Source organism: Micrasema longulum, unplaced genomic scaffold, assembly GCF_059751315.1.
Source record: "Micrasema longulum isolate JH-2025_06_02 unplaced genomic scaffold, ASM5975131v1 h1tg001608l, whole genome shotgun sequence".
NCBI lineage: Eukaryota > Metazoa > Arthropoda > Insecta > Trichoptera > Brachycentridae > Micrasema > Micrasema longulum.
This window is the reverse complement of record NW_028278789.1, coordinates 265908-377668: the sequence shown is the minus strand read 5'-3', so window position 1 is coordinate 377668 and position 111761 is coordinate 265908. Positions and strand designations below refer to the sequence as shown.

General features: G+C 31.6%; 3 protein-coding genes and 1 long non-coding RNA gene across 15 annotated transcripts; 1 reads left to right on the top strand and 3 right to left on the bottom strand.

Annotated features, from left to right (window-relative positions):
• Positions 1 to 4895: 4895 nt before the first annotated feature.
• Positions 4896 to 28752, bottom strand: Kr-h2 (transmembrane protein 33-containing Krueppel homolog 2). The gene is made up of 6 exons (XM_088236807.1): positions 28572 to 28752; positions 28241 to 28396; positions 16924 to 17105; positions 13539 to 13606; positions 9061 to 9194; positions 4896 to 7872 (listed from the first exon to the last, which is right to left on the bottom strand). The coding sequence occupies exons 2-6, from the start codon at positions 28387 to 28389 to the stop codon at positions 7647 to 7649; spliced, it is 759 nt and encodes a 252-aa protein (XP_088092933.1). The 5' UTR covers positions 28390 to 28396; positions 28572 to 28752; the 3' UTR covers positions 4896 to 7646.
• A 2137-nt stretch (positions 28753 to 30889) lies between these two features.
• Positions 30890 to 59499, top strand: Bap111 (Brahma associated protein 111kD). 10 transcript variants are annotated; one of them, XM_088236798.1, is made up of 16 exons: positions 30902 to 31015; positions 31264 to 31347; positions 35496 to 35540; positions 38001 to 38152; positions 38941 to 39147; positions 42273 to 42360; positions 44475 to 44621; positions 45239 to 45372; positions 45768 to 45908; positions 47898 to 48068; positions 52020 to 52043; positions 53285 to 53780; positions 54291 to 54344; positions 54508 to 54645; positions 57864 to 57953; positions 59013 to 59499. In XM_088236798.1, exons 2-16 carry the CDS (start codon positions 31284 to 31286, stop codon positions 59063 to 59065), a joined length of 2004 nt encoding a protein of 667 aa, XP_088092924.1. In that variant the 5' UTR covers positions 30902 to 31015; positions 31264 to 31283; the 3' UTR covers positions 59066 to 59499. The 10 variants fall into 10 exon arrangements, with proteins under 10 accessions (XP_088092922.1, XP_088092924.1, XP_088092919.1 ...); XM_088236793.1 differs by having other exon boundaries at positions 37953 to 38152; XM_088236794.1 differs by lacking the exon at positions 42273 to 42360 and adding an exon at positions 40931 to 41006 and having other exon boundaries at positions 37953 to 38152.
• Positions 59500 to 60194: 695 nt separating this feature from the next.
• LOC148274669 (uncharacterized) lies at positions 60195 to 66172 on the bottom strand. 2 transcript variants are annotated; one of them, XM_088236805.1, is made up of 5 exons: positions 66040 to 66172; positions 65678 to 65943; positions 63993 to 64701; positions 61978 to 62113; positions 60195 to 60389 (listed from the first exon to the last, which is right to left on the bottom strand). In XM_088236805.1, exons 2-5 carry the CDS (start codon positions 65941 to 65943, stop codon positions 60301 to 60303), a joined length of 1200 nt encoding a protein of 399 aa, XP_088092931.1. In that variant the 5' UTR covers positions 66040 to 66172; the 3' UTR covers positions 60195 to 60300. The 2 variants fall into 2 exon arrangements, with proteins under 2 accessions (XP_088092931.1, XP_088092930.1); XM_088236804.1 differs by having other exon boundaries at positions 65678 to 66172.
• A 168-nt stretch (positions 66173 to 66340) lies between these two features.
• Positions 66341 to 71425, bottom strand: LOC148274668 (uncharacterized). Of its 2 annotated transcripts, XR_015824236.1 has the most exons (4): positions 70499 to 71425; positions 70158 to 70401; positions 69453 to 69749; positions 66341 to 69366 (listed from the first exon to the last, which is right to left on the bottom strand). It is a non-coding gene; the product is annotated as an uncharacterized LOC148274668 (long non-coding RNA). The 2 variants fall into 2 exon arrangements; XR_015824237.1 differs by lacking the exon at positions 69453 to 69749 and having other exon boundaries at positions 66344 to 69366; positions 70499 to 71422.
• Positions 71426 to 111761: the final 40336 nt, after the last annotated feature.

Below are 111761 nucleotides of genomic sequence, written 5' to 3'. Positions count from 1 at the left end.
TCTTGTATACTCACGAACAGGCCATGCCTTTGTGGGATTTTTTTGTTTACAATTAACATGTATTTCATTGCCATGTAATTATCCTTTAATTTTTTAATACTCTGTTTTACCTCTTATGTGTATGGTAAAAAAAAAAAAATTAAAAAAAACTAACTGGTATAAAAATATTCGAAGAAAGGAATACTATATTATTATTTTCCGTTTTTTTTTGTTTCGTATAATTTTAATTTTTCTCATGTACATTCGAAATTATATAACTTCAAATTACTAAATAAATATAACAGTGAAAGTCACTCTCCAAGCACCAGAGCTAGTCTCTTTTTTGGAAAGTAATATCTATAACATAAAAAAATTATAAAAGTAGATTGAATAGAAAAAAATCATGTATCAATCAATCATATGAATCAATCATATTAATCATATAATCAATATATCTAAATTTAAGTCAAAAATTACAGAAATTTTGAGAGAAGCAGATATTTAACTTTATTATTATTATTTTGTACATATTTTTCCATTTAGTTTCTTTTACATTTATTATATTGAACATAATTTAAATTATTGTATTAAGTGTAATATTAACTACTATGGTGATTAAACAATGGGTAGTGTAGTACCAAAACTGTACAATTTAATACCAGCTGAAAATCGTGAGGAAAAAAACCTAATTTCATTTTAAAAAATAGTCAAAAAATTATTAAACAGCAAGTGAAACTTAAGTGTGCATATAAATATATTTTATTCTTCATTTATTATTAAACTATGTACTTACTTAAATATATATGTTTTAATGTAATGTAACCCGCAGACAAGCTTCGGCTTTGCGGGAGCAAAAATACAATTATGTATGTTACTGATTTGTTAAAATAAATAAACCTTAAAAAAAATAAAAGTGTAAACAAATTTTTTGGTGTGTGCATGAGTTTCTCACACTAATATACAAAGAAATTGGCGATATATGTGTATATACTGTTTGTTTACCTAATAAAATATAAAATAAAATAAAAAAATATTAATCAATAAAAAAAAACTTTTTTTTTTAATATTCGAAAGAGGAATTCCTCAAGAATAATTGTCAAATCATTTGGTTTATGTCTCGGCATAAAAACACTTTCAAAGTATGCCGGGCTTAGAAGGAAAAAACAGTTAAAGATAAAAACAAAAACAAAAAAAAATTAGTAAAGATTTACAATTCGTTCTAGTTGGATTAAATCGTGTTTTTACACGCACGTTATCATTTGGAAAAAAGAATTGGTCAGCCTACAGGAAAAGAAAACCCATAAGTGTCCCGTTTAATTTCACTCAACAAAGCATGCTTTTAGTTATTACGAGCTGTACTCGGGTAGATATATTTTATTAATTTTTAATAATATTTTTTGTACAACTCTTAATTATTTGTTCTATACGAACACCTTCAATCCGTGTCGAGGCAGATACGTGTTGTAAAAACGTTCTGTACATTAATTATTTTGTTTACATAGTTTAGGCGGCCTCCGTGGTGTAGTGGGCAAGACGCTTGACTCACACACGGAAGGTTCAGGGTTCGATTCCCGGTGAGAACACAAAAAAAAAAGAGATTTTCATCAAGCCTGTTCTGTGGTGTAATTCACCACTGTAATTGGTCCTCCGGCCTGTTGCGGTGCAAAAAAAATAAAGTATATATATATATAAGCGGGATTATTGCCTAGTGACGAATTCGTGAAGAGAGGGGTGTTTCAGGAAAATGTTTATTTATTTAATTTAATTTTACAATACGCCCAAGGTGCATTTACAAAAAATATACCGGTAAGAACAAACATAGAAAGTATGAATTTAAAAAATAAACAACGCTTTTTTTGTTTACATTTAGAAACAATAAAAAGAATACTGCTATGCAAAATAAAAAGTGAAACTTTACTTAGTAAAAAAGAAAAAAATAAGTAAATAAGAAGAGTGGTTGAATTAAAAAGCAAAATTTAAATAACTTGTAAAGAATTTAAACAAAAAAAATATATCCATATATACGTATAAAAAAATGGTATTAACAAATTAATGTTAAAAACAAATAATAAAAATTAGTTTACAGTAAGTATATATAAGATAAAAATATAATATATGATACACAAAAATATTTGATACATAATTTTAAATAGAGGATAATAACAATACACATCAAAAACAGGAAAAAAAATGTATGAAAAATAAAGTTTTATTACGACATTAATAATTATTAATTAGAAGTTAATTATTAATAATTTTTAATTAGAAGTTTGATGTAGAAGAAGTATGTTTGATAGAGGATGGTACGAGGCATGTTCAGAATGTCCCGTCCTCACACAGCATTAGCCGCCAAGGCGCTGTTGGACCAATTTGGTTGTGATGTTTTGAACCACTTTGACTTGAAGCCTTCAGGTTATCATATTTTCACCTCCGTGAAGGCACCCATGGATGGAACTAAATTTTAAACCGACGAGCAGATGCAGAAAGAGGTTCCGGCGGAAGGGAAGAAGCTGGCGGAGAGAGAGAAAGAAGCTGATGCCACGGCTCACCACGTGCATTGAACGTGATGCATGATCAATTAGTGTATCAACAATATCAAGTTTATTTTTTCAAATATACTTTTTTTCAATATATAAAAATCTAGTATACACACTTTTTGAACATGGCTCATAGATGATTACACAGCAGTGGCGATTTTGCAAGTAAGGCAGGTGAGGCTCCGCCTCACAAAAAACCGTACTCCACTCGTTCACAACGCGGCACGTTGATTCAAAAACCTGTATATTAAAATGTGTCAACGTAAAACCAATCGTATTCCTTCTTGTTCAAAAGACATTTAACGCACAGGCAATGCACAGGACAACTTCTACAATTCTATTAATTTAGTCGCATTCCTACTGACAACACCTGCTGCAAGCAAAAATTTCTTTATTTCAGTTTACAAAAAGTTGAATTTAGAGTACATTCTTATCGGTTAGGCGGAAAGTAAACGAGCCTCAAAAGTTAAAAGAGAACATACTCGCCGGACGTCAAAGCGTGAGTGAGTTTTGACCTTGGGAGAATGTTTTGACCATAATTTATTCAAACGATGAGTCTGATTTTTATGGCACCTAGTAGATGAAGTAAGAGGAAGGGAGCAGCGAGCGGAATATCTACTCTTGTGTTAGGCTCCTTTAGTCGCTGTCGCTACCGCGCGTTTTGGCATTGAGTACCGCGCGTTTAACCTCCGTAAAACTCAGAAAGACTTACCCAGGCTTATTCTTATTACCGTATTTTTTTAATACAGTAACGTACTTCTTCTTCTTCTTCTGCAGCCTTATTCTCTCCACTGCTGGATAAAGGCCTCTTCCAAACGTCTCCATTCCTTCCTACCACCCGCTTTCATCATCCACGTTTTACCGGCAATAGAGACAATGTCGTCGACCCATCTTTTCTGTGGCCTTCCAACACTTCTTTTGTTAGCCCGTAGTCTCCACTTTATTATTCTAGGTGTCCACCTGTCATTATTTTGTTTCGCCGAGTGCCCTGCCCACTGCCATTTCAATTTCGCTGCACGATCCATGATATCCACGACTCCGGTTTGGCGCCTTATTTCTTCATTTCTTATTATGTCTCTTAGACATACACCGAGCATCTGTCTTTCCATGGATCGTTGCGTGCATTTTAATTTCTGGCTACTTTTTTGTGTTATAGACATGGTTTCTAGTCCATATGTTGTCACCGGCAATATGCACGATTCATATACTTGTCTTTACAAGCATGTAAAATGATATTGTAACTTCACTAAAAATTTTATACCAAAGGAGGACAATCTAAGTTTCGACAGTTCAGCTTTTGTTTATTGAACGCTGAAACCAAATTTACAAATACCACTTTCGAAAAAATGGTTACATATTAAATTAAAATATACATCAATGTTGTTATGCACAAAATTTCGGGACAATACATATTTTGTTTTTTTCGTTTTGAGAAATACAGGATTTATAGACATTTATTTTTTAAATAGAAATGACGGTATGTAATTTATTGAAACCCTAACGTGTAATTATATAATAATAAATAAAACAAGTCATATTTCCAAACTCCTTTAATACAAAAACATAACATTATTACTTATGCATTAGGTAATTTGCAAGAAATAACTAAGCCCATTAATTTAATGATATACTACATACAAAACACATGATTATAATTGGTCAACCTTTATATTTATATACTAAATACAATGATAATAATATTAAAAACAGACCATTTAGACAAAACTTGTCCAAATTAAAACCACTAGATATTAAAAGTTGAATGATGAATGTAAATATTTTTTTTTTTTTGTATTTAAATAAATGCTTTGTACTTCGTGGAAAATAAACTACATATTTAATTTCAAATGAATGTGCGTCAAATTTAACATAATTGTAACAAATTAATACAAAAAAATATTAAAACAAATTAATACAAAAAAGCATTTAAAAAAATGAATCCATAAATATCTAACACTGGGCCGAATTGTAGAAAAATCAATCTATTTTAAATAATGGTTAATTATAAATTCGCCATCTCAACACCAAATATTATACTTTAAATGTCATAAAATAACAGTATTTTGATGTAATACTTCATACCCCACTTAATCAAACTTGACACTATTGTTGAAAAACAGAAACAACTTCTTCAAATATATAAAAAACTTCATCACATTTAAAAAAAATGAATTTTACATAATATTTTGCTGAAGTAATACGATTATAAATATATCAGTAAACTTGTATTTTGGCCGATTTTATCATATTTTGGTAAAGGGTACCGATGGTTTTTTTTTTATATATGTGAATCAGTGATTTTGTCTATGAAATAAAAAATCATATAACCAAATTAGTGATATTTTATTAATATGGTTTGTATAGTGAAAACATGGAGGATAGGTTTAAAAATATATTTATTGATATGTTTTTTTTATAAACCCAATAAAACATTTAGGGAATGATTAAAAATTTAAATTATAAACGGTATATAATAAAAGATTATTCCATGTATTTTAAAACCGGTTTTACAACTATTTAGATGTAAATAAAAAATAAACTAATTACCCTGAAATATCCGAAGTTCCATTTAAAATAAAAACAAAACGAATATTACTGCAAAAAACAACTAAAAATTGCATAAAATTATGAGGAAAAGGTGTTTACACGTGTATGATTAGTGATATTATTTTTTCTGTGCGACACAGTAAAACATGTGTAAAAATAAGTGGCATATTACATAGAGTTTTAACAGTTCTATGTGCTTACAAACCCTCCTGGAAACTTGTGAAGTGAGTGCATACTAATTTCAAAACTTGAATCACATAGATAACGAGAAAACTCAAGTCTGTTGTCATTGTTTAGATTTGCATTGTATCAAAAATTAATTACTAAGGTATTTCAATATGATAAATATGAAGGAAACATTACATCGCTGTTCTTAGATATGGTTTGAAATAAATAAAGCTAAACAATAAATAATAACTGCTGTGAAAAAATAAATACTTTTAATACTGATTTTAAAATACTAAAAATAACAAGAATTGGTGACAAAAAATGCATACATATTTAAATGGAATTGAAATACATCGCGGGGTAATTACTAAATCTGGATAACTTCAAAATCAACATTTTTGGAAAGACAAAGAAATGTGTTCATAGTGGGTAACTCAAAAATGCTGATTTTTAAGTTACTTAGATGGTGTAGTAATTACGCCAGAATATAAATATTAAACAATAAATGCAGCCACAAAAATATTAAAACCCGTATCGTGTTAAAAACCGAGAAAACGAATTTCAGGAATATTTTCAAAATATTTTGATTTATTTAAAAGGATTTATTTCAATAATATATATGTAGATGATTTGTTGAAAAAAAAATGGCATAATTGACTGTTGTACTCCTTAAATTTGTGACGCAAACCATGTATTTTAAAAATAAATATAACAAAACTTAACATGTCTGCAAAACCGCAAAAAAACTATTAATAAATGTATTCTTATCTTAATATTGTATGCAGATACATGTTTTTAATAAATACATACAAATTAAAATATTGTTTATCACGCCAAACCTTTCTAAAAAATATATTTTGGGTACTGTTACTAAGTTTATTAAGTTTGATGAAAAAATATCAAATTATTTTTTCAATTAGTGTGTTATAACTGTTGGCCTCGTGGTGTAGTGGTCAGCGCATTCGCCTACCATGCAAGAGGTCTCGGGTTCGATTCCCGACATGGTTGACACGAGATATTTATTTATGAAGGTATTTTTTACACTAGAAATTTTCACACTCCCTGTGGCAGAAACGTAAGACTGATACTCTTACTTTCGTGTATCAAAAATGGTCAAGATACGCTGCGATTTGTATAACAATGTAGTGCCCTATGATGATGTTGATATGAACTAGTGATGAAACGGATAGCGATTCGCCAGATATGGTATACTGAATATTCGTTGCTTGATATTCGGTGCATTCGGGCGCTTTTAAGTCACAACTTGTAGCTCTTTAATGAAGTCACTCTTGCGTTGACAAAGTCGCAAAAGACTAAACCCAAACTAACCAGTAGTGTGCACAGTGAGTGGCTATTATCAGAAGTATTAGATTTGCAATACATTTTTTAATTAAAAATAAATATATCTGTGACTGAAATGACACTTGTTTACTTGATAAGGTATCCGGATACTTGTTACTATCCGGTCAGATACCGCTTACTAAAAATAGGGCTGGATACCAGAAAATAACTGGATATTCGTTTCATCCCTCGTTATCAACATTTTGCAGCATAACATATCAAAGGGTTTCTGGAAGAAGCTGGTAACTAACATTTTATTGATTGTGAAATATTACACTTTTAATGTTAAAGCTCATCCCAAATCAACAATTCACATAAAACCATAAGTTGAATATTGAAAAAATATTATTTTTGGTATTTATAAAATATGTCATATTTTTTTTAACTGGGATTATTTGATACCAGTTACGAAGAGATCTCATGTTTCGAAAATTTGTAGTTACCAACTTGTGCCATTATAAACTCGTGCAACTGCAAATTAATATATTCTTTAAATCTTGCTAGTACGTAAAATGGTATATATTTGTCGCGATCCCCGAATTAAAGCCACTCTGAAAAACACAATGGTAAAATTTTTACATTGCCTTTAATTAAAATATTATCATTGAAAAAAAAATTATAGCTGCTATAATTAATTTCCACCGATTGGACGCCAAAATAAAAATTTACATAATTAATTACATAGTTTAACATAAAATCAAGTTAAGATAGGATTGGAAAAAATCATTGATAATAAATCAATAATTCCTCATACCTTTTCACATTTAGTTTGCAATTGGATAAAGTTTTAAGATGGAATTATTACTCAGTTAACGTACATAAGAACATGTACATAAATAACTATTTTATAATCAGAAAGGATTACTATAGTACAATCCAGCACTTGAATGTTGAATATGTAACCTTTCACTAAAAGGTTTATATCGTTTAAGTAATTAATTAATTAGAAATTTTAGTACATTTGTTATCAAAAGGTATAACTGCATTTCGATACAGCAGTTAGTAAATTATGATAAAAAAACCTGTAACTCGCAAGTTTCCGCAGTTTGGTTTCAGAGTGGCGGAGAAGTCTGCCTATTGCTGAACTTCCATCACGGGCGGGGCGAGGCGGCAGGTCATGGAGACCAGAGCCAAAATGGCCCGCTTGCCAAGTTCGGGCATGAAGGACTGGCCAGCCTTGGACTCAGCCCAGACTCGGAGCTCGTGGAACATGTTGCGGGTGTAAGGGTTGCGGCGAGACGTGTATCGCATGCAGATGAATTTGTAGTAGATCAGAGGAGTGAACAGCCCGGCTCGGCCACTGGAATAATATAAGCATTATTTTTATTTTTTATTTTAACATATGTATGTATCTTTTAATATATATTTATGGTTTTTTAGTACAAAATTTTGACCAATCTCTCCTTTTGACCAGTCTGTTTTTAGGTTGGCTGGAAGATGTTGCTTTTAGCAATAAGTCCGCCAAAGTACATATTCTTTGTACTTGAAGTTTTAAATAAATAAATATTTTGACAATGAATTTTTGAATTTGCCGAAAGAATGCTATTTTATTTATTTTAATTTTATTTTCTTTTATTTAGGAAACATACAGTACAGTTACAAAGTTTTATATTTTACACCGTTAGACTTCTAATGGACCAGCAAAGTTTCCATATTATAAAGTAATTATATGTAAGGTTATTAATTAAAGTACAAAAAAAGAGAAGGAAAAAAAACATAAATAGAGGTTGTTTAAAAATAAAAATTAAAGTAAAAAAATGAAGAAAATTTGTAAAAGTAATTAAAAGTTAAGAATTAAAATAAAGAATGAAAAACATGCTCAGATGTAAAAACAAAATAAAATAATAAAAACATTTTTTAACAAGGAAAAACATAAATATACACATACATATTTTAAGGGATTCAAAGAAACGATGAGATGAATCTTTAAATAAGAAAATAAATTTAAGTCAATTTAAAAACATCTTCAAAATTAATGACACATAGTAAGAGCAGCAATATATTGATTTTATATACATTTACAATATAAGTAATTAAAATTAGTTTAAAAGTATAAAAACATATGAATGCAGCAGAGAAAAAAGAAAGAATAACAGGTATAGGTAATATTTAAAAAAGCAATATAAGGAAAAGATTTTAAACCAAAGGTAGTTAATAAAATTTCAGTAAAGTGATTTTCGCAGTGATACAAATTTCAGTAGAAAAATTTGATTAAAATTAACAATATCAATGTATGTAATGTGAAGTGATGTAAGAAAAAAATGGATCAACGGGAGTTTCATTCAAAATATTTCAATACACTATTTTTAAATAATTGTAATCCTGCAAGCTATGTGTTGCTTTTGCGATTAAAAAAATCAAACCTGAAGTCCACATATTATGTGTACCCAGGGACGCTACAGGTGAAGTCAGATATCACTGGGTACACTGTTTCTACGCTTGACAAACCTATAGTAAATTATGTATTTTAAAATGTTTATATACTCACAAGAAGATCATGAGGACACAGCACGGCATCAGCAATATTTCAGCGAGAGAAACTCCCCTGAGGATGTTACGGGATTGGAACTCTACGAGAGAGATTCCGAGGCGAGCTGCCCACCATGAGTTCTGCCCGAGTGTCTGAAATAATTAACAATATAATTTATATAAGAACTGCGGTCAAACTTAGTCATAACGCGGAAGAAATGAGGAAACATCCCTTGACATTTTATTTTATGGGTTTCTCCATAAATTTGTGCACTTTTATAATGAGTTAATTCTCATGCATACCAAACAAAAATATTCTCAACAATGAGGAATTCCAGCCCAACCCGGAATTAAATTTTAAAATGTTTTCGTGTACACGTGAATATTTAAAAATTTTGGAGTAGGATGAAATATCTCAAAAACGCACGCAAAAATAAATAAAAAATGTTAAAAATAGTATTCATTTTAAAATCGTAAATAATGACGTCACTCCTTATATCTACGTGTAGTATTTCCGGTTTCAGCTTTAAAGCCCCTGCACCTTGTAAGGAATGTTTTGACCATAGAAAAAATAAAGTATGATTTTCATTATACTCTTTTTTCAACCAGAGATTATGTCAACAATATAGGTTTTTCTAAATCGAAACGTTCGTAATAACAACCGTAACATAGAAATGAGCAAATTACGATCAACTAAATGAAGTAATCAAAGCAATATTCCATAGATTCTTGTCAGTTTTGTTATTGGCTGGAGAAATACAACTTACCGTGGTCAGTGAAAGTAAGAACGCCAACCGTTTCATGACGTCACTACTGAAAAGTGACACACTGATTACAGTCATTTGGCGCGGTATTTGATTAATGTAACTTTAAAAAATCATATCTTTGTAAATAACGCACAAAAATAAAAATTGCTTAGTTAAATAGTACGCTAATAGAAAAAAAAATTAGAAAACAGTGGAATTTCTCATTGTACAAAAACTCCTGAATTATTTAAAAAAAAAACTAAATTAGAACTGAAGTAATAAAATCCAAACGCTAAGTTAAAGGACTGATGCCGCCAGGTGTACGGATCGGATTACGTTTATGACGTGTAAGAGTCAATGTAGCTAATTGGTGTTTTCACTGACAACATCGAAAAGTACCACACATACATTATGAATGAAATCGCATGTCAAAAATCACTAAGTACCGAATTGACACTTCACTACAGTTTACTACTTTTGTAGTTTATTTCGGGGGTTTTTACAGTGTTTTTCAGATATTTTAAATGTTCTATGTAATTATATCTTTATTTAGTGACAATATGCAATGGCAATCGTATTTTTAAAAGATCCTTTTGATGGTATAAGAAGTAATGCTTATAATAAACAAATTCAGTCGGTCCCTTCTTCCTCATGATAATGAAGTTTGACTATATCTTCTAATAGTTACAATCGTCAGGATTAGTAAGAACCAAACACCTGTATCTCCTCCATTCAATTCGGTTCTCAGGGGTCCTTTTCAAGTGGCCGTGTGATATGAAGTTCATAATTTAATCGAGGTACTACAAGCGGGCCTGTATGGCTCATTCCCTCAACCGTTCTTTTCAAAATAGTACACAGGAGATTTTCATGGCACGAAATGTGGCCAATCCAACTATAAAAATGTTTAAAATATCTGCATCTCTTATGTTTCTAGGCGGATGAAGAACACAGTTCTGTCTGAAATAGAACCAGAACCCAAGACGCGTGTTTTCAACTCTACTGCTGCTCAGAAAAAACCTGACTAAAGAAATCGAGTGAAGATAAGTCCGCCTCGTTATCTAGTGGTTGACACGTTCACCTACCATTCTTGAGGTCCTGGGTTAGATTTCTGACAGGGTGGACGCGAAATATTGATTCAAAAGGTTTTTCAAACTGCAATATTTCGTTGTTTCTGGACCACCTGAAGGGTAAGACTGGTCACCTTACCTTCATGTAACAAATGAACAAACTGTGCTGCATTTGGTTTACAGATGCAGTGCCCTATGCACTACTGAGTGCGGAAAAGGGGAAGATGATGATGCACCTGTGAATGAATGAATTTTCTTTTGTGTATGTGTGTGTGTGTGTGCATTAATTTCTTTCTTACCCAATCCTTTTAATCACACAAAGGCTGATGATTACCTTATTGAAGATTTATATTTTATATTTTGAAGTGCGAGATTGATCTCCTTACATTCAGTAACAAAAATGATCAAGATTGTTGTTGGTGACGATGATGAAAATATTGACTTTTTTATCACAAATTTTAAGGTTACATTCAATGATGTTTTGTAAAAATGGTCATTTAAATTATTATCATATTTTCTCATCTGCATTCATTGTAATACACATGAAGGAAAGATGACTAATCTTACACTTCAGGTGCCAGTCCAGGGAATATGAAATATTGCGGTGAAAAACCACATATTGAATGCCGGGAATCGAACCCGGCACCTCAGACATGGTGGACAAACGCACTAACCAGTATAAATACTACATGCACTAATCTTTAGGACTTTTACTTGAGAGTCCATTGAGTCGAAAAAAATAATCCGGGGATTCTGATTCTAATTTCATACACAGAACTGTTTTATTGCAGTTTAAAACACTTATCAATTACAAAAATGGAGAAGAATATGATAAAATTTGTATTGTAAAAAAGGTGTGAAGATAGGCCACAAATACGTCATTGTGGTTTGTCATTGTAATTGAATCATGTTTTATTACGTTAGCTGTGCAGTTATAAGGTCAATGTGTGGGTCAACACATAATTTGTTATTAATAAAATACAAACGGATAGTTCACGGGCAAAAAATAGGGTACCGAATTTCACACTTGGATTAAGTGAAAATTTTATTTAAAAAATAAATCTTTTTACTATACATAACAGCAAAATCAAACTAATTTTAATTTGGGTAATATAATATAAATTAAATATAAACATAAATGTGTTGTGTTTAAAACTGCCTTAACATTTTGTAATATCTATCTGTATATTAAGTCTTTATTGTATATTTTCACATGTAAAAAAAACAGAAAAAGTATCTTGTTAATGTTCCTCAGCACTGGTAACCCCAGTGAGAACACATTATTTTTATTATTCATTGTTGAGTATGAAAAAAAAATATATATAAATAAAATAAATTGACAAATTAACTCTTGAACTCACAGAGTTTGGCATAGATGAATCTCTGGTTTAATGAGGAACTTCAGCCCTACGGGAAATGGGATACAAAAAATGTTTTCTTGAAAATGAAAAAAAATATTTTTTACTTAGTTAAATAGTCTATTAACAAATAAAAAAAAATTAAAAACTACTGAACTTCCTTATTCCAGGCATGGTTTACATGAAATATTTATTTAAAAGAGTGTTTTTACACTAGAATATTTCATAGTCCCTGGACTGGCAACTGGGCCCCGATTACAATGGGAAGTTAACAGAGTTATCTTCGGTCTATAAAGGAAACCCGATATTTGTGAATGAAAATTAGTATATTTGCATAAAAATTTAAAGTATTTTCGTCGGTAATCTATAATTGAACATATTTAGAAGAAAAAAAGTATAAGCATATTCTGCTTTCCGTACAGAAAACTCAATTTTACTTTGCAGATAAAATCGAAGATAAATTTTAACTTCCCATAGTAATCGGGACCCTGAAGCATAAGACTGATCATCTTACCTTCATGAAACAAAAAATAATCAAGATACGCTACGATTGGTGTACCAATGCAGTGCACTATGCACCATTAGGTGTGGAAAGAGGAATGATGATAAAAAGCATCAATGCGTTATTAATGCAACATAATTAAAACATGAAGTTTAAAAAAATACATTTAAGAAAAATCATGGTCAATTGATTAAATAAAAAAGTAATCAATCTGCGCTACTATTCCGAAGGCTCTTGCGGCCGTAAAAAAACACTTTAACAGCGCGTATTTGGACCGCAAATACGCACTATAAGAGCTTTTTCTACGACCACAAGAGCGTTTGGAATAGCAGCCCTGAATGGAATAATGTTTGTCCATTATATTTATTTGCATTGCTTTTTCTTTTATTGTTTTGTTTCATATTATGTTAAGTGAATATAATTGTCTTTTTCATTATAATATATGTTCAAAATAGACTGTCTGTAAATTTATTAAAATAAACTAATTAAAGGTGAACAAAGAAAACTAAATTGAAGACTGTACAGTCCTCAAAATAATACATATTTTTTTAACAGGTATGATGTTGTTGAGATTATGAAAGTCTAGGCATTAATAGAGCTGTTATCACTTTACACGCTATGCTGCATTCAGCATTCTGCCTATAGGTAGTTGATTTCCATATTCACAGTGGCATTCGTATGTGGCCGAAATGGTTAGTAATGATATTTTGGCTATTAACCATCAATATTAATTATAAATTGAGTAAGCAATTGAAGAAACAAAGCTTATCACTAAATTTTGTTTTAGGTTCATATAAATATATATCAAAATACATTTTACTTACATCCAATAGAAGGAGAGAATAACTCGCAGCATGAAGGAGAGCAAACAATCCGATTGGAATTATAACCACTGAATGAATCATGTTAAGAAAAATATTCATAATCTGAAAGCAATTATTAAATTATCATTTTATACAATTTTTATGGTAGGTACCTGGCATAAATTTGTCTATGGCGAAAAACAATTTAGTTCACGTTGGAGCGAAAATATTAGTGATGAACGGATAGTGGATTGGCCAGATATCAGATATTCGGAAAGCCCCTAAGCCAGATAGCCCGATATCCAGCCCCTTGTCTAAAAAAAACAATAAAAACACCCCGATACTTGAATTTCTCCCATAGTTAAAAACAAAAGTTTTAATGTCCATAAAATAAAAAGAAGTAAACATATTTTCATTATATTTTTTAATGATTAAGTATCGATCAATGAGTTGTGTTTATTTATATGGTTAATAAGATTATTAATTAAATAATTTAAATGGTTTTGGGTAGTTTTACCCCTTGCGCTTTATTTTATTCACACAAATATATTTTTTTATCCATATAATTATTTATTTAATTTTCAAAAAATTTTGATAAACATATTTTATTTGAGGTTGTTCTTTTTCTAGGTTGTACACTGAACACTGAAAAAACGTTTTTTTTTATTAAAAAAAAAAGGAATATTTTTCAAATAATAAGGGTTACTTCCTTTTCCCCAAACACGGTCGATATCAATAAATCAATTAAGTGGCGTTGATTCCATGAAATTTTTGCAGTTAAATAAATATAAGGTATCCGGCCGGAGCTACTATCTAGTATTTTACTAAATTATAAATATCTAGTATTTTTTATCTAGTTTAAATGGTCAATGTAGTGCGCAGGCAATTGGTAAAATAAACCAGAGTAGGGAACAAAATGCCGAACACTCCTCTAGTGGAACGGAAGGCCTGTTGACTGCTGCCAACAGGCCGGGTTCTCCTGAAGAGTTTTAAGTGGTTTTCTCTCCACATGAGCAAATGCTGAGAAGTTTCTGATTGGCCCACAAAAGTATATCCCTCCTGATCCCAACAGTTTAGATAAATTTAATTAAAGACAAATCTAATTTTTTAAATATAAACCTTGTATATTATAATAATAAACCAACTCCCATATAAAAAGTATCGGGCCAAATAGTAAAATCAGGCCGATTCATCTCTAGACAATATATAACCTAGTAAAATTTTAACTAAAAATGCCATGGGACATTTATTATGTTAATTTAATCCAAAAAAAAAACATTTTGAAAACTAATACAAATTTAAATACCCACTATCTCAGTATGCAACGATTTGAAATAAAAAAAAAACAAATAAACATTGAAAGTAGGTACAGTTAAAACTGAAAACAGAGTTTATTTATAACTCAAAAAGAAGTATTTTATGTTTGAGATATTAATCAAAATGTTAAATTTTATGAAATTATTTTATCATTTTATTGATAAAACAAATGCCTTTTTATTTTTATACTCTTCGATATAAAGAATTATGTAAAAATATGTAAATAGCATATGAACCTCAGAGGGTCCATACATTTTTATAATAATATACATTTTTTCCTCATTACAGACTACATATGAATATAACTAGTTTCTGAAGGCTATCGAGATGATAATTATATTTATTAGCAGACACATCTTTTGATATATATTCAAAAGAATTTTCTAAACAATTATTATGACATAAAGTTTATATTTGAAGCACTAACTTTGTGGTTATTCATTATAATAAAATGAATAAAACAACTTTCTTTTTAACCACTAATATTAGTGGTTAAAAACAAAGTTGTTTTATTTAATTATTATGACATCTTTTTAAATAAATATTTTTGCATTTCTGTTGATATTTTCTCCACTTGCGTAAATATATACATTTTTCAAATCTTTGTAATTATTTCACGGCACAAAATCAGCTTTATAGTATTTTAAGAACCCGTAGAATTAAGAATCAAGTTTTATTTTGGTTTCTATTGCCTTTTGGAGCGTAATAAATAACCATGGAATTTTACAACTTACTTTACAACCAACTATATAAACAGTTGATATTTTCACACAATAGAAATTCATTTTATTTATTTGTTTCTTAACCAAGAAAAATCAACAGTTCAATAGTTGCATGTTAGAAAATTGAGGAAAATTTGTGGTACTTGACATTATTCTTAAAGTTTTTTTCTTGAACATAATAACAATATGAATATTTAACAGTGTGAGGTTATATTTTGAAAAACTTGTTATTTTCTCTGTTGAATAATAAGTTATTTTAAGCCTTGATAAAGGAAGTCATGTTCTGAAACTAGTCGGAACATTTAATTTATTTTAGTTATTTCATAAGAAACTAGTGGATCCGACAGACGTTATCCTGCCCAAACGTTAGCTTGCCTGCTATTAGCTTGGAAAAAGAGTTTTCATTGATAAGTAGGTACCTAGGTACTTGTTTATGACTGAAATTCGTAACTAAAAATTATTAATATTCAAATATTGAATTTAAGTAGGTACCTAGGTACTTGTTTATGGTTGAATTCCAAAATATAAAATAATTCATTTTCAAATATAGAATTCTTTTTGCATATGTCAAACTCGGCTCTTCTCACCAACAGGGGTGCACTTTATTCAAGAATGCATTAAATGTCAGTTAATATTATTTTAATATTACCAAAAATCCAGTAAAATGAAATAAGTGTGAAGAAATTATAAGGAATGTAGGGAAAGAATCTGATTGGGATCCAAAAACAAACTTTTTTTTAACACAATAAAACAACACCTTAATTTTTTTTGTATTATGCATTCTCGTCGAATGCAATCCTGTTAGGTCGATGGAAAAAATATTTATGCTTCTAACTTTTTTTTAACATATTCGATTGAATATATTAATATCTACGAACACGCGCAGCACAAATATCTACATTTCGCTGGAAACCGCACGTAAATCGGCTAAGCCGTTCAGGGGAAGTTCAGTGACATCACACGTACAGAAGAATTATAAATATAAAGATAAATAAACAGTTAATTAATGTTCATCTCTATAAAGCAGAGAAAAAAATTGTCTATTGAACATATTTTAAATTGACATACTTACGTCGTCATATTTTTTTTTTTTAAAGAAATATTTTTTGTTTTTATATTTTAGCAAAATATCTTAATTTTCGATAATTTTCTAATTGAGTTAGAAAATGGGAAACAAGTTTAAAAAAGCAAAAACTGATTTCCTAGAATAATTAGGAAAAGTGAAATCACAAATAATAAAGTTTAGTTGAACATTAATTTAATCTTTATAATTTAAAATTATTTTTGCACTAAATGCTATAGTATGCATACAATTTAAAAACATGTTTATCATTTTATGTCCTAAATAAATTTAATAAAAAGGATACACATGACAGGTGCCACGTAGAGGAAAATAAGACAGAAGAAAAGGTAGTGACATGAGTCTTCTGTCATGAGTTGTGCCAGAAACTCTTTGGATAGAGTAATCCGTGGTAATCTCTGGTGTAATCGAAGAGCACTGGCCGCCGCATACGAAAGTAATGCTTTGTAGTACGCATTATTAGCTTTGCTGAAATAAAAAAATCACATTAAAATCATTTTAATTTGTTGGTTAAAGATGATTGTAATTATGGGTAAATTAATAATGATATTAAATCCACAAATTTAGACTAACCTGCGTTAAAGATGTTGCAAAAGCGATGAAAACGGTCAACGTTAATTCAAATGAGAGGATTTAAGTATCACTCACTGCATATTTCCATAATAAAATATTTTAATAATATTGAGTATTTTAATAACATTTGTGTTCCAAAATGAAGAGAACAAGAGGACACGACACAAATAAATTAGTCAATAATGTGTTCTTCTTTATTATTTTATAAAAAATAATTCATAGCATCTTCACTGTACACTGCGCAAATATCACAAGCAGCTTCGACAGGTTTATAATGCTCACTTTCGTCTATTTGACATTCCATTTTAAAGGCTTGTAATAAAATAAAATAATATATGTAAGAAAAAGCAAACACAATATCTTGTAGAGCAGAAATTTTTCTTTCGAATGACATTTCCACCTTTACCATTTTGTTTAACTTTTGATACTCTTTTTTAAATTTGGAAAAAAACGGACACAACATACGTTAACACCTAATATATTATTACCAACACTAAAATTATTTTAGTGAAAGAAACAAGTCACTTGAAGTGAGGACTGGCAGTGCACAATGGAGTATTAATCCTGGCATTTATGTATAGGGCCTTACTTATAAATCGGGTATAAAGTTAAGCTTGAGAAAAGTGGTAGAATAATGATGGTATAGCAAAAAGTATTACTTATAAACCTCGCAGAGTTAAACTCGGTTTAAATCTGGGATAGCGACCATAGAAACTTATACTTGCATATCCTGGCTATACTGGCAAAAAGCTTTAACTCTCCAATCCCTGTTTTGAGAAATTAAGCATTTAAGTTTTGTTCCAATTTTACTCTTTTATATCTTATTTCAATATAGTAAGATGTTTGGTGCTCATTTAAGAACATTTTTTTAACTTTTCTGTTTCTTGATTTTATTTTAAGGAAATATTAAGTTATTTAAAGCTTTTAGCCTGAATAAAATACCGGGTATACGACTTAACCTTAAATTTATTTTTAAAACTACAGATATATGAAATTTAATATGACTTAGTGTATTTTGCCAGTTTGTAGAGTTAAAAACTTTACAAAACTGCATCATTAAGTGAAATCTGCATATTTTCGAGTTGACGTTTTTTGCCAGTATACCCACGATATTATGTGGTATAACTCTGGAATAAGCACACGATCTGTCAAAAGTCATATTTTTGGGTAATCAAAATGGATAGTTTTATCAGATTTTTTGTCAAGTCCTGCAAACTTCTTATGCACAAAAAGTATTTAAAAAAGAGCCGACCCTTGTAAGGATTATTCGGAGAGAGAATTTAAAATGAAATATAATTTTTCTAAAGAAAATATGAGGCATGTTATTTCTTTGATAAGTTCTTTTTCTAATAGTTTTCTCCGTGTTCTCCACTACGCTGACAGTAGTCTCAATTTGACTTTGACATTTGTTTGTGTTGTTATAAAAGTTACTGTGCACGCACACATATCAGTGCTGACTGTTTAAAAAAATTAAGCATGAAATAACCTGTGAATTGCTATTCCAGGTAATAAATATTTTTATAAGTAAGCTTTTTTTATATCGGTTATAAATAGTTAAATTGGGTATAGTTATTTCTTAATGTAAACCTGGTATAAGGAAATCTAATTAGTGGGCCCCTAGAATATATTATCTATTAATAAATTAAAACAGCTGGTAATTTTTGTCATTTGTAATTCATTTATTTATTTACGTAGGATTCCTTCAATCTCTAATAAACGTCAATGACTTTGTATAATTGAAATGCAATCGCTTAGACAAATTTACAGGATATCATTGATATGGTTGTGAAAGGAGAGAAAAATGTCAATCTGGGATGAGCACAATGGATAATATAAAAATAGGAGGACATGGTAAGTAAATGGTTTTGCAAATATAATTAATATGTTTACATACATATTTATACAAATAATTACAATGATAGTACATTAGCTATTTCATTTAAGATTGCAACGAATGATAGAGCCTTGAATCTGATTTCATGAACAGCTAGTCGAGCGAAGCATTTAATAACATTATCATTACCAATATCCATGACCTTAAAAATCTTTAGATGTAAAAGATTTGACCTTACAAATATTCTGAATAAACAACGTCGTTAAAAAAATATTATTTTGGATATTTTTTTGTTTCCATCAGTTCATTTCGCCATGCGATAGCGCTTCGAACACCACATCTTTATTGATAAAATTACCAAATAAATTTAATCAACAATATTTTGAGTTTGACCAAATTTTTGTAGACAAGGACTGGATTCAACTCCCTTGGGGAGCTGTTTATATAAACATATTACAACAGAGATGAAGAACATTTTAGAGAAGGTAATATAGAAACCTTGGCATCTACAGGCCTTATGACCTGTCATTGGCTGGTTTAAGTGGCCACTTTACACACTGTGTAACATTCACCATTCTGCCTATATTCGAGCATTTATATTCCTTCAATTCTTTCATCTGTCAATGTTTGTGAAGTTAAAGAGCTGAAATCTTCTATATTACCTTCTCTAAAATGTTCTTCATCTCTGTTGTAATATGTTAATGTACGCAAATATAAATAATTCCTGTTTTTTTTTACCTCTCTAATTCTGACCTATTTGGCATAAAATGTGAAGAAAAAAAATCTTAACAAAAAAGAACTTTGTTATTTGCTTCAAATTATTATTTTCTTTCGCACATTCTATGCAAAATAAGCTGGGATTGAAGAGGTTAAAAAACCAAGATATTATGATTTTTCTCTCATATACCAATTAATTTTTAATAATATTTACAAAATAGCACTAAAGATTATTTGAAAATGTTATTAATGTCAAATAATATTATTTTAGTATTACCAAAAATCCAGTAAAATGAAAGAAATGGGTAGAAATTATAAGGAATGTAGGGAAAGAATCTGATTGGGATCCATAAAAAAACTATTGTTGTTTTTAAACATTCAAAATCTTTTTTTTTTTTCCAAAAAGAAAATCATCTTTCTAATTCTTTTGTATATTATGCATTCTCGGCAAATGCAGCCCTGGCAAACGATGAAAAAAAACATTTACGTTCCTAACTTTTTTTCTACTTAATAAATTGAATATTTAAGAGCTATAAATATGCTCGTGGCAAAGAACTACATTTCGCAGTAAACCGCACGTAAATCGATCCAGTAGTTATTCAACATTGCCTTTTATTTATAAATAAAAAAAACAAACAAAAAAATATATAACCTGCATACAACCTCGGTTTTGAGGGAACAAAAATACTATATGAATGCAAGTTTTGAGATTTTTTGAAAATGTAAAGTTTTTAAAATAAATTAAGTATTAGTGTTTCTTGAACACTAATTTATTTATGAATGGAAAATGTGTTTTTAGATTGGAAGCCATTTAATGGGTCAATGTTTTAATTAACATAAATTAAACAACAAAAAAATAACAGTAGAAGTATTCGTAAAAGTTTACATCCAAAGAAATTATGTTTGTATATAATATTATGCATGTCAATTAGTGATTGCATAAATATTTATGTCTCACCTCCAGAAAAAGATACAAAATTAGCTTATACTTGAAGAAAATAAAAGGTAAAAATGTGAAGACATTGTGGAAAATTAGTTATATTGTTTAAAGACATTGTGAAATTATTTTTCAGAACAATAGAAAAAGTACTGATCTGATCAGTTCGAGTGAAAATGTGAACATAGGTCACCGCTAAATATGGAAAACTAGTTTCCAATATAAAATATGGAGGCCTATAACAATTTTAAGGTTTACGTTACCAGTACCAAGATTTTTTAACAAAAAAGTTTATTTTTTAAAGTATATTTTCAGACAGTTGAAAAAATCATATTGACTTAACATGTTTGCGATTATGCCAACTATAACTGACAGCTTTAGCCGTCAGTTCAAAAGACATTGGTAGAAAAAAGACGGCTATAGCCTACGTGAAAATGACAGTTATATGGTAGGAGATATTGTGTCCCTAAAAAACTGCCAGCAACAAATATGTCCCAGCATGTAAGTCAAATAAGATTTACTATCAACTATCTAAGTCTAATCTATGCTATGATATGTCTATATGAGTGGATCCTATGAGATAAAAGTGTCTACGAATGTGTTAATAAATAATTTTTCTATAACCAAATTTAAAGTAATAATAATGTTTTATCAGTGTATTTAAACAAATATACCTAGTAATAAGAAGTTGCTAAATGTGTTTTTTTTTTGCAAATATAAGTTGTCTATTTCCATAAATCACGTAATTATTTCACCCTCTTCCTATATTAAAAAGGTTGACCAGTACTGACAAAACCTATAATATTAGACAATACTCGTCCTGATAAACTATCAGCTAATATAGTAATAGCAGTAATAATATAAACTAAGATATTACAGACTAATAATATGATAGTAAAAACATATACAGTAAAACTTGGTTATAACGATCACGGAAATGGCGAGATCTCGATGTAACGGAAAAACATTCATTGACATTTTAGTTTATGGTTTTCTTCATACATTTACTCACTTTTATAACAAGCTACTTCTCATACATACCAACCAAAAATATTGTTAACAGTTGAGCAAAAACTGTTTAATCGTTTAAAAACATAATTTTTAAAATAAGAACCTGAGTAATATTGTGGAAAAATAAGAATGTTTACTTATCTGCATTTTAAATATAGAAAGTAGTATGTTTGTAAGCATTTATTATAATTTTCCTTAATAGTTTTCATTTTTTAATTATCTGTATGAACTATACGTATATTTATTTGTTTACTTAGTGACAATATGCAATGGTGATTGGATTTAAAAAAAACCTTTCTCTGGTATAACGAGTAATGCTTATATGGAGCAAATTCAGCCGGTTCCATCATTCTCATAATAACCAAGTTCGACTGTATAAGATTATGGTGTTGATATGTTGAAAAAGAGTAGTAAAATATGTTTGAAAAGAAGAAAAAATGTATTACACAAATGAAAGATAAAAATATTAATATTTTGGATATTTGTAGCAATAACTTTGTGGATCATTGTTATATTTTAGAGATAAATAAATAAAATTACTCTGTTTAAGGAACCACTTTTTATTGACACAACCGACCAGTTTCGGCAACTAGACGCTGCCTTCTTAAGGATTGTATAAACCGTTTAGTTATTATATAACCCTGAAGAGGGCTACGTGTAGTTGCCGAAACTGGTCGGTTGTATCAATAAAAAGTGGTTCATAAAAACAAAGTAATTTTATTTAAATATCTCTAAAATAAAAATATTGAGTTTAAATCTTGAAAAGATAATAAAACAATGGAAGTTAAAACTTGGTAAACACTGATGGCTAATTACTTATTCACGTAAGTAAAATACAATATATAAATAAATCAGATTAATTACTCGTTTCCATTAATTTATTACTGAACAAAACCTTGATTTTGTATATTTTAATAATTAATTTAGCTGTAATATTTCTGTAAATGATAATAGTTATGTTTCTTTTCATAAATGCTACTATTTCAAATTTTGGAGAAAGTGACAACGACAAGAAAACAGTTTTAGTATGCTTAACATTAAGTTGTTTAAAACAATAATTATGAAAATTTCATCATCTTATTTTAACAGAAAGCAGAATGAAAATGATAAGTGTGTCATGCTTCGGTTATCAAGGCCACTTTTTACAATCTCTAAGAACCTCAATACTAAAAACCACATGCTAAAATGAATTGCAGACGTTTTTATAATGTATTAATGGATCGTAATAATGTGTATGGTTTAAAAATGAAGAATTACAAATAATTTTAGTAATGTAAATCAATTTTATGTTTTTTTTTAATGTAATGTTTAATTAACAATGTTTAAATAACTTGACTAAAGAATAAAACTTGACATATTGAAATAAGTTTCAATGGGTGATTTAAATCATAAAAAATCCAATCTGGTATAGTAACACCTTTGAATTTCATGTAAAATGCTCAAAATTGTTGAAATACAGTCGAACTCGGTTATAATGATCACGGAAATAGCGAGATCTCGGATGTAACGAGGAAACATTAGTTGACATTTTTTCATGGTTTTCTCCATACAATTATTCACTGTTATAACGAGCTACTTCTCGGACATATTGAGCAAAAATATTTTCAAAAATTACACAAAAATCTTCAATTGCTAAAAACATCATTCTCGAAATAAAAACCTAAGTGATAAAATCCAAACAGTCGGCTAATGTAAAGGATAAATACCGCCGGGCGTTGGGATCGGATTATGTTTATGATAGCTATGTAAGTGTCTAAGTACCTAATTGGATTTTTCGCAGGCAATATTGAAAAATGAACACACATGGTTTTAAAAAATCCAAGCTTTGTGAACTTAGTAAGTGCTGGTTCGGCACATTGCTACAATTTACAGCTGCTTTTGTAGTTTATGAATGACATGCTTGTTTTGGGGGTTTTTACGAGGTTTTTTAGATTGTTTAATGTTCCATGTTTATTTCAATACACAATAAACATTACAAGTGGGTGATGTCAAATGAGTTCTAGACCAGATCAGTCAAAACTTAACCCGTGAATTACAAACATGTCTACTAACAAGAGGAAGTGTCTCTCAATTCGTGAAAAAGTGGCAATTATTCGTGAAATCGAACGTGGCGCGAAAAATGTGGAATTGTGCACAAAGTTTTTTCTATGTTTATCGACAGTGTCAAAAAAAATTAGAAAGTGCGATCGTACTAATGTCGATGACGCATTGCTCCAATGGTTTTGTACCCGAAGAAACGCAGGATTTTCCATCAATGTACCATATTTACTTGTTTACTTAGTGACAATGTGCAATAGCGATTGTATAAAAAAAAATTCTCTGGTATAACGAGTAACGTTTATAACTAACAAATTCAATCGGTCCCATCTTCCTCGTAATAACCAAGTTCGACTGTATATCCAACAACTGAGTAAATAAGGTTAAAAACTTGGTATATCCAAATTGTTCACACAGTGGTCATTTAAGTTGTCAAAAACAAATTGTTTCATGATATCGTCATGATTTTAAAACAACAACATGAATATGTTGTATAATTTTTAGGTTAATTTTTTTTATATAAATCTTGTATAATTTTTGGTTTAATTTTTTTTTTTATAAATCTTGGGTATAAGGAAATTCATGTTTTTAAAAAATATATATATATATATATTAAGCCAAATATGTTAATATTATAAATATTTGTAAAAGGCAGATTTGCCGTTTATGTTAATAAAATAAAATAAATAAAAAAACAACGCATGTGATTTTCTTCAACCTTACATGAGAGGATATAAAAAAAATTTGACACTGCCACAACTTAATTAGTACAAAAGTATAATTATTTTATTTATTTATTTACAATTTCTTTGTTTACATTTTAGTACATCACTATATTAACTAAAACAAAAAATCCCACATAGGCATACGTCGGTACACTGAATCTAGAATGCATTATGAAATCTATTGTGTAGATGTATGTATATATAAATATTAAAAATAAAGACATAAAATAAAAATGAAAAGGTTTCTAAAATTATAATTTAATACTTGGGTTAGTTATACACATTTTTTTTCAAATCTGGAAAAAGCCTTTGTGCATTCTGTCAAATAAATACCAGGACGGAGTAAAAAAAATCAACAACAAATCAATTATTCTTCCAAATTTATTGAATCTCCCTCAAAATAGGGTAGGGAAGTGATACATTGTTTTCAATTAACAATCCAATCATCCATGCACACTGCGAGTTTTATGTCTTCAATCGAGTCAAAACGCGTTCCAAAGATTTAAGTTTAGGGAAGAGAAAAAAGTCACAGGGAGCCGAGTCAGGAGAATACGGGGGTTGTTCGATGACATTTGTTGAGTTTTTGTTCAAAAATTAATTCACAATGATGACTTGTGCATTATAGTTGTGCAAAATCCAAGAGTTGTTCTTCCACAAATCTGGCCTTTTTCTGCGGATGTTCTTTCTCAAATGTCTCATAACGCACAAATAATATGGTTTGTTCACTGTTTGGCCGTCAAAAAACCCCGAATGACAAACACCACGAATATCGAAGAAAACAATTAGCATGACCTTGATTTTCAAGCGACTTTCGTGCGCTCTAGGAATGTGGGGTCTATTCTGACTCGTTCCAGCATGTCCTCCATTGAGTTTTTTTATTATTTTTAATTGTACAAATTAATTTCAAAATAATAAAGTGATATTTGAGTAAGAAAATCATCATTTAAAAAAACGGATGACTTATTTTATACTTGTCTTGAAAGTACAGGTCTAAGAAAATATTAAAAATAATTTTAGGGCATAAATGTTTAATATTTAAAAGTTTACCAGGGAAAAACTAGAGAAGTTATTTGTGAACCGTGGTGTATTATTTATGTGAGAAAGCTTCACATAATGTATAAGTGAAACATCAGACCTAGTATAGGATATAAACTAGTTTCATGGAAAGTTAATGCGAATTCACGAAGGTGTATTACTGGCAAAACCAGCCATGAAAAATAATATATTATATAAAACATATTAGTAGGTATCTATTTAATACATCAAATTTGTATTACATACATACATGGATTACAGTAGATATTGGTGATAAGATAAACTCTATTAGCGCTGGGTATAACCTTTAATACAACTTTACATACATAAAAAATAATAATTATACTGAATGTTTTTATATTAATTTATATATTTTAATGACATCCGGTGTCTAATTTTAGACTAATAAATAATAAAATTGCTGACAAAATCTAAATGACTCAGAGAATATATTTAGAGATTCACTAAATTTAATTTTTTACATAGCTAAAATAATTACGTTGTATCCTAAATAACATGTCTTTTCGGCGCCATTTTTTTTAATATAACCCCTCAAGTGCAGTTTACAAAGTATTTCATGAATATTGATTTTCATTTGTGTAATGGATAACTCTGTGTCTTGGATCTAGAAGGGCCAATGTCAGATATCATATTTTTCTGGCCACCATTTTGTAGAGGGTCGATATCAATTTTAAAAACTTGTATATTTAACTATTTTATACACGTACATGTGTTGTAATATCTTTTTATTTAATATTTGTTATCAAAGACGTCAAACAGTTCATTATAATGCCACAAAATGGCTAAATAATTAATCTCCTGTAATATTAGTATTAATGTACTAATGTAGTGCCTTATTCACCACTAGATGTGGAAAGGGAATAATGATGATGATGGATGGATTACGACATTGGCCCTTATAATGGGTTGGCAAAAAAGTAATTTCGGTTTTCACACATACATGATGTTATAATTTTTAAATTGTGTTATGATTTCTTCCTTTTGAAATTTGATATCAGTCACATTAAGTTACTTTAATTGTAAGTTGTGTGTAATTTTGTTTTTTTTTCAACAATTTTGTCAATTTTAATATGGAGCGCAAAAATTATCATTGTCGGCATATTTTACTTTTTTAGTTCCGTAAAGAAAAGAAAGTTGCTGATGCTTACAAAGAGATACGTGAAGTTTATGGTATCGATTGCATAACAGAGCACGCGTGTCAGATTTGGTTTGAAAAATTCCATTCAGGAGATTTTTCACTCAAAGATGACCAACTGAAGTTGATGATGACCAAATCAAAGCCATTATCGAAGAGGATCGTAATATAACTGTTTGAAAAATTGCAGAGAAATTAAATGTATCATTTTATTGTTTCAGCATTCTAAAAAAAGTTCTATCAATTTATTGTTTCAGCATTTACTTTGTGGAATAACATTTTAAATACAGGTAACCCCCGTTAATTAACCCAAATATTTAATTTTGAGGGCCATTTTCAACGAGTTGTAAATAACTCACTATTAGAAAATGGAATCAAGTTGGGGTAAAGTGGGATTCGAACCACGGAACTTTGGTCCGTGAGTCACAGGACCACAACCCGATTTGTTAAAATAGTCAATATATCCATCTCAAACTACCACCCTTTTATGGAGAAAAAGAAGACTTGATTTATTAGCTCCACGTGTAGTATTTAGTAAACATGGATAAAATAAAATAGGAAATAATTCATTAGTTACTAAACCTTGACGAAAAAGCTTGTTTGCTGTAAAACCGGTTGACGGAAGAAAAGAAAAATTAGTGGTAAAAAACAAAGTAGTTATTTTATTATCATATGTTTTTTTAGGAACTTTTCTGGTTATAATATTAATCTTTACAATTAACTCTTCTTCACCATGCCGACTGATAAGCAGTTTTGCATGTTTGTCCATAAATTTCCCATTAAACACAGTGATTGCGAATTTTTTTCAAATTATCTACAGTAAATCTGAAATATCAGATGTACAAATTGAAGAAAAATTAGCTTCAATTTATTGGTCTCGTCATAAAGCCGATACTCGTCTACATTTCGTCCTTGATTCATCAGCTTCTACAGCATCATTGTAATTTTTTAAAGTTTTCAGATCAAATTTGGAGAATATTCTAAATACAGAATTGTCAAGAACGTGATATTGACGCCATGACGGTTCGGATCCGAAAACTCCGGCAACAAGTACGCCAATGTCAAATATGAAGGCAAATTAAGAGAGCAAATTAGATATACCGAGTGTTAGCCCAGTGGACGGCTTTCGCCAGCTCAAGCTCTAACCGCCCTGTCTGACCTGGAGATATACGATGCTAACCTGTAGCCCGGATATGCACCATTCGCACTTAGTGCTGGAGAGGGGACAGCACTAAGTGCGACCTGAATTTCGTTTCAACTCCACCAAAATAAGCACTGTGTTCTAAAGAAAATTCCCTGTCTCTAAATAGTTACGATTAAGACAATTAAGAGAAAAAATTGTATGCCACAACATGAATCAACGTGATGTGATAGTGGGCATTATATTGGTATCAAAGATCTAATTTCAATTGAAAAGGTTTTCGTTGCAAACACTTTTTGCCCTTGTATAACACGAAATCAACAGTGTTTGAACTTTACTCTTTAAACGTGTTTTTTATGCCTTTAAATTTGACATAAAAACGAAAACAGGTTTCAAATGATAAACATAATTAATTAAACAAAGAAAGTAAAACTTACTTGAAAATTGGGAATAAGTAACCCATACAAAATATAATAGTGAGTATTCTTGTCAGCCACAATGCAACATTAACTTTATTTTCAATAACGTGCGTTTTTAGAGCTCCAATTCCTCGCGGCTCCAAATTCTCTTCTGATGTAGCACTCATCTTAGTTCTGAAATAAATTATATTTATGTTAATATCAATTGAGCGTCAAGGGAAATTAGAAGTCGACCATACTAATAAAAAAAGATCTACGATTTGCGTAAATTGTGAACGCAGTTTTTATTACATTATTGACAAGGCGTTAAGTGGTATTGTAGTAATAATTAAACCAAAAATTGACTTACCGGGATAGGTTAATGAAATGTAAGTATTTTAACAATTAAATTATTAAAAATGACACTTTCTGTTTTAATGGACTATGGAATGTTGGATTCTCGGTGTACCTCAATATATTTCCCACCCAAAGACGATTTAGTTCCCACCTGTGCAAGTGCATACGTCATGCACTAAAAAGTTAAAAAGCATAGATATTTTCCCAAGATTATTTTTCTTCTTCGTTTTTTATGGCCTTTTCACCTCCCAACTCGGGTGTACTGGCCAGTGTCGACTTTTCGTTTTTCGTTTATTTGGATATTTACACATGGGTTAGTAATATAAATTTACAAGTTAGTGAGTTTAAATTTAATATTTTGACAACTTTACAAAATATAAAACATATTTTCATCTTAACACCATTTACAGCTATAAATTTGCATAGGATTTTAAATACATGTTTATTGAATGAGGACAGGAAAGTTAAAAATATAAATACTGAATGGAATGTTTACATCAGAAAGGTCGAATAGGAAATCAAGATAACAATCATTTATGGGGCATAGAAAAAAACATTGTTTGAATCTTTTTTCTGAAACTGAGATTCATAAATGGCAGAGTTCCAGGCATGGATTTTGAACAAGTGAAAACCATATTTTCTGAAGATTTTATGTGGTGAAATAACATTGTTCTTCTTTCCCCGATTTTTGTTCTTTTTAACATGTTCAATTATAGGTTACTGATGAAAATACTTAAAATGTTCATGCAAACTCTTACTTATTTTTGTACACAAATATAATTTTTTCTTTATAGACAGTCGAAGATACTTTTGTTAACTTCCCATTGTAATCGGGGCCCTGTAATCTAATCGGTGCGGTTAAGGGGTTGCGTCGATCACCCAAAGTGCTAGAATAAGAATAAAAATATCCGACTTTTCGGGAACATAAATAAAGAATATAGACAAAAATTCAAACAAAATTGTTTTTTTTTTTAACATATTGTCTTAATATCTAAATTGATACGTGAATACGTGACCACTAAAGTTCTAATTATAAATTGGCTTAGGATATTTAAAGGATATTAAAAAAAAATTACATCTTTCAGAACTTATTTACGATGGTGATTGTTTTTTTTTTAGGAAAAATCCAGCTTTAAAATATAAATTATTTGATTTTCTGCCTGGACCCGTATTAAAATTAATTTATTTATTTGATTGAAATAAATGTATTTATATCACATTTCATTGAGACACAAATCTTATCTCCATGGAACCAAAGTCCTGTGTTGAGTTGGGACAAATTTATTATGTATAACACTTTAACAATCAATATCAATATAATATTTGTACAGAACCGAAACATCATTAAAAAATATCTGGCATATCAAAATGAAAAGTAAACAAAGTTATCTTTTTTTTTTTTTTTTTTTAAAAAAGAAATATTTGCGTTCTTATGATTTACCCAAATATTTAATTTTGAGGGCCATTCTCAACGAGTTGTAAATAACTCACTATTAGAAAATGGAATCAAGTTGGGGTAGAGTGGGATTCGAACCACGGACCTTTGGTCTGTGAGTCCGAGACACTAGCCACGGGACCACAACCCGACTAAACTAACTTAACTTTCTGTTATTCAAAAACATGTTCAGTTTCAGGTGACCAACGAACAATTTTTTTTCCCCATATACACGTATTGTAGCAGCTTTCTCTTTTTAATTCGTGCCTCATGCGACTGCCGACGAACAGTCGGCAGAAAACGTCTAAGACGTCGATAATCGAATAGTTCCTTATTATTTCATTTGATTATTTTAATACAACTTGGTAGTCAGATAACAAAAGGGACCATCTTTTTTTTTCGGGCTTTTAGTTTTCAAAAGTTTGGGTAAATATTTCAGTAAAAGCACATAGATAAAAAAAAACATCGTTATTTACAATGGTAATTTATTATTGAAAAATAACACTAAAACATTTTAGTTTGTTGATTGACGTCTTGAAATTGAGTCGTATTTCAGCTTTCCTGAACATTTTTGAAAATTATAATACAGAGGTTCCTTTTGCCATCTGACTACCGAACTATGAATCGTAGTACTAGTATGGATGTAAAATTACGTAATTTTACCAAAAGTCGCGGTAAAATACCGTAATTTACAGTCATGTAAAGTGTCCTAAAACAAAGCTATTCGTATTTGTGATAACTTGAAAAATGAAAATTAGTACGTCAAATTCGTTTCTTACTGAAAAATACCGTATTTTACCAAAATCTGGTAAAATTCCCGTAAAATTCCCGTAAAATGCCGAGGTAATTTTACCGCCTTGCATTCTAGTCACTAGTCACTACACTAAAGTGTAACCATAGACGAGATTATTGTGTGTAAGCTGTATAATCTGTTATCTGTGGTAAATAACCCTAACAAGTAGCGTAATACAGTTTTTGTTATGCGGCTGTCATCGAAATACTAAGTCCCAAGTCCTACAAAAGTTTGTTTTGTGCATTTATATTTTTGTCTTATTATAATTTTTTTTATAGGTTACTTCATGTAACTATTTGTATAACGAGTTCAGTAATACTGTTCGTATTTCATTGATTTTGCACGCGAGAGAACTCGACGCTGTATGCCATCAATCCCACCTTTCGTAGTTTTTTCTGCACATAATTTAGCGCTCTTTTTAAATTTTTCATAAAACAATCGTACGATTATAGTTACCAATCGTGTTTAACTTTTTAGGTGGATAATTAATCTTCAACATGGCTCTGCCAAGCAATTACAAGCAAGTAGCCATGACGATGCCGAGTCCTCAAAACACCACACGTTCGTATAATATAAAACCGATGCCATATTTTATGTTTTTTCGACAATTAAAATTACGGTCAAATAATATTTTTTTAAATATTGCCAATGCCTACTAGTATAAATTGAATATTTCTAGAGCTTCTTTTAGAAAATAAAAGTAAAATGGAATACACACAAACTTAGTATTTATCAAATCGTCGCAAAAACTGTTTGCATATGTAAAAAAAAAACTAATTTGCATTGCAATGCTTGATTCCTTTGTCCGCCTTCTGGTGTGATGGGTCAAGTGTTTAGATAGGTACCTCACATGATATTAAGTATGGGTTTGATTCCCGACTAGGTTCCTTCAAATATTTATTAGACAACAATATTTCATAGTCTTTGGACTAGCGACCGAAGCTTAAGACTGAAAATTTTACCTTGTGATTAATTATCGAAATACTCTACATTGAGTGACATTTAGACAGTTTTAAAAAAAAATATATTAAAAGTCTTTTTATGTAATGTTAAGAACATAGAATTAAGAATAGTCCAGAAACCGCATACGCACATCAAACAGAAGGCGACTAAACTTCCCTAAAATGAGTAGGTTTACGTTTTGACCCATTAGTTTCTTTGTAGACATTGCTCAGTACGCAACTCCTGATTTGAATTCAACTATGTCGTGTTGTGTCCTTTTAATGTGTAGAAATACCGCTAGGATCTTAAAGAAACAGGATGCAATCACATTTCATGTGTAATTAGCAAATGAATGTGTATGTAACAAATGCATTACTTAAAAATTGAATTATTTTTCCATCTGTCAGATTGTCGAAGAAACAAAATAGAAATTTCGTTAGTGTTGCCTGGGTAGTATTTTTTTTAACCTTACTTTGCTCATCTAATGAGAGAACCAATGAAAATTGGATCTCGGATTAAACAACTCTATCGTGGACCTTTGACCAACATTATCTTTAAAACATCAAATATTATTTAACATGATATAAAAATATCCATTTTATGTAAAATAACATTTGATTTATATTTTAAGTTTAAAGTTCATTAATTCAATTAGTCTTATTAAATAACCCTTTACTTATCTATTCTGTTGTGTCAATCAATATTTCCGCGTGCACATTAAAATTTTAGATAAATTAACGGATTGCTTTTTTTTACATTACATTTGTATTATAATTATATTTTTTCCCATCGTGCAACATTACGCGGCGGCAATGCGCGCGGCGAAAGTGAGGCATAGTGGGGGAATTATTGGACACAGTCCGATGTATTCAAATATGATTCTATGCTCCTTTTAGACTATTCTTAATTCTATGGTTAAGAAGCTCGAGTGATAAGAATTACACTTCTTCTCACCCTTAAACGCACCTAACCGTACATACATCACTATATCGGTAAACCAATAGCAGTTTATCGCCATCGTTTGCTTCATGAAGATAAGTTAGTCACTCTTTAACTTCAGATCGGTGGAGGGAAAATGAAATAATATTTTTCAATTAATTTTTAATTGTTACACTTCGATGAACAATTGTTGCGTTTGTTTATTGGCGCCTTTCGTGGTATAGTGGCTAAATTGCTCGCCGGTCCGATCCCCAGAAAGATCTCAATTAGTAACTGTGATTTAGTTGTAATTCACTCAATTAATCAATCTTTGGGCATGTTTTGCAAAATAAATAAATGTGTTTTTTAATATTTATCTATTTAAAGAAAACAGCGACAAAAAAATACAATTAAACCAAAATTATACAATAATTACTGTTTTCTCCATATTATTCTTTATTGGAGATTAAGGATTTTAGATAGCAATTTATGCAGAATTACATTCAGTAATTTTCTTCCCATAAAATGTCTAGTTTTAAGTATTCCTCCTTATCTACATAATACATTTATATTACCATTCCTCACAGTCCTTCATATATCTTGTATATGAAGCATGTTTATGCATTAGCTTTCACTAATATATAACATGGCGCATCTATTTATTAGTATTTTTCTGTATTCTTCACTTTTGTTGGCAATTACGTATTTATCTTGAAAACATTTAAGTAGATAGCTGACAAATAACATGGTCTAATAGCGCTGCATCCACGCTGCATCCTTTTTTTAAATGTCAACCTTTTATCTGTGGAATGGAATAAATTTAAATTATGTTTGTCTTATTTTTCAGCATTCATTATTTGTCTAATTATTTTTTAAGCTTATTTTAATTTGAATATAAAATATTGAAAATATAATGTAGCAGAGCAACAAAATGTACCTATTATTATCAATTTCAATAACAGGCAAAATATTTTTGTGATCAAAATAACTTGTACATTATGTGGTGTGATGCACTCAGGTACAATTACATAGAGATGATGCTTGATATAACGTTAATTTGAAATCGTGTTCTAAAAATTACTGAACAACATTGCCGTGCAAAACGCGCAGTGGAGTAAAAAGAACTAACTGTTTATGCCGCTTCCTCTGAATTCAAAGCTGGACGTCGCGTCCTTTTGCACTGCTCCACATTTGCCTAGCGTATATAAGGAAAAACACTATTTCTCACCAAATGTAAGATAAGCTCCGGAACCTATGTTGAATGGAACGCAAGTCTGGTGCTTAATGGTGTGATGTAGGTTTCTCAAAAATATTTGTTTTGCCTTCTTTTAAATTTAATATTTTCATATTTGTTAACAATTATTTGATGAATTATATAAAATATGCTGAATCTGATTGATTATTACAAATTATAACATAGCTAACGGTGTCATGGTAACTCAACATTAAAATATACTGTACTGTTTTTTTTATGGATTGGTTTTGCCATTTTTATTTCTACACTCCCAGAAACATTATTTTTAATGAAAAAAAATCACCAAAATAATTATATCATCAAAATATGTAATATTTATTAATCAAAGCAATAGACAATGCTTTGAAATTATGGCTTTTTGTATATTGTAGAAATAAATGCTGTCACGTTTTTATATTGGTTACTATATGCCATAATCCATATAAAATCTTTTTTTTTTTTAGTAAAACAAATACAAAACAATTTGTAATTTTGACAATCTCTGAGCAAAATGGAAACAAAGTCTGGTGGGTGCGATAGGACTTTTCCTTTCAACATTTCCAAGTATGTCTTGACCGCTTTCTCAACATGGGGTCAAGCAACTGTTCTCACGCAAACAAATGCTGTTCAACATCTCTCGGTTTCAATGCGTATGGCACCCGATTTCTTTGCTTCTGAATTATTCCCATGGTTTTGAGGCGTTTCGAAACTGCTTGAGTCACCCCCAAAAATCTCGTCAATTCTTCTTGACTTTGACACGAGTCTTCGTCAAGTTGGCTCCAATAGATCCAATTCTTCATATTTAAAAATCTCCTCTCTTCCACCGCTATGGTGGTCTTCGATGTAAAAATCACCGTTCTCGAAGAGTTGAAACCACTCGTGGCATGTTCTTTTACTACTAGCGGCCTCACCATAAGTATTTGAGAGCATTTGATGAGCCTCAGCAACAGATTTCTTCATATTGAAGCAGAAAATTAAGACCTCTTGCAAATGACGAGAATTCGACTCGTCAACTGACATTCTCAATCGATAATAACTTTATGATACAGGCACAAATCGGGACTTATGTTTATATGAGGTTAGGCGCCCAAGTTTATTGCAAGATGTATATGATCTATTTATATCGACCACTACTTACCGCTTAAGCTATCTACAGGAAAAGGCTAAAGCAAAATTGTACACCTAATAATATCTTGCCAAGTAGTGAATTCTTTTTTGCGGCTTTTTTCTCACAAAGTAAATGATTTGATACTCAAAAACATCAATTTATGGTGTTTCTGTCATGTATGATTAATTTTCTTGCCACCTGGGTTGCTTCCTGAACGCTTTATACGTAAATACGCTCTATAAAAGCGTTCAGAATACCAACCCGGGTTTGCCACTGACAAAACGTTTGTAGAAAATATGAACAAAAGCCAATATTATTACGTGTAGTATTTGACGATGAGAAATAATGATTTGAAACCGGAATGGGACGCTTCTATTTTAAAATCTATACTATTCTTTCCTTCGACATCTAATATTGCATCTCGCTGCCTGCTGTTACCCTTTGGCAGTTAGCATTTTAGTATTTTAATTTCCAGTTTGTTTTCTGTTCCATGTTGTGTTTGTACAGACATGATGACTGCTGGCTCTCCTATGGCATACAATTTACTAAAAGGTAACGTAGAAACGTATGCTTGATTAATTTGTGCTTTGAAATGTACATTTCATTAAAACCAACATTATTTACCAACAGGTATCTTGGTGACTCATTTTACCCTGAAAAATAAACTCAATTTTTATTGATCTATTATCATTATTGTATGATTTATATTGTGCTATTTTAATTTTACTGCACTCATAATATTTGTAATTTGAATTTGCTAAGACCCAGAAAAATTCTAATTAAAAATCTAATTTTGAAAATAGTTTATTTTCTTTTGATTGGGCCTTTTGTGTCATATTTGTACTAGATAATGGTATATATTTCTAAATTTAACATAGGTAATCACCAGAAAAATATATTTATATGCGACCTCAAAATTTGAAGAGAAAATATATTACTAAATGTAAATAAATATGTGTATATAACCACTTACCGACTTTTCTATGTCTACCGTCTCTTTGTCAGGACACTAATTAAACTGGTAACTGGTAAGTGGTCATATACAAATATTTAATAACATTGAGTAAAATGTTTGACCACAAAGTGAATTCTTTAAATATTAATAATATAAAATATATTTTTTAATGTTAGTACTGGGCGTCTACTCGCAGTACTAACTTGTTTTAAAGTTAATTGTTCTAATTACAAATTTCAAACTGTAATATTCACAGTTGGTAATAATGTATCGTAGAATTATATTTCTTTGCTTCATAGGCAGTATGTAATCGCATCTTCAGATAGGGAAAAAGATTATAGAAAAATATATTTATCATCACGCATTATTCTTTTCTGCATATTATAAAATACAATAGAACTTAAACCAAAAATAATCGTTTTGGTCAATGCATCTAACAGTATTATCGCATGTTAGACTGCAATAACTTGTTACATACGAGCTATATCCAGAGAGTTATTTCCGTTTGTATATCTTGCCACCGCAGCACTGCAATAACAGTTTCTCACATGCGTGTTACTTACCCTGACCTATTGAGGAGTTGACGCTATTACGAGTTAGCTGAGCGTTGTGTATGTTTCGTTTTGCTTGTTTGAAATTCCGAATAAAATTACAATTCCGCTGCTTTTGAGATAAGGTACAATTTTTACGAAACAGTTTATCATCCAGATGGACGCCCGCTTCGTTTGTCGCCGTGCATGTTATCACGGCCTTTATTAAATTACCGCACCCGTTTCCTTACCATCGAATCACTTATTACATGTTCTCAATACACTTCGCAGATCTGTTGATGAACGTGGACGAATTTAATGTTATAATTTTTTTTATAAATGATTTAATGTTCTTTGCTATAAGGAAATGAATTACAGACCTTGTCTCACAAGCGGTTAGATTTTCAATTTTATTCGGCATTTCAAACAAGCACCACTAAGCATACATAACGCTCAGCTAACTCATAATGGCGTCAAATCCTTCCCAGTAGGTCAGGGTAAGTACCATGCGTGTGCGAAACTGCGATGGCAAGGAATACAAATTAATGGAACTTACTTTCTGGATATACCTCGTATTTATGTTTGCTTCCAATGCTCCTAGTTGCATTGCTTTATAGAACGTAATCAATTTGTATGGCTGTTTTTCTTCTTTTCTTTTTTCTGTTTTTTCCCTCCCTTTCCAATACACACCTTCCCCGGTCCTATCACTTCAACCACAAATCCTCAATCCGTACATTACACATCTTTAATCCTTTTCCCATATTCTTACTCTCCTATTATTTATATTTTTAAAATGTCAACATGAATACTATTCACAATAATTTACTTTGAAATCCTACTTGGTTCTTTCCATCCTACAATGGTCTACCGTGATATTTTTCAATCCCCCTTTAAAAATTTTTTTTTGATCTTACCATAATTTTGAGTTCCATTTTACCCTTGATTTGTTTGGCTTTTCATTTCACAACCTAAATTCTTTCATTTTTGCATACTGCTCCATCAACATAATTATAATATACAAATAAACTTCTTATTTATCTCATTACTGCCTTAAAATTTTCAATGGGTTAAAAAAACAATATATCACTACAATTCCCTTCACTTAGCAAACATTTGCTTGGCTTTCGATCGCTATTACTAACATTCCAATCAATTTTAAACTCTAAAATTGTTGAAATTTTGTACAATTTTCATTCCATTATCAATATGAATCTTGGTCTTCAATTGTATTATGAAACTCTCTTTGCATTTTTGATCATATTATCACGCATTTAAATAATACTCCTCATCTCATAATGGTGTTTGATTTTTAATTCGTACTCCTGGCAATTTTAAACACCCATCCAACCCCTTTTCAAATCAATCGGCTTCTAAATTCCTTCCATGTATTTATATCTAATCACGATTCACCACACACCTCACCATCGTCAATCCACACCTTCACCGTCCCATGTCCCCGGCGCTTCCTTGAATCATAAGGCAGCCAACCTAACAGTCATATGCTCGGGTGGCCCCATCGTCCTGCAGAGCGACTCAGGGCGGGGGGCTCCATGTCCCAGGAGGGCAGAGGCTCGGGGGGCGGAGGGAACACCAAGGATGACAAGACCAGCCCTTTCGTCACCACGCCGCACTCGCACCCGGGATTTGTACCGCAAAAAGTCGGAAAGGGCTCTGCTAATGTAAGCATACTATTTATTCACTATAAATTTTTTATATCGTAATTTTTATGGACAAGTCAAAGTTATATTCCAACATCGAAAATTTAAATTTAGATGCGGTGTATTAATCAGCACGTTTGCCTACGATGCAAGAGGTCTCAGGTTCGATTCCCGACATGGTTGACATGAAATATTTAATTAACAAGGTGTTTTTACACTAAAATATTTTATAGTCCCTTGACTGGCACTTGAAGCTTAACTTGAGCTCGACTTACCTTCATGTAAAGTAAAGCAATGCAGACTAGAATTGTCTAATAGATAAAATTAAAAATGTACAATTAAAAATATACAGGAGTATACTTGATACTCCCGTCAGATCTTTATTCCATTAATGCGAAATTACATATGTTACTCTCGTTATCGGGAGATTCTTTTGTTTTGTTTGTTAGAAAGAAAGTTGAAATGAAAGAAAGAAAATTACGCTTTACATAACATTTATTCATCTAAATCATAAGTACAAATGGCTAACCTATTAAGATTGGTTGATGGTAACTAAATTACGAAACATAGGACATAATCGTTGTACTAAGCCGTACAAAGGTTAGGTCGATTGTGGTCATTCCGGAGATACATCTAAACTGAGCGCACGCCATGCCCACACAAGCCCAAAACCCCCGCGCGCATGGCTGTGACGTCACTTCGCAACCTCTCCGCTCTCGGCAAATCATTTCCGGTAGTTGATGAAACGGGCTATTCAGTCTGTTTTGTTTTCCACACTCATTTCATTAGCCATGTATATTAATTTTCAGGCTGCAGCCAACACTCCCAAGCCCCCTAAGCCGCCAGAGAAGCCCCTCATGCCTTACATGAGGTACTCCCGCAAGGTATGGGACTCCGTGAAGGCCGCCAACCCGGAGCTTAAGCTGTGGGAGATTGGTCGCATCATCGGATCAATGTGGAGAGATCTGCCTGACCAAGAAAAGACACACTTTGTGGATGAATATGAGGCTGAAAAGGTATAAAAAAATGTATAGTTTATGTAATTTAACCCTTTACGGAGCCACGCTGGAGACATGTTTAACAAGTCCATTATGTAAAATTACTTCTAAATTTGAATTGGCATTATGTCACACAGTTTTACTGTGGCAATAAAATTGTTAACAATATAGATTTGTTGCAACAGAGAGGGAAAACATTTTTGAGGAGGGAAGATAGGAGTCTAGGCAAACATAGGTAGAATGGCGAATGTTAAACAGTGTGTAAAGTGGCCACTTAAACTAGCCAATGACAGGTCATAAGCCCTGTAAATGCCTAGACTCCCATATTCCCTTCTCAAAAATGTTTTCCCTCTCTGTTGCAACAAATTGAAATATGAACAACTCCCTAGGGAGAAATTCCAGCCAGTCTGCAAGCATTTGGACATACTCAAAACATTGTTGATATTAGTTAGGTTCACGATCTCTTATTTTACTGGAATGAAATTAAAAAAAAAAAAAACTATTATTTTGATGTTATGTATGGTCAGTTTAAGCTACAAACTCGTTTAATTATAGATCGGGTTGAGGTCCTGTGGCAAGTGTCTCGGACTCACGGACCAAAGGTTCGTGATTCGAATCCCACTCTACCCCAACTCGATTCCATTTTCTAATAGTGAGTTATTTACAACTCATTGAAAATGGTCCTCAAAATTAAATATTTGGGTAAATCATAAGAACGCAAATATTTTTTTTCCTTTAAAAAAAAAATAAATAAATTGAAATAAACTGAAAAAGTCATAATAGATATGTGTTATTGACTTACCTCATGGTGCAGTAGTTATAAGGCTTGACTATTCATAAATTCCTGGGTTAGATTCCCGTTAAGGTAGACATGAAATTGTGATATTTCATCCCATTATTTCATCCCATTATATCCCCGAACTGGCGTGTGAAGCAAAAGGCTGATAATCTAGCCTCCATGTGACAAATGATTGAAATTCTATGCAATAGGGTCTTTTCACGCTTTAAATTATTTTTATTTATAAATAAGCTAAAAATATCAGTGGTAACGGTGTTAATATTTTTTTCGTGCAATGTCTGATAAATTTTTCATATTTGTTTTCCACCTTATGGGACAAACGGCGCATATGACTATTCGTGTCATATTTGTACGCAGTGTTTATTAGGAACGCAGGCGGCGAGCCGTTTTGTATGTGCCCATTTTTAATCCCGAAAATTATAAATGAAAACGTGTTTAAGACATTGATAAATAATGTCATTAGAATCGTAAAAATCTCCTCTAAATATACAGGGGGTCCGGTAATGAGTGGATAATCCTGCAGGTGCTTGTTTGTTGTTAGTACGTGACTTACGTATTTATTTAAAAACTTACCCAAGTCACACTATTCAGGGATCATTTTTGTTTTGTTTTTTTTTCTGATTACCGGACATCTTTCATATTACATTTTTAACATTATTCCTGACTTGTGAAAATACGCCATCGGTATAGTAATGCATTGCCACATGCTCTATTAAGTGCAGATAAGGGAAGAAGTCATGGTGCTCTATTTTCTATTCCCTTTTTTTATTAAACTATCAGTGCGATTCTGAAAGCTCTAGTGGGGATAGAGAAAGATTTGTTAGTACGTAAATAGCACAGGCGTATTAAATGCACACGCATTCACGCTACTTGTGTACTGTTTGAAAATAATTAGGTGCTGATTTGTCAATTGAGGAGAGAGATTGTTTAAATAATAAGATTATTGTTTTATATTTGAAATAATATATAATGGTATGATTAAAAGTGAATTCTGTATCTTAGGCTCAATATAATGAGTTGATGAAGGCTTACCACGCGTCGCCGGCATATATACAGTGGATGGCGTTTAAAAACAGAGGTATACGTCATATTGTACGCAACCAATACAGCGGTGGTGATCACGCAGTTTTCTGTCAACATTATTTTCAAATTCGGCACGGTCGAAACACAAATGCACTAATCTGCATCTAAGTTGATCAATTATTTTTTTTACTAGCCTTTGAAAATGTTGTTCCAGTGATCTGTGAAAAATTCTAATACACAGCTTGTAATATGGGGTAGCCTGTTCCTTTATATTGCTAATATATAACCTGTCCTTGCTTAATACTCCCCTTGATAAACATAATATTAAACCAAAGCTTGATATTGGATTAGCCCATAAAGGTATGACAATACGGTAAACTTATTAGATTTATTTAGTGTAACATTAATGATAATGGCGCTAGGAGTAATATTCCGTGTTATGAATTCGATATATCATGTAAATTAATTACTAAAGCTCTAAAATTATTCATTTTGAATGCTGTGATTTTCCGAGGTAATGTCTTAAGTTTTTATCATTGCCAACGTTTTGTGATCACAATGCATTATTTGTTTCTGCACTCAAATTTCTATGTGGTAATAAAGTTATTGTATTCTTAATAATATTGTATATTTAATAAATTTATTTTCATGAAATGTTACTGTCAAATAAATGAAATAATATTACCAGTGGTATATTAATTCCTTGTAAATAAAATATACTTACAAATGTGTGATTTTTAAACTGTCCCTAATTCATTTTATATTGTCTTAAAATTAATACTTTAAATAAATAAACAATTTATTCATTGAATGTTTAGAAATCACAAAACTATAGGATTGCGATTGGTTGAATGCACTAATTAGAGCACCCATTTGTTATAATAACTCCCTTGTATCTCCAGTATCCATAGACAATAAAGTTCATGTTTAAATCATAGTGAACTATAAAAAAAACAAACTTATACTCTAACTTGTGATATAAGTGTCCATTTTCAAAAATCTTTTATTTTAAGGAGACAAATAAGATAATGTTTTAATTAGTAATTTAGAGGATTGACTGCAATATTTTAGGAAAATATTAGTATGTACATGTATTATTATTTAGTTCAAATTTAGAATGAAAAAATCTTTCCCCAATAAACGTATACATTTTGTAGGAAAGATTTAATTTTTGTATTTTGAAATGGAAAAAGGTTTTTTTTTTCATTCTGATTCTGTTATTGTCTATGGATTACTCCCACCAATCACAATCTGGCACGCCTACTCCAAGGACTAATACTCTCCCCCCCTAAATACGGTCACAATCCATTACGTTTTCCAGTTGGATTATGAGAAGAGCCTCAAGGCTTATCACAATTCTCCGGCATATCTCGCTTACATCGCGGCCAAGAACAAAGTAGCTGGTAAGCGTAAGTGTTGCCTGCGTCTCCCTATCCCGCTTTTTAATTATATTTCTGGCTTACCAAGAAAATACCCACCTGCCTTCATGATTCACATTTGCCTATTCTTTTTTACCACCTTTTTATTTATGATTAATGATATCCTTTTAATTTTGTCAATGGTTTAAAAACAAGTATTTAATTATAATATTATTTTATGAAAATGTTTGATATTTATTTTCTTTTTGGCAATGGTTTAGGAGAGTGATGGGTAACCTTTTTAGATCGGCGTGTCAAAAATTTATTTTAAAAATAAAAATAAATTTTAAAAAAAAACTTACATTAGTGACTCTTTTGATGCTGAATTGCATTTGCTAAATTGAAGGTTGGCATTTTGTAATTTTTAAATATAAACAAGCTTTACAAACTTCATCACTCAGTCGTTGTCTATTATTTGCTTTAATATTATTCAATGCCGAGAATAAGGTCTAACAAAAGTATGCAGATCGCCTGTAAACAATGCGCGTCACCCAAAATATCTTGGCATGTCATTTCTGACATGGGTATCATAGGTTACCCATCACTGGTTTAGAAGATTCTTTTCATTAAAAAAAACCTTTTTACAAAATGACAATCAATTTTGAAATGTTTGGTTAAAAATTTTATTTAACTATTTTCTTGGTAAACCAGGTATTCTATAATAATATAAGACAAAATTAAGGTATTGTATTTTTACATTGCATTTACTATTTTATCCACGCATGCTTTAGCCTACTATATTAATATACAAATAATTATTAACAATCACTACTAATAATAATAAATCATTAAAAATTTTATAAAAGATTTTAAGAAGTCATTATTTGTGCCTTGAGATGTATTGACAAAAATATACTGTTTCTACTTATTTTAAATGCCTAGTTCTTTCATGAGTAATAAAAGTGTTCTCATAGGTTACATGGCACAGTGTATAAGTGATGTTTTTAGCTATCTAAAATAAGTCATAATATGCAATATATGAAAGCAATCTTAAAATTAATTTTATTAAATTTAATTTAATATTACAATATAAATATCCCAGTCAAATTCACAAGAAAACCTTAGATGGTATTGAAATTTGTTCAGTCGTTGCGATACATGTTAATCGCATCATGTCATAAAGCAATTGAAGATATTTTTTAGGTTATTTTAATAAGTTTTGGCAAAACATACTTGATTATTTTTTCAATAAATTTCTCTCATTCCCAAGTACTTATTATTTCACAAGTCCCTTACACTGTCCATAGTATTTGCAATAACTTAATATGCAAGTTGGTAGCGCTGTGCGAAATTTCATGTTGAAATGGACACTAAATAATATTAAATCTTATCAAGATTTAATTATCAAATAGCAAAAATATGAATCAATTTTCTCAAGATGTTACTTGCAAATACTAACAAGTTTAGCTTTATTTAGGTATCTATTGCATTTCCCTGTTAATAATTTATTATTTATCGCTTGGAAAATTACTTTTAAAATGTTTAAACATTTTAATCGTGATCTCTATCGGTGAGTTTTATGCATTTTTATTTTTAATTCTGATGTACAAATTTGCCTTTGAACTAGCTAATTGCTTTAAACTTTAAAATAAGTTTTTAATTAAGTCAAACGTTTAAAAAAGAAAGATTTATAATCAAAATGTATTTCTTTAAAATTGTGGAATATTACATTTTGAAAGGCAAAAATAAAGTCATTTTTATTGATGTTACCTTTTAGGTTATTCTAATTACAGAATTTCATTACTTTAGTTTCAAAAGAGTATTTTTTTATATTTTATTTTTTTATTCTTCTACTATGTATGAGATATTAAACATATCCATAGCTCTCTAGGCGTAACACAACGCTTGCCTCATCCACAGTAGTTCTGGGTTCAATACCTAACGAGATCACAATAATAAAATGTGGTCTTTCTTAAGCCTGAGTTTCCTGCTTTTATTCACCACTGGTTAGAATTATTACTTTGTCGTGGTGGAAAATAAATAAATTACAATTATAACAAATTGTTTTTTTATATTTATTTCACAAAGTTAAGTGCAGGCGATTCGATAAATATTGTAGATATTTTTTCCGTGGACACAAAGTAATATTTTTTCTATGTTGCCAGTTGTGGGTGGTCTCGAGGAGCGGGAGGAGTCTAGTGGGGGTGGAGGCGGGCGATCCGGTAGTGGAAGTAGTAGCAAGGCCCAGCAAGCCCAGCAAAATGCACATCAGGATAGAAGGATTGATATACAACCAGCAGAGGACGAAGAAGGCAAGACAATCAATTTATTTATATGTTTGTTTTGATAATTGAACATAAATTTTTTAATTATTTGACGTACTTATGATTTATTTAAATATTAAAATTTTGCCACCTCATAACGATTTCAAATATAAGAAAATCACAATAAATCAAAAAGTGCCTACTTGAACATAGATTTTACATTTCTAGTGTGTTGATAAGTACACAGTGGCATATGTGAACTCTTGTTTGCTATCTATATTAATTAATAGTTTATTAATTTATTTGCAAATGTGAATTATTTGAATCACATTTACTATCAAATTCTGAAAGAAATTGTGTCTACTCACGGATTAATACGTTCACTGCCAGCCTAAAATTTTTAAATCTCAAAAAAAAAAACATGTTTATTATCATATTGGCTCGAAGATTAAATAATAAAAAATACAAAATAATGTGTATATATGTTTGTGGAAAAATGTAAAAATGATAACTCCGCCGATAGAGAGGTGGCACATGGATTAAAAACTGCTTCCTATCTCCAATTCGGCCATTTGGCGGAGTTGACAGTGAACCTGTTAAAAATGAGTATCTATTATTAGATTTTTATATGTAATACAAATTAAATGTGGTTTTAATTGTTGCAGACCAAGATGATGGATTATCTCAAAAGCATATAGCATATGCTAGATATTTACGAAACCACCGTCTCATTAATGAAATATTCTCCGACGCTGTTGTCCCGGATGTTAGGTCTGTTGTTACCACCGCAAGGATGCAGGTAAATAATATACATACCTATTTAAAAAATATTTTCATTCCATTTATTAAAAATGTGGTTGTATCTAAGTATTATCCCTTTCCTTATTCTTAGTCTAAAAAACAAATGAAGGTCAGTGTTATATAAGCTCACCGTGATCTGTATAGATCTGCTGTGACGGGTCCCCGCAAATTAATTCTCACCCTCCAACACCAGGTCATTTAAGAGCCTGGCTACTGAGTGGAGGGTGAGTGTTCCCATATTGCTAAATCTCCCCCACCAAGCTAAGTATCCGGCTATTAGGTAGAGGGCGAGCACTCTTACATCCTCCGGTTTCCTTATCCCTTTAATAATTTCATGGATTTAATTATAATTAATTCCCTTTCTTTGGTCTTGATTATGTTTTAAATTCTTAGGTACTAAAGCGTCAAGTCCAGTCTCTTACTATGCACCAGAGGAAGTTGGAAACAGAGCTGCAGCAAATTGAAGAGAAGTTCGAGGCCAAGAAGCGACGTTTTCAAGAGACCAGTGACTCATTCCAAGAGGAATTAAAAAAGGTAATAATACTGGAAGTGAACTGACTACATTATTAGAAAAATTACTCTTTTTTTTCTTATGTTTTTAAGATCCTGTACACAATGTGGAGAAGGTAACAATATGTATTTGTGCGTATTGCGTGTTCAAAAATTTCAAATCAATTTGTTAAAAAAATGTTCAGAACTCGAGTTTTCTCACTATGAGCTATAACTGCCACTGTCTGCGACCACTGTTTTTGGGAAGACCAACAAAACCGGCAGCATAAAGACTTCTGTCATTTGGCTACTGGTTTTGTTGGTCTTCCCAAAAATAGTGATCATGAACAGTGGCAGTTTTGCATCAATCTAATTTACAATTGTATAAATTTGAAATTTCGGTCCTAGTCAATTTCTCTCTAAATTATTTATTTGTTATATCTAGACAAAATATTTTATTTCTTAATTACCTACCTCACTATGCAACTGACCCTCTAACGCCCCCCTAACCTCATTATAAGCATATTGGTTTTTGTAATACAATAATAATGATGATCTATGGATTGTTCACTGGTTAGCCAAAATTCATGCGTTATTTATTTATTTATTCATATTTTTCTCTTACAAACTATAATTAATGATAAAAATAATGTGACCTCACTGGGGTTACCCGTGCCGAGGATACTTAACAATATACTTTAAAAAAATATATTTTTACATTTGAGAATAAACAAAGAAGACTGACTTAATAAACAGAGATAATTGACAAAATATTCAGTTTTAAACACTACGTACCTATTTATGTTTATAATTAATTTATGTACACCTATATTATTTATATTACAAAACGCACAATGAAAATAACAAAAACCTAACATATACACTTGTGGAGCCGTTGATTCAATATTGGTTTGGGCGAATGAGACAATCCATTTTACTTCTACCTAGCTCCACTATCCATTTTTTTATAACCTTTTTAAACATTTTCTCGTTAATTGTTTTAATAAATAGTGGAAGTAGGTTCTAGATTTTAATTGAATAATACTCAGAATCCCTTTGTCTGAAAGTGGTATTAGTTTGTATTTGTTTAAGTTGTCTTTGTGTTGAGGATCTAGTGATTATATTATTTGTATGTGATGTATTGTAGGGGTTATGTCTTTCATTTGAGTAAGAGTAGATTTTAATCTGTAAGTGAGTATTGTTTTAGCGTATCATTGTTTTGGTGTCATAAGTTGTGATTTGTGGAATATTTCTTCAGTATTTTTTGCAACAGATACACTATTTAAAACTGTGTTATGAATTTTCAATTAACATTGATAACCTAAGTTGTGATTTTTAGTAATTTCATTATGCACATCATTATTAGAGAACCTTTTAAAATAAATTGGTAACTATTTCGTAACCATAATTGAATGTGTAATATACGTGGAACATAATTGGTGTTATCGGGTGCAGTAAGGTCAATTCTATGTTCTGCTGAAAAGTCCAGGCCGCTTTCAGACAAAAAGCTGCAATAATTACCTTCTTAAAATAGTGTTGATCACAAATATGACATTCCTCAATCAGCAGAAAACACCTACAGCACTAGAAAAATCTTACTGTTTAGATGCTGATGGGAAGATTTATGCCTCCAGAAATCTAGTTCTCTTAAATAAATGAATGTAGATTTATCCATAAGTATTTCAATTTTATAAATTCAATAATAAAATAAACCTGCATGTTTAAATACAGTACGTCACCTCATACATTCAAAGTTTGAATGAGGTATCATTCAATGTTAGATCTGGCTGTTTTCTGCTACATTCATATCTTAGGTTGTGTTGTCAGCCGTCTGGCTGAAAATCAGAATTTCAGAAATCATTAAAACTGGTCAAATATGTAATTAAATTATTGTTTGTATTATTAAAAAAAGATTGCATGTTTAATTTATCATTTATCAAAGTAAAAAACATTCCAACTATTGTGTGATACACAATTTTGCTTTTCTATGGCTGGCTGCTTTCTGCACTACGTTAAATTGTTATTTTATTTCAGCACTGCAAACCAGCGGTAGATGAAGAAACGTTCTCCCGTTTGGTGGATAGACAGATGGAGATTTTGCGCAGGGGTGGAGCACCTCCGGCTCACTGTCCCGCTCCCCCACAAAACCAGCCCCCGGAGTTGGCCACCCCTGGAGATCAGGCTAGGAGCTCTGCACAGGAAGAGGTAGCCAATATTCCTCTCAAACTGAGACAGTTAGACCTAGTGTTGCGAAGGCATGAGAAACGGGTTGATCTAAACAATATGTTTTTTTCTTTATATATTTTTTTTGTTACAACAGTGGCGTGCGCTCCATATAGGCATTTAGAGTTAAATTTTTCTAATAACAGTGTCTGACAGTTTTAATTAGGATGTGCCGACATCCAAATTTAATTCACGGATTGTTTGTTGGATAGCCTAATTAATTTTTGTTTTATTGAAGAATACAATGAGAAACTTCAGTGCTATGAAAAATTGGATATAAATAATGTTTTCTTACGAGTGGTAAAAATTAGAGCATTAAACTGTAACGTGAAGTTTCTTAAAAATGTATGAAAAAAATAATAAAATTTAATACTAAAGAACGTCACTAGTTCTTCTAAATCAACCAATGATAAAGTGTTGAGATAGATTTCAGGTTTACGGGAAGCTAACTCACCAATCAGTAGAACTCACTGAAGAGAACTTGTGATGTCACACGCGGAGTAATTTTAAAATCATAAAACTTTAAAAATCATGGCCATAATAATATCCATAAAAAAATAAATTAAACCAATTTTTTTTAGTTTGACAAAAAAAACCACTGAACTTCCTAATTCTGTGTGTGAAATAGAACCAGAATCCTGGATGAGTGTCTGCTCAGGTAAAAATCCTAAAAATAAAAAATTCAATCGAGTGGAAATAAGCCTGCCTCGTAGTGTGGAGATTTTCGCGTTTGCCCACTATGCTTGAGGTCCTGGGTTGGATTCCTCGCAAGGTCGACATGAAGTATTGGTTATGAAGGTGTTTTTCCACTGCAATATTTCATTGTATCTTGACTCGCACCAAAAGTGTTAGACTGATCACCTTACCTTTATGCAACGGATAATCAAGTTATACTGCATTTAGTGTATCAATACAACATTTTTTTACAACATTTTAATTTTTTTTTTTTTTGCACCACAACAGGCCAGGAGGGCCTAATGACAGTAGTGAATCACATCACAGGGCACCCAGGCTTGAGAAAAATCACATTAGAATTTTTGTGTTCTCACCGGGAATCGAACCCGGAACCTTCCGTGCGTGAGTTAAGCGTCTTGACCACTACACCACGGAGGCCGCCTGCAATGCCTTATGCACCATCAGGTGCTGATAAGGGAATAATGATGTAGTGTAAGTAACTCATCAGTTTTTGAACTGAATTTATTTTGAAATATAGAAAAAAAGTTTTCTGTTTCACAACAAAAATATTCACTCAAGTAGAGATGGGACACAGAACAATTATCAATAAAATATTGTGAATACACTTGTAAAACTTCTGCACAGTGTAAATAGTGTGTTGGCGGGCATAAATACATTAAACACTGTTTTTTTATTAAAATGTGACTTATAATAGTTTTGCATCCAGCATCAATATGGTATGCAAGCCCCTGACTTAAGGTATTTAAAAAAAAAGTAGATAGTAATTGAGGGTGCTGATGTTCTTATGGCTCTGTTTCTATTGTAACGCCAAGGTTAACGTAACGTATCATAACTGGTCTCTGAACAAACCACTTAATTAATATAATTTCGTATCATCTGCGTAAAAATTTATCATAGTTCAGATTTTTACTTTTTTTTGCCAAACAGTATTTATTTTTATTTAATTCCTGGATTGTTTTCGACTAGTCGATAAATACCACGCTAGAAAATAGGAATTGAGTTGTGGTAGAGCGAGAATATCGATCTTGGACTCCTTGATTGACTTTATATCGGATCGGACCTATATTGAAGCTCAAATAAAGTTTTTTTTTTAATTTTCAGTGTTTTATGTGATATTCAGGTTTCACATTTAAAAAAAATATATTTTTAAGTCATTCTATGATCAAACAGGTTTGATCTGTTGGCAATGTATAGTTTACTAAATTTGAATCAGTGTAGTTCACGTTAATAAATTGAAAATATTAATTTTGTTTCCAAATATATATTTATTTTTTATTTAGTTTACATTTACAATTTCAGATGCTACAGTTTTTGTTTCTGGGAGAAATACAATTACTGCCTATCCAAATGTACTATACAGTAAAGCCTCGATTTTGCATTCCTTAATTTTGTGTTTTCCGCTTTTTACGCCGAAATGTTCCGGTCCCATTTTTTAATTTAAACATTCCCCCAATTAATGTTTTAGTATGTTATTTATCATCCTAGTTTTATTTTGAGAATTTTTCAATACTTATTCGATGTGTCAAAAAAACGCCTAGCCGCAAATAAAAAAACGGTAAATTATTATCTCCAACTAAATTTAAAGTAGGTGCAGTGTAATTGATCTTTTTGTTTTAGTGTCTAATTTTCTTAAAAGGTATTTTACATTGAATTTTGATACATTTTTGACATTCCGATGTCATTTTGGGTTAGTTTTTATAGTTTTTATTCTTACATGTATGTTTTTTGAACAAAAATGCCATTTTTACATTTCACTTAATTGTGACACGCAGTTTATACATGTTTAAAAAGAATAAAGTCTTTATATCAACAAATTAAGATACAGAAAGTTTCATAATGTGGCAATTAAAATATACTTCGAAGTTATAGGCATAATGTGAAAAGAAGATGGTTTAAACAGTTACACTTTTTTTGTTGCTCCCCTTGAAAAACGTAAAAAGGGGGTTTTACTGTATGTATGTAGTTTATATAATAAAAAATGCCGTCTATGTATTTCAAATACATACGTATGTCTAAATGTATTGGAAATATAAATATTTAGATCACAAAATTTCATGCGTTGAGTAGAAACACCGTGTTACTGGCAGATGTTGGGTACTATGTTCATTTTCTAAAATGTTACATTTCAAATTTATTTTGTACGTAATAGATATCAAAAGCTTATCAACTTTGATCTGGTAATGACTAGAACTCATTTAAGAAAAAAATTCAATCAACCTTTGCCTGTAACACAAAGAAATATGAAATGCCTAGTAATAAAGACGGCTGTTTTCCTTTCCGTTAAACTTATTTTATCTCTGATATCACACAGAATACGAGACTTCATAATATTATACATACGAGTATCTCTTATTTTTTTTAATGAGTTGTATTTTGCTAAATATAACAGGCCAAAATTATATCATTGTTTTTATAAATTATGAAACATAGATTATTAAACAGTATATAAATATAAGTGTTAAAATTTTGTTTTTCAAATCTGTATTTCAAAATATTTCTCTCGTCTTTACTTAATGTTGCAGCACAGTTTCTAGAGGGATTTTTTAGCACAGTCTTTTGAGAGTTAAAATATATATGTAAACAGGGTGTTCTTTAAACCCTGTCACATCCGAAACCACGATGATCAGTATGACCAAGAAGACATATTGGCAGATTAAAATAAATTTTTAGAACAAATAAAATTTACGAAAATAAAATATTAAAAAAAAACAAATGGTTGCTTACTTCTGCAAGGGTGAAGCGGTGAGAGGGGGGGGCGAGTCTGATGCACCGTCAACCACATGGCCACGCCCCTGAATAAGTAAGCAACCATTTGTTTTTTAATTTATTTTTTTTGTTTAATTTTTGCGTTCTAAATATTGTTTTAAATATGCTAATATATCTTCTAGCACATACTGATCATCATGGTTTCCGAAACCGACGTGACAGGGTTTAAAGAACACCCTGTATACATACTCAATTGACCGGTTTCCCCACATTTTTGTTACTGGGCACTTTATAATGTAGATTTTTATCTTGTGGAAGTTTCAATAAAACTTTTTACAAGTCAATTTGCTTAGTTTTATGTATATTTGTATATAAAATAATATAAATGTGGAGATTTCTCAAATTTGTACAATATGTTTGTGGCGGACGCTGACTTGTAAATTGTTGTAGTTTGGTGATGTATTTTCACATGTTTGTATTTGTGATTTGTATTGAGTTTTGTGTGTTTTATGCGTCTCGCACCCATATCAGATGCTAGTACTTCACTATATTCAGGTAACGGACATTCATTAAGATTATGTAGCCACCCAATATATTCTATTGCATTTTAACCAAGTAACTTTACTTCATTATCTTAATTCTTTTGAAAAAATTACTCATTGACAATGAATTTATTATGTGCTACTGTACATTTTTAAAATTAATGCTACCGATTTGAAAAACAAACCAAGTTTTATAAATTAATTTATATAAAATATCAAAGCTCGTTTTTAATTTTCAGATGTTATACGTACTGCAATTACTTTTACATATTTTTATTTTAAATTATTAATATTTTAAACATCCATTTACTTACTAAAAGCCAGTTGCGTCAAAAATATTAAGTTGAAATAAATTATTGAATCGGGTGTTGCTGTCTCATGGCTAGTGTCGTGGACTCACGGATCAGAGATCCGAGGTTTGAATCCCATTTGATTCCTATTTTTAATATTGAGTTGTTTACAGCTTGTTGAATGTAGCCCCAAAAATGGAAATATTTCAATATTAGAATACCAATATTTCTGTTTATTAAAAAAAAAAGCATATTTGCCATCATACGAAGAAAGGCCGTGACTACATAAGTAAATTCTGAGGAAATTTGTGTTTTGTTGAAAGTGAGGATTTGAGTTTGTCAAAGCTTAATGAACATTCTTTTGTAACACTTAGAAATATGTATATAATGTTTTATGTGAACATTTAAAAGAAATACTCTAGATTTTTTTTAAATGCAGGTTTTTCTTTTCATTTTTGTAAAAAAATTGTGGAACAAGTTTAACTGAAATCGAAAATTCAGTGAAATTGCGGCCTTTTAGTTCTTTTATAAAAAAAACTGATTTGGAGACTTGGATACATATACAAATATTTATCTTTATTTGCTACTTCCAGATTTAACTCATTTTTGACAAAATGGTAGATACAGCCTTACTCTGTATGACAGCAGAAATATTGTAATATTTTTGTAAATAAAAAAGCAAAATAAAGCGGCAAATACTCATTTTGATGAAAATGTAATTATTATTTTATTTTTCATTCCAACTAGCCCTAATAAAGTCATCTTATGATTAAAACTCTTGCTTACCTATTAAAAAATATTTATCCTTTTTTTTCCATTACCTCAGGAATCCAAGCAGGTAGCTAAACATTTTATTATTATTATATTTATGATTTGCATAATCTGCTTTATGGGTGTTGTTAATATTAATTTCAATTTATTATCTTAAGCTCTTGACTAAATTCCTCAATCGCTTTCTATATAGCCGATGGAACAGGATGGCCAGCCGGTTAAGAAAGATTTCGAAGAGAGTAACACGGCAGAAAAACCAACCAACGGCCAACTGCAAAGGGAGACAACAAGCGAGCCCGCTGAAAATGCAGAACCAGCTAAAGAGGGCGACTCTAAACCGACCGAAGATGAGAAACCGGCTGAGGAAATTGTCGAGAAAGTCGCAGAAGAAAAGGCAGAAAGTAAAGATGTCGATGTTGAAATGGCTGAAGAGAAAATCAAAGAGTCTCCCGCTGAAAATGAGGCAAAGGCTGAAGTGAATTCTGAAAAGTCGAGCGATTCGGAAAGCTCCAAACCACCGTTTGAGGCGAAACCCGAGGAGGAGAGTAGTCCAACTGCGACGACTCATATCCCCCCGGTGGTGGCTGCCAACGAGGGGGCTGCTGTGCCCCCCCCACACATGCCCCCCGCTATACCCACCCCTCATATGCCCATGCCACCACACCCGATGCATCCCATGCCACATCAAAGTAAGTTCAAATTACACTTTATACGCTTATTTAAAAATAAGATTTACACCACAACAAACCCAAAGACCCAATTACACTGGTGAATTACAGAACAGAACACCCAGGCTTGAGAAAAATCACATTTTATTTTTGTGTTCTCACCGGGAATTGGACCCGGGCCTTCCATGCATAAGCCGAGTGTCTTAGCCACTACACCACAGAAGATGCCTTTTTTAAATAATAACTATTTTAGGTACTTGTAATTTGGTTAAGCTTTGATAAGATTTAAAATAGTCATTTTTTTCCACATCTGCTCCTAAGTGGAGCATGTGGACATCTTACAAACGCCTCCAGGAGACCCTAGCGTCAGCCATCACTCGCCTCCCCGCATGTAAATCCCGTGTACCTTAGTTCCCATGAACAAAAAATATTATTATAATTGAGCGATTCTGAAAAAAAATGGAAACCCTGACATAAGGACCTACTTGTAAAAAGTATCAAAATGCATTTTTTTTAAAAAATTCGTTTTAGATATGATGCTTCCACCTGCTCCCGGCCAGCCACCAGTTGGACCACATTCCCAAGGTATTGCCTTAATATGCACTGTATGTTACAAATGATCAAATCATAATTTTTTCTTGTTGATAAGGAAATAGATAATGAGAATACACATAAATGCAATGCGAAAAACTACACTTTTATTATTGACTTCATTTATGCATTATTCAAGTAATATTTTATTTTCTAGGCATGCCTCCGGGAATGATGTACTACCCACCCCGCCACTCCTACTACCCCCACTATGCCCCTCCCCCCCATCACTACCCCGGCTACCACCACCCCGGCGGGTACCAGGCTTACCAGGAGTATCCGCACGATCCTGCTGGTAAGATATTCCATACATGTCGACTTAACCTACTTCGGCACAAAGCCGGCTAATCACCGGGTAATGTCATTTTACCCTTAAACCACGAAGCCAGTTACGATACACTGATACTTTTCAAATACCTCAATAATGTTAATTTTAATAATTAACTTCGCAAGGTTGGTAAAAAAAAAAAAACATTTTTCTTTATCTTTCTAGTCGATTAAATTTATGTAAGCTAACTTGTTTGTGTCTTATTCAAAGTTAATATCAATATCACTGGTACTTTTATATAAATATTGATATTACTGTATTGGCAAAAACGGGCAACAGCGCATTGCTATTTTTATACATATTTTTTTCAAAATGCATTATATTTATGAAAAAAATATAAATAATTATTTTTAATAAATATTTTCATTTTAAAACAAATGATCGTCGTACTAAAATATTATATTTTTTTGTATTATGTGAATAAATTATGTATAGGTGAAATGGGCTCCTGTAAAATTTATATTTTCAACATATATTTACATAGGTGATAATTTACGTAGCTGGAATTAATTAATTTTAAAAAATCATTTGCCTTTTTCATAAACATAATATGTATTTATTTAACACTTTATTAACATATAAGGGTTGGCATATTTCCTTAAGGCAATTTCTTCTTACCTACCCAAACCGTTCAGTTGGAGAAAATTACAAGTACATGGACATATTCTAAGGAATTATGCTGAATCTTATAAAAAATTAAAAACAAAAATTAACTACAAAGAAAAATTAACACTATACTATAAGAGAGAAGATGGAAAGGAAAGAAGGAAAAATGAACAATTCTTATTTAGTGACATTTCAATTGTTCCAATCTTGTAACAAACCATAATACTACATGAAATGTTAAAAATTTTGCTCAGAAAATTCTTACTTTTGCATTGTAATCAGGGGCTAGGATAGGATACTGTAGGGGTCTAAAAACATGCTAAAATAAATTACACCTTTATGCATTTTAGATGTTTATTATATATAATAACAAAATATCACTAGTTTAAAAATTGTCTTTAAGTTTTAAAATCTAAATATAGGTCTTCTCCGTTGAATCCATCAGTATTCTAATGATGTTTGAAGAAGAGTTTTCATAAAAAAATTACAAATATTCCATTCAGAGTGCGCTTATGCACTGTTTAGGTTTAAGTGTTACTATTCAGCCCATGTTTGACCATTCATATTTCTTAAATTCTTGCATCTTGAGGAATTATACAACGGATCCTTCTTTATAAAATTCAATTTTTAGCAACAAATTCTTCCCATTTTGACTTAAGCGAAACAAGGAAATTTTGTAAAAAAAATTGTTACTCGGAATATTGCAATGTAACATTGAATTTTCACCTTGCATATTATTTTAATGTCAAATTCCCTTTTTAAAAATGATTAATTAGTCATCTTTTCTGTTAATAAAATGTAGTACTCTCCATTGTTTATACATCTAATACATTTTTTCTGGAATGTCTTCGTAATATTACTATTTTTATAAAATAATGATTATGTGTTTTCAATGTTTCCTCATATCAATATCATCTGTGGGAAAGAAATCAGGATTTTTCAGAAAATGCTCAAATTATTTTTTTAACACAAAAATCTTCTACAGGCATACATCTACAGGCACTATCGTTCGGACAAATTAATTATCACAATTATTCTGAAAAATAAATACTTAATGATTTATTTTGAACATTTTTACTTACATAAAAATTACAAACTGTTAAAAAAACACTATAGTGATATTTTCATCATATAAATTATAATTGCTTTTTAAAAGGTATGGGGTCCATTCATAAGAATGTAAAAATCAATAAATATGCCGAATAAACTAGAATCTTCTGGAAAAATTAAAGTCATTGTACAAAATATTCAATCTGAAATAATTACATTTCAATTTTTTTCCAATTATTTTCCTCTTTCGCTTAGGCAGGCCCTATATCGAAAGACAAATTTACCTAAAAATAATTTATGTAATTTATTTCTTAACATTTAATTAAATAGAATGTGGATGCTTAAGCAAGTACCATTGAGGTATTATGGCACTGTATAAATTATTCATACTGATTCAGTCTCCCAGAAAATTAAATATATGTATTAAAACAAAAAGGAGTAATAGAAAAGTGGGAGAAATTTTAAAATGTGAAAAACTACTCTTACTTGAGATGATATCTATTTTGTTAGCAATTAAATTATCATTCACTATTTTGACATTCCTCCATCAAACTGCAAATGTATTTACCCCTGTTAAAAGATTAAAGAATTCAAATAATGCAGTGATTAGTAACAACATTATGAGTATGTTTAAACATCCATATTTCTTCTGCTAGTAAGGTGATCACTTAAACCCGCAACAATAGTTTGTAAGCTCTGTGAATTCCTAGACTTTCATATACCCCTTATCAAAGAGGTTTTTCATCTTAGTTGAAATATGAGATTTATCTAGGGTATGTCAACTTGTGTATTGTACGTTTGTCTTTTTTTTTTAGCAAGTACTGGATTTAATTCCAAGTTAAATTTTATGTCATATTTGTTTAAATGGAGATTGAAAATCTTTTTAAAGAGAATATCTAATTCTAGTCATTTACAGCGCTTAAATACGGTAGGATCTCACCCGCATTGATAAAGGAAACTGCAGTTTTTATCAGAAAAATCAACAGATGGAAGAAATATGTGTCTGGGCAGATAAAGAATACAGTTCTGAGTTTGAAAAAGAATTAAAACCCAAGACAAGTATTTTCGACTCGATGGCTGCTCTCAGGTAAACTCCTGAATAAGGAAATCGAGCGGATAAGTTCACCTCGTTGTGTAGTGGTTGGCGAATTTGCCTACCATTCTTGAGATCATAGGTTCGATTACTAGCAGGGTGAACGTGTAATATTGGTTTAAAAGGTGGTTCTACACTGGAATATTTCAAGTTTAAGAGTGATCACCTTACCTTCCATGTAACAAAAATGATCTAGAAACATTGCAATTCAAGTGCAAATGTAGTGCTTTATGCACCACAGGGTGGGGATAGAGAAATGATAAAGAAAGTGATCACTTAAACAAGCCAATGACAGATTATAAGTAATGAGCCGTGTAAATGCCCTAGACTTCAATATCTTTCTCAAAAGGTTCACACCTCTGTGAAATACCTATCAAGTTTTTCGTCAAATAATTTCCATTGTAGTTGTGTTATTAGAAGAAATTCTTCACTTTAGGTCCTCATATTGGCCCCCCCACTCCCCCTCGGCCGCAGCCTCCCCCGGCCCAGCAGCCTCTACACGCCGTACCTCCCGCATCGGAAATGGGTAACAACCATTTTTATTGTATAGAAAAATGATTGCATTAATTAACAGTCGAGTAAGCGAGATACAACAGTTCGGAGTTTAATCGGGCTGTAGTGCCGTGGCTAGTGTCGCGGACTCATGATCTGACTCTACTACAACTGGCAATGTGTTTGCCATTGTTGAACGGACTGAATAAGCCTGTAAATAAATGAATAACTTCTTTCCCATTTTCAAATAGGGAGTTATTTACAACTTGTTGAAAGTGGCCTCCAGATTTGAAATATCTGGGTAAATTATAAGAATGTAAATATTTTGTTCCAATATGAATGAATCACTGTGATACGTGGAATAACTGGTAAAAAGTCATATGGAGATGCCAAATCATATGTAAAAATATAATATGTATGTATGCACAGTGTATAACAATAAGTTTTTTTTAAATTAGTTCAAATATGCATACACAAGCAAAAATTGTATGTTTACTTGGTTCACTGACAGGTACTAACACATTAACTAGACTTATTAAACAGGTGTGATCGTAGAACAACGACGCATGTGACTTTCGTCAACTTTACATAAGTGGTTAAAAAAAAAATTTCTACATTTTATCACACAACTTGACAAGTACAGAATTATATCCTTTGATACTTGGGTTAGTTACATATATTTCATTTTTTCAAACCTGGAAAAAGCCTTTATAATACTTTTTTAAGATCAAATATAAAAGAAAGGCAATGTTGCATTTTACGGACATTCGTCGTTGTTCTACGATCATGATTTGAATGCACTATGTGTGTATGTATATAAATGTTTATGAATGCATTGTAAAAGTGTCAAGTGCCCCAACTCAACACGGATTTTCTAGTGAGTCAGGGCAAGTACAGGCATGGATCATTCCTAGTTGTGTCTCTACAAGTTGTGATTCTGCATTCAATAAATACGTCTATTATGTTGTTATGAAATAATTATAGAAAATCAAACAACAGTTGTTCAACTTTTGACCTTTTTGCCGTGCAACTGGCTCTTTGTCACATTAATTTATTCCCATCATATAACATTTGTTTTTGTTTTGATTTTTAGAAAACAAATCAGAGGCAGGTCCTACAAGTATGCCACCAGAGAAAAAGGAATGACAAAAGAGAAAACCCAAGGTTTCTAAATTGACATAATATTAGAATCACCTAGTGGGAAATCCAATTTGTAATCATTACAAAATGCAATGGACATTACTTCAGTGAATTTACTCAAAGAAAGTCGGTTTTTTGTAGTGAGTTTGGGTACTTATATTAACATGTGAGTAAACATCGCAGACACTTTGTATATTGACTATTTTTTATTCATATTGCAAAACAAATTGAACAGACATTGTAATAATTATGAGCATCATATTTAAGTAATTTTTTTAGTGTAAACCATCTTTATAGGTACAATATTATTAAGTGAAAAAGTTTATTGTTCAGAGATAATAAGAATACATCGTTTGAATACATTTTAAAGTAGTATTGTGTAATCGTGCTAAATATATTCATGTACAAGCTTTTTTCGAATAAATATTATTTTATCAATCGTTTAATCTTTTAGTTTGCTCCCCACGCCATAAGTGACAGCTTCTTCACTTAAGTTATGGTTTCGTAAGAAAGCGGTCATATGTTGTGATGCGGTGGGTGGAACAAGAGCCTCCTAGACAGTGACCGGAGATGACAAGTTAAAAAGAGCGGTCCCATTATCTAGCGGCCGTGATAACCTAATTTTATTAGCTTATTTTTATAAAACTGATACTTACTGCAGTGGAAAATGGACAATCCGGACCAACTTAGCATTATTTATCTGGAAGGGGTTGTAAGAAGCCGAAAACTATTATTTGGAAGAGTGTGAGATGTTTTAAAGATCATGCTACAGAGTACCTATTTCAAGGTTTAATGCAAATTTCAAATTTTTAATTATTTTCTAATAAAATCAATCAAAATTTTTTCATTTTTGATAGTCCAAATCACAATTACACTTATTTTTAGACACTCGCCACTACACGAGAAAAAACATACGACAGCGCTGCTGTTTGACATTGTGCTCACAATCGACGCTCTCTGGGAAACCTGCGTTATCTCGTTTGTACAGAACTAAATCCACCACTGCATGACGGCACCGCTCGCTTAAGAAATTATAGCTTTAAGACATACATCATTTTATACATACTGTTAGACAAATCACTAAACACGTTAAATTTGTGATTTTCTCTGTCGATTAAAATAACACAAAAAAAGAAAATTATGTTATAATTTTATTTAGTATGTTACATTAAAAAATATAAAAATAAATAAAGTTTTTCTTTAGTATGATTATATGAAATTGTTGAACTACATAGAAATTTCTATCCTTTCCCAAACATTATTATAATTGGTTTTCCTTTTAAAATTGTACCGTTTCTATCACTTAATGATTTGGAAGCCATTTCCGGTGCTGAAAGTGCCAAAAATACATAGTAAAAGTAAATACGCACTGTTGCAATAATAATTAGTTTATATGCAAAAATAGCATTTTGGAATATCGAGATTCAAAGTTAAAATTTGATATAAACTGTCAATAGCATAGTTAGTTACTATAAAAATCCTGAATTTATTACATTGGTTCATCACACCTGTTGATGGGAGATAATGATTCTCTCAAAACTTACTGTTTTTTCATTTAAAAAAATTAACTAGTTAACATTACTATTTACAAAGAGAATAATAAATTTAATTTTGTAAATCTATTTGAATTGTAAGAATCCGAGTTCATTTTATTTATTAACCCTTTACATATCTGCATACTTCATGGCTACTAGAGTACAAACCCTGTTTCAAAGCCAACGAAGAAAACATTACAATTGATATATCATTGGCTTACTTATAAAACCATTTAATTAGTTTTGAAATGAATTACATGCTAAGAAAAATGCTCTTTTTAGGCTAATATTAAAAGTTTTGGAGTGTTAATTGTCTCCTGAACATTTTTGTAATCTGGACTTAGGTTTTTAAGGGGACGATATCGACACATTCTACGTACAACTGTGTAACAGAAAAAAGTAAATTTTACAGGAGAGCGTTTTAAAGATTTTTAAAAAATCTACTCGCGATATTTCGCTGTTCTTACGTAGTAAAGCTGTGAAATTTGGCAAAACACTATTAATTGAGTTATTTAATGAGATAAAAAATAAATGTTCTTTCTGAGATCACTAGTTTTTGTGTTATAGCACATACACACTTATACTTAGCTACGTAACCTGTCATCAATACTGTAAGTGGCTGATACAGGCTTATTCAATGGGATTCGTTGAAATGTTTCACGAGTATCTGCCTAGTTACATAGTTTTACTCTGTACTTCATTTGATATCTTCCCCTAAAATGTTCACTTACACAGCTTTTACCAAAAAATCGTAAATAAATACGGTCTTATATTTGTTTATGTATCGCTGTCACAACATTAATATTAGATCATTTTCATTATTTTGATAAGTATATTTGTGTTTTTTAATTTTTTCAAATTTTTGACGGAGCCTGTATTCTCTCGCTGTCCGAGGTAGAACTGAGAGACGGGCAGATCTCCGTCGCCCGCGCCGCGCCGCATTACCCCCGCGTAATAGTCTGTAGCTGGCACGTACTTAATTATTCCTCGGATTTTGTTTTAGATATATGCCGTTAAACATTTATACGTTTAAAAAAAAACTTGTTCCAACGATTTTTTATATTTGATATTAAAGTTTCCAAGGTGTAGATTTCAAAAATGCAACAGTCGTATAACCAGAGATGAGGCAGTTACACAGTTGTACGTAGGATGTGTCGATATATTACAATTGAATAGTATACATAATCAAATATCTGGTCTCATTACACTATTTTGCATTGGGTGTTTTGGAAGCGCCTGTTTAAAACTATTTTTTTTGCATTTTTCTCAAAACTGGTTATACACAAGTAATGCAGATTTGCTATATTGAAAATATGATTTATTTGATCAAAAGAAAAATGTATATGATAATTAAATACAAAGTAATAAAAGGGTGATACATACATTGAAATGTTACAAAAGCTTGTCCTCTCATCTTCCCAACCATCAATGTCACTTTAGTGCTTTTATCGTAACAATGGAATAATGAATTAAGGTCCTCTTCTTTTATGTTATTTGATAAGTTCTTAATGTATAGCTTCTGAAAAATAATTACATAATATATACCTATTTATCAAACTTTTTTGTACAATGTGATTGTTTGAGATGATTTGAAATGAAATCTGATCAGGCAAAAAAAAAACTTCATAATGAGGAAGTTCAGTAGTTTTTTTAAATTTTTTTATTTGTTAATACATTGTTAAACTAAGTAAAAAAAAAATTTTTTAATTTTTTTATATCGTATTATCGGCGCTAAGATTTTTCAAAGTTTTGTATTTCTGAAATAACTCCGCGTGTAACGTCAGAGGTTCATTTCCGCTTATTCTCATTCAGTTCTTCCTATTGGTCCAGAAGCGACAAGCAGACCGGAAATCTTCCATAGCTCTCAGATCATAGGTTGATTCACATGAACCAGTGACGTCATTTAAAGTAGTGCGTTTTTATCAAAATATTTTTTCTGTACATTTTCAAGAAACGTTGTTCTACAATTTAATGCTCTAATTTTTACCCCGCGTAAGAAAACATTTTTTGTATCCAATTTCCCGTAGGGCTGAAGTTCCTCATTACTTACAAAAAATAAAATGTTACACTAATAATTAACATACAAATAGGCCAAAATATACTAATTTAATTAAAATAATATAAGCTTGTTAAGTATCGGTTAAGTCGGTAGAGAATGTTCTTTTTTATTAAAAAAAAAAAGAACCCATAAAGCTTCTATTTTAGAGGCTTGTCAGCAGATGGGAAAGAGAGAATTTGGAAGAAAATTATAAAAAATACATCACGATACCCAGACCAATTTAAGAAAATCTTTCTTGGATTTTTTCTTGCAGCTGGCAGGAATCGAACCCATAACGCCAGTTTCACAGTTGGCCACTACGCCATGGGGCCAGTAAATATAATTAAATATAGAGTTAAATGTAAATATAATTCAACATTGACCTCGTGGTGTAATGGTCAGCGTATTTGCTTACCATTCGAGAGGTCTCGGGTTCGATTCCCGACATGGTTGATATAAAAGATGTTGATATTTATACATTTTTTATATTTTTCTATTATTATTTTGTATATTGTTTTGATTATTTTGTATTTTGTTCAATATGTTTATAAATGTTTTTGATTTATGTATAGAAGAGTCCCGACTTAACACGGAATTTTCTAACAAGTCGGGACATAAAAAATTATAATTGTGCTCTATGATAAAATTGTGTATTTTGTGCATTAAATAAATAAATAAAATAAAAAGATTGATTAAAAAGGGTGTTTTCACACTAGAATATTTCAGAGTACCTAGACTGGTACCTGAAGCGTAAGACTCCTCATCTTTTACCTTTATGTAACAAAAATGAAGATACGCAGAGATTGGTGTACCAATGCAGTGCCCTATGCACCATTAGGTGCGGTAAGGTAATAGTGATAGAGTTAAAAAACACCAGCTTAATCAATAAATAATATATACAGGTGTTCTTTAAACTTTGTCACATCCGAAACCACGATGATCAGTATGAGCAAGAAGACATATTGGCACATTAAAATACATTTTTAGAATGAATAAAATTTACAAAAATAAAATATTTCAAAAAACAAATGGTTGCTTACTTCTGCAGGGGAGAAACGAGGGGGAGGGGGGAGTCTGATACACCGCCAACCGCGTATCCGCGCCCCTCTCACTTCTCCCCTGCAGAAGTAAGCAACCTTTTGTTTTTTCAAATATTTTATTTAAAAAAAAATTCTTCCGTCTAAATATTTTTTTTAGTATGCTAATATGTCTTCTTGCCCATACTGATCATCGTGGTTTCGGATGTGACAGGGTTTAAAGAACACCCTGTATAATTAAATAAATCAATGTGTTCATTTAGGAATATTGCATGTAAATTTATGTAAAGTAACGTAAAAATACCAAGTATAATACTATTTACCTTAGAACATTCACCAGCCTCGTATTTCTCAAATTTGGGAATTTTCTTAATATCCTCCAAACTCAATCTAGACCCTTCTAATAGCTGTTCTTCAGCTTTGTTTATTGGTAGCTTAATTTCGACAGCTTGGTAATGATCAATTTTTTTACTTTGACCATCTATAATTGTTTTTTTTTCTAATCTAACTATTTTCTTATCTTTGATGGTGTAAAGAGCTTCTGGTTTGCAGCCGATTGTTTGCGGTTTAGCTCGGTCCTTTGATTTTAGATCAGACTTTCGTGCTTCGATAATTTTTTCATATTTGGACATGTCTTTGATGTCCCATTTAGAATTGGGATGCCTATCTATAGTTGCATTACAATTTACAGTTTTTGAATGACTTGGATTGACTCTGACGAATTCATTATAGGAATGAGGTTCACTGATGGAAGCAATTGTACTTGTACCAGGAATATTACTAGAACAAGGTTCTGGGAGTAGTATTTCTTTTGCTAATTTCCTCTCCATTCGTCGAAGTATTTTTCTTCGTTTATTAGCTGACGGTAGATTATCTATGTCCATGTGGCCAAAAATATCGTCTTTTAATTCATCTAGGTAATTTATTGGATGTCCACGATGTACAGTGCTAGAAATTGGCTGATCATCATTGATTAAAATATTTGGATCAATTGAATAGTCTTTATTTTGAAATGGTGATTCTTCTACCGTACTAAAAAATAACATATTGTTATAAACAAAATACCTACTACAATAAATATATATTTATGTTATGGCAGTATGATAAAATAATATATGATGGTGACTTAGGATTTATTACACATTGACTCTCCCCTCCTGGTGATGTGTAGCTTAGTACACATTGCAATTAATAACTTTAATATTTCTATAAATATAGTTACGGTATTTCTCCGTTATGCATTTACGTATCAGTTAAAATATTTTTTTTATTAAATAGTTAATACTTATAAGGAACAGAAAAAGCATTTGATCAAAAATCGGAGATAAATTACCAACATAATAGAAAGTTTACCAATGTGTCACATGTTGCGGGGTATGAAATAAAAGAGTACCGAATATGAAATTGTCTCACACTTTACGTCTCACTCTCGATACTATACGCAATAGGTATATTTGGGAGCGAGAGACAATTTCACGCATCCACATGCGAACAGTAAAGTTGCCAGTACTTCTGCCAGACACCAATAAATAGCAATCTGAGTTTCGTTAGTGACGGTTCTTTCATCCGCGCTGTGAGCATGAGCCAATGGTTCTTTCGTGTTTTTAGCAATTAGATTAAACTGTTATCACCTTTGACTTCAACTATAAATAATTGAAGCAATTGCGTATGAATATTCTATTTTCTGATTTACAATATCTCATTTTTCATATGTGTAATGACAACACAGCACCGTAACGCGCAAATGTTTTTGGCAGAGTAAGGGAAGGGTTAACAAATATTCAAACGCACTGTACATGTCTGAACAAGGCAGTAATGTTTGCAACTTATAAAAATAATTTCTTAGCCATTTTATTAAGTATTCTCAAGGAAAAAAATTCTAGCCGTCAGTGAAATAGAACTATAAAATATTTAAACACTCCATTGAAAGTGATTAACATGGTTTGTCCTTTATTAACACATTTTAACATAAATTCAGAAAATATGTAATTTATTATTTTGGAGTTACCTGTGCGTTTCAGAATTCATTCTATTCTGTGCTATCTTTATTTTGTCAAGAATGCATTTTACAGATGTTTCTAAAGCCGTAATCTCCATATTTTTATGGGTGTTTTCTAAATAGTCCATTCCTCTTTCATAATCCTTGTACATTTGTATTTCCTCGGCAGTCAATCCATAATTTTTAAGAGCTGCGATATTCTTTTCTTCTTCCTCAAGTTGCGAAAATTGTTCCAATGAAACAACTCCAGTTGAAAGTGGGGATACAGTCTTCATCTTATTGGGATAGTTTTGTCTCAAATTAATCATTGGAGTTTATCAAAGTTTCATTACTCATTAAAACTAATAATTATAAAATGATTTAGTTTTTACCTGCTACAAACTCTTTCGGATAAAATTTATTAATTATTAATTAACCAATACCTTAACTACGTTATTCGTTATTTAAATATTTAGTACCAAATGTCAAACATTATACCACATTTGATATTTTTCTATGGTTTGTGATCCAGAGATAATGTAGAACTATTACTAGTTCAGATCTGCCACTTAGTACTACGGCGCCGTAACAACTTATTGACGTTTAGGTATAATAACACATTCCTATTGGTCAAATTTTGTATTTGCGCTATTTCACGTTGGCGCTTATATCCATCGAAAAAAAAATCCGCGGGAAATTCAAAACTTTCCCTAAAAGTTTTTACAGCTCATAGCTTGATCATGAGTAATAGTTAAAAATCAGAAGTATTCACTTTTTTTCCAAACTGTTACTTTTACCACGGATTTTTAATTATTACTACTGATCAAACTACAAGTTTATATTATGAAGGAATTAAAGCTTCTCTATCATGAATGATTCTGCATTTCGAAAATAATGAGTTTTGGGAATTGATTGCCAACCCATAAAATTTAATAAAAAATCTTAGTTTCCTTTTTTGTGATTTAAAAGTGAATTCACCACATTTAACAACAAACTTTTATAAAGCAAACTTGCCCTAACACTGATCATTAATGGTAAAGAGGCTTTGAAGACAGAGGAGATGAAAAAAAAGACACTTTATATGGAACATGATTTTTTTAATAATTTAGTTTACGTTGTTAACTTTGATTCAGTGTTAAGTTGAATAAAAAAACGCCAACATGGAACACATACTTAAACATGACAATTTTTATTTTAAGTTCTGGAAAGAAAAACATGCCAATTGAACGCTTCAATACATATATGGATATATTTAAGTTGATATAATACAGATTTATGCAACAAAAAAAGATAACATTGGAATACAATACTTTCTGAAGAGCTAAACTTATTTGAATTCTATATATATATATACTTATATAACATGTTTATAGTTTTAATGTATATATTTTAGTCTTTATTCAGAATAAAACATTACATTTAAATTAAATTTGATACAACTTTAAAACGCATAAAAGAAAAATAATGTGTCGTGGTTCAGATTAGGGCTTCCAACCCTGCAGCTGATTTTCAATCTAGGTTTTTGCAGAATGAAAAAAATTCAATCCAGTGAAATCCTCGTATTAGCGGGATCCTGCATGTTTTAATGCATAGCTTAAAGTTCCATTTACAGGAGTACAATATAAAAGATATGAAAATATTGTCTAATAAACAGCATCAACCACAAAAGACAATATTCTGGGACAATACAATAATTCCACTTGGATCCTGGGAAAGAACAGTGTTGTATTGTTCACTTGTAAACGGTTGTTATATTTTGTATTTAGTGTATTGTATTATCGAGACATAATCGCAAAAATATTGTAACCAACAAAAACAATATTTTTAAGGAGAACACTAGACTTATTCCTATCAATGAACAAGGAATACACTTTGAGAATCAATCTCTGGACTATTTATTTTATTGATACCATAATAATATCTTGTTAAAAGATATATGACTGTTGACAGATGTGGATAAAAATCTATATCAACCAATACCGTGGGATCTTGCTCCAAGTGGGATCAGAAAATCAATAGGGATCCTAGTATAACGGAATGTGCACATACTCCCAGTTCAGAATACATCAACTTTATATAATACAAAAAATTTCAAAATAATTAGCCCCTTTTCACATCAAAATTTCTTTCTGGAAGTTATGATTACAGAAAAATTTAAAAATGCTAGAATAGCTCTTATCTCAGAATATAATTGCAACAGCTTAATGCTACTTATTAAAATAATATCTACTTATTGCACATTAAAAGCAAAAATGTCATATTTTGTGTACTGAACAAATAAAGTGAAGTCCATATTTAAAAGAAATACTGTATGTTAGCTAAAAAAAGACATAACATATTTAATTTGCAATAATGATGTGAACAATAAAGGTCCATATTTAAAAGAAATACTGTATTTTAGCTATACAAATACATAACATATTCATTTTGCAACAATAAATAAATAAATAGGTCAATAAGAATTGTTTATTTAAAAATATGTGATAAAAACCATCTGTATTTATATGCAAGAGTAAATAAATAACAGTTACTTAAATACAAATTAATGATTTTAAAATACAAATTAATGATTAATATTTTTTGCTTTTTACAACAGCCAATTTTTGTAAAACATTTAGATTCGAATCAAGTAAAATTACTTCTAAAATTACTTACATTCTAAATAGAATCATATTTTCCTGACAATATTTTATTTATTTCCTGTGTCTAATTGAATAGTTGTAATTTAAAAATCAGCTTTACAAATTTTACTTTTATTACATTTATAACCACTCAAAATTTAAATTTTCCTCTATTATATACTGCAAGTTTTTATGGATATTTGATTGAATAAGATTATTTGGATTATTTAAATACCCATTAATAATTTCAATCCACCTTGTAAATAAATTCAGAAGGCTATTATATGCTAATTTTAAATAATAACCAGTTCTCTCTCTCAACAATACATATTTGTGATGAATTGAAGCTTCTGACTGAGTAAGGGATTGTTTGCAGGCCTCACAAATATTGTCACTTAACAATCTACGACAAATCCAACCAGCAGAATATCCATGGGCTCCAACTTTACTTCTCTCCTGTTGAGAGCGTAAAATAGATACATCATGCACAGTAATGCTATTGCATTCTGCTATTAACAAACTAGATAATGACATCCTAGATTCATTATTGAGCTCAGGTTCTGAAAGTAATGTGGGACCATCACGAGAGAAACTTAAAAACTCTTTCAGGTTTAGTATCATGCGCCCTCTATCGTCTTCACAGTTAAGTGTCGGAGAGTGTGACGACAAAAAATTACTAATAAGTGCAGACTTAAAAGTGTTGACAAAGTCTCTGCATGTTGGATTCACATTCTTTCCATTGTACATTCTTATTGTACCAAAAAAGTTTTCCAATGGATCTTGGTTGAGACGTCGCAGAACTAGTTTTTTATTACCAGCCTGATGCAAGTCTGCCCAGAGCCCTTGAACACCTTTGATGGTCAAAATATAGTTTTTTAGAGATGGTACAATCGTCTCTCTTCCTGAATTCAAATTTCATTTTCTTCAATTTGTTAATAGCATCAATCCAAAATGCATGGTGTGTAGACTGCGGTGTAGTAATGTATCTCATTTTACCCTTGGAAAAGTTGGTAGCACCATTTGTACTGTCGGAGAGTTTGTCGAAGAATAAGACGACATCACTGGTGGCTAACAAACTTAATTTTTTGGGTGATGACTCTGAAATAGAAAAAAACAAGTATTTATTAAAGACTAAATATTTTTAATTCATATTTTGATCTCATCCGGCACATTTAGATACATACTAAATTCTGCAGCAAAACGAAGAGCAGCAACCGTCCTTTCATTCAACACTCAGTTGCTTACTTTCATTTTTCGGATTTTATCAGGTATAATGTGTGCATCGTGTATTGATTTCAATAATCTCACATCTCCAATCCTTGCGTCCCGTTCATACACAAAAATTAAATCATTACAACTTGAAATTTTAGCCTCAGTTGATGTATTTTTATTGAGAAAATTATTTTTTAACCCCTTTATCAAATGGGGGAGGTCATAAATTATAAAAACCTTATGACTACATATTTCAAAAAATGTTTCATCTGCAAACAAATTTCAATAAAACATTAAACCTAATATAAAACTGAAGTAGTATTATTTAAAATATTTGTAAAGAAAATCCGAATGTAATTTTGCATTTATAAACTAAGGAAATAAAAATAATTCTATCTACCGTTTTAGAAATTAATTTGTAGAATTAATTTTAAATAAAAAACACTTTGTATTTATACACCACATACGAGTTTAATATTAGTTAGTACACAAGTCTTGGGTATTCAGAATTCATCACCCATCATTAGGTGTAAATACAAACCTTTGCAAGTTTATGTTAACATTTGATGATGGGTAATTTTGAATACCAGAACCTTGTTTTCTAACTAATATTAATTTCATGATTGACGTATAAATGCAAAGGTTTTTATTAATAAAATATTAAAAATAATTATTACCATAATCTTTCCCATTAATCAAATACATTCTTCGTGTTTCTTCTCTTAAATATTTAAGTGCTCCAACATTCGTTGCACCTTGGTCACATATACTGGCCTTAATAATAAAACCAGTGTCTGAAACAGCAGCGTACACTTCCCGAATACATTTAACTGAATGGCAGGAGTTGTCCCTTCACAGAAATAGTAAGCAATATCATAAAAAATCTCCCTTATCATAAAAACCAGGGCATGGTCCGCAAATCTGAAATAAGAAAAAAATATATATTCTCAAAATTATGACATTACAAATGGAACTAAATAATTTGTTTGCAATACTAATTTTTTTTTTTAAAACAAACCTGGCTTTTTCTCAATTCCAAAATCGAGAAGCCTTTGGAGTCCTTCATTTTTCACACCAAAAGATAGTTATGGTGACAGCGAAATTATTAATTAATATTTTATAAAAATGCTCTTGTGTTTGCATTTATTCCTGTTCGGAAACTCAATCCTCCAAATAGTCTATTTAAGGTTCGTCTTGAAGGCGATGCAAAAATTTTCTGCACGAGTATGTAACCCTTGGGAGAGTTTTTTAACAAAGCAAGGGACAAAATTAGCGCAGTTTTGTGGTATTTAAAATTTTTATTTTTGCTTCCTTGGCTATATGTTCTTCAGTAAATAAAGCCGGTGCTGCTTCAGGAAGTAGCCTACAGTTTCCCTCAATGAACTTTGCCTGAAAATGTCTTTGACATACGCGAAATGCATAGCGAATTCTACTATGTGATGTGTCTAATTTTGGCAAAGCGATATAGTTTGACGATGTCCCCGGATACATGGCAAGAAAGCATACAACACTTTTTTGACATTGTTATAATTATCACAGGCGAGAAAAATAGAAGAGAAAAGGTGAGAAGACACACGCACGCCGTAGATTTAAGGTTAACACACGTTTTAAATTTAAACCATTTTTCACACGCGCTTTTTGCTTTTAATAGAAGAGAAAAGGTGAGAAGACTGACACAAACCGAAAAAATAACGAAAACAGGACACGCACGCCGTAGATTTAAGATTAACACAGGTTTTAAATTTAAACCGTTTTTCACACATGCGCCATTTGCTTTTTCTAACTGTGTGACGTCATGATGCGACATCAGCGCTCGTACGTAGCAAGTGCGTAGCGCTTACTCGAAATAGCGATGCGATACTACCAATTCCATTACTACCAACACAAGGGGGGTAAAACTCCATGACTACCAACACAAGGGGGGTAAAACACTTCGCAATAGGGACTGTCACCCCAGTGTTGTGATCTTTGTGGATTTAGAATTTAGACCATAAGCAATAATATTTTTATATCAAAGATATTAAAATACGCATGGAACAGTGTCGCAGTTTTTCGAATTAGAAATAAATTATTGGACTTACATATTTTTGACGGAAAACTGTAATCTGTCTAGTTGCATGAAAATAAATTGGCTAAAGCAAATCATTTAGATTGTTAAAAAAATATCTACCTAATTCATTTTGTTTGGCATAAAATATAAATTATTTCTGTGCTAGTTCAAAATATTTACATTTATATAGTATAATTATAAATTGATAAAAAAATTATAAAGATTTAATTGTTATAATATTTAAAAAAGCTGAATTTACATTTAATTCAATTGCGTTAAATTAAAATCAGAACTAATTTAAAATAAAAATTGAGCAAATCTATTTAATCTACTATAGTAGGGCCAATTTAATAGGTCACATTTGACATTTGTCGGTTTTAGCTTCATATTGAGGTAACATGCTTAAAAACATCGATTAAAGTGTATGAATCGATTCGGACTTCAAACATAATATATGTGAATTGAATTCAGTTGCTATAAAAGGGTCCTTTTAGGTACTGTAATTTTATTTTAAAAATCATAAGTCGAATCCCTGTCTCATTATTATTTTCTATCGTGAATTTAAGGAACAAAACAAGATAATTACATAATTTAACAAAACTATCAACATTCGATTTTTCTGGGTAACATCCCTAGTGTTTAAAAAGAAAAAGGGTTCACTGATGAAACATTGTAACGACGTTTAGAACAGAAAAAGTTTATTATGTTTAAAATGGTTTATTAGTGAAAGTAAATCATAAAATTACCTTCTTTTGTCATTATTACAATAAATATGTAATTGTAATTAAAAATAGTTAAGCAATTGTGCAGTTCTAAATTCGAAAAAATAAATAATATTTTACTACCGCTCTTACAAGGTTATGTTGTTGAATTTTGATGAAGTGTCAAATGTGACCTAATAAATTATTATTACTTTAATACATATTTTTTAAAAACCTAACCTAGCATCTAACGATAAAACATAGTGCATAACATTAGATTTAAATAGTTTGTGTCTGGGCGGACGAAGAATACAGTTATGTGTGAAATAAAACCAGAATTTCGGATGACGGTTTTTGACTCAATGGCTACTCAGATAATGAAAAATAAATCAAATGGAGATAAATCTGCATCGTAGTGTTGTGGTTGGCACGATTGCGTATAGTACATGAAGTCCCGAGTTTGATTCCTAGGAAGAAAAAAAAAATATTTATGCGAGAGGGGGATACAGCAATATTTTTTCACATTTCTTTTGGCGGTATTTTTGATCTTCATTACCTCCCTAGAGAGTGATGAAATTGAAGATTTAAATTTTTTTAATGCGACGAAATTTTGTTTTATATAATGGCCACACTGATGATTAAACGTCAAATGGTGCATAAAACTGCTTCAAAAACGGAAATAAAACTAATACGGTTTAGTCAATTCAACCAAAATAAGTGTTTTGGGTCCCAATAATATTCTTAATGAAAATAATCATGTTTGATTTCACGTGTTCATATTTTTTTCAGTGTGGCTTCGACGACCTCGACAAAACCAGAGGACTCGAACCAAACCGAATGTTTGACAAAGGACCCGAAGGACTTTTCGAACGAATACCCGACATCAGCGAAATGCCTACAACATGAGGAAGAAATGCAATTGCAACAAGAAGATGGGACGGGTGGGGGAACAATCGTGGTATACGGAAACGGGAAACGACGTGAATTTTCTCGAGGAGGTAGCGTCCAAAGATTGGGAGCAGGTAGTAATTGCAAAGTTTCTGCAGCACCTAAAATCGGAGTTTACGGAGGCGACAACCAAACGGGCGCGGCGTTACGAGGATTTATAACGGTCCTTGGAAGCTCGTCGCTGCACATTCAGGAACGAAAAGATGACACTGGCACTTCATATATATATATATATATATATGAAGTGCTGTGAAGTGAAGATATATATATATATATATATATCTATATCTAGCTCTAACCAGTGGGGGCATTCAGGCTCGGAAGGACTCTTCGAGGAAAACCTTGCATTCGTCGCTTGCCTTCGGCAGCACCTTTATAGCGGCAATGGTCGTCAAATGAAAGATATTGTCGAAGAAGGGGATTATGAAAATAGCATCTGCGGCGCTCATAATTTTGAAATGGACGGCGGGGGCAGAAAGAGGGAACATGAGACTCAGAATCAATAACAGCCCTAATTTTAGCAACGATGAACTTGTTTTGCTACTATGCAAAGAACGTGCTTTTAACGAAGAAGAACTTTATGTTCCAACCGGAATTTTATGCAAGAAAATCTGTATTGTGTCTACCTACATTAGAATAAATAATATTGTCCCAGCCGAGTTCTATCTGACAGCGCCGCAATCCGCATTGAGTACCTACTAACAAGCTTGCTAGCCAAGTTCGCTAAAAAATCAGGCAAACACAGCAGTGATATTTTTTAATAAAAAAAAAGTAAAATATTTTTCAATCAAAAGTAAACATGGATGCTCAATCTTTCGTTGAATGTGCTAAGCATGCTATGAATGCATTGCTTACACTGCTTATAGATCCATGAATAAATTTACGAAAGAACAACTCGGCAAAGAAGTCCCAAAAACGAACGAAATTTTGTGCAAAATAGGACAAATGGCAGTAAAGATGAGCGTATTGGAGGCTGAGGTTGCTACGATTAAGAAGTATTCCTCTTCAACCAATATTGACGTTTTTAATATCGGTGAATTAGTATCCAAAATCCAAGATAGAAGTTACAGGAAGAAAATATTGTTTTATCTAACTTACTTGAGAGTCAATCTACAACCCGAGCCACAGCAATCAAGGAGGATGACAATGCTGTCAAGAAGATACTGTCTGAGCTTGATACCTCTGTTTAAAGTCAAGAAATAAAAATATACCGACTTGCAAGAAATACTGGAGAGAGGCCTAAAGCTATTCAAATTGAATTTTTAGAAGCCAAATGGTCACGACTACTCTGAGTAAGAAACACATTTAAAAATTATATATGCACGTACCATGACCAGTCTTTATTACAAAGAAAACAGCTTATCGAACTTCGTAATGAACTTGGTAGTAGGAAAGCAAATGGTAAGATCGTGCGATATCACAATCAAATACATAAATAACAATCCAAAAATAGTAAAGATGTTTACAAAAAATGACAATCCAGCAAACTCTATTATCAAAATGTAAGGGGGGTAAGAAAAAACTACAGGAACTTAAAACTACATTACCATCTACGGATTTCGACATTTACTCATTAACAGAAACATGGTTGAACAACAACATTGATAATATTGAACTGGGTTTTTGCAAGCACCTGATATATAGGAATGATCGTGATAAGCGATCGAACAATCATAAAGAATTTTCTTAATTAAGAATTTTGTCCAAACATCTCTCAAAAACCTTACCAAGACTGTATAAGTAAATTTGAAATCGAGGCTGCATCTAAGCCTCGACATATTTTTTAATTTTCCAAAATTTTCAACAGCAGGGAATCTGGAATTCCGTCAACTATGTATTACAAACGCAAAATGGCAGATGCACCACAGGACGTTGCCAATTTATTTGCTGATTACTTAAGCATTGTTTATAGTTTTACTTCTAACTCTAGGTTATACAGTATTGATAATACAAACTTAATTGTTTTAACTATTGTAAATTTACCGATTCTGATGTAAAGGAGGGGATTTGTGCCCTGGAACTAAATAAGAGCGCTGGGCCAGACAATATTCCTATACCACTTCTTATACAATGTTGTCCCTCTTTAACTGGTCCACTTACCAAAATTTTAAACCAATCCTTGAAGACTGAAAATTTTCGGAGAAATGAAAAATCTTATTTTTAACCCCCCCGTTTATAAAAAAGGGGATAAAACTGACGTCTCCAATAACCGATCCATTTGCATTCAGTCAGCCATTCCTAAGTTACTGGAATCTGTTTTGCTAACTAAGTTCACCAATGAAATAAGTAAAGTTATCACTCCGTTACAACATGGTTTCATAGCAGGAAGATCAACTTTTACAAAGCTTATGTTGCATCAGAATCAGTTAATCACATCAATGAAGAGACGTCATCAAACTGATACGATTTATACTGACTTAAGTAAAACGTTCGACAAGGTTTCTGATACAATTTTAATATACAAACTTAGTTCATTGGGAATTACTGGGAATATCTTGGAATGGTTTAAAAGCTACCTGTCATCAAGGAAAATCTTAGTGAAAGTATTCGGTTACAGCTCGTATCAGTTTGAGGCATCTAGTGGGGTACCTCAAGGCTCCCACCTGAGACCAGTACTGTTTTCTTTGTTTGTTAACAAAGATGTCAATATTTGAGAAAGTAGTCATTCTTTTCTTTGCCGACGACCTCAAAATTTAAAATACTATTACTTTTGATATCGATTGTGGAGTTCTTGAGTCTAATTTGGTAAGGCTTTACAATTGGTGCCAGAAAAATTAACTTTATTTAAATGTCGACAAGTGTTGTGAAATATCATTTACAAGAAGTAAAAAACCAATATTATTCGGTTACAACATCAATAATACAAATCTCGGAAGAGATACACAAATAAAAGATTTGGGGATAGTTTTTGATGAAAAATTGTCGTTTATTTCTCACATTGATACGAAATATCTTGGGCATTTGCAGCGAACTGTAAAGGATTTGAATTCTATCACTACCCTCAAAGTATTATTTACTGCCTTAGTAAGAAGTAATTTAGAAATCAATTCAACAATTTAGTCACCCTATTACAATGTTCATATTTTAAAGTTAGAAAGAGTATAACGTAAATTATTCATATTCATCAATTATAAACTTAATATACCCACTGAAAATATTGATAACGATTTTTTATTGTTTATGTGTTGGACGTCCCGGAATTAACTAGTATTGTCGTCATAAAAGTATCTGTTCAAAATACTCTGCAACTAACGTTTTTTTAATCTCCTGGCAGTCCTAACTTATTATTATCACAATTCACCAATACCTAGACTACACCGGCTAGCGGCTAGGTAAGAGTATGGTGAAGTTGATATATTTCGTCTGTCGGTATATAATTAAAGATCAAGTATTCTAAAGGCTTTAAACTTATCTGTATAAAATATCTTAATATTGTTCTTTATTTACTAAATTATACTAAACTTTTAATTAATTTTTTTATTTATCTTTATAGTAATACATATATTTATGTGTATGTGTATGTATATATATATGTATGTGTGTATACATGTATGTATATATGTGTGTGTATGTATGCATATGAATGTGTATGTATGTGTGTTATATATGTTCAAATGTATATTAAATTTCTTTCTGTATACCCATATTCCTAAATGGGTACATTTTCTTATTTTTACTTATGATTGTTTCTTTTAGTTTTTCTTATGGTAGTCTTATTTTTAACTTTATGTATATACTTATGTTACACTGCTGCACTTGAATGTAATATTATTAAATTTAAAAGCCCGTAGGGCGTTACATAAATAAACCACGGGCCAGCCATGCATGAGGACAGCTGTACAAATCTGAAGGATTCTGGTATTTCAGGAAAGACTAAAACAAAGATTCCTGCGGGCGATGGCAAATAAGTACATTATACAAATTAAAAGACCTTTTAGACAAAAACGCGATCGACTTAAAGGATTTCTTGAAATAACGTTCCTGCATTTTACGAGACAAGCGGGTAAACAAAACAACTTATTTTTTGTCTGATCGCCATCCACAGTCAAAACAACGATAGTGGAAACAGGCAGATTGCCATTTCAACACGAGAAAACTAACGGGACGCCAGGATCATCGTTCAACTTTGCAAGTTTGGTGCACACAAACGCATGCTACTTGGATGGATGCAAATTGACAAATAACCAGTTTGAGCAATGGAAATTGCTGGCGGGAGGCTGTTCGATGAATACGGGCGTCAAATACAAGAATCGAAATACAGTGGATTATTGCGCTCTCTACACGAGTGCAATCTTTCCCATAAAAATGTAGGTGAATGTGCCAGAATCATCAGAAGCGGTGGAAACACGGACGACCACTTACATGTTTTTCTGTAAGTGCGAATCGAGATTTGTAATGACGGCTTTCGATTGGGAGTATGCTTGGATTAGTATAGGTTGTACTTTGTCATTGAATAAACATATAGAAAAAATTCATGTCTCTTCAGAGGTTGAAGAGAACGGTGGTGCAAAAAGTTGTTCACTGCCCGGGTATAGATATTTGGAAACGGGAAAAACCGGGAAACGCTTTGGGAGCGGCGAAATTGCGAGAAGACACGACCAAGAGTACGATAAAATTACGAGGCATTTCAAAGAGACAAAAAACGTTAAAGAATTTACAAAAAATATTAAGTCGTATGATGACGCATTCTTGGAGGATGCACGGAGCATGTCCGACGTAGCACACCCCAGCGGTGCAACTATGAATCTTCTCTATCCCCTAGAGAGTGGTTAATTTAGGGATATTTATTTTTTCCATGCAACTAATTTTTGCTTCATATATGGCCACACTGATAATTAAACGTCAAAAATATGAACACGTGAAATCAAACATCATGATTTTTATTTAGAATATTATTGCGACCTTAAGTATTACTTAAAACACTTAATTGGGTTGAATTGACCATACCGTATTAGTTTTATTTCCGTTTTCGAAGCAGTTTTATACACCATTTGACGTTGAATCATTTGCCTATGTTTGAGCATCCATATTTCTTCACTTCCCTTATCTATAATGTTCTCCATCTCTGTTGAGCATGTTTATCTTAACTGCCTAGGGGGTGAATCTGTTTCCAGGTGGTGGAGAATACAGTTCTGTGTGTGAAATAGAACCAGAACCTTGGACGAGTGTTTTCGACTCGTCCACTGCCCTTAGGTAAAAACCGCGAATATGGAAAACGAGTGGATATAAATTTGTCTCGTTGTGGAGTGGTTGACGCGATCGCCTACCATTCTTGAGGTTCTGTGTTCGATTTCTGGTAGGGCGGAATGAAATATTTCTTTTTAAGGTTGTTGATACTGTAAATTAATTCTCTCCAAATCAACACTGGACTTTAGTCCCATGGAGTTAGGTCTTATCTTTTAAAAACGTGTAATAAACTGTAAGTTAAAAAATAAATAAAAATTAAACTGCAGTATTTCATTATTCTTTCAGAGGTGCGGAAAGGGGAATGATGAGGTGGCAAATGTCCAGTCTGTCTTAAAAAATTTGGACAAACTCAAATTTACGTTTTTTACACTGGAACCTCTTTTTACAGGGGGATACGTTACACAATACCCTGTAAAAAAAGAATACTCAAAAAGAACAGTTCTGGATAGGTTGCCTTGTATCAAAATCAATTAGGATTTTAAAAAAAAATCTGTTTACTCTGCCGTGCAGAGCCTAAACCGCAAAACTTACATTTCGTCAGAAATACGAACATTATAAATATAAATTTTGTGGTATTTTTCTTTAATTCTACCTAAAATTGTGCCCCCAGTAATCGTTAAAAAAAACAACCAGTTGAAATATTTTAGTTTATACCCTTTTTTAAAATTATAAATATTTAACATTTTTAAAGAAAAATTTTTTGGTGGTAAATATTTTATTTCTAAAACATGTTTTTAGCAAATAAAATTAACGTCATTCAGTGACCGATTTGAGAATTGATATTTTGCTTAAAACGTACAACAGAAATTAAAAACTCGCAACTAAAACATTCTTCTTAAAAAAAAACAAAATATATAATTAAATTGAAAAATGCTTGAAATGTATTTCAAAAAAATGTTTGTAATGAATTTTTTGAACAATAATGAAATATTTTAATTGTTTTATTTTTTAAAAACGATTATTGTAGGCATAATTTCACGTAGAATTAAAGAAAACTACCATAAAATTTATTCCATTTAAAATGTTTGTATTTGGTTTTATGAACAAAGATTTTGGTTCCACAGTTTTTTTGTTTAATTTATCATCTTTAATTAATTTGAACGAATTTTACCTATAAAATGAGTCTTTATATTATAAGAATCAATGTACAAAAGTATGGTCTAAATTTTAAGAGGCGTAATTTGTCAGTCGAAAAGTAATTATGTTTTACTCGTAGTAACATATAAAAATTGAGTACATTTTTGAAAATTGGAGCTTTCCAATATATTTAAAAAAATTAAAAATATATAACTTTTGAACCATGCTATTTCGAAAGCATGTAAAAACACCTCAAATTGAAGTTCCAGTTTACGTCATTTATTTTTTCTATGATCATCTGCACTTCCGATGGAAGTATTAGTACAAGACACGTGTGTTTATCATTTACAAAAAATAGACACATTAATTCTCCTGAAAATTTATGTTCTCGTTTACAAAGCTTTGTGAAGTACGGAAACTGCGAAGTAGAGACAACGTTTCTAGAACATCGCCCCGTACCACCGCCATATAAAGTACCAAGGGAAATCTTCTCTCATATAGAGCAGAGAAACACATTAAATTCTCAGAATTAATTATAAAGCATTCATGCTCGCACAGCATTGCACTCCTCAGTGCACACAATATTTTGAGGAAACGTGTTTACAAGTAAGAAACATTTATTTTTTTAGGAATAATTCGCCCGCACCGAGAGTATTCCTTTGTTATCTGGTCTCCATATTATAATGTTCACATCAAGAATATTGAATCGGTTCAACATCGATTTTCAAGAAAGATAGGCTGGAGGTTGGGCTTATCCAGAGACCTATATATGTATGAATGAGTTAGAAACCACCTTGAATATATCTTCTCTTCAAGACCGTCGAATTAAATCCGACCTTATAGTCCTATTTAAAATTCTCAACTCACTCTTTGATGCGCCTGAACTACTGAGCTCAATAAAATTAAATATCCCAACTAGAAACCTCTGACAAAACTTACTCTTTCATACCGATATCCATAGAACTAACTATGGTTTTCATTCCCCTATGCCCAGAATTCTTAGGTCTGCCAACAAGCATACCAGTCTTGATTTCTTTGATAACAAGTTGTCTTCTTTCAAACGATCACTGAATCAAATTCAATTATAAACACCTCTCTCCCGCTTCCACTCCCACAAAGTCTACTATAAACCATTGAGTCTTTCTAATTTTTTAAATAATAATTTTCTATGTATAAATGTGTCCATAAAAATGCCCATTGGGCGTATATAGAAAATAAATTAAATAATGCAGTTGTTAAATGAAATTTGTAAAAAAAATATATTAATTTTTGAATCGTCATTCTTCTTCTTCTTCTTCAATGGCGCTACAGCCCAAATCTAGCCTTGGCCTCCTTCAACTTTTGCTTTCAACTCCGCCTGTCCTCAGCAGCCATTTTCTAATTTGCAACTTGTGAAAGCTGTGCTGCATCTTTTTTTACGTCATCCTCCCACCTCCCTGGGTCTTCCAATCCTCCTTTTACCCCCTGGATGTCCAGTCGTGACTCTCTTAGTTACTTGCGCATCAGGCATTCTTTGTACGTGTCCAGTCCGTCTCAACCTGAGCAGTTTTATGTGGGTTGAGATACTAGGGGCTTGAGGTGATTTTCACAAAAAATGGCACTATATAAATTATCCAAACATTATTATTATTATATATATGCTGTACAATTCGCCATTTTGCCACTCTTCTCCATCTATCACGGGACCACAGATTCGGAGAAGAATTCTCTTTTCAAATATGTCCAGCATCTCAGCGGACCTTACTGTCAAGGTCAGTTCCATCCATACGCCAATGCAGTCCTAATAATGGTCTTGTACAGAGTACTAATCGTTTTCCTATGAACGCTTATTGACTTAAGCACTGGCAGCAAGGAGAAATATGTTCTGTTACCTGCCGATATTCGTTTCATTATTTTGAATCGGCATTAACTTCGGATGCAGAAGTCTAAATGAGGATTTACACGATGTGCATGTAGTGATTAGTCATAGGGACTTGTCAAGAGAGGTAACATTATACATGACAGATATAGTAAAGGCAATAAAAGGTATCAATGATAGCAGGGCACCAAATGCCGAACACTCTTCAAGTGGATCGGAAGATATGTTGACGAATTACTACGGTCCGCCTTCTCCTGACGAGTTTTCTGTGGTTTCCTCGTCACTAGAGCAAATGCGGAGAGGCTCTTGAAACAGGTCACAGCCGAAACATCTCACCGATCCTTACTTCAAATAACTAAATAAAGTTTTTCATTGAAGTAAATTTAATATATATATTTTTTTAAGTAAACAAATAATAACTATCACTTTGAAGTAAATATAAACCTTGTACATTACAAGCAAGGTAAAAGAATAATGCAACTAACATATTTAAAAAAAATCGGCATTAACTTTGTGAATGAACATGAATAAATATATTAAATTAAACACTTTGTTATGAGACCACTTAAATTTATTATTCCCTTCTATACTATACACCCTGTTTAACGGCCAGACCGCGAAATTTTAGAGGAACGTTCCTCTTTCCAACATTTAAAAAATCCTATTAATATTTCTTTTTAAACTAATTTTTTTAATGATTTTTTTATTATTGTCGTAAATTCAATACGAAGTAAAATCCTGAATTTCTCGGACTTCTATCCATTCCACAAACCACTACCCCTCTCCTATCAAACCACTTCCTTTGTCCGCGTGCGGTGCGTGTCGATTCGTTGGTTAAATATGTTTTTTATCTCAATTTTTCTATAAGGGAGGGTTAAGGGTTGGTGAAATGATGCTAGTCCGATAAATTAAAGATTTACTCTATTTTCAAATTATATTGAAATAAGTTTGTTGAATAAATTTATTAGGATTAAAAAAAAAACTCCTTTAAAAATGTTCCTTTAAAGTTTCGCGGTCTGACCCTAAAATACCGTGTGTAAGTAGTTTCGGATAGCACAGATCTGCGAAGTTAGAAACCTCTATAATTAAAAGATAATAGTGATTAATTTAATAGGTACCTATATTTAATATATCAATTAAACATTATTCTTACAGAGAGAAAATATTTTCAAGAAAGAAATTAAATTTTGCACAGTTATTTTTTTAATTATTTTATTTTATTGAGAAAAAACGGGGTTCGAACCGTCAGCAGGGTCGCAGTGAGTCACATCTTGCTGGAGGGTGTGATTCTATTAAATGCTGCGAATGCCCAGTTGCATTCCACCGGCAACACTACTGACTAGTCCTACTCGTTAGCGTCCACGTCGCGAACCCCGGGCAATGGGATCACACTCATAACGGTGTGATCACAGCAGATAACGAGAGGATGAAAAGCGAGTTTCTGGCGCTTCCAAACCAGAACCAACCAGCTAAGGGAAGGTAACCCCAACAGAAAAATCCACTAGCGAAGGCAACGGAAAGCCATTCTGGTCATCTTTCCCCAGGAATCACTATGGCGAGTACATCAATAGGCAGACGTAGTTCAAAGTAGTTCATATTAATGAATTTTTCATACATTTTTAAGAAACTTCACAGAACAATTGAATGCTCCAATTTTCCGTAGCGCTGTTCTTCATTGTGTAAAATTGACTGTAATGTATTTGAGTAGGATCTAAATATGAAATAAAAATCGTGTTCAGTTGGACAGTAACATGGATGGAATTATAATAGTTTAAGAAATGTTAAAACTTACCATAATTTGTCTTCTCTACAAGCGGGTCTACATTGTATATTCTTAGGCCTGTATCCATACAACAGGTGAAACATCCTTTAAAATAAAAACATTGGATAAAACACACAACATTTATCTAAAAACCGACTAGAACTCATCACAAAAAACAAAAGCAATGTTTGATAATTGCGTTGTAAAATATTTCACAGACAAATACGTAGGACTTCGTGGCGGGGTGCCACTGATATAAAAAATAAGAAAACACGCCGTCCTTCATATTTGATATGAAAATATAGATTTTTGAATATAAAGTGACCAATTAAGTTTTCGTAATTAGTAAAAAAAAATCATTAAGTTTAACAAAACTTCTAAAATAGGAAAAAATAATACGAGTAGTAAACGTTTTCTATGAGTGGCTAGAACGCAACAGTCGCGAGTTGGGAAATGCCACAAAAAAAAATTAAATGGAGGTGGATTAAGAATAAACAAAAATACAGTGAATCATCCATACGCATACATGAATACAGACATATGGGGTAAATCAAGCAAAGATTAAGCATTTTAAAAACTTTTAATTTTAATAAATTTCGCAATGAAGAAACCTACCAACAATTATAATTGTATGAAAAATAAAACATTTACGGAATCAAAATAATATATTGTTTAGTCAATGTTAAATATTTATAGTCTACAAAAACGTAGAACTAATATTGATTCCATATATATGTTCATCATTACTGGGACAAGTAAAATTCAATATTTTAACTCGTAGGTTGAGAAGCAATGAAGTACTGTTCATCGATCTTTTACTTCACAAAAGTCAACAGATGGAAAAGTTGAGGAAATGTGGATGTTCAAACATGGGCAGAATGGTGAATGTTGCACAGTGTGTAAAGTGGCCACTTAAACCAGCCAATGACAGGTCATAAGCCCTGTAAATGCCTAGACTTCCATATTCCCTTCTCAAAATATTTTTTCCCTCTCTGTTGAAATAAATTTAAAGTTTAACTTAGTTTAATTGATTATTTGTTTTCCTTTCGGTGTTCATTTTTAAATTAAACTTATTTTTGCTTACTTATATTTGCGCACACTTATACGTATATATAAAACATACACACAAACATGCATTACATAATATAAAATATTATATGGTACATATATGTACAAATACGTTTGAAAGAGTTAAGGGTTAAAATAATCAAGTATTGTATTTTGTGGCAGACAGACGTTCTTGTATCATTAGCTTTCACAGATAAGAATAATGACTCCGCAAACAATGATAGGGTGTTATTTTAACGAGTTTCTCCTTCCCATATGGTCTCAAAATCACCATTAATAGATGATAACATTATTTGAAGAATGGAATTTCGGAAAGAGGATAAGCATTAAATTTTACTTGGACGGAACGTGCAAAATGGCGATGAAGCTCAACAAAGACTGTGTACTCTGTTTATCGGAAAACATTTTACGCACGTTTTTCTTATAAGTGCTAATAAAAACAAAATAATAAACGGTTTTCCATCAAATAATTCTAGAATTTTATTTTCTATTCAATGCGAACGCGAATATGAAACAAAAAACAAAAATAACAATGAAGCTGCCATTTTGTAAAAAGGCAAGTCACAGAACTCATTTGCGTTGTATGATTCTCCAATACAAATAAGTAAAGATAAAAAAATATTTTTAAAAATATACAGGGTGTTCTTTAAACCCTGTCACATCCAAAACCACGATGATCAGTATGGGCAAGAAGATACATTAGCATATTTAAAAAAATATTTAGAACAAAGAAAATTAAAAAAAAATAAAAAAATAAAAAAAACAAATAGTTGCTTACTACTGCAGGGGATAAGTGAGTGGAGCGCGGCGCAGTGTCAGATTCCCCCTTACCCCTCCTCGTTTCACCCCTACAGAATTAAGCAACCATTTGCTTTTTTTGATGTTTTATTTCTAAAAAAATTATTCGTTCTAAAAAAATACTTTAATGTGCCAATATGTCTTCTTGCTCATATTGATCATCGTGGTTTCAGATGTGACAGGGTTTAAAGAACATCCTGTGTAAGTTAAAAAAATATGTGTGTAGTAAATGAGCTAGTTGGGCAGGCGCCGTGGCGCAGTTGGATAGAGACCGACTGTGAAACTGGCGTCGCGGGTTCGATTCCCGCCAGTTGCAAGAAAAAATCCTATAAAGATTTTTTTCTCAATTGGTCTGGGTGTAATGGTGTATTTTCCATAACTTCTTTCCATATCCCTTCTTTCCCACCTGCTGACAAGCCTCTAGGAAAGAGGCTTAGCGGGTTATTTCTTTTTAAAAAATAATTAAAAAGTGTATTGTGTATAGTTTATTGATTATTAGGTTTAAGTTATTATTACCGTACATTCACGGAGACTGGACCGCTGTGCACGTGCAAACCACAAGCCCACTGCGTGATATTGCATTATTGGCCCATTTCACACCACGGCAAAAATCTACACGGCATGATAAAATACAATACTGTGGATCGATGTTTATTGTCTTACAATTACAGGTAAACGTCGTTTCAGCCGGGGTTCCGTTCCGAGAGACACCGGCGTAAAAAAACCGTCGTAAAATGAACACAAACATAATAAAAGATATAAGGATAGGTTCTGTGTCAAAATTCTAAGAACAATCTAACATGTTTATTTAATACATATCCTATGTATTCAAAATTAATTATAAATGTATTTGATAAATACAGTTTAAATTCGTTTACAAAATAAATAATAATCGCTTGATATAAAAATGATATTTTAAATAATAAATACCAACTCACCAGTTCGTCGGTGCTAAATTAAATTCTCAGACTTTTTTTAAAAAAGCATACAATTTCATTTGCTTCCTATTCCTATTATTGCTTTCTTTTTTGCAGAATCATAACATAAACTACAAATATTTGAATATTTTTTTTATTCTAATAATAATAAAATAAAAAATACAATCATACCCTTTTATTTTTCTTGAAAACAAAACTAACTCGGAAACAATTTCACACACACAATAAGCTGCTCGCGTACATGGTAATATAATAAAACAACGTGTAAAAGTTAGTCTGTTATTAGAATCGTGGCGCCTACTGTCGTTTGATGTCGGCTGAACAGGGGAATCCCACACCGGCACCAACCAGCGTAATTGTAAATCGACGTAAATCGAACCGGCGCAAAATGACGTTTATCTGTATTTGTTTATTTAATGCCTGGCAAACGCAATAACCAGTACATCATAAAACCGACTAATCTCCAGTTGGTTTCCTTATGCAGAATTTTTACCTGAGAGTACTCGCTAAATTTAAATAATGATTTTGATTACAATATGATTAAAATCTCTTTTGTTAAGTTTTACTATATTATTATAATCGGGTTGTGCTCCCGTGACTAGTATTGCGGACTCATGGATCAGCAGTGGCAAATGGTGATTTTATTTACAGGTAAGCTATACAAAAATCATATATTTGTACCTACCTACATAGAAGGTACATAATATACATAATGTAAGTAATACTCGTAGATACTTTAAATCGATCATTTTCTGTAGGGCTGTGTAATACAACAACTCTCATCCGTGAAATCAACTCAAACGACGTAATTTCGTGATATATTATATTATATAGATATATTATCCATTACTTTAATACATAACTCATTAAAAAATAGCACTATGAATTCAGTCGATATTAGGTATTCAATTGAAATGTCAACTGGCCGAATTGTTCTATAAATTAATAGTGCTAAAAATAGCAGCGTTTAAGCGCCATATGTTCTGCAATATGACGCAGGAAAGTATAATTATGGTCTTATGTCAAAAGTACCATCTGAAAGAAAAATAGCCCTTAAGAAATAATGTTTGAAATATCGTTTTCCAAATCAAGTATCGTCAAATAATTTGTGTAATCTGCATGTTTAATCTAGGAGAAAAAACCCACACTGGGGTTAAGACATTCAAAGTATAGTATACTTATATTTGTGTGAAAAAATAAGCTGGAATAATCGGCTAGTTTCTTGGCTCACCGCAGGCGCTGGGCGCGCTTTATTCATATTAATATTAATATTTATATTAGGATAAAAATACGAACGGTGGATATGATTTAAAATAAACAGTAATTATTTATTTGTTTTTCTGTTAATAAAGTCATAGTAAAATATTATTATGGTTAGCCAAATACAATGGTAAGCTGCGCATAATCGCTTCTACACACGGTTCGCCCCTGCGGATCAGAGGTTCATGGTTCGAACCCCACTCCATCCTAACTTGATATCCATTTTCTTGTAGCAAGTTATTTACAACTCATTGAAAATCGTCACTAAAATTGAAATATTTTGGTAAATTATAAGAACACTAATATTTAAAAAAAAACAAAAAATATATTAACCGAGGTGTTTTTATTGATATTTATATTAAAATAATTGACTATGGAGTTTTACAAAAAAAAAAACAAAAACATAAATATTATCAAATTTAAATAAGTACGAACGAATCCAATAAATGTCCATCTCTATAATTTTACCGTTCAGTTTAGATTAGGATGATATGAGTAAAATAGGCTTTTCTCCGTTGGATATCACGCGACTGGTTTGTTTATAGCGAAATTCTTGTAATAATGAACAGACTTTAGGTCATAATGAGGAAGTTCCAGCCTAAGGCAAAGTTGATTTAAAAAATGTATTCTTACGCGCCGTAAAAAATAGAGGATTAAAATGCACAGAAAAGTTTCTTGAAAAAAATTATAAAAATGATTTTAATAAAAACGAACTACTTTGCAAGACGTCAATAGTTCTCCCGAATCAACCAATGACAAGAGAGTTGTGATAGGTTTCCGGTTTTCGGTAAGTCAACTGACGAATCAGCAGAACTCGTTAAGAAGACGGGGAAGAGAACTTGAGACGTCGCACGCGAAGGAATTAAAAAAATACGGAACATTAAAAAATAATAGCGCTGAATCATCGCATTAAAAATACATACAAATAAATAAAAAATGCATAGTTTAATAGTCTATTAACAAATAAAAATATATAAAACCGCTAAACGTTCTTATTATGTATATGTGTTAACATAAGTTGTGTATTTTTTTTTCTAAATTTAAAAATGAGTACTAAAAGTAAAATTAAATGGTAAAAGTCATTCGTCATTCGAAAGAAAATTTTCTACTCTACAAGATATTGTGTTTTTTTTTTCTTTAATAGAAAAAAAAATATTTGCGTTCTTATGATTTACCCAAATATTTAATTTTGAGGGCCATATTCAACGAGTTGTAAATAACTCACCATTAGAAAATGGAATCAAGTTGGGGTTGAGTGGGATTCGAACCACAGACCTTCGGTCCGTGAGTCCGAGACGCTAGCCACTGGACCACAACCCGAATTCTTTTAAGTTACACTTATTATTTTATTTTCTGATAAGCCTTGGAAATGGAGTATCAAGTAGACGAAAATAAGCATATTCGCCACCTATTTCTGTGTTTTTCATTACAAAATTCTCTTACTTTTTTAACACATTATTCTATGTAAACCTATGTGTTATTTTTATATGTACCTAATTTGACCTTTTTATTTCAATTATTTCTATATGTGTGAATGAAGATATTCCATTTTGTAATGTACATATAAATGAATAAATAAAATTGGGAAATTGAAAAAAATTAAAAAAATTTCCAGTTCGTCAGGCCAATTGCTCTAATGCCACTTTCCACATTATTCAGCCATGTTAATTTTGGTCTGCCTCTGCTTTGTCTGCCTTCCGGAGTGGTATAAAGAATCTTTTTTGGGGTACGGTTATCATTTTTCTTGAAAGATTTTTTTCTCTATTGGTTTGGGTGTTGTGGTTAATTTTTTATTACCTCTTTCCCACCTGCTGACAAGCCTCTAAAAAAGAGGCTTAGCGGGTTATTCCTTTTAAAAAAAAAATATTCTGTGCACATGGCCCAACCATTGTAATCATCTTATCTTTGACTACCATATTTCCTTATCTTAAATGTTCTTCATCTCCGTTGTAATTTGTTTTGCTTGTCTATTTATTTGACTTCTAGCACTCGGCGTGCCCTTTTACGATTTGTTATTTCATTCGGATGATCGAACAGGATTTCGATCGCTACCAAGCATTTCCAATATCCCAACACGTTATTTCGGATAAATTATCGCAACCGTTCAATAGAATTTTATCTGCAGGTCCCGAAATATTTCACCCTGAGAGACGGTCCAAGATATATTGGAGACGCCGCGCCGATGTCCGTATAAATAATCAATATAGGTCAGGAGTGTCACAAAACATTTGGTGGATATTTGGTAGTGACGCTCATAAACAGCCTGATGAAAAAAATCGAATAATTCGAAACATGTTATTACAACCGATTGATATCATAACAAAACTGAATATCAAAACTGACGTTTAACTTATTATTATATTCAACTACAGCAAAAGAAGTAAAAAACAAAACACTGGAATAAACATCAAGGCAACGACAAACAAGATTTATAAATTAGGAAAACTGTGCTATACAACCCGAGGAAATAAAAAAACAAGAAAAAGTCAACTTTTGCTCGCGGAGCAAAACAGCATCAATAGTTACAGCAGCAACAGAGGTAGATACTGACTACACACACACACACACATATATATATATATATATTTATATATATATATATACATAAACACACATATAAAACTCCAGGATTTAATAAATATTAACATACCAACACGTAAAGCTAGACAAAATACTCTATATTATTGTCAACTTCTCAAACCAACTATCTTTGTCACTCACCTATACCGCATATACACAGACTGGGAAATGAATGTACCTCTCATATCGACATTTTTAACCCGAGTCTCTGTGAATTTAAATCATCTCTTTATTAATATTTTACAATGTTCCAAAGTAACGATTAACGAATTATTTGCAAAAGCTTCTTACGCTAATAATCTGGTGTTAACTCATTTTATATTCATAATATACCGACTTTTTTTATATCTTTTGTATGCTGACATATACTCATGTATGAATTTTTAATTTTCTTTTTGTACCTACGTTTTACCATTGTTTTTTATTTTTTTTATACCTAACTAACTCATTATATTGATATATCTTATATTGTAAAAGGCATTTGTGCCGTATAATAAATAAATATATGTATATATGGGGTTCGAACTGTCAGTAGGGTTGCAGTGAGTCACATCTTGCTGGAGAGTGTGATTCTATAAAATGCTGCGAGGGCCCAGTAGCATTCCACCAGCAACACCACTGACCAGTCAAATTCGTTAGTGTCTACGTCACGAACCCTGTGCAATAGAATCACACTCATAACGGTGTGATCCAAGCAAATAACGGAATAATAAAAGGCAAGTTCCTGGCGCCTTCAAATCATAACCAACTAGCTAAGGGAAGATATAAAAATTCACCAGAGAAAGCAACGGAGCTAAAAAATACAAATTTATACCAATGTTTCTACTTATTGATTTTCATCATCAGCCCTTTCCTGTCCAATGGTGAACATAGTACTCTCCTTTAGAGCTCTACATCTTCTTGTCCTGAACTGGTCATAAAGTCAGAACTATAGACTCTAGGTGGACTAAAAAAGTCCTGGAATGACGACCCATAACAGACAAAAGAAGTTTCGGCAGGGAGGTTTGATAGCATAAGACGGATAACCAAAACGTCTTGTTGTTTAATTAGGAAGTTCAGTGGTTTAAAAAAAAAATGTTAATAGACTATTAACCTATGCCAATTTTTTTATGCATCGTATTGTCAGCGCTATGATTTTTAAAGTTTTTGTATTGCTGAAATTACTTCACGCGTGACGTCTCAGGTTCTCTTCCGCTTCTTTTCGTTTAGTTCTGTTTCAGTTTTTACTAAAATATTTTTGTTTTTTTTTCGTATATTTTCAAGATTTTATGATCCAATTTTTAGCACGCGTAAGAAAAAAAAATGTATCTAATTTCCCGTAGGGCTGGAGCTCCTCATTGTTACATACAAGTAATATTTATAATAATTTCAACATTGTAATAAATGTGTTTCATAATGTTAATATTACTGTCGATTTCGATTGATAAGTTAAAAAAATATATTTCGATTCGATGGTTTATCAATGAAGAGTTTTATGCACGATCAGGTGCGAAAACATAATTTTATGATGATTATTATATTGTAAAAATTATAAGGAAACTGACCATTACGATTTCGATTAAGAAAAAACCGAAAAAATCGTTTATGCATACGAGTACAAACGAATGATTCGATTACCATAAACTGTTACTGCGCATCACTATTTTTTGGAGCAGCTCCTGCTAATGAAATCTCCTGCCTCTCTACTAAATTATATATATTATCTTCTATCTTATGCTCTTAAACTCTCTACTGCTATTCTGTCCTGTGATTAATGAAGCTGACGGGAAATGTCACGAGCCGTGGCAGTATTTAATATGGCTGACATTTAGTTGGACGTTTTTAGAATACTTACAGTTTACAGCTAGAAATTCTATTTTTTGTACAAGGCTTATCAATAATGCATTGAAATGGCATTTTGTATACTTTCATTTATTTTCCAATGTTTATATATTTATTTTTATAACTAACGGCCGTAGCCAATTTGTACGAATTAAAGTTAAATACAAAGTTGTATAATATAAAGAAAACATCGTTAATGGTTATGGTTAAACTCAGTAAAAGTAATGTATAGTAAAAAAAAGATTTATAGGAAAATAGTGAAGTTTAGAAAAAAAGTAGTAAAAAAGATATGCATTTTAGGTTTGTAAATTTTACGTAGGCACACATTGTTAGGTACAAAAATTCAGCAAAAATAAAAATAAATAGACATTTATATATTATACAAACAGACTGAATCTCCGGTTAGTACTTACTTCCTATGTACAACCGAATGATCATGAACCCATCCAGGTAGCAAGTATGACAGCTTGTATATATAATGTTTCAGAGGTCTCAAACTAATTATTTTATTTATTCTATCTTAAAATTAAAGAAAAATAAAATGTTACATGTAAAAACTAAAAACAAATAGAAATATTTTATATATACATACATACACACATACATATACTTTTAAATTAATGAGATCAACGCTTACCAAATCAATAAGTTATTTAGTTTGGAAAAAATAATTATGCGTTTTATGTCTGCATTTAAAAAATATTTTTCAATGTTTTTTTTTGGGTTTTTATGATTTACCCAAATATTTCAATTTTGGGGGCCATTTCCAACAAGTTGTATATAACTCACTATTAGAAAAAGATAACCCAGTTGAGGTAGAGCAGGGTGCATTTTCGTAAATACCCGACGCGTTATTCGTTCAGGGTATTTTCGAATCTACCTGAAGTGGCTTCGTAAATAACAGAAGTGTGTCGGATGAAGATACCCGATGCGTTATCCACCCCAGTAATAATCGAAACAAACCAAATTCTCTCGAAAACGAGAATGTTTATATTAAGTGACGTTATAAGGCGCTACTCAGGGGCGATTTTGTGGCGTTATGAAATTGAATGGCAGACGTATTTCCGAAACATCCCGAATGGGAGACGTATTTCCGAATGACACCGTAGCATGAAAGCATTTCGAATGGATAGCATGTCTGGTATTTACAAATATGCGAATAAGTTTCGAACCTCAGACTTCTGATCTATTAGTTTGCAATATTAGCCACGGGATCATAACCCGTTTTTCATTTATTATGGAACAATGTCTAGAGTACTTTCATATCTTTAGTTTAGAATTCAGAAGGATTTTGGCTGGTTTGATGTTCTTGCATAAATTAATATCCAACTGTATAGATGCCCATGATATCCTTGCTCAGATAAACCACAATGTACCTCGCCGTAACTTGCGAACCAATCCAGTCTTTGCTGTGGGAAATCATAAAACAAACATCGGATTCTTTTCCCCTCTGCCAAGGATCCTCAAAACAGTGAACGAAATCTCACCAAACGGTACTGTCGATGTGTTCCTGCAGCAAGGGCAGGCATTTAAGAAGCAAGCGGTGTTGTCTCTCCTGACTCGCGATGTCACACTTGCCATTTCCGTCTAGATTATGCTATATACATTACCCTTTGTTAATTATACACCATGTTAATTTAAGTAGATTTTAAGAATGTTTAAATTAAGTATTACTCATTAATGCCAATCTATTAAAGCTGACTTAAGCCTGTTGATAGGCTAAAAAAAAAAAAAACTGGACATACAGAAAAAATAATAAATCGTCGGAGATACTACAATACCCCGTACCCTTTTTTACCAAACTGTTTTACTGGAATACATTATTTATCGGAATTAAGAGCCGTTAGTTATTAATTATTGCTATTTTTACTCTAAACAGTGATAGTTTTTTTAAAGTCTAGTAGTATTTTTGGTTTGATTAAAATAGTAAGTATTATATATACGGAATGCTTTTTACGATCCCTTGCCAAAAAATCAATTGATAGTTACGCGGTTTTGCAGTATCGCCGACGATAAATAATATTGCTAGACCCGTCAGGGTATTGCCAAACTGTAAACTAACACAGACATCTCTATTCTGTGCCGACCACATTGTCATTGGCTGCCCTTTAAAATCCATCACTCGCTGAAGCGAACTTCATAGGATTGCAAAACAATCTATATTGGTAAATATATAGTTTCAAGCATGTATGTACAGGTAGTATTTAAAACAAACCATGGCTATTTTGTAGATATAGGTGATAAGAAACTATGCGAAAACGCAACTACACTGGCTCAGTATCAGGCATAGAAGAAACATTCACATTCTATCACTTCTTCACAATATTTTAAATATTTCCACTTCGCCTGTTTATCTGAGAGAACTCTTCCAACCTCTTTCACAACACGAACTATCTCTTCGTTCTAGTAACGAGAGAACCCTTTTAATACTCTGTCATCACTCTAATTTTCTTGCCTCCTCTTTCACAGTAGTAGCCGCTCGATTGTGGAATAATCTACCCACTAATGTTAGAGACGCCCCTTCTTTATTTACATTTAAGTCAAGATTGAAACGTCACTATCTAAATATAGGCGGCCTCTGTGGTGTAGTGGTCAAGACGCGTGCTTCACGCACGGAAGGTTCCGGGTTCGATTCCCGGTGAGAACACAAAAGTTAACATGTGATTTTTCTCAAGCCTGGGTGCTTTGTGATGTAATTCCCCACTGTAATTAGGCCTCCTGGCCTGTTGTGGTGCAAAAAAAAAAAATATGTAAAAATGTAAAAATGTAAAATGTAAAAATTTCAATTGTTCCTTTATCCTTTTTCTTTCCTTCCCATCCCCTCTCCTCTCTTCCTAGTATAGTGTTAATTTTTTAAAAATATTTTTATTATGTTAATCTTTGTTTTTAATTTTTGTATAAAATTGTAAGATTCAATATGTTCACGTACTTGTAATTTTCTCAAACTGAACGGTTTGGGTAGGTAGGAAGAAATTGCCTTAAGGCAATATGCCCGCCCTTGTATGTAAATATATTGTAAATAAAGTGTTCAATAAATAAATGAGATGAAATAATAAAAAAACCAATAATTAAATTAAAAGCTATTATAATTCTTTGCCTATTGTATGTAAAGCAAACCATGCAGCAATGTTCTGAGTATGTCCAAATATTTGCAGACTGGCTGGAATGCCTTCCTAAGGAGTTATTTAGATTAAAAAATTGTTGCAACAAAGAGGGAAAACACTTTTGAGAAAGGAATATGGAAGTTTAGGCATTATTCAGGGCCTTTTGACCTCTTTTACTTTACATAAGACAACAGATGGAAGAGTTTAGGAAATGTGGATATTTAAACATAGGCAGAATAGTGAATGTTACACAGTGTGTAAAGAGGCCACTTAAACCAGCCAATGACAGGGCATAACCCCTGTTAATGCCTAGACTTCCATACTCTTTTCTCAATTTTTTTTCCCTCTCTGTTACAACAAATTTAGATCTAATTAAATCAGCATTGAATATTAGTAATACATTTATTATTTAAGCAGTAAATTAATTTGGTTCATTTATTGGTATGGAATAAAATGAAGAAGTTCATTGGTTTTTTTAATACGTACTATCAAACTAAGCCAAACATAAAAAATAACTTTTATGTATCGTATTATCACCGCTATGATTTTTTCAAGTTTTGTAATTTTGAAATTGCCGCGCGTGACGTTACAAGTTCTCGTCGCCTAGTTCTGTTGACTGGTGATTCGGCTTCCCGAAAACCGGAAATCTTTAAAGCCACGCTATTAATGATTAATTCGGAATAACTTGTGACGTAGTTTAAAGTAGTTCATTTTTATTATTTTTTTCATGCATTTTCGAGAAACTTCACCATACAATTAAATGCCCTAATTTTTACCGCGGGTAAGAAAACTTTTTTTACAAACAATATACAATTTTCCGTAGCACAGAGGTTCTTCATTATATTCAAGTTATAATGTAATTAATTAAACAAAATAGTTAAATCGCAACAAATCATAATACTACTATCCACATCTACTAAATTACAATTTAACATGCCCATGGTTTACTTTACATACTTGAGTGCAAACTGTTTACCGATACAAATTGTTCTGCACTGTTATTTAGTTCACAAATAACTATCGACGTACTAATAAGCGACGTGATAACAATTTCTCACAATGGTTGTTTATCGTATTCACGATCACAAAGCAACATCCCTTAACACCTAATATTAAATGTCAAAATATTTACGTTTTGAGACGTATAATCCTCCTGCGCAATCACATATTTGAATTTCACCGGTGTAAATATGGAAATTATTCCATAACTGCTTTTTTTATTTATTTATTTATTATTTATCATGGTATTCATTGCATTTAGCCTGCGTTTGGCAAGCCAAATGTCAAGAAAAAGTTGCCATAGTAATTATAATTTAATTTTCACTTTTTTGTATTAGATACTTCTTACTATTTTGCAAATGCAGTACATTGTATTATTTTTTATAGTAAACGCCGATTTTTTGCCAGTGAACTGTATTTATTTACGAGGAAAAGAAAAAACAAACCAACACGAGCCTTGACTGAGATATTACAAACGCGTTGACTTATGACTGTGATTACTTAAGCATTTTTTTATTGTTCATTTTGCTAGCTCAAATGTTTAGCATATTTTTAAGCACGTCGATAGTTATTTGTAATTGAGCTAACTCTTAAAAGACTCTGGTAAACAATCCCTTTGCGCTCGGTGATGTAACATCGTGTTACCACTAGTCTAAGACGGAATATTATAAAGTTCAGACATTTGAAAAAAGAAAAAAAAAACACGGAGACATACTGGTCAATAATTCCTTTTCCATAATTTATGGAAATAAACTAATCATTTAGCAATGTTAAAGCAAAATAAATTAAAAATCACAAATATGTCGCTCATGTTACGCGCGTGCGTCTCCCATCACTATCATCAACCGACTGAAGACTGAATCTGTTTTAGACAACACCCGCCGCAGAACAGCCTCTCTGTCTTCCTTGTTATGAATTAAATTTTCGTGCTCTCTCTTGTATAAGGTATCTATATAGATGTGTTGCTGAATTAGCGGACATTCTTTCTTCACGTAGCAAGGATAAATATTTTTTGTATTAACATCCAGCATAGTTTTACAAGTTTTACTTTTCAAATCGGGTGTGAAAATGACAATTTGAAGATTAAAAAATACTAATTCATCATTTTGAAAATTAAGAGAGGGATATTAAGTCTTGTGTCCTATGTGTCCTATGTACTAGTGTGACATCCCACACAAGAGTTAAAGAGTACAATGTGGTCCAGCATAGACTAGGGGTGTCTGTGTCAGTGTACAGTTAGGCAATACGCTGACGGGAAAGGGTAAAGGAACAATGATGGTAATAAAAGTAAAAAAGCTAAATAAATATTGTATATTTTCTTTAGCTTCTAAATTTAAGTTTTTTCGTTTGAAATTCGATCATTCAATAAATTTAGTCAATAAAAGTATTTATCATATACGATAAAAAATATACAATTTATTCATTCTTTTGAAATGGAATATAAAACGTACATATATTAAAGTTTCCATATTTTACGAATTGATATGACTGAATAACTGGGCATTATATCGAAGAGCTTCTAACATTCTAGAAATTTCTTTAACCCCTTCAGCCAGGGTGTTTTAAAAAACATACACGAAAGTTTGTTTTGTCAATTCATTTTATCGTTGAACAATAAGAATTTTCCCAATGGAATCGTATCTTTTTTCAGAACAAAGAGCAGCTTGTATCGATCGCCAGTTCTAAGCTATCGCTAAGCAAAAAATATCGGCGGTCCGTTGGTCTATATCGACGTAGCATCGTTATTCTGTTTTAACATTGGCGGCTTCCGTGGTATAGTGGTCAAGACGCTTGTCTTATGCCAATATGTCTTAATGCTCATAATGATCACCGTGGTTTCGGATGTGACAGGGTTTAATGAACACCCTGTATAAGTCAATTTGTCCGTCACTAACAATCAAATTTATTAAAAAATGGAGTATGTCCAACTGTTTGCAAACTGGCTGCATTTCCTCCCTAGGGAGTAATTCATATTTTCATTTATTGCAACAGAGAGGTAAAACATATTTGAGAAGAGAATATTGAAGTCCCTTCTCAAAAATGTTTTCCCTCTCTATTGCAACAAATTTAAATCAAATTTTTGTTCATATCCATATTGTCATTTGATAAATTATTATATAAAATAGTGTCATATATGCATATAAGTATTTGTGCGGATGTTGGAGTACCGGAAGATGGCCGGTGTAGAGGTGCGTAGTAGCTCGCGACAGTGGCTCGTTTCTCGGCTCTATATCTGCACAATACCAATGTTTTGCGCTTATATTATTGCTTTAATATTTTCTACCGCTATTTATATATGTATGTATATATATATATGCATATGGGGAGTTTAGAAACAAGCTTCATAAGCTTGGACATGCCCCTGTCTCGAACTGTGTTTGCGGAGATGACCATCAATCGGCCGAACACATTCTTTGGCACTGTGTGCTATTGGATGATGCCAGAGATGAGATGCTGAATGGATTGATAGGGGTCATGCGACCAGCGTAGAATGTGGATCTGATGGCCAACAGTGCGAATTTTGTACTCTTCCGTTGGTTTTCCGGACTTAGGTATCGCGTTGGAAGCTCCTCAGATACGCGCACGCCTAGGTGGGTTAATATGGTAGGACAGGCAACTGTTCCTGTGGGATACGGATACAGTTGAGACTGTGCTTCCTTCCAAGCGGTGGTATTCGGATCCTCTGCCTGTGATCACCCAAGGAGTCCTTCTTTATTCAACGCCGTTCTTTCATTGTATATATCCGTGTTTTTAATTTTGTTTGTTATGTTAGTTATGTTTGCTGTGTTTCTATAGTTTTAAGTCATTATTGTAATTGTGTATACTTATAATAATAAAAAGATGTTAACAGTTTTATTCCACTTATAAATAGAATTTAAATAAATTTATAAATAAAAGTGGGATAAAACTATACAGGTGTTCTTTAAACCCTGTCACATCCAAAACCACGATGATCAGTATCACCAAGAAGACATATTGGCACATTAAAATATATTTTTAGAACATTTAAGTTTGTAAGTGAAAATTCTTGATGGAAGTTCATTGTAATTTATTATATAAATAAAACACGAGTGATACTTTAATCCACAAATTTGGAATATCCAGTGACCGGCTTCATCGCTTTCGCGACATCTTCGAGACTGGTATCTTTATTAAAAAGTTAAATGTATTTATACAGAACAGAGGTAAGGATACATAATTCAAAGTTATATGTAAGTAAATTAAATAAAGTTTTTTTATTTTTTTATTTTTTATTTTTTTTTTATTTTTTTATTTTTATGACCCTTAAGATAAAAATAACTTTATTTAATTTATTTACATATAACTTTAAATTATGTATCCTTACCTTTGTTCTGTATAAATACATTTAACTTTTTAATAAAGATACCAGTCTCGAAGATGTCGCGAAACCGATGAAACCGGTCACTGGATATTCCAAATTTGTGGATTAAAGTATCACTCGTGTTTTATTTATATAATAAATATTTTTAGAACGCTTAAAATCTTAAAAAATAAAATATAGAAAAAAAACAAATGGTTGCTTACTTGTGCTGGGGAAAAACGAGGTTGGGGAGGGGGGAGTCTGATACACCGTCAACCGCACGGCCGCGCCCCCCTCGCTTCTCCCCTGCAGAAATAAGCAACCATTTGTTTTTTTAAATTATTTTTTTTTGATTTTCCTCGATCTAAATATTTTTTTAAATATGCTAATATGTCTTCTTGCCTACACTGATCATCGTGGTTTCAGATGTAACAGGGTTTAAAGAACATCCTGTACATGTAATTTTATTATTATAATTAAAATACAGTTCCACCAAGAAATGTCAGTAGAAAAACTCAATATTTGCATAGGTTTATTTGTGTAAAGTGTTTGTAGATGTAGATATTTTTGAATAATAAAAAAAAATAGAGGCATTGAGGTGATCCTGAGGGGTGGGGACGACGTGTTGGCCTCTGTCCATACATCCTCCTACCCCCTCCTTAGTCTGCATAGAGTTTGTATTCCTTATGCATAATTATAATAACTTTCCTGTGTGTGCAGCTGGCAGAGAGGTGCTGACAGAGGATCCCCCTCAATACGAATATGTTATTTAGATCAGTGGTCCCCAACCTTTTCGTCGCCGCGGACTGGTCAACGTTTCATAATTTTACCGCGGCCCTGGGAGGGGGACACACATTGAATGAATTACAACTGTGGTTTATAAGTTATAGTGACAAATAATGGTAGAGGAAACACAAGATTTGTGGAAAAAATCAAGAAAAAATATATAAAATAACAATGAAGGATTATTAAGTATCAGGTATTCTTTTAATTTTCTTTTGGATTCATGGGTATTTTCAATATTTTTAAGGTTCAACGGAAGGTTGAAAGTATTTTTTTTCTAAGATAGAGAAAATAATTTTGAGAATGGTTTAATATCGGGATTTTAATGTTATTCTGATATCTTGCAGATATATTAACATGAATGTTATTTATCTATTTTCTTTAAAAGTTTTAATAATAATGGTAATAATATTAATAATGTAAACTAATGCCACGACAAGGGTTGTACCTAGTGAGGTGTTCATAAAGAAAATAAAAAATAAAAAATAAAAGTATCATGTAAAATAAATAAACAAATATATTTTTTTCCCCTATTTTGACCGTGATAGGGAATATCCGCTTATTAGTTTGTTAGTAGACCAAGTCCGGTATACTGAATTGGAGCGTGTATATAATACTCGGTTCACTAGTGTAGATGGACTAGCTCTCCCTAAATTCAATAATACATACGTCAAAAGAACACTAAAGTTCTTAAAATGAAACATGATTAGAATGCCAGTTGTCAGAAAAAGTGACGACATAACTTTGTAGTAACGTCAAAGGAGTTATTTATTTTGACACCCGAAAAATCATTTGTATCTGGCGTGTTAATTATTTTTTTTAAAAAACAATGCTTGATACATAAATCAACATTAATAAATAAAATCAGCTTTAAAACTAAAAGAAAACTAAAATAAACCTAACTATTAACGACGTTCTTACAAGGTTACATAATTTTGCAAAAACTTTGGAGATGGGACAAATTGATCGAATAAAAAATAATTAATTTAATGTTGTTCATGAAAAAAGTATAAATGTCTCATTTATACTTTTACATTAAACACACTATAATAGGCTTGTTTTTGCGTTTTTTATATCAATTTTCGGAAACAGAGTTTCATGATTGCATGAAATAACTGATAAAATCAATTTGATCAGTAATCAGTAATTTCCCATCACTAATGAAATTAGTTTGACAGCTATCATTATAATCAAGCTATATTTTAAGGACTATAGAGAACAATATACCAAAATGTATAATATGCTATCATCTATCTATCTTCTTCTTCTTCTTTTGTTTATATAAAAGGCAATGTTCTAATGGTTCTTCTCGATGGACTTAATAACTACCGGACCGATTTACGTGCGGTTTTCAGATAAATGTACGTCTTTACCGCGAGAAGGTTTATAGCTTAAAAAATATTCGATTTACTAAGTACAAAAAAAGTTAGGAGAGAAAATGTTTTTTTATCCATCACCAGGGTTGCATTCGCCGAGAATGCGCGTAAAAAAAATGGATCGATGTTATTTTTTAGTGTATAAAAAAAGTTTGTTTTTGAATGTTTACAAACAACATTGGTTTTTGTTGGATCCCAATCAGATTATTTCATTGAATTCCTTATAATTTCTACCCATTTCTTTTTTTTTACTTTATTTTTGGTGACTGTTCTTAATTCTATGTTTTTGGTTAAACTAAAATAATATCAAATGACATTTTATACATTTTTGAAAATCGCATTCCTGACTAGAGTGTATCCCTGAGAAGAGTTTGACATTTGCTAAAAAAATTATTTATTTGAAAATAATATAATATTTTATGTTTTGGAATTCAAACATAAACAAGTTCTTAGTTAGGTACCTACATATATTTGTATATCTTTGTATATCAACATATTACTTTTAGATTTGGAATTCAATCATAAACAAGTACCTACTTACCAATGAAAACTTTTACAACAACTTTTTTACGTTGTTCCGAACCATTTTCGCCAAAGAATTTTTAGTAATTTTTTGTAAGTATACTTAATAAGGTTTAATCTTAAGAGGAAACGCGGTCTGACTTTTCTTCATGCAAACGTATTCACGTATTTTCACCCTAAATTGTGGCACTTGAGAAATGGTTTTTTTACAATAACAACAACAAACTATCACACCGCTTCCTCGTAAGGGTAGGTAGAGAGGATAGAACGCCACATCACTCTATCTTTGTATTCAAATCTCGCTTCCTCTACATTTATAGATTTTCTCATGCACGCGCGCCGATTATTCCGACTTTTACCATGGCCTTTTTTCAAGTATTTGTTGGATTTGGTTATGCCATGTCTTTCACGGTCTTCCTCTATTTCTGCATCCATGAACATTCGTAATGCATATATTTTTAGCCGTCCTTTCGTTGTTCATTCGCTCTACATGTCCAAACCTTATTTTTATAGATATTTAAAATTGGCGTGTCCCTATATTGTTTCGTTTTTTAAAAAATGCGCATACCTATTTATCAAAATTCTCTGTCCTCACAATTTATCTAAACCGAAACAAAAAAATTATAATGTATACGTACATATCTAATTTTGACTAAATACAATAATTGATATCAAACTTTCGATTGTGTTAATTTAATCTATTTAGCAAAAACTCAAATCTAGCAAGAACTCAAATCTAGCAATAGCAAAGCATTGCCGGGTTCAGCTCGTTAAATAAAAAAAAAAAACAAAAAAACTTATCTAGCTCAAGAGAAAGACGTCTGCTGAAAATCTGGCTTTAAGAACGTGGTTTTTTACATTTAAATTTTTTTGTGTTTTTCTTTTTTATTGGGACTATTTTTTTTATTTTCGATGTATAAGGGAATATATATTTTTCTTTTTTTTCTATAGTAATAAGAGTTTTTATATGTTTATAAAATTTAAGAAATAAGATTATGTATATATATTTTAGAATTTAATTATAAGCACCTTCTGACAAACTGCATTTCATGCAGTTCAGTAGGACTTTAATTTATATGTTAATTTTTGGATGCCATTGATAGATATTTAAAAAAAAATCAGAGCTGTCGCCACCCTTACACTGGCCATTCTATACTTGTTCATACAAAGCAACTTTTTATCCGATATTTGTCTCTTCTAGACACCATGATTCAGATATCCATCAAAAATTAAAACTTATCAAGCTCATGAGAAATTTATTATATTTCCAGAATCATCATATTTAAGAGAAGATCTAAATCAATCCTGGCATCTTCCTAGTTAAGACTTATCAACCAACCTATTTTAAAAAAAATATATATTTGGACCCCTGTATTTAGTAGCCTTACGTGTCATGTACAAGGCTAAGGTACTCGGAAAAAAAAAGTTTTTGTTTGTCTTGGAAATGGGATGTTCGATCACTGATTTTGGTTTATTACCTTTATGAGTCCAATCACCATTGTTGCAAAGTTCAAGAACAATGGCGCGTGATAACTACTTTTTACTACAGTGTGGATATCTGTTAAGGATATTCCATCTTTCCTGCATTCTGCTTCAAGATTATGGCGTTGCAAACTGAAAAATGGGCACTGAAATAACAGATGTTCCATACTCTGTGAAGAAATATCATCGCATGGACAATAGTCACCATTCCTTTATTTAAACCTATATAGATAACTTCTCATAGCTCCGTGTCCGGTAAAAATTTGGGTCGTTTCGAAAGTACTTTGGTGATGATGACGGAAGTTTGCTGGAACCAACCTATTAACCATCATTTGTATATGAAAACCTAATACTTTACACAAACTTATGAAAAGAAGGCTTGACATGCTAAAAGGTTCAGTCACGCGGAACTGTATTCTTCATCCGCCTGAACCAGTATGATTTGTGTATTCTCCAGAACGTAATTTGTCTGAAAATCTAGGATAAGAATCGCCATTTATGATTTCTAGCAAGCGGTTCGTAGATGAAACAATGTCACACAATCTTTTCATTCAAAATAGTGAAGCGGGGAAGAAAATTTATGGTGTTTGAGGGAAATAGGTCATCCATGTACCAACGATCGTCTGTTCTGTAGCGAGGATAGATAAAACATGAAACCTTTTGTTTTAAAAGCTTAAAGGAGGATACAGCTACAGGCTTCACAGTTTCGTGAATTTTTAACTTCGAAAAAACAAAAAGGGAAGAACGGGGAAGGTTTTTAGCGTATGAAATTATGAATGCCTTTTTAATGATTTTTAGAAGTCATTTTAGATTTTAGAAGTAATCAAGAAAACATGCCGTTTTAACGGCTGCGATGTCACATTAGTCGACATATTTTTTTATTTAACTTTTTGTACATAATGTTATTTGTACATTGGCGGGCTCATTGCCAAATGGCAACTTCTTCCAACCAACCAATAAAATAAAAAATGTATAATTCAAGTTACAGAACATATTCAATAGAAAAAAAGATTAAAAAGCTAAAGATATAGAAAAATTGAAATAAACGTATTTGTTTATAAATTAACTTAAATCAAAACTATTAATCAATGGGAAAAAGGAAAAAAGAGGAAAGAAGAAAATGAAAAAGGGGAGAGATTAAGGAAGAGGAAGGATATGTTTCTTCAGACGTGATTTGAACAGAGATAACGTAGTTACATCTTTGATGGTGGATGGGAGATTATTCCACAGTAGAGCCGCATGGACACTATATGAGTTAGAGAAGAAAGAGGAATTGTGGATGGGTATTAAGAGAGTGCCTTGAGAATTAGAACGAAGAGGTAAACCATGAAATGATAAACGTTAATCAATTCGCTAAAATGATTTAAAACTTTTTGAAAGCCTTGAAATTACTTTTAGGTCTGTATATCCGACATAACCTATAACAGGACCACGGATAGTAGCAAAAAACTCCATTCGGTAATTATAGAGAGAGGAAAAGGGACAAGACCACCAGATGTGTTCAGAGCATTGATTAGGATATCCGCAACAGTTCGAAGAGAAATCAACAACATTAAAAACAAATATTTTTTTTTAAATTAACCATGATCTGATAAAAACTGCACTCTTGTGACCAGGGATAACCCAAGAAGATTTTAAGTGCTGACGGATTGAAGGAAATAAGGAAGATTCTCATCGCGATTGCCAAGCATTAAGAAGAGCATTTAAGGACATTTTTTACAGTCGATTGAGACGTTTCTTCAGTTAGGAGTAGACGGAAGCCACCAATAAGAGATAAACGTTTTCTTATTGAGTGGAAATTTTCGATCGTTGCTAGACTACTAGATCCAAAGAGAACAAGCCCGTTAGAACCGGGAGTGAATCCGTCAAGCATATATATATATACATATATATATAAAGATATATATATATATATATATAGTTGGATAATTTATATAGCGCCATTTTTGTGAAAATCACCTCAAGGGCGCTGTACAATTAATAAATATCCCAGTACGTCTTGCAGTTACAGAGCGCATGGACGGTTGGGATTCTAGTTCCTCGTTTTCAATTAAGATCAATAACAAATTATAACAGATAGGAGCTAGATTACAGGACGTCTTTCAGCTACAGAGCGCATAGACAGTTAGAAATTTAGCCCCCATTTACACATTTTAAAAATTGACAAATAAATTTAGTGTATTAATGATACTAAAAAAAAATAAAAATAATATGAATAGTAAAAAGGAGTAAGATTACAACACGTCTTGCAGCTACTAAGCGCATAGACGATTGGAATTCTAGACCCCATTTATAAAATTTAGGTATTTTTAAGTTGGTATATGAAAGCTAGATAACCAATCATCGTGCAGCTACAAAGCGCATGGACGAGTGGAATTCTAGCAAAGTTAGAATGATATCAATAAATTTATAAAAAATGGAGCATTGTAGTAAGTTTGTCAAGTGTTCATGCCAAGAACTAAGCAATAAAAAACTAAATAAATAAAGCACTGTATCAACTCCATGGTTAACAAAGGGAGATAGATGTCCGAAGAGAATCTTTTGTAGACAGTATGTCATATATGCTCTAGCAAGAGCCAGAATAATTAGCCTTTATCCATTAAAAATAATTCGCCTAGAATATTGCAATTCACACCGGTGTGCCCAACAGTTTTTTTGTGTTTTGAGGAGCAAAATTCAATCTGCTTCGAATACACCAATCGGCTACTTTAATCAATGCATTAGCTGCGTCACCTTCCAGGGATTTGCGGATATTGCTCTCAACAAAAATACATCCATCGTCGGAAAAAGCATGGATGATGAAAACTACTACGAGGGCAGGTGTATGTTTCAGATTCTCAAAGCAAGAACCAAATCAACTCAAAACAATCTGTACCATAAAGGACTAAAGATGTTTAATGAGTTACCGAAAGATATTGGGGATGCTGGGTCTATCGCATCGTTTCGTGGAATGGCGATGGTTTTTTTTCATCACACAAACATCCATACAGGTAGCTAGATTGTCATCAGAAAGAGCCCGAATTGACAACAATTTTTGTGGAAATTATTATTCTACATATTTTTCATATTTTTTGGGAAAAAATGTTTACAAAACAAGGATGAAATTACAAATGTTTTGTACATACATAATTAATAATAACGTTTCAACCTCTATAATTGAGTAAAAACTCATGTTTAGAGAGGTTTAATTTTACAAGAATTTTTATTTGTATGTACATTTTATTTTATTTACATCTCATTTTTACTATCTTTAACAGGTTCCTTAAAATAAAATATTTTATTCTAAGAGATACACAATTTTCTACTGTACGGAGTTCAGGATGGGGTGAGTGTCATGTGTTTTTTTAATTATGATTTAAATGTTTTAATATTCGACATTTATTTAAAGGGATCTGGAATAAAATTGAAGTTTTTTTCAAACATATGAATAATGATTTAAAGCTGCAGTTGTATTGCATCTATGTAAAATGAAAATTTTTGGAAATCTAGGGTTTCGAGAATTATGTAAACTTGTGGGTTTTTTTTCGTTGAAAGTTTGTATGTGTTCGGAAGAACGCTCAACCTAATCTATACCTACCTACCCGTCCTTCCCATTTCCTAGCGCACTCCATGTAACAATAATTCTACTTGTGAGTGCCGGAAAAAACATTATATTATCAGTTCACAAATAACATTTTACTAGTGAAGTGCTTAACAAATATTTCACTAAGGGAGCTGTGCCAGCGTCCATTTCAACCGCCAGCTCCATACAAGCTATGCCAGCGACTCACGACCGCCAGCTTCACCAACCAGGTTCTAACACACGTTATGCTTCGTCATCAGCAGGTTAGTAGAGTTGGGCAACCTTCTTTTCCCAACAATACAGTCCACTTACTAAATTTTACTCCTCCTAGGACGAAGAATTCTTCACACCTCGTTCACTTCTCAACAGTATGAATACATTACATTACATTACAAATGTTTAAAAAACGGTAAATTTAAATACAGACTTTGCGCAGCATTCTATACATTCTACTCGTATATCATATTACAAAAGCTCAATGGTTCATCCTGGGGAGCATCTCCACATGTACTCCGCACTTCTGCCTTGGGTTTGTGTGTCTTCGCAGCAGAGTACGCTTGTCCCGTTTGGCAGAAGTCAGCACATGCAAAACAAGTGGATATTGCTGTAAATTACATGGCGCGATTGGTGTCCAGCTGCCTTAAGCCCACACCGGTGCACAAACTTAATCCTATTATAGCTATCGCTCCACCCAACCTCAGGAGAAACGTAGCAGTGGACACAGAGAGACACAAACAGACCCATGACCCTAGACACCCCCAATACGGCCATCGAATGGCTCTTCCCAGACTGGGACCGAGAAGAAGTTTCCTCAAAGTCACAACTGACTTGGAGACCTCTGCAGGAAAACGCGGAGAGGATTTGTGGAGAGAGGAACTTGGCGATAGGCTTTGGATAATGCCATCTGAAAGCACAAACACCACCCACAATTTGGACTTCCCTACGTGGAAAGTTTTCAATAGACTTAGAATAGGGGTGTCTAGGTGCAAATACAACCAACGGAGGTGGGGTTTTCTGGAGGGAGATGACATGAACTGCGATTGTGAAGAGGTGCAGGATGATCTTCATCTGCTGCGGTGCCCACAAATGTAGTTAACTTGTGATGAAAATGATTTGAGGATGGCCACTGACAAGACGATATATGTCGCTGCACACTGGAGTGGCAAGGTCTAAAGTCCGGACCCGATAAGTAAGTAAGTAAGTATTCTATATTATAATGTAGAAGTGTTTGTTAAAAAATAAATATGAATTATTTAAAGCTGAAATAACAGGGCAATATCATAATCCACAAAATGTTATTCTAGATACGTAAACTAAGTTAAATTTAATCCGTGCAATGAAAATACAATTTTCTTACTGAACACGAAACAAGGCCAAAGAGCTTAGCCTCACACGAGCTACCAACAAACGGTTATTACTCTACGATTGTGGAAAATTTGTTTAGGAATACATATGCTTAGGGTGGAAGGATTATTACTTTAGTCCTCGAGAGGGTGCTTTAATCTCTAAAGGCCTGTACGTAGAATTTTATTAAATTTAATCAATCATCAAGACAAACAAGTATAAAATATGTAATTCAAAATCGGACCGTTGTTTCGCCTTGTAAGGTCATTTTCAAACGAATTTGAAGATTAAGGATACTGAAGATTCTTATATACAGTAATACAATTCTAGGTACCTTTCTTTTTGGTAGAATTACCTCTAGGTAATTCTACCAAAAGTGACAAGTGCAAAATAATAGACTGGCTATTCGATCAGGAGTTTATATACGAGTATTATTAAAATTGAATATTTGTAAATATAGATATTTATAAAACAGAAATATAAATATGTTATATTGACATGAATATTTATGTGTGTGTATATATGTGAATATATGTATGTATGGATATGTATGTGTGCATGTACGGGCATATATATATATATATAGATATGGATAAAGATATGGATATAGATATAGACTTAGATATAGATATATATATATATATATAATAAAAATATAGACATAGATATAGATATATATTTATATAGATATAGACATAGATATATATTTATAAAGATATACATATAAATATAGATATAGATAAAGATATAGATAAAGATATAGATATACCTATATCTAAGTCCATACATAGATATGGATATGGAAATGGATATAGATATTATTTAATTTTTGTATAAAATTGTAAGATTCAATATGTCCATGTATTTATTATTTTCTCAAACTGAACGTTTTGGGTAGGTAGGAAGAAATTGTTTTAAGGCAATATGCCCGCCCTTATATGTATATATATATTGTATATGTATATAAAGTGTCAAATAAAATAAATAAATAAATAAGTGTTTGATTTTAATATTAAAAATGTAACATCGATGTCTTTAGCGTGAGTCTTGTAAATTTTAAATATCAATGTATATGTTCCTTATCAAATAGAACTTAATATTCTGTTCATATTGTATTTTATAACATTATGTACCTAGCTGCTTTAAACCTTTAATTGTATTTCTTTAGCTTATTAAAAAAATAGAAATATATATATATTGCTTTAATTTTTTTAAAACCAACTTAACTTTAAAACACAGTTCTATATTTTATTACAGTATATTGTATTTTTTTTTTATAATTTATGTTGTTAATACACTCATCTTTTTATTTTTATACCAACTATACTTCTTAACACTGTTCCTTTATTTTGTTCCTTTATTTTATTTCTTTATATTGTGTTTTTTTTTTTTTAAATCTATGCTGTTTATATACTCATCTTCTTTTTTTATACCAACTTTACTTCTTAACACCGTTCTATCTTTTGTTGCTTTATATTGTATTTTTTAAATTTAATGTTGTTTATATACTTATATTTTGTAAAATTTTCATGTATGTAAAAGCCTTATGGGCGTGAAAAAATAATAAAATAAAATAAAAAAAAAATAACATAAGTTAATATATAATAATGTTACTCCATTGAGTTCTACAAAATAAACGCCAAGTCACTTAATATATTATGTATTTGGTCAAATATATGAATTATGTATGGTTAGTACATGTAGTCATAATTTTGTAAAATTTGTTTTAGGTACCGGGTGGCCCATAAGTTAGAAATTTGAAATCTTAAAGTGAATAAATAACTTGAGTCATTAAACGAATATTTCTTATAAAACAAAAACAGTTTTTTTAAATATATTTTTAGAGGCTTTTCAGCAGATGGGAAAGAGGGGATGTGAAAAGAAATGATGAAAAATGTACTACAATACCCAGAACAATTAATAAAGGGATAACCTCAGATTTCATTGATTTTTATCAATGTCAATTAGTTTGTATTTCATTGAAGAATTTTGACGATTTGGATATTCTCAAAATACGGTGATATTTTACTATTAATCCTTACAAATACGTTGTCGTCCGCAGATGTTAAAAAAAGATAAAAAAAGAACGGCCTTAAGAGTTAAAATAAAAAGTCACGTGCTTCGATTATTTATTAAAGGTCACATCTCGACCCTTTTCCTCGAACAAAGCTGAATCTTTCGCTTATAAAAAATTGTGTACCTACTACCTACCCTTCAAGCTTTTATTCTTGAATTTAAATGAAGTGCGAAGGGCCATATGATGGAAAACAGTATATTTATAACATAAATAAATATTGTAATATTCAAATAATTTATCTACATATTTATTCCGATTCCGACCGGTCTCAGAACACGACTGTTCCTTTGTCAAGGCTTAAAAATAAAGTACTCTAAATATAGTGACAATATGGACAAAGGAGTACGGTTTACTTAAAACCCATCTAAAAAACAAATTACGTTCGCAGGTAGCTCAGTAAGTTAAACGTATCTTCTCTCACTCCTTTTATTGTCAATGGTACCATTATCCAATTAGAGACATTTGTGAAAAGTCTAAGACTACTAATAGCTGAACATCTACACAGCCGGAAGTTTTTTAACTAGATGCTTAAAATGGGTTAAATATGGGTAATGATGTAGTTATTCAGATGTTTATTGAAATTTGTTTCGGGTTCAGTGCCGAAATATGGCGTTTATTGGCAAAAAGTAATAGTATATACACGCAATACAAAATAAAACAACAAGGATTAGACATTGAATTGAATTGCAAATAAATAATCCAAGTAGTTTCATCTGATACAAAAATACCTGTTCTAAAGCTGCATTTATTATATACATACTACCTATATATGTACAAATAAAATAAATTATTTTAATAACAAAAATAGTACTACATTATAATAAAAATGAATAAATTACAAAAATAAAATATTAGCATATTACAACAGAGATGTAGAACATTTAAGAGAAGGTAATATAGAAGTCTAGGCAATGTGTACGGCGTGTGTAAAGTGGCCACTTAAACCAGCCAATGGCAGGTCGTAAGCCCTAACCCTGTGAACAGCTCCCCAGGGAGTTGAATCCAAGCCTTGTCTACAAAAATTTGGACAGACTCAAAATATTGTTGAAAAAAAAAATACTTAAGACATATTGTATAAAAAAAAAATATTAAAAAAATACAAAAAATACTACTACTACTACAACTACCATCACGCCATTTCCCCGTAGGGGTAGGCAGAGAGAATGGACCGCCACACACGTCTATCCTGGCATACACTCCTAGCCTCTTCCACATTCATACATCTTGTCATACATGCCCTTCGGTTCTGTCTGCTTTTGACATGACCAGACTTAAGATTTTGGTTTATCTGATCATGCCACGTCTTCCTTGGTCGTCCTCGTCTAACTTTGCCGTTCATTTTTGCCATATATACTTGTTTTACCATTCTCTCGTCGTCCATTCGTTCTACGTGACCAAACCATCTCAGAGACCCTTTCTTAATCTAATCAATTATACTTGTCTCAGATTTACACTCTCGCCTGATTTCATCATTCGTAACCCTGTCATACATTGATTTCCCACACATTCGTCTAAGAGATCGCATTTCAACCGCGTTCACTCGGCTTTCATCCTTCCTCTGCCAGTTCCATGTTTCACTTCCAAAAAATATAATAATATTATAATTTATTTGTCGTATTCTTTAATAATATTAATGGTTCCACTTTCTATTATGTTGTATCC

Coding starts and splice junctions, on each gene's coding strand:
- Kr-h2 (XM_088236807.1), bottom strand. CDS start 28,389: ATGAGTGCTACATCAGAAGAGAATTTGGAGCCGCGAGGAATTGGAGCT. Junction 9,195..13,538: donor ATTCTCTCCTTCTATTGGAT/GTAAGTAAAATG, acceptor TAATTATTTCAG/ACACTCGGGCAGAACTCATG. Junction 7,873..9,060: donor TGTGTCCTCATGATCTTCTT/GTGAGTATATAA, acceptor ATATTATTCCAG/TGGCCGAGCCGGGCTGTTCA.
- Bap111 (XM_088236793.1), top strand. CDS start 31,284: ATGGCTCTGCCAAGCAATTACAAGCAAGTAGCCATGACGATGCCGAGT. Junction 45,373..45,767: donor TTACCACCGCAAGGATGCAG/GTAAATAATATA, acceptor TTAAATTCTTAG/GTACTAAAGCGTCAAGTCCA. Junction 52,044..53,284: donor TAGTACTTCACTATATTCAG/GTAACGGACATT, acceptor CTTTCTATATAG/CCGATGGAACAGGATGGCCA.
- LOC148274669 (XM_088236804.1), bottom strand. CDS start 65,976: ATGATTAATTTGAGACAAAACTATCCCAATAAGATGAAGACTGTATCC. Junction 64,702..65,677: donor ATGAATTCTGAAACGCACAG/GTAACTCCAAAA, acceptor GTTATTTTTTAG/TACGGTAGAAGAATCACCAT. Junction 62,114..63,992: donor AGGCTGGTGAATGTTCTAAG/GTAAATAGTATT, acceptor ATTATTTTTCAG/AAGCTATACATTAAGAACTT.